Here is a 143,662-nt window from a genome sequence, read left to right as displayed (position 1 = left end):
TTAGGGAATTGAGAGCAGAAAAGCAGAGGGAGGGGGGCACTTAATCCTTTCCCCACCGGCTGTTTTCCCACTCAAAATCACCTTCAGTTGTGCAGGGTGGAGCAGGGAGAGCAGATAGGGAGCACCGCCTCTGCTTCCTCATTGCTCAAAACTGCAGCCTCTCAAAGCTGTTTTTCTTTTCTTTCTTAAAAGCCGTATATTATTATTATTATTATTATTATTATTATTATTATTATTATTATTATTACTATTATTATTCTTATTACTATTATTATTATTATTATAACATGCTTTTTTTATAACCTGCCTTTCCCCCCTGACAGGGACCCTTGGTGGCTTACGGATAAAATAAGAACAGTTAAAAGCATAAGGAGGGGGGGAAATATCGTGAAAAAACAATTGAACTTTAATAGAAATATATAGGTGAGAACTATTAAAAACATACAAATAAAAACAGCATGGCACCAGCCCTTTCATTAAAAACAGTCAATTCTCAAAAGCCTGTTGGAATATGGCACCCTTCAATAAATGTGTTTGCATGCAACCTGTCTTTATTGCTAATTTATTAATTAAATTTATATACTGCCTTTCATCCAAAGATCTCAGGGCAGTTCATAAGTTAAAATACAGGATAAAAGCCCAAAATAAATAGTTTCAATAAAAACAAAACAAAACAACCGCTCTCCCACAAACACATTGAAAAGGCTGTGGGATATTAATCAGCCAAAGAACTGGTTGTAGAGGAATTTTTTTCGCCTGGCACCTAAATATATATATAATGAAGGTACCAGTCAATCCTCCCTGGGGAGAGCATTCCACAAATGGGAGCTGCTGCAGAAAAGGCCTGTTCTCATGTCGCCACTTTCCTGACCTCTCCTGGATGAGGCACACAAAGAAGGGCCTCAGATGATGATCACAGAGACCAGGTCAGTTTATATGGGGAGAGGTGGTCCTTGAGGTATTGCAGTCCTGAGCCGTTTAAGGCTTTATAGGTCAAAACAACAACAACAACAACAACAACAACAACAACAACAACAACAACAACAACAGCACTTTGAATTGGGCCCGGAAACCGGTTGACAGCCAGTGCAGTTGGGCCTGGATCCATGTAATATGCTCAAACCGCCAAGTCGCTCTGCTCTGTTATACTGGCTCCCTGAATCACCTCACAGCCCCAAGTTTTAGTCTTAATTTAAAAATGCCCAGACATCTGTGTTTTTAATGTACCAAGCGGAACAATAGATATTTCAAAAAGCCTTAGCCTTGTTGTATACAATACTAGCCCGACTCAGAGTAGACCCACTGAAGTTCATTAACATGACTAACTTAGGCTCATTAATTCTGACGGGTCTACTCATCGAGTACAACTTAAGTTGGATACAACTCATTTGAACCCTGCAGCATATTTCTTGGTGCACAGGAGCCAGGCATTCACAATTTTTTGCTTCCCGGCCCAATAGATGTGGAAAGCCAAACTGGGTTTAACAGGTTAATAAGCTTTGGAAAAGGATCTGGGAGCCCACATTCTGGTGTTTTTCTAAATGCCCACAAGGTTAGAACAAGAATGGCTTAGAGCCCAGTTATTGGGAGTTGCAAACCTGTAGCACTGCAGTTTGGGAAAAGATTAAAGGCCACCTCGTATTATTTACTTGTTTGTTTGTTTAAGGGATTTGTAGGCAGCCTACCAGGGCTATGCCCTTGTGAAGTAACATACCACTTCTGCACAGTTCCTCCCTTGAGCTCATTCTCTGGTGGAGATATAAATAGGAAGTGCAACTCTGCCCCAGGCTGAATTCGCATGGAAATGTGGTTCTTGTGAACTGGGGTCTCTATACAGTCGTACCTTGGTTGTCAAACGCCCTGGAACTCAGACGTTTTGGCTCCCAAACGCCGCAAACCCGGAAGTCATTGTTCAGGTTTGCAAACATTATTTGGGAACCCAAACATCTGACGGGGCTTCCACTGCTTCTGACTGGCTGCAGGTTTCTGCAGCCAATCAGAAGTCACGATTTGGTTTTCAAACGTTTTAGAAGTCAAACAGAATTCCGGAACGGATTCTGACCTACTTCCAAGGTACGACTATATGGGGAGATGCACCGGAGGCATGCTGCGATTAACACGGATTGTGGCGGCACCTTTTTTGATACCTGACGTGGCAGCTGCATATACAGCCTCCACAAGAAAGCACAGAGAGCTGGTGTTCAGGCAGAGATTGCTGACAAGTGTGAACCATTTTAACTGTCCATCAAATCCATATAACCGAACAGAGAACTGGATTCATATCTGAAAAGCCTTGTATAAAAGTCTAGGGCCTTGTTTAGCAATGCCTTCATAGTGCTGTAGCCCAGGACAGCTCACTGTCTCCCAGCCCCTTCTCTGTAAAATGGGAATAAAAGAGTGCTAGGAATCTACTGTGGGACAGCTATCCTTTGTCCACTCACTTTTTACAGGGCATGATATCATATCAGTTTGCTTTCCCCAACCCTGTAAGGTTCTTCTGTCTTATTTGCAACTTCAAAAAATCTGTCCTCCCCCCGCCGCCACCCTAAAAAAAAAAAAGTTGCAATAGTAGTGCAGTCCCAGCTTGGTGCTGCTCTTTCAACTGTGGCTTTGACCAGTGCAGCAACCGATCCAACGGGTGCATCTATTGACACACCTTTAGAATCTGGCACAACTTCACTGGCGCACACTTCGTTTACCCGCCAGTGCCAGCTCGGTTCCCCCTCTCAAAATCAATCTTTTAATTTGCACCTTTTCTATATATATTTAAAATTATTAAAATATATTCAGAATAGCACCTACTCTGACAAGCATTTTAGCACGAATCTGAACACTGATTTTAACTGAGTTTGTATGTGTGTGTTTCCTTTTGCATCAGCACTATTTCGTTTTTCTTATATATTTATCACTTTTCTTCCATCACAGACATCAAGGGTTCCTAGGCAGCATCTTCTGCTTTAAGAAACTGTGCAGAAACATTGAAATTTCAAAGGTGTCTTAGCACAGTCTCTTCCCGCCTCCCCCCCCCAAGTTATTTAAAAAGTGTTTGAAAAAAATCAAAACGAGGTGCTCAGGTGAATTGTCCTGCGTGGGGACCCATAAGGCTTTATCGTACCAACTAGAGTCTAGGCTAGTGACCAGCACAAATGCAAAATATTAGGATGGGCAAGAGAGAGAAACCATGCAACATGCTATACCCCTTCCCCAGCACACATTTAGCATAGAAAGTCAACTATGGCTCCTTTTGCAGCTTACAATAAATGTGCCTGGATAGAAACCATGATATGAGGGAAGTGTAAATAGAAACAAGAAATAAATGTTCAGGTTTCGTTGGCCTTGAAGTCCCCTTCTCCATTAGCCACCTCTTGATGGTCCCGCCTTATTCATTAAAAGACAAAGATAACAAAACAATGTTTTGTTCTAAATGTAATCTTCAACAAAGCATTGCAGTGTGGAGTGCTCCTCTTCAGGGTCACAACCACTCTTTCAGGATATAGTACTCCCATTGCACATCTCAGGATACAGTACTCCATTTCATTCTACTGCACATCTCTCCACCACAGATCAAGGCTTCCACTCCTCACCATCAGCAAACGGACTGTATTCCACAGCCACGGAGCATGCTCAGTTCACATTGGGCTGTTTAGAGTTCCTTCTCCTTATGGTCTGTTTCTAAGAATTTTGTTTTAATCCTTCAGCTGGATTCCAGTAACATCTGAAGGACCACAGTTCCTCATCCCTGATATACAGGATAATGCACCTCTGAGCATGCACAGACTAATTTTCCCTCTTTATTGAGCAAATTCCATCGCATCTGGAATTAAGGAAGCAGTCTTACTTCTAAGGCAGCCGGCAGGCTCCCAATGCAGTTCCAAGCCTGGTCACCTCTGTTTCCGACAATTAAGTACTGCCCCTTTATCCTTTCGACAGCATTCTGATAACTGCGTCTGAATATTTTCCAAACTCCTAGCAGTATCCCCATACTAACACTGAAGCATATGTTAGCTTTCCATACCTTACCATCTTCATTTCATTTTAAACATGGCGCCATTACTGGAAAGATGAGAAGTGTTTGTTGTTGCTGTTCTAAAAAATTGCCACCACCACTGCATCTGCTCATTAATCCACAAGGCTGAAATCCCCATGTGTAAAACAGAGCAGAGGCATTTGTGGCAGTGGCCTGGGAGGAACCTCCAGGCAGATTCAAACAAGTCAACCGAACAACCAAGGACAGAAAGAAGGCAATTGTCCCCTCTCTAAATTCCAGGTAACCTGACTTGGACGAAGCCGTATCTTCAAGGCCAAAGGCTGGGCATTAACAGAAATGCTGATGCAAGGGGAGATGTTCAGTGTGCAGTTTTCCTCTTTTCAATATGCAATTCAAAGAACATTTTTTTAATGGCAATAATAGAACTCAACAAAAATAAAATTCCAATGCAACAACCACTCACCTATCAAATCTCCCACCTGTCCAGATTTCCCAGTACATTTAGAAACAGCTACAACACCAGTGCCCAGGTCAAAGCCCCTCCAGACCAATTTGTATGTCTGCAAAACTATCCCTGGCTGTAGTCTAAAAATGGAGAAACAGATAGGAGCCTGAGAGAACACCCATAGCTGATGGGAGGCAAAGTCCTCAAAGGTGAACGAATGATCATTGTTATTAATTAATTAAATCTGCGGGTGGCACTGTTGTCTAAACCACTGAGCCTCTTGGGCTTGCCAATCGGAAGCTCAACGGTTCGGATTCCTGCGATGGAGTGAGCTCCCATTGCTCTGTCCCAGCTGCTGCCAACCTAGCAGTTTGAAAGCACACCAGTGCAAGTAGATAAACAGGTACTGCTGCAGCGGGAAGGTAAATGGTGTTTCCGTGCGTTCCAAAGCGGTTTAGTCATGCTGGCCACATGACCCGGAAAGCTGTGGACAAACACCGGCTCCCTCGGCCTGAAAGCGAAATGAGCGCCGCAACCCCATAGTAGCCTTTGACTGCACTTAACCGTCCAGGGGTCCTTTACCTTTTTACCTTTTTAGCTGCTTTGTCTTGCCCAAGGCATCCAATCACAATTTGGAACCAAACAAGCAGACAACAAAACCCCATGGGATTACATTAAAACCAAGAGGAAGGATAAATGATGGAATGTGGGTAACAGTGACAATATTCAGCCAAAATTTTCCTACACACCGCACCCCGGCTCCTTTTCCACTTTTTTCCAGGCTATGCCATTTTTGCCCCTTTCCTAGGGAGATGTTTGAGGGAATCTTTAAGGCCTCAATCAGAGGAGGCCTCTGTAGTGGCCTCAGAAACAGCATTTCTGCCCAGTGGAGCTGGGCCTGTTTTCTCCCCATCTTCCCCGCCCCTTTGAATCAACCATTTATATCAAAACTGTCAGGGGAAGAGACTCTCCACGTGGGTTTCAGCTGACATACCCTCCGCCCACCGCCACCCTCACACAGCAACTCCACCTGCTCCTGCCAGGCGTGGTGAACTCTGCTCCACTTCCACATCTCCCTTCGGGAAGCAAGAGGGAATTCGGAAAGAGAAAAAGCAGCGGCCTGGCCAAGGGGCGGCAGACCTGCAGTGCCTCAGAAGACCCAGCCGGGGTGGCCTATACTGTACTGTAACTTGACGGCAAACTGCCTGAAGACGTGCTAGGCCACAGCAACAGGGGAGGGGCAAGTCTACTTGGCTCGCGTCTGATCAACAAGTTCTCCCCAGACCAGCTTCTCGGGTGGCTTCCTTCCAGCAGGGTTTGCCCTTCCCTGACGCCTTGCATGGACCAAGAGCTGCTTTTCACCAAAGGGGTGGCTTATAGGCGTGCAGCATTCAGCTGCTGCTACCTGCCAGAAGCAGAGGAAAAGCGACGGTGCAAATATGGGCCAAAAGGAGAAATTGCAGCATCTAACCAGGGAGTTCCGATTTCCCACGCAAAACTTTCGGCAGAGAGGGCATTAATAAGCTGTTGTCACGTTATCGGAGGATCTCACTTCTGTCACAAACTGCTCGCTAGATTGTCCTAAGCATGCCACTGTGTTTCAGCCTAATACCACCACCGGTCTTCTTGACAAGTTTGTTGTAAGGATTACCGAGATAAATACGCACAGCACACTTACAATTTAGACAGAGCATTACATCTTTCAGCGTATTATTATAACAACGCACTCCACCACCAACACCAGTGGGAGTGAGGAAGAAAGAAACCCTCAGATCTCGCTGCTGTAGCACAAAACCTCTAGGTTTGAATACCAACATTCGTCTGGAACATAGTAAGGGAAAGAATGCCTATGGGCATGTGAGGAGTGTTTCCCTCATTACTGAACGGCCACAACTTCTGGGATTAAATAGATGGTTCCCACCTAGGTCTGAGCTCCAGCACCTTTTATTTTATAACCTTCTTGGCATCAACCTCCCCTACCAAACACAGCCGCTATACACCGTGGTTACGAAAATACACAACTCACAGTTTCTGCACTCTGGGGTTTTCTGAATTCCCTTGGAAATGTCAGCTTTTTAGTCCGTGGCTCGGAAAAGCAATGTGCATATGGACTTTTATTTTTTTTTAAAGGCACAGCTTTTCCAGCTCCCAATAACACGTTTCTAGGCACAACAAAACACTGTTGGAAATTGTTTTATTAGTGGGCATTTAACTTTGTTGAAAGTTTGCAAAGAGCGGCTATTTCTCTGGCAGTGTTCTGCCCATTCCTGGGACCCAAGATCTCCAATCTTTGAGCAGAGTCTGCCATGCCTGGGTTTCCTGCTAAGAGACCATGTGTCCTTGGTTTCTGGCACCAGAGGATAGTGCCACTAATGCCGGCTGAGCACTTCCAGGGCCTCCTCCACTGCAGCAGTGAAACTCAGACAGCCATACTGTGTAAAAGGTCAGCCTATGCTGCTGTTGCTACACAAGAACCAGTGTGGTGCAATGGAAAGACTACTGTGTCAAATGCACCAGGGACAGATGCAACACCCTTACCCGACCATGAAGCTCACCAAATGGCTCCAAGCAAGGTATTATCTATTGGCCAAGCCTCCTCATAGGTATATCCCCCACAACTGCTTGGGTGGTCATGCAAGCTGAGTGCTAAGTGTATGTATAATTGCACACTTGTGAGCAAATGTATATAGGTACTGTATTCCTACAAGGCACATGCAAATATTATACTTCCTGCATATATAGCAAGCAAGAAGCTTGGGCACACACCGAAACCAAGTGCATACACACCCTTGCGCAGCAAACCCGTACAATGTGCAGACCAGACACCAGTGCACACCTCTAAAAGGAAGATACACATAAGCACCCCCAATATACACAAGTGTTGGGTTTGGGGGGTGGTGCATGCAATCACGTTAACGTAAAGAAATGTTTACAATGAAAAATAATCCAGTAATCTGTGACGGTAAACAGACTGGCCTGGGACGTCTCTGAGCAAGAAGGGAAATGAACGATGGAAGATTAACCCTAGAAGCAAATGCTCGAGTGGGTAAGCAAACCCAGCATATCACCCTGCAGTCTGCTCTGTTCTCTGCAATGGCAGCAGCAACTTGTCAATACGGAATGGAGAATCAGCAATGGTCCCAGGGGAAGGGTATCCCTCAGAGTCATCGCAACCAAAGGTCAAACCAGCATTGTAGCATTCACCAGCCGGAAGCCACGGCACACAGCATTGGCTAACGGTGCTGCCACCAAGTCCGAGGTGTACCACGCGAGTGTGGGCACCCGTCTGCTAATAATTATTTACATAGCTAATAATGTTTACAGGTAGGGAAACCTGTTTGGTTGTTGTCGGGAAGCTTCCAGCAAAAGCACAATCACCCACATATCGTACAGGCAGTTCAGGCTTGCAACCAGAATGCTGCCCTTGAGCTGCCCACTGCAGATTATTCCCCACAGTGGCACCTCTGGGCTCCTACGAAACATTGCCTGGGCACAGCCATAGCAGAGCAGAGCACCCATTCGCCCTATCAGATATATTCTCTCTCTCTCTCTCTCTCTCTCTCTCTCTCTCACACACACACACACACACCTTCAGGACAAGCGCCCCTTACTTACATTCCAGTACCAACCAAAAATGTTCCATCTACAAATGCAAGTCACCAGAGACAGGAACCTGTTATTTGATGCAAAGGACAGCATATCTGAGCACACACAAAGTGTATTTCCTACCACTGTAGAGTAATCACAGTTTGCTTCTTCCACGCCTCTGGAACTGGGACGGAAGGGCTTCCAAAGCTGGACAGCACAGCACCTCTCTCTCTCTCCAGAAACTGAAAGGATACTTGGAAAAGCAGTGTCCTCTCTCTCCTTTCCTTAGCCAACAGCAGGGACAATACATTCTGATGCTTTTGCCAAGCCCCAGTTGCCTGGGAATAAGGGAATTTACAGGTCCTCCGTGTGTGTGTGTGTGTGTGTGTGTGTGTGTGTGTGGAGGGGGGCATGTGTAACACACACACTTCAAATCCAGCAGGGGTGTTTTTACATGTGTTACCAAAAGACCCTTACAACTTCCTTTCGAGTCTTTTAAATGCACAAATGGTGCCATTGTGATATACAAAGGCAAAGAGGGACATTTCAAAATTTAAAATATTTACTGTAACGTTTTATAAGGGTAGGGAATGCGGGGAGGGGGAGACACGGGACAGACAACGACAGGGAAGGACTTTCAGTGTACCGACAGAGGAAAACGCCCCAAGTCTGCCCTAAGCTCTTTGCGATGTTGACAAAACTCTGCTCTCGCAGGAAAATAAAGGATTTATGGGTTGGATTCGCAGCTTTGACCTCTGACTTTGGACAAGTCACATTGCCTGGCCTGCGCTCACCCCTCCATTGCTTACAGGCCGCATAAGCTCCTTTAGGATGGGCAAGGCTGAAGTTGCTCTCCAGGTCACGACCTTTGCCCTTTTACCCACTACCAACATGCAACCAACACTTGTAACTTCCTTCAAAGCCTACTAGCTATAGAATTTCTTTCTTTAAAGAAAGAAAAGGCACAGTTGCGCCTCCCCACCCCCCACAGTAAAAGGTGACTTTGATACCACCCTCCCCGCTCCCCATACACAGAGCAAAAGTCATCTCGCTCACCGAAGGGAGGTAATGTGACAATTAATATTGCATGGTGATATGGCCGGGCAAGGCAGCTAAAGGCGGATATAGGGAGATCCCTACATGGGGGTCAGAGTGGGAGCCAAAGGCTAGTGAAAGAAGAGAGAGGGACACGGGTCCAGAGGGAGTGGAGGGGGTCGCACATGCACACATCCAGACAGAGAGCGCTGGACGCACGCAGAAAGAAACAAGGTCCGACCTGAGAGGCGAACTGAATTCTCCACCTAACCAAGCCACCTTTCCCCTCCAGCACACCTGCCCCCTCCTCTCCCCCACCCAAAAAACCCCCCTGCGCCCCACATTTTCAGGGGAAAGGGGCTGAAAGGTGCCTGGCTTGACTCTGTCACCTCTTGTTGACCCACAGTAAGGGACAGCCCTCTAGGAACAGCCTCGTGTCAAAGGGCAGGCCACTCTCCCCCCCCTTCCTTTGCGTCCTTCACCCCACCTTAACAGGCACCAGCAAGCAAAATGTGTGGAAGTGGGGAGCTTTTGCTGCAACTAAATATATATACATATACAAACAGCAAGTCCAAGTCTGACGAGAAGAGGGAGGGGCAGAGCACAGCAGCACCTCCCTGCACAGCAGCAGTGGCAGCGGCAGCATTTGCAGTTCCCCCCTCGGGCCAGATGCGTGCAAAAACTTGCATGCTGTCTGGGCTGCCATGGACATAAAAACAGGGGTACAATTCCAGGCCACAGCAGCATACTGGAGCTATCCTGCACCCGGCACACACTGCCACCACCGCTGTCTCCATTTTCACATTTAAATAAAATATGTCACAGGGAGCTGGGGGCGAGAAGCTTTTGCAGACACACATCTCAAGGCTTTTGATTTTTAAGAACCAGGATGCATTAGCAGCAAGGATTAACCCCCCCCCCAGCCATGTCCCATCATGGACAGCTGTCACCACACCACAGAACTGAGGATCAGCGTCGACCCTCAGGACCCCCCTTCCTTCAAGGACAGGCTCCCTGCTGCATGGGTCCCTTTCAACCCAAAGTAACCCCCTTCCTCCCCCTCTCTCTGATCAAGCCAAGAGGGGGAACTCATCGCTCACCCCTCCGACCCTTCCCCTCCCATATTTTTTTTTTGGGGGGGCAAGAAGGACTGCAACATGCAAAGTTAAATCCAGCTCAACCAGAAAATGGGCCCTGCTGCCAATGTGAAACAAACACTACGCAGTCCCCCCTACAGCCCCCCCAGACTTGTGATCGGCCAGCCACATGCCAAACGTCCTTATTTTTTAAGAAAATATTTACCCATATTTGCTCCCCTTTAAACACCAATAGAAAATAAAACGCCATCCCCTCTCCAAAAACCTCCACCCCAAAGTGAATGTCAAAACTACTTTCCTAGCGGTGGCCTTTGCAAACAATTTTTTTAAAAAGAGTTAAATATAACAAGTAAAATGAAATAAGAAAAACATAAACCCACTCGGGATTAGAATCCGAGGCACCAATAGTGCCAAGTACTGGATTCACACAAGAAAAAAAGAGATATATATATATCAATCCAACCCAAAAGCTGCTTTATCTCCTAGTTAAGTTGCAGAACACATAATCTTGATTACTGGGGTACATTATAGAGAATTTCGCTTTTGCGGGGAATCACTCCAATTCCAACCTCTTATTTCTGCATGGGAAAAATTACTGCAAACCCCAAGTTGGCACAAAGCTCTTGATGAGGGTAGTAAACAAACCAGCAAAAAAATGTTAAAGGAAGTGTGTGTGTGTGTGTGTGTCCCTTTTTCTTCCCTCTCTCCTTAAAAGCACTCTCCTCTCCATTGCTGGGGGAAAGACAATATATATATGTGTGTCTGTATGTGCGTGCCACACATGCACACACATATATGGCACGCATATATATATATACATATAGTGCCAAACCCGATGGGGGAGGAGAGAAGATGCGGGGTGGAGAAGAGTAAGTGATGAGATTAAACGAGAAGGGGGGTGGGGGTGGAAGAGAGACGAGAAAACATTGCGCTCCACAAGATTCCAGAGACCAAAAAAAATCCCTATATGGAAAGTGGGGGGGGGGGCTGTTCCACCTTTTTCCCACCATCCCTGCCCGATCTCCTTTAGATTTGCAACGTTGGCAGTGACAGGAACAGCTGCGATGGGACGGGGAGCGCAGGGTGGAGACAGCTGGGAGAGGGTGGGGGGCCGGGAACGGAAGACATATTGGGGTTCAGGAACGCGAAGGAAGGAAGGAAGGAAACCACCACCACCCCTCCCCAAAGAGGATCCTCGGAAACGCGCCATCCCCTTCGCCTCCTCTCGGCCCCCTGTAACCTACCTCGGGTTGCTGCTGCTGCTGCTGCTGCCGCCGCCGCCGCTTCTCCTCGTCTTCTTCTTCGTCTTCTTCTTCTCTCTCTCCCCCCGCCCCCCTTCTTTGCAAGCAGGAAGCTGGCGTCGTGCCCCCCTCCCCTTCCCCTCGCCTTGCTTGCAAGCTGGAGTTTCCCCGCGCGCTTCTTTCGGTGCAGCCCCCGGGGAGGGGATCGGCTCGGGTGCTCGGCGCGCCTGCGAGAAGACGGGCCGGGAGCGGCGAAGGCGGCGGCAGGGACGGCGGCGGCGGCGGAGAGGCGTTTGTAAGATCCTGGCTTGGGCAGCGGCGGCGCTCGCCTGGTGTGTTTGTGTCACTCGAGCTGGGGAAATGGACTCGAGAGCCGAAGGGAAGGAGGCCGGCCTGGCTCCTCCTCCTCTCCTCCTCCTCCTCCCCACAGCCGCCGCGGCCGCCGCCTTGGCTAACGCCTGCACCCTGCAGGCCGAGGGCGAGCGCGCCAGGGCGCGCGGCGGCGGCGGACCCTGCGCGGCCCGAGGTGGGTTCTTGGAGAGAGAAAGCGCCCAACTCCTCCCGGCGCCAAGTTCTCGCCGGCCCGCGTCCCCCGACAGCGTTGCCCCGCGCTGCGCGGAAAGATACTCCCGGCCCGCGCCAAGCGGACAAGCCGCCGGCTTCCCGCAGCATCTCTGCTCGAGCTTTTTCCATAGGATTGTAAAGCCGGGTCCTGCGTGGGCTTGATGAGAAAGTGATTCCCTCTTGAGTTCCGCGGGGCAGAACTCCAAAGGGAATGCTCGGAGAGTTGCTGCCGGGGTTATAAATAAATAAACAAAGGTGCCAAGGTGTTGAAGCTTTCAGTGTTTTCCCTCGAAAGTTTTACGGTCTGGGCAACAGACTGGAACCCAACCGATGAAGCATTCCCATCAATCATTGCTCGGGCTGAACGCTGATTTTGGCATACCTGTTGGAGGGTGGGGAAAGTTGGTACTCCCGTTCTTGGGAAAGAGCCCCAGGGTGTGGTCTGAAAGGCACTTTTTGGTTTTTTGGGTTATCATGCTGAAGCTAAACCACGTGGCTGTCCTCTATGCTGCCTTGAATGTCATGGAAGAAATTCAGGATAGACACAATAAATAAGGAAAGACTGGGACCTTATTATTATTATTATTTCATGCCACTCCACAACTAACAGCTATCCTACTCTTTAATTGAGAAACCATGTCTCTGCAGTAGAACACATCTCTGGTAGAGGTCCAAGACCAATGTCGGGGAGTGGAGCCAACTTGTTTTGTCCCTATCATCCTCCATGCTGAGTTCAGTGGACCCATCCAGGTCCAAGGCCCTGCCCATTCCTTGGCTTAATGCAGAATGTCAACCCCCTTGGTACCTCCTTCAGTTCTCTCTCATCCATGTGGCTACATTGGTTGCAAAGGGAGTCTTTGGATTTAAGAAGGAGAAAGTGTGGCTTCACAATCCACGTTAAGCGAAGTATGGAGGTTACCTAAGGGTGTTGACAGCTAGGGCCACCCAATTGTAAGTAATAAGGTATGGGAGGTGGTGGCTGGTTAAGAGTCTACTGAGGTTGGTGAGAATGGCCCTGCCCCATTCACCTAAAACAGTGATGGCCAAACTTGGCCCTCCAGCTGTTTGGGGGCTACAACTCGCATCATCCATAGCTAACAGGACCAGCAGTCAGGGATGATGGGAACTGTAGTCCCAAAACAGCTGGAGGGCCAAGTTTGGCCATCACTGGCCTAAAAGGACCACTCTCCGCTGGAGCACACATGCAAGTTTTAATCCCTTGCATTGCCCATCAAAATCAAATTGCAGGTAACAGGGGAAGACATTTCTCTTTGCCTGAGAGCCACTGCCAGTCAAGAGTGGAGTAGACAAGACATTACGGGGCTAGAGGAGCAAATAGTCTGATCAGTCAGATATGTTCACACGCAGCAAGGTCATCCCCCCTGGCCCCCCCTGTACCCACACTGTGTTTCAAGCTACATTTGCACCACGTTGCTCACTTCAGAAAGTAAGCAAGGATGTCTTCACCCAAGGCACATGACTGCCCCTGCAGCATCCCCTTCCCCTGTCAATCTGCACATGTGCACTCTCACCTGTTAATGCACAGCAGCGATCTCAAATGTTCACATTACCACTTGCTCCACATCCAGCTTTCAAATTGGATTGAAGCTGGTTTGAGAAAGGAAAGTCAAAGCAACAGCAGTATTTGTCCAGAAACTACAGGATCAATATAGATTGTGGCTAACATCATGGTGAAAGAGATGAAAGATTTACTTTTCCCCGTTTTATTTGTTTTGTAGCATGATAAAAATGTTTTTTTTAAAAAAAAAAAAACAGCAGTGAGAACGCCCTGGCTGCAGAGTAAGCAGCAATGTAAACATATGCCCAGTTAGTAGAAGGCAGCTCTATAGATTTCCTCTTCCATCAAAGTTTAGCACTGGTGCTAGTTATTCAGTGGGGAAGTCAAGGAAACACAGTTTGGTTGCTTTTAGTCTTTTTTAATTTGTTCTAAGATTGAACCATAGCATTCATAATGGGTTCTGGGACAGAATAAAGCCCTTTTAGACACCATTATTCTGGAAGCAGAATTCAAGAGGATTAAGAAGGTGGATGTTTCCCCTTCATGGATCACTGCCTTGCCGTGGCGAAGGGGCTTGAAGAACTCAGAGAAGCTATGAACTACGCCGAGCAGGGCACCCAAGATGAACAGGTCATAGTGGAGAGTTTTGACCAAACGTGATCCACCTGGAGTAGGAATCGGCAAGCCACTCCAGTATCCCTGCCAAGAAAACTCCATGGACAAAGACAACAGGCATATAAAAGTTATGACACTGGAAGATGAGCCCCTCAGGTCGGAAGGTGTCCAACATGCTACTGGGGAAGAGCGGAGGACAAGTACAAGTAGATCCAGAGCTGATGAAGCGGCTGGGCCAAAGCCGAAAGGACGCTCAGTTGTGGATATGCATGGAAGCGAAAGGAAAGTCCAATGCTGTAAAGAAAAATATTGCATAGGAACCTGGAATGTAAGAACCATGAACCTGGGTAAGTTGGATGTGGTCAAAAATGAGATGGCAAGAATAAATATTGACATCCTGGGCATCAGTGAGCTAAAATGGACGGGAATGGGCGAATTCAGTTCGGATGACTACCATATCTACTACTGTGGGCAAGAAACCCGTAAGAGAAATGGAGTGGCCCTCATAGTCAACAAAAGAGTGGCGAAAGCTGTACTGGGATGCAGTCTCAAAAATGATAGAATGATCTCGATACGAATCCAAGGCAGACCTTTTAACATCACAGTAATCCAAGTTTATGCACCAACTACTGGTGCTGAAGAAACTGAAATTGACCAGTTCTATGAAGACTTACAAAACCTTATCGAAGTGACACCAAAGAAGGATGTTCTGCTCATTATAGGGGATTGGAATGCTAAAGTAGGGAATCAAGAGATAAAAGGAACAACTGGCAAGTTTGGCCTTGGAGATCAAAACGAAGCAGGGCAAAGGCTAATAGAGTTCTGTCAAGAGAACAAGCTGGTCATCACAAACACGCTTTTCCAACAACACAAGAGACGACTCTACACATGGACATCCCCAGATGGGCAACATCGAAATCAGATTGATTATATTCTCTGCAGCCAAAGATGGAGAAGCTCTATACAGTCAGCAAAAACAAGACCTGGAGCTGACTGTGGCTCAGATCATCAGCTCCTTATAGCAAAATTCAAGCTTAAACTGAAGAAAGTAGGAAAAACCACTGGACAGGTAAGATACAATCTAAACCAAATCCCTTATGAATACACAGTGGAAGTGAGGAACAGGTTTAAGGATTTAGATTTGCTGGACAGAGTGCCTGAAGAACTATGGACGGAGGCTCGCAACATTATACAGGAGGCAGCAACTAAAACCATCCCAATGAAAAAGAAATGCAAGAAAGCAAAGTGGCTGTCCAACGAGGCCTTACAAATAGCGGAGGAGAGAAGGCAAGCAAAATGCGAGGGAGATAGTGAAAGATACAGGAAATTGAATGCAGATTTCCAAAGAACAGCAAGGAGAGACAAGAAGGCCTTCTTAAACGAGCAATGCAAAGAAATAGAGGAAAGCAACAGAATGGGAAGAACCAGAGATCTGTTCAAGAAAATCGGAAATATGAAAGGAACATTTCGTACAAAGATTACCATAATAAAGGACAAAAGTGGTAAAGATCTAACTGAAGCAGAAGACATCAAGAAGAGGTGGCAAGAATACACAGAGGAATTATACCAGAAAGATATGGATGTCTCGTACACCCCAGGTAGTGTGGTTGCTGACCTTGAGCCAGACATCCTGGAGAGTGAAGTCAAATGGGCCTTAGAAAGCACTGCAAATAACAAGGCCAGTGGAAGTGATGGTATTCCAGCTGAACTGTTTAAAATTTTAAAAGATGATGCTGTTAAGGTGCTACACTCAATATGTCAGCAAGTTTGGAAAACTCAGCAGTGGCCAGAGGATTGGAGAAGATCAGTCTACATTCCAATCCCAAAGAAAGGCAGTGCCAAAGAATGCTCCAACTACCGCACAATTTCACTCATTTCACATGCTAGCAAGGTTATGCTTAAAATTCTACAAGGAAGGCTCAAGCAGTATGTGGACCGAGAACTCCCAGAAGTGCAAGCTGGATTTAGAAGAGGCAGAGGAACCAGAGACCAAATTGCAAACATGCGCTGGATTATGGAGAAAGCCAGAGAGTTCCAGAAAGACATCTACTTCTGCTTCATTGACTATGCAAAAGCCTTTGACTGTGTTGACCACAGCAAACTATGGCAAGTTCTTAAAGAAATGGGAGTGCCTGATCACCTCATCTGTCTCCTGCGAAATCTCTATGTGGGACAAGAAGCTACAGTTAGAACTGGATATGGAACAACTGATTGGTTCCAAATTGGGAAAGGAGTACGGCAAGGCTGTATATTGTCTCCCTGCTTATTTAACTTATATGCAGAATTCATCATGCGAAAGGCTGGGCTGGATGAATCCCGAGCCGGAATTAAGATTGCCGGAAGAAATATCAACAACCTCAGATATGCAGATGACACAACCTTGATGGCAGAAAGTGAAGAGGAATTAAAGAACCTTTTAATGAGGGTGAAAGAGGAGAGCGCAAAATATGGTCTGAAGCTCAACATCAAAAAAACGAAGATCATGGCCACTGGGCCCATCACCTCCTGGCAAATAGATGGGGAAGAAATGGAGGCAGTGAGAGATTTTACTTTCTTGGGCTCCATGATCAGTGCAGATGGTGACAGCAGTCACGAAATTAAAAGACGCCTGCTCCTTGGGAGAAAGGCGATGGCAAACCTAGACAACATCTTAAAAAGCAGAGACATCACCTTGCCAACAAAGGTCCGTATAGTAAAAGCCATGGTTTTCCCAGTAGTGATGTATGGAAGTGAGAGCTGGACCATCAAGAAGGCTGATCGCCGAAGAATTGATGCTTTTGAATTATGGTGCTGGAGGAGACTCTTGAGAGTCCCATGGACTGCAAGAAGATCAAACCTCTCCATTCTGAAGGAAATCAGCCCTGAGTGCTCACTGGAAGGACAGATCGTGAAGCTGAGGCTCCAATACTTTGGCCACCTCATGAGAAGAGAGGACTCCCTGGAAAAGACCCTGATGTTGGGAAAGATGGAGGGCACAAGGAGAAGGGGACGACAGAGAATGAGATGGTTGGATGGTGTTCTTGAAGCTACTAGCATGAGTTTGATCAAACTGCGGGAGGCAGTGGAGGACAGAAGTGCCTGGCGTGCTCTGGTCCATGGGGTCACGAAGAGTCGGACACGACTAAACGACTAAACAACAACAAGCCATGTTGGTCTGCCGTAGTCGAAACAAAATAAAAAAAATCCTTCCAGTAGCACTTTAGAGACCAACTAAGTTTGTTATTGGTATGAGCTTTCGTACCAATAACAAACTTAGTTGGTCTCTTAAGGTGCTACAGGAAGGGATTTTTTATTATTATTACTATTATTATTATTATTATTATTATCGCCCATGTCATTCATTCTGTTGCCTACCAGGAAGCAACCCTCACTGAGATCAATGGGAGTTATGCCCAAGTGTCAGGCTTTGGGGAATCTGACCCCCCTCCCTCACGACTGCCAGCCAGAAATGGGAAACCAAAAAAGTTCTTACCATGACATTTTATTTAATATTCACAGAGAGAGACGGGTGCTGCTGCCTCTCCGATAATGGCATTGCTCCAAGTAAAGTCCCACCCCCTCCGTCTCTCCTATTCTACGTCATCCCTGTGCCGGTTGATCTGTGCTTTCTGCCTCTGAGCTTTCTGTTCTACTACTCTCAATGCATGCCAGGTCCTGGGAGGGGGGTCAGGAATGCTTTCTAGAGACGCTGAGTCTGTCAGCTGTCTTTCCCCTGCTGCTGCTGCTGCTGCTGCTTCCTGCTGCTCTCCCAATATTTCCCAGCTTCTCCCCTCTGAACTATGACCTTCTGCAAACCACTGTTCTAAATCTATACTGTCCTCCTCTGGAAGGTTCAGGGCGAGGGGGGGCAGTCCCCACCATTCCTCCTCAGTCCAGTCCCTGACACCAAGTAAATGCATGGCTGAAAAAAGTCCAACCCTCCTCAATGTAGGGATTTCAACTAGATCATACATGACAAATGGCCATCCAACTTTTGTTTAAAAACCTTCAAGGAAAGAGAGTCCACCACCTTTGATGGTAGTCTCTTCCACTGTCAAACAGCTCCTATTGTCAGAAAGTTCTTCCTGATGTTTAGTCGGAATCTCCTTTCTTGTAACTTGAAGCCATTGGTTTGGGTCCTACCCTCCACAGTAGAAGACAACAAGCTTGCTCCATCTTCCATGTGACAGCCCTTTAGATATTTGAAGGTGGCTATCATATCTCCTCTCAGTCTTCTTTTTACCAGGCTAAGCATACCCAATTCCCTAAACTATTCCTCACAGGACTTGGTTTCCATACACTTGATCATCTTGGTTGCCCTCCTCTGCACACCTTCCAGCTTGTCAATATCCATCTTAAATTGTGGTGCCCAGAATTGGACACAATACTCCAAGTGCAGTCTGACCAAGATAGAATAGAGCAATACGATTACTTCCCTCGATCGGAACGCTATGCTTCTGTTGATGCAACCTAGAAGAGCATTAGCATAATAATTGAAGCATGGGGATATCCCAAATTCATTAGTGGAAACAATGCATTTTTTTTAATGCATCGTTATTGGCTGTGTTGCATAATTGGAACATTATGGGTTTCTGACTGTGGGCCACTTCTGACGTCCTTTGTATTGTGGATCCTTTATTATTTGTGCTCACAGTGATATTGAGGCAGTTCTGTGTCATCCCTCTTTCAATACCGTTTGTGCTTGCAAAGGTTTCAGGGCAGCCAAAATGCTCCGTTTCCCATCAGTGCATGTCCAGTGCCATAACTTCCTGTTGAAATCCTGCAACTTTTTATACCCCATATGTTAAAGGCTAGGGTATGTTGGTCCCACTTATTTGTTTGTTTGTTTCATTAAAAAATATACACCAATTGACTGTTTTTTTTAAAAACCTCAAACCTCCAAAGGGCAAGAGTGCCCCTTCAGAAAACAATAAAGTTATAACACTGGGGTAGGAACATAAAACTAACAAAGAGGAATGTTTGTGGACAGCCCAGTATAAATCCAGCATTAATGCACTTTTGTTGCATCAATGACATGCTGTGAGACCTGCAACACCCCCTAAATCTGGAGGGACTTCCATAATAGTTGGCTTATTCAACCCCTTCCTGCACAGAGACCCAGCCAAGTTATTCATCTTTCGAGCTGGCTTTATGTTGCATTTCTGGGCTTGACTTATTCTAGTTAGAAGGCACACACAAAACAAAGACTTGTGCTGTAACCATCAGGAGTGGGCACCTCTGAGGGGTTAATTCTAAGGCTGCAAAGTTTGGTCAGTTAGTTGCTGAAAAGCCCTTAGATCAGTTAAAACAGTACAAATGGCAGGTATTGCCTTAAAAGGACTGTTCATTCAGAAAAGCTCTCGGTAGCTCCTGTTAGTCATGATGGCTACATGCTACTTCCAGGTTCCGGCGACTTTTGCTACTGACTGCCAGCTGCTAGGGTAGAGCAGCAGGAGAGGCGTTGTGTCCTATGTCCTGCTTGTAGGTTTCTCAGGGGCATTTGGTTGGTCATGGCGGGAAACAGGGATGCTGAACTAGATGGAACCTCTGGTCTGATCTAGCAGAGCTCTTCTGACATCCCCGCACACCGAAGAGAAAATGACGCTTCTTCTTTCTTTTTGGATGATATAAACATTTTTTAGTTGAACTTTAACAGGATAATAAAAGAGCAGGAAACAACAGTGACCAACAACACAGAGTCCTTTTGCACTGCGGAACTTAGGGTGCTTCCAGCTGGGAGCTTTGTGTGTCGCAAACAAGCCAGTCAGATGTGTGTGACCATTGACACCATCGCTTCCACACAGGCCACATGGATATTCACTGCTGTTCAGTTTGTTTGCTGCCCAAACTTGTGGGCAAAGCTTGGGGAATATTTCTGCTCTGTGTTGTTTTGTCTCTTCCCCTCAGCCACTCCACTACCCTTCCCCCCCCCCCCCCATTTTGGGCATGGGTGTGCACACCTTTAAATGAACAGACAAGAAAAGCACTGGAAGAAGAGCAAATGTTACCAGACCAAAGTTAGTGTGTTTCTCAGTAGGCAAGATGGAGGGCTGAGCTTTTGAGGTGGGAACAGCAATATACATTTAATTTTGTTTTTGTAATTATACCGAGGTCTTGCACAGGAGAAATATTTACCTATACGCTGTTTCATTTGGGCTGGATGGCTATACATACAGAATATATACAGGGCTTTCCCCCCCTGCCGGAGCTCAGTTCCAGCACCTCTCAGATGAATGCCATTACCATTCTAAGAGAAAGAGGGAGGCGTTCATGGTGAGTGTTGGCACCTCTTTTTCTAGCAAAATAGTGCTGTTTATATAAAATACCCAGTAAGCCCCTTTAACTGCACAACCAACCACACATTTCCCCCCACCCAAAAACATGCAGCCACATTGGAATACAGTGGTACCTCGGTTTTTGAAACGTTCAAAAACCGAAAACTCAATACAGAAGCCTCAATACAGAAAACTTAATACAGAAGCCGCGTGGCATGTTTGACATCCAAGGCGTGTTTGAAAACCTAAGCATTTACTTCTGGGTTTATGGCATTCAAAAAACAAAACTTTTGTCAGTGGAGACATTCGAAAACAGGTACCACTGTACTGAATTCTGATACAGAGGTCTTGTGCACAACCTTCATATAATAAATTTTCTTTTAAAGGCCCTGCATATGTACTGCAATTACAGTCTTTGAGGTAATCCCTCACTTGTGGTGTGTGGAGTTCTTGAGAAAATAGCTCTTCCAAACTGGTTTGTTGAAATTCGGACATGCCTTCAAGCATGTGACATTTGCTGGAAATGGCAAAGAATCTTTGGTCTGGGCTGACAGAAGTAAAATGACAAGGTTGTGCTTAGGCAAGGAGCAAATGGAAGTAGGGAAGAAGAAGAAGAAGAAGAAGAAGAAGAAGAAGAAGAAGAAGAGGAGGAGGAGGAGGAGTTTGGATTTGATATCCCGCTTTATCACCCGAAGGAGTCTCAAAGTGGCTAACATTCTCCTTTCCCTTCCTCCCTCACAACAAACACTCTGTGAGGTGAGTGGGGCTGAGAGACTTCAGAGAAGTGTGACTGGCCCAAGGTCACCCAGCAGCTGCATGTGGAGGAGCGGAGACGCGAACCCGGTTCCCCAGATTACGTTACTACCGCTCTTAACCACTACACCACACTGGCTAGGGGTATGGTGATAGAGGCTGCACACTGAAGCACCACTATGTGACAAACAACCCACTCTCAAAATAATGATATGCCATCAAACTTTCCACACCACGGGATGTATAATGGCATAACTTTTACTTATGAGTTTTCTACATAACAGGTAAATCTAGATTAAATGAAGGAAAAATATGGGCCAGTAACAACACTGTGCCAATGCCTGTTATGCCTTGACCCATTACAGAGCCTTTTCAGTGGCAGTTCCTTGTTTGTGGAATGCCCTCCCTAATGAGGGGCATCTGACTCCCTCATTGTTGACTTTCAGGATTTTGAAACATTCCTATTGACCCAGGCATTTGATGGCTGAAAGACACAGTTCCTGACAGCCAAGATATTCCTGGATGAGAGAAAGGTTTTAACTGTGTTTAGAGTAGTGGTAATAATAATAATAATAATAATAATAATAATAATAATAATAATAATAATAATACAGTGGTACCTCAGGTTACATACGCTTCAGGTTACAGACTCTGATAACCCAGAAATAATGCTTCAGGTTAAGTATTTTGCTTCAGGACGAGAACAGAAATTGTGGTCTGGCGGCGCAGCAGCAGCAGAAGGCCCCATTAGCTAAAGTGGTGCTTCAGGTTAAGTACAGTTTCAGGTTAAGCACGGACCTCCGGAACGAATTAAGTACTTAACCTGAGGTACCACTGTAATAATAACAGTGGTGGTTTATTGTTGATGTGTTGGTCTGTCTGTCAGGAGAAAGGGCAGGATAGAAATTAATTAATTAAATATTAATAATAATAAATGATGATTTTTAAAAAAACAACAACAAAAACCCTGCAGATTATGAGCAGCACCACAACTCCACAATAACCTCCTGCCTAGAAGCAACCTAACAATTTACATACAAAACGCTTTTTTCTGATAAGGAGCTGTTCAGATGTCGCTATCCTGCCTGCTAGATGCAAGAAACAGCAGACTACAAAAGGGAGATAAATTCTGTAAACTCTGGAACAGATTTTTGAAACTGTTTGTTCAGTAACACCTGATGCTTCATAACGTGGCAGACACACCAAGCTGAGTGAAAGATGGAACTCTTTTTTCCTTCCTCTTCCCCATTGTGTACCCTTTAATATCAGTAATATCATCAATTTATGGTAAGTACTTGTGCTATCTTTGGATGTATAGATTATTCTATTCTAACTTGACCTTTTCATCATACAAAAACGTGTCTGCCTGGTTATGCACGAAGGAGGGGAGTGTAAATGCTAATAGATGGAGAGGAGGGGACAAATTGAACTGTTATAAGAAAAATGAAATTAGAAAAAGAAAAAAAAAACTTACTGGGAATTTTGTGGTTTTAAATCACCACCCCCTTAACATATGAGAAACAAACCTACACTCCTGCTACATAATCAGTCGGCTGAACATGAGACTCTTAATCTCAAGGTTGTGGGTTCGAGCCCCACGTCAGGCAAAAGATTCTGACATTGTAGAGGGTTTGACTAAATGACCCTCGTGGCCCCTTCCAAATCTACAATTCTAAGATTCTAAGCTCTGCAACCCCTCCAAGAAAATGCCACTTCTAAAATTAATTTAAAATGGCAATTGGGCAGCAGATTTGATTTATTAAAAGCATTTTGAAATCAAGTACTTATAAAAAGTGTAGCTGAGCGGTTTGGTGTATATTTGAAGGAGAAAATTTAATTGTGAAAATTATAGTTTGGCTTAATCCCACTCCACCATTTTAATGAGAGACGGGGAGGGGAGGGAAGTTCTAGGCTCCTAGTTAGAAAATGACTCATCTAACTTGATTTGAAACTTGGCTGTGTAAGATAGGTAAGTTTGATGATGGTCCATGCCAAGTTTGAGGTAGAAAGGATAAGAAATAAGAAATGGCTTATTTTGAACAAGTTAAACATTTGACAAGTGACTTCATGAAGCTGACAGGTGATGTGCATTTTTCTGCCATATACTTCGCTGGGGTGGGTTTTGGCAAAACATTTATCCATCTGTTTTGTTCCTTTTGGGAAACAAGTTGTTTTAAGTCAAGGTCAGCATCCAGTTATGTAATGTATTCGTAGTTCTAATTAAAAAGGCATTTTTTGTGGCCAATATTTATCAACGGGGATTTGTAAGGGTATCCCTCTATGCATGTTTTCTACAAACCTATTTTGAGAGAAGGTGAAGTAGAGTCGGGGAAGGGGTTGAATAGAACCACCTCAATGTGTTGTAGCCTTTTGGCTGGATCTGAATTCATCACCGGTAATTTCCTGCATGGTGAGTTGAGACTTGGGGAGGGCCAGAAGAGGTAGAACAGTACCTGAAGATACACTGAAGGAAATTGCATGCCCTCCAACATTTTTCTGGTGAAAATAAGGATATCCAGTGCTATTTTTCTAGAAAAAGCGGTGCTGGAACTCACCAGGAACACCTCCCTCGTTCTCCTAGAGCAGGAGTAGGCAACCTAAGGCCCATGGGCTGGATGTGGCCCAATTACCTTCTCAATCCGGCCCGCGGATGGTCTGGGAATCAGCGTGTTTTTACATGAGTAGAATGTGTCCTTTTATTTAAAATGTATCTCTGGGTTATTTGTGGGGCAAAGGAATTCGTTTGTTTTTTTCTTCAAAATATAGTCCGGCCCACCACATGGTCTGAGGGATGGTGGACCGGCTGAAAAAGGTTGCTGACTCCTGTCCTAGAAGTGACAATGGCACTCACCTGAGAGGTGCTGGAACTGAGTTGCGGTGAGTTCCAACTGAAAAAAAGCCTCAGAGACATCCTATTCCACTCGCCAACATTTCTCTGATGAAAATAGGGACGTCCTAAGAAAAAGGACGCGGGTGGCGCTGTGGGTTAAACCCCAGAGCCTAGGACTTGCCAATCAGAAGGTCGGCAGTTTGAATCCCCACGACAGGGTGAGCTCCCGTTGCTCGGTCCCTGCTCCTGCCAACCTAGCAGTTCGAAAGCACATCAAAAGTGCAAGTAGATAAATAGGTACCGCTCTGGCAGGAAGGTAAACGGCATTTCCGTGCGCTACTCTGGTTCGCCAGAAGCGGTTTAGTCATGCTGGCCACATGACCCAGAAGCTGTACGCCGGCTCCCTTGGTCAATAAAGCAAGATGAGCGCTGCAACCCCAGAGTCGGCCACGACTGGACCTAATGGAGTCCCTTTACCTTCACCTTAAGAAAAAGTAGGACATTCTGGGATCAAACCAGAAACTGAAAGGGCTTCTGTAAATCCAGGACTGTCCCTGGATCTGTTCAGGGTCTGAAACTGGAGAGATACAGTGGTACCTCGGGTTACATATGCTTCAGGTTACATAAGCTTCAGGTTACACACTCCGCTAACCCAGAAATAGTGCTTCAGGTTAAGAACTTTGCTTCAGGATAAGAACAGAAATTGGGCTCCGGTGGCGCAGCAGCAGCAGAAGGCCCCATTAGCTAAAGTGGTGCTTCAGGTTAAGAACAGTTTCAGGTTAAGTACGGACCTCCGGAACAAATTAAGTACTTAACCTGAGGTACCACTGTAAAAGGCATTTTTTTAAAAAGTAAACTGGAGTGAAAGTAGCAGTTTGGGGAGCGGGGATGAGATACAAGTTAATTATGAAAACAAAGGAAAGCGGGTACAGGAATTGTGGGGGAAAAGGTTGAGAGAGATGAGTGGAGGATGGAAAATATAAAATAAATGACCTCGTCTACTCGGAACCTCTGGATCAGCAGATTCTTCCTGAAATGGAGAGCTAAGTCAGAATACCTCCACCGCTAATAATGTCTTTATTTAGGAGGAAACCTTTAATTCTACAGGTGCTTATTTCTGAAACACTTGGTTTGCATTCTGCCGTAAAATATATTGTGTTCCCTCACCATAGCAACATGTGGTGAATGCTCAGGTGAGGTACAACATCCCAAAACTTGTGACAAATGCATCAGGCGAATTTCTGTCTCGACACACACCAGGGTGCACATACCAAACCCATCGTCAGAACTAAAAGTTCGAGACACAGTGAGGGGAAGTTGGCTGAATTATACCCCGTCTCAATTAGATTCTTCGTGCCAAATCTCATACCGACATGACAAATTGTTTTTAATCGGATAAAGGACAGAATTTATAACACACCATTCACACACACACACCCCACGCACCAGTCTTCCTCCCTTCCTTCCCAATCTGCTGCCAAGGCCTCCCTTTCTTCCTCTGAGGGAAAAGAGCTAGTGGGGCATTGAAATAAATCAGAAAGAGAGATAAAAGGTTAATATTTCTTTTAAAAAGTAATAGTAATAAACTAGGAATAGAGAGGAAGGAGATAAGGGAGGGAAGCTGTTATAAAAGGAAAAAGAGAATTTCTGAGGAGCTGGGAGGAGGGATGAAAGAAAAAGGGAGTTTCGATGAGGGGGATAAGGTACAAGCTAAGTGTGGTAAGTTAAGAAGAAATGACAGACAAGTACTCTGAGAGGCATTTGTGGGTGGGCACAGATCCAGTTTCCCATGTGCTCTTTTGTGCATGTTGGTCCACATGAAAACTTTCAGTTGAACTCTTATCTCAATGTTTCCCAATCTACACTAATGGGCGATGCTTGTATCGTTGCCCCCTTCCCTCACAGTTAGTATATGCCACCCTCCCAGAAACCTGAGGTCTATTGTGGAATGCACACAGGTAGTTGTTGATCGGTATGTGTAGCCTTTTTAAAAAATTATTTTTGAGATACAAGTTTTTCCATATACCAGACTTTCATAAAACTGTTGGTGGCCTGAAAAGACATTTCGGCACATAGAAATCAATGCAAGATGAGCTGTCTTTATAGCTGTAAAAAGGCAGAGCTAACAAAACAAGAGGACTTTGATGGTAGGGAACAGTCAAGGACTACCTTTCCCCATATGAACCAATGCGGACCATGTGATCATCCTCTGAGGCCCTTCTTCATGTGCTTACTCCAGGAAAGGTCTGGAGGGTAGCAACATGAGAACGGGCCTTTTCTGAAGTGGCTTCCTGTTTGTGGAATGCTCTTGCCAGAGAGGTTTGTCTGGTGCCTTCATTATACAGTGGTACCTAGGGTTACATACACTTCAGGTTACATATGCTTCAGGTTACAGACTCCGCTAACCCAGAAATAGTACCTCGGGTTAAGGACTTTGCTTCAGGATGAGAACAGAAATGGTGCGGCGGCAGCTGGAAGCCCCATTAGCTAAAGTGGTACCTCAGGTTAAGAACAGTTTCAGGTTAAGAACAGAGCTCCGGAACGAATTAAGTTCTTAACCCAAGGTACCACTATACATCTTTAGGCACTAGGTGATAACGTTCTTCTTCAACCAAGACTTGGGCTGATTAACATTCTACGGCCTTTCATATGTGTTTGTGGGTGGATTGTTACTAGGTTGTTTTTGTTATGTATTTTGTGTTCTCATTTTGTGCTTTTAGGTTGTGAACCACCCTGTGGTCTTCAGATGAAGGGTAATATACAAATTAAATTGATGGTGGTAACAATAACAACAAAGTGAGTTAGAAAAACAAAAAATCATCTTTGCACTGTACCCTTCTCAATATTCTCTGGTTGGCCTCTGTTATTTTCTCCTACCAATAGGGAGCCTATGTAAGGACTCTATATGGGCTCTTGGATACCCCATAAGGGAAAAGGGCATAATTTTATTTACAACACTACCCTACCAGCAGCCTATGGAGGAGACCTCACCAAGGGAAATAGGGTGTGTGGCACAGTGACAGACAGCACCCAGGGAAACATCACAACACACATTTTTTTAAAGTAAAAACACCTGCCCACACAACACCCGTCAGTATGTCCACAGTTGGGTAATGTGTGATTTTATGCTGGATTCCCCCCTCCCCTTTACTACATTATCCACAGATCGAGAAAATCCAAACAAAATGAAGAGGAAGTACAGGTTGCTACTTGGAGGAGGAGGATGACGTCATGTTGACGAAGTTAAAAGCACGCAATCAGCTGGTGCATTGAATCCACTTTAAACTACCACTGAGTACACAGCCTTAGGCTCAGCAAATTCTTCCTAAAATGTGGCATCTGAGTCACAATCCTTCCAGAGCCAGTATCTGGTTCTTAGTTTGAGGAAAGCTGAACAATTGCTCGGTGCCACAAGGAATTCACTGTGGTGAAGACTGTCGCCATTTTCACAGAGGAATCAGATATCAACCAAACAGGATATTAGTAGCTGCCTATCTGTGCCTCTGTCTGCTGATGCTTTGTAACTGGTGGCACCCCTGCACCCCAAATTTGTGACTAGTAGCCTTAAAAAATTTCTTCCTTTATCTTGTGAATCACGCTTTCATTGGGTCCCACCCTGATAATAAAATTGTAAGGCCTGAAGGAACCTAATGGATTGTCTAGTCCAGAAGTAAAGGAACTGTAGCCTTCCAAATGTTGGCAAATGACAACTCCCATCCTCTCTGACTGTTGGCAATGCTGGCTGGTGCTGACAAGAGTCAGAGTCTAACAATATCTGCAGAGCGACGGGTTCTCCATCACTGTTAAAGGTCCCATTTATTAAGTTATTTTGAAATATGCATTTCCCACAACAACCCCAAACCCACTTCCCCAGAGTGGCATTACACGGAACTATTTTTTAAAATACAGCAATTCAAGCTGTAGTGATAAAAATACATTAAAAAAAAAATACAGAACGTAGAACAGCATATGGCGGAACAGCACAAAGCCAACAATGACGATAAACTCACATTTAAAATGCTTGCGAAAATTAAAAAAGGCCCCACACAGAAATGATAACAAAAGTTGGCAGCAGGCAAGCCTCTCAGTAGATTTCAAACTCTTGGAGAGCCATTTCTACCTGCATCCTTCCACCTGAGGAATAGCAAGGGATGAAAGAGGAAGGAGACCACCAAGGAGCACTGAGAACAACATACTGAGGTTCAAGACATCTTGAGTTGCAATAAGGCCCTTCTTGAGAGACAATTGACTTGGTCTCTTCAGGGGATAGTAAAGGGTAAAGGGACCCCTGACCATTAGGTCTGGTCGTGACCGACTCTGGGGTTGCGGCGCTCATCTCGCTTTATGGGCCGAGGGAGCCGGCGTACAGCTTCTGGGTCATGTGGCCAGCATGACTAAGCCGCTTCTGGCGAACCAGAGCAGCGCACGGAAATACTGTTTACCTTCCCGCCAGAGTGGTACCTATTTATCTACTTGCACTCTGACGTGTTTTCGAACTGCTAGGTTGGCAGGAGCAGGGACCAAGCAACGGGAGCTCACCCTGTTGCGGGGATTCGAACCGCCAACCTTCTGATCGGCAAGTCCTAGGCGCCACCCGAGTCCCCTGCAGGGGATAGCCTTCACCAAAAAACCTTTGCATCCTGTCTGATAGTCCAGCTATGGACCATTCAACTTCTCTTGCTGAAGAACCCCAAAGAATACAGTGGGACTGCACAGCAGGGTTGAGGGAACCATGCAAATGGAAGCCAGGTACTCAATGAGGCAGTATACTTAAAAACAAAGTGAGAGTCTTCCTGGATCAATGCAGCATTGATCAGATGTTTCCAGGGATCCCACAAGCAGGGCATGAGTGTTATAGCCATCTCCCATAGTTGGTTATCCAGAAACTGGTATTCAGAAATTTGAAGTGTGTGATACTGGAGATAGTAAATAACCGCCATGATTGGTAGTCATTGATTGCCTTACCCTCCATTAATTTGTCAAATCCACTTCTAAAGCCATCCATGTTGACGGCCTTTACACGTGCAGGGAACTTTTTTGTGCCAAGGAACATTCAGCCACCTGCAAAGACACAGGTTTACCTCCAATGTATCTTGGGTCAGCCAAGCCCTATTCCTGAGTCCACCACTCTTCCCTAGTAACAGGCAGTGTAGAGGATCCCTTCCACAAAAGCCGTGAACTCAGTGAACTTCTTTGGGCGTTAAATGTGACTACGAACCACAGATGCAAGTGAAAAATACGCGGCAAACATTGTAATTATTAACCTATGCTTATGGACCAATAAAAGCCTTATTGGTTTGTTCATTTCACTGTTCAAATAACAAGTAGCTTATGGCGACTTCTCTGCGCACTCTGGCCTCCTTTGGCAGTAGGCGTGGCTATGCTCAGGGAGGTGTGGTCTTTAATTTCAAGGGCGGAGTTTCCACAGGTGAGAGAGCTAGACTTTTGCAGATCAGTGGAGTGGAATCTAGCTGGTTCCCCCCCCCCCTTCCTTGAACATTAAAAGTTATATGTGGCTTAGCCTTGGAGTACATTAATGCCACCTCCAGACAACCAGTTCTATCAAGCATTTGTCCTGATTTGCTTGCACAAAGCTTAGGTGGAGGTTAGACTGTTTCTGGTCTTCATTGAGCCATTTGTCCCAGTTTGTTTGTGGGGTGGTTATACAACTAATGAACATCCGTTCTGCATTTAAACTGATTTGTTTGTGGGCTACGTAGACGTTTTTCTGCTAGTTGTTCGTTCCTCCTAAGGTTGAGTCGCTGCACTAGCGGGGCAGAACCCTTTAATCCACTATAGCTAAGAAAACCAAAAGCTATGGTATATGCTTGGATCCTTCCCACAAAACAGTGACTTTTCTGGAGGCACCTTAACTAGTAATATTAAGGTGGTGGTGGGGAAGCAGTGCCGTTCAGTATGTGCAGAGGGGATAATATCATCCGCTCTCTTTGCAAAAGCAGGCGCAGTTGAGGAGGTGAAGAGGCCGGTCCTACTTGCATATCAATTTGGGGTAGTAAGGTGGAGGTGAGGCAGATTCTGCACTGACTCATCTCTCGCATACAAGTAAGATAATTACTATGGCTCCTCCATTTGATTGGCATATGAAGAACCATGGAGTATGTGAGGGCTGGAACTTTCATTGTTGGTGCTTAAAGAAAAGGGAAAGAAAGTAAGTCTATAATTCTCAGTATCTGAACAAGAACTCAGTCCCAGAGGTCACTGAAAAGGCCTAGGGGAATGAAGCTAGTGATGGATAAATTAGTTACGGTAGATTCCCCACCCTACTTAAAGAGCTCAAGGTAGATTACAATTGTTGGTATTCATTGCTAGTCTTACTCAGAGCAGACCCCTTTAACTTAATGGACATAACTAACAGGTTTATTACTTTCAATGGGTCTAGCCCTTGGATGGCATTAAACTAACACGTACTCAGAGTAGACCCACTGAAATTACTGTACATGACTGTTCACCTTCACTTCCACTTGTCCAGTGCTGAGTCCGAGAGGTTTTCACTTGTCCTGTGCTTTCTCGGCACCAGTCTGAGTGGTTTTTGTTTGTTTGTTCCATTGCTTTCCTCTGGAAAACCTACTGTTTACCACTGAATCGGGGAAAATGCCAATCTGCTGAAAATCCAATTGCCATTTATAATAATAATAATAATAATAATAATTTATTATTTGTACCCCGCCCATCTGGCTGGGTTTCCCCAGCCACTCTGGGCGGCTTCCATAGAAACCAAAAAACACTAAAATATCATACATTAAAAACTTCCCTGAACAGGGCTGCCTTAAGATGTCTTCTGAATGTCAGGTAGTTGTTTACCGTTTTGACATCTGATGGGAGGGCGTTCCACAGGGCGGGCGCCACTACCAAAAAGGCCCTCTGCCTAGTTCCCTGTAGCCTCAATTCTCGCAATGAGGGAACCGCCAGAAGGCCCTCGGCGCTGGACCTCAGCGTCCGGGCAGAACGATGGGGGTGGAGACGCTCCTTCAGGTATACTGGGCCGAGGCCATTTAGGGCTTTAAAGGTCAACACCAGCACTTTGAATTGTGCTCGGAAACGTACTGGGAGCCAATGTAGGTCTTTCAAGGCTGGTGTTATGTGATCTCAGCGGCCGCCCCCATTTCTTTCGATTCAGTGGTAAACAGTGAGTTTTGCTGGAGGAAAACAATGAGACTAGTGGAAATGTAATGAGCCAACAGTCAGGTCTTCTATTCATTTAAATGGGTCTACTCGGAGCAGAACTTTGTTGAATATGATCCCTTATGTCTGTATTTCAACCAACCCTCGCAATAAAACAACCGTACTGCCCAATGATCTGATTTCAATATGCAAACATTTCAAATGCACTGTGCCAGCGTGAAGAGAGAGAAAACAGGCTAAGCTTGGAGACCGTGCTTGCTTGTTTGTTGCATTTGTTATCCCACCTCTTCTCCAAGCTGCTCAGGGTGGCAAAAATGGCACTCCTCTCCACCTTTTATCAGCTGAATAGAAATACAGATGAACAGAGCAGACAGACCTGTGTGTGAACGCATATCGGCCTGTGCAAAGTTATTTGTGTACAGAACTGCAGCAGAAAGTATGACCACACACATGCACAAAAGCAGGGAATGCACACAAACGCCCTTGAATTGTACAAGCAGGTGTACAAGCAGGATTCATTGATCCATGCATACGGATCGCATGCAAACATGCTGGAGCTCCTTGAGATGTCTCTGCCCATGCAGTCAAGTGGAAGGTTGCACATAAATCAGTGGCATATAAAAAAACATGAGCTGGCAGCAAAGCTAGGATTAAGAACCAGCCACATTTTTTTTAAGGCTGCTCTGGGGGAGATGGTGATCTCACACAGGAGCCATGGCAAGTATCCTTGTTTGGTGGAAACAGAGATGTTGCAAAACTCTCCAAGCTTTCCTGCCCCCCCACCAGGGATTCACATGGAAATACAGAGGTGGTGGCCCTCCAGAGAGTCAGTCTCCCTCCCCTCCCTGTAAGGCATGCTTTTACAATGCTACAGGGCAGGAGATCACCAAAGCCAGCTTTGTGAATTCCTGCTGCCTTCCCCCCAGAATGTTGGGAACTTCGGAGCATCCTTTTGAGAACTCATTTCTTTTGGTAAAAAAAAGGTAAAGGGACCCCTGACCATTAGGTCCAGTCGTGACCGACTCTGGGCGCTCATCTTGCTTTTTTGGCCGAGGGAGCCGGCGTTTTTCCGCAGACAGCTTCCAGGTCATGTGGCCAGCATGACTAAGCTGCTTCTGGCGAACCAGAGCAGTGCACGGAAATGCCATTTACCTTCCTGCCGGAGTGGTACCTATTTATCTACTTGCACTTTGATGTGCTTTCAAACTGCTAGGTTGGCAGGAGCAGAGACCGAGCAACGGGAGCTCACCCCGTCACGGGGATTCGAACTGCCGACCTTCTAATCTGCAAGTCCTAGGCTCTGTGGTTTAACCCATAGCGCCACCCGTCATACCTAATTTCTCCATCAAAGGTGCTGATCATAAGCCTTTGCATCTGGAATTCATGCCCCTTTGTTACCAGTGTCAGATTTGTGGGATGGGACTATATTTACTAAGTGGTGAATTATTATTATGAATTATTATTATTATTATCATTACTACTACTACTACTACTACTTCCATTTATACACCACCCTTTATCAAAAGATCCCAGGGTGGTGTACAACATTAAAAACATATTACATAACATGAGTGGTAAAAACATAATAAAAAGCATACTGAAAGACAACATAATAACAAAATAGACATAATAATAGCAGTCTTCTCCTCCACACTTTCTCAGGCTATAGATTATTTAATAGCCGTAGGCCTGGGTAAAGAAGAATGTTAATAATAATAATTTATAATAATAGTATATTGCCCTTCATCTGTAGATCTCAGGGCAGTTCACAACATAAAATCACAATATAAAAAACCACAAAATACATAATTAAAATAAGAGCAAAACAAATAATCCTTGGGGAGAGACTCCAGTAATTAAATTTAAATTTAGGGGTGTACTATTGTTGGGCCCGGAATTATAAATAGCCAATTATAGTCCCTTTTTTCTCAACACCTTCAGGCCCAGTGAGGCCACGCCTCTTCCCCATCCCTCATCTTCCTGTTCCTATTGCCACCTCACCTGTGCCTTTTGCTGTGGCTCCCAGTGGATGCTACTACCCCGTCAAAACGTCTCTGTTGTAATGAATATGCCCAGTATTGTCACGAGGAAATGTGGTAGCTATGACAACCCTCCTCCCCAGAAATGGTGACTTAGAAGTGGGCTGGCTAGGCCCACCAGTGGTAGTCAAATGGCTGTCAAAAGCCCAGGAAGGTGTGGAACCCAGTTTTCTCAGCAGTAAGTGATGTGGAATGGGGCCATCCATGGGGATGCTTATGGGAGAAAAAAAGCCCAGGGCAGAAGTTTAATTTGCATTGTGCACTTTGCAATCAGGAAGGTGCCAACAAGCAGAAGCAGAGTGCCAGGAATTTCCCCCCCCCCCCCGGCCTTTAATTCCCAGATGTTGTGTGAGTTGGCTACTCTCATCCATTTGGGAAGGAAAAGTTGCTTGTGTCTACAGTCCTTCCCTTTACTGTATTTTCCCTTTCGGAACTGTTACGGGTACCGTACTTCTCTGAGACAAGAACAAAGCTAAAATTGAATAGCTGCTGCCCAGCCACAATGTTATCCTCTAGGGCAGGGGTCAGCAAACCTTTTCAGCAGGGGGCCGGTCCACTGTCCCTCAGACTTTGTGGGGGGCTGGACAATATTTTGAAGAAAAAAATGAACAAATTCCTATGCCCCACAAATAACCTAGAGATGCATTTTAAATAAAAGGACACATTCTACTCATATAAAAACACACTGATTCCTGGACCAAGCAGGATTTAGAAGGCGATTGGGCTGGATCTGGCCCCTGGGCCTTAGTTTGCCTACCCATGCTCTATGGTGGCCAGAAAGAGAGACACTGGTTTTCACAAAATTTGCACATGCCGATTTATAGGTATAGATGCAGATTTAGAAATAATTGCTACACTTTAAATACAAATACATCTCACCATAGTGAGGAAAACTGCCCAGGTGACCTGTTGAGTGCCTGCTCAGGCCACCTTCCAGGTGTCACCTGCTGATGGGCCATTTCAAGGCCCCTGTTCTTCCCCTTCTTTAAGGCCCATTATCTTTAAACTAGATAAACAACCCTTTGAACAGAGGACTGCTTTATACGGAGGACTGTCCTCTTTAAAGTAGGACACACAGGCATCAATTATCCTCCTAGGCAGACAAAATGATGTTAAAAGTGACAGTCAGAGGAAGTATATATATATATATATATATTCATGTGTGTTTTTATATATAGTTATTTTCCTGTATTCTGTAAGTAATATGCATGTCTTTAAAAATTGCATTTTCCAGCAGTACACTGCCCATGTCCAGAGGCACTATTACATAGTTTTATGATAAAAGATGCTTCTCTTCTATTGCATATGCTCCTAAGCACTATGCTTAAGTTATTAAAACAAAACACTTTGCTCCCAGTGGGAGAGGACAGATACTTTGCATATACTCAGAGACACTCAGCTTAAGATTTTATTTTATTGCATTGCATTGCAATAAGCTGGCAATTCCAGTGTTCTTGGCTTAGAGAAGCTTCCTAGAAAAGAACTGTGACACTTTGTCCTTACATACATGCCTGGAAAGGACCTTGATCCACCCTACAGCCTACAGGGAAGTTCCCTTCAGGCTGCCCCCCCCATCCTCCCCATAGATAGAACTTCTGCCAGGAGTCTTTCCAGCCACAGAATAGCTGAGGGAGGGCTGGTTATTCCTAGGGGGGGTTAGAGTTCAAGCAAGCTCTGCTGTCTGGGGATGGGGGTGGAATGGAAGGAAGCCAGCGTGGCATGGATGCTGCAAGGGAGACTGGGCGGGGGGGGGGGAGGCAGGGGGGGGAAAGAGGAGGGGAAGGAAAAGGTTCTTCATGTCTGTGACGTTCCCCCTGTACAGTACACTTTATCCTCTGCAAATAAGCAGTGTCTGGGCGGCCCCTTCCCCAAGTGCAAGCTCCGTCTGGCCCTGATAAGCCCCCAGTCAGGCTGAGATCATCGCACATACGTACACAACACAATAACTTATATACACAACAGCACAGCCATCCCTCTGGGATAACTCAAGGGTAAGACGGCAAGTGTCACCTGCAACTTACGGAAAGGCTTGCTATCTTGAGGGAGGTGTTGCTGGATGGGTAATTGGAGGAACATAGCAGAAAGAAAGAGAGAAAGAGAGAAAGAGAGAAAGAGAGAAAGAGAGAAAGAGAGAAAGAGAGAGAGAAAGAAAGAAAGAAAGAAAGAAAGAAAGAAAGAAAGAAAGAAAGAAAGAATTGCAACAGCCTTTGGAGGAAAGGGGGTTCTTGATTTATTTATTTATGTCCCTCTACCCTCCACCTCCAAACACTCCCATTAAGTAAGTCAAGAAACAGCTTCACAAAGCTAAGAATGTGTGTCTCCCAACACCCAATTCACCAACCCTGGTTCTCTCAGTGAATCCCCACTCTTCTCCAAGATGAAGAGTGGGAAGCCAGAAATTCTGGACCCCAGGAAACTCCCACCCATTTTCTAATTCATAAACCCCCTTGCAAAGCTGGGGGGGGGTTTGGAACCCCCAAATCCTGGTTTGTAAAAACTGCCTTGCATAATCTAGAGGAGTTCACCTCCTCCCAAGAGAAGCTAGGAATCCTGGCTCTCTGCCAACAACCCCACCCCAATTGGCCTCCCTCTGCTTCTGAAGTTCAAAACGGAATCCATCCATCCTGGATGGGTTGTAGCTCTGGCTGCATTGCACATCCATCCAGAGAGAATCTAGGCAGGCTGATTCCCACGCCTGTCCCCTGCACACCAGGCTCACTCTGTGGACAGGAGTGGTACAAGCACTCAGAACGCACCTCTCCTCCTTTAGGCCTCACTCTGGTTCCTTTCAACCTGGGCACTATCAATTTTAAGGATACCACTTTTTAAAAAAAATAATTTTCCTGGAAAGACTCTTCCAGCTGTAAGAACTGTGTAATATAGGCAGAAATCCAACAGGTGCAACTGTATCATAAATCACATCTCCGTTCTCCAGACTGGAGGGTAGAAACTTCATCCACTGAATTTCTGCCTGCTATGCAACAGCAAAGGAGACCTTGCAACCCCCCCAAAAAAACAGGTGAGTCCCTGCGAATAACTCAGAAGTCATGGATCAAAGCACCACAGTTCTCCCCCTCCCCCATCACCATTCTCATGTTTCCTTCCTTTAGATTAAATTCTGTCTCCCAACCACCCTTTGCCTTCTCCAAGCCTCCCCTCCTCTTCCCTCAGCTCCCCCCCCCCTTCTGTGGTCTATGGAATCCAGGATGTTGCACAATTTGTTAAGAAACAGCCACTGGGGATATGAGTTTGGAACACAGTTTGGGGAAGGGGGGGCAAGGGGGGATTGTTTATGCTTGAGCTTCTGCAACTTTGCAGCAGAGAAACAGAGCAAAGAGACTAGTACGTTTGTTCAGGGGCTGCATACCCCTCAAATGTCTCCAAATGGACCCTCAACCATTCCCCCCCCCCCCGTTCTCTGGGGTTTGCCCAACCCTGAACCAATGTACCGGTACTACCATAAGGCAACCTGAGAAGGGCAATTTGGACAGCAGATTTTGGGTGTACCTCAAGCCAGGATGGGTGAGATGCAGAGAGATCTAACCCACATAGCACTGTCCGCTAAGACATTCTCCTGCATGAGTCCCCTTAGAATTCAAGGGTGGGATGTACAACAAAATATTGCAGTGTAGAATGCTCCTGTTCAGGGTTCCAGACAACCATGCAATCTGTTAGGATGCTCCATTCCATTCCTTCTCCTCTCTCCCCCCCCCCCCGCCAACCCCAGTTTTCAGCTGCTACCACCCTTCAGTCAGTCAACATTTAATTGCCACTGAGCACTCTCAGTCCACCTTTTCTTGGTTCTCCCCCTTTTTTTTGTACTTCTGTCAACCTCGAGTTCCCCCTGAGCCTGTCAATACTTCTTTCTGATGCATGGATAGTGCCAATATGACCATATAGGGATGTGCATTTGGATTAATAAGACACAGTGCTTTGGTATGGTTCCATTTACAGTGGTACCTCGGGTTAAGTACTTAATTTGTTCTGGAGGTCCGTTCTTAACCTGAAACTGTTCTTAACCTGAGGTACCACTTTAGCTAATGGGGCCTCTTGCTGCTGCCGCACCGCCGGAGCACGATTTCTGGTCTCATCCTGAAGCAAAGTTCTTAACCCGAAGTACTATTTCTGGGTTAGCGGAGGCTGTGACCTGAAGTGTTTGTAACTTGAAGTGTCTGTAACTCGAGGAACCACTGTATTTCATTGGAGCTTACACATGAGAACGTCCCAGTAGGTATTCTTATTCTTATTCTTATGTTTATATCCAACATTTTCTCTAAGGTGGTGTACCTGTTTCTTACCTTCCTCATGCAATCCCCACAACCCTGTGAGGTTAGGTCAGGCTGAGAGGCAATGAGTGGCTCAAGGTCACTCAGTTTCCTTCGTGGCTGAGTGGGGATTTGAACCCTGGTCTCCCAGCTCCTCATCTGGCACACTAACCAGCGGGTCTCAGTGTGGCTCAGTCCCATCCTTTCTATCCTTAAAGGCATCCAAAGTCAGCCACTACCTAATGCGACCGCATCATTAGGTTTGCCAACTTGTGGCGGTAAAAAAACCCTGTCATTGGGCAGGGTATGGGGTGGATGTTGATTAGTCACATGGGGTGTCACTCGGGATTTTTTGGGTGGGGACCCAAGTTGAGCCAGGTGGCAGAAACTTGTGGATCAGAAATACTGGGGGGCAGGGAGTTTAATTCCCCCACTCTTCCTTTCCTAGATACTTTCATTCCCCCACTCTTCCTTTCCAAGATACTTATCTTGGATCCCAAACGCCCTGGAACTCGGAAGTTTTGTCTTCCGAATGCTGCAAACCCGGAATTGATTGTTCCAGTTTGTGAACGTTCTTTTGGAACCCAAACGTCTGATGGGGTTTCTGCGGCTTCTGATTGGCTGCAGGAGCTTCCTGCAGCCAATCAGAAGCCGTGCTTTGGTTTCCAAACATTTTGGAAGTCGAACAGACTTCTGGAACGGATTCTGTTCGACTTCTGAGGTACGACTGTACACTTAAAAAAAAAATTAGGTAAAGGTAAAGGGACCCCTGACCATAAGGTCCAGTCGTGGCCAACTTTGGGGTTGCGGTGCTCATCTCGCTTTATTGGCCGAGGGAGCCGGCGTACAGCTTCCGGGTCATGTGGCCAGCATGACTAAGCCACTTCTGGCAAACCAGAGCAGCGCACGGAAACGCCGTTTACCTTCCTGCCGGAGTGGTACCTATTTATCTACTTGCACTTTTGATGTGCTTTTGAACTGCTAGGTGGGCAGGAGCTGGGACTGGGCAATGGGAGCTCACCCTGTCGCGGGGATTCAAACCGCCGGCAAGTCCTAGGCTCTGTGGTTTAACCCACAGCGCCACCCGCGTCCCTAAAATAAAAATTAAAAGATACTAAAAAAAAGCGGCAGAAATACCCAGCCCATGAGTAAAAATACTTGAAGGTTGGCAACCCTATGCCTGACTTTACTTCATGATTGGCCTGTCCTGTTCTTCCCAAGCTGCTCCTGCTCTGCCCACAAAAAACACAACAACCTCCTCTCTTGTAAGCAGAGAACAAGCAAAAGCCTTACACTGATATCGCTGTGGATGAAATGGGGGAAATGTACTCCTGTACATAGTAAGTGTCTGGCACAACCTTCTGAATAGCCACTCAACGGCATTTTCAGTTTGTGCCTGTGAATAGGGCCTAGTAAACGCTAGAATAATCACAGCCACCATTTATATTTTATTTGAGAAAAGCTTTTTTTTTAAGGGGGGAGGAAGCTTGCTCACCTGACTTCACATAAACACCCCCCACCCCCAGGACATTGTGTGGACAAAAGAAAAGGGGTTAAATTGTTTTTAAAAGGATGAGCAGTCAGGTTTAAATGCACATGTGAACACTCCCCTCCTCCTATTGAGAGGCCAAAACAGCATCCCATTATTTCCCCTGGAAAGGGCAGCGAGACCTGGGTGTCTTATTTCAGCTGTCATTAATAAAAATTCTCGTCTATTAAGAGCAACAGTGCACTCCCCCCCCCTCACCCAACTACTTTCCACATCTCCCAAATCCCCAGGAGATCCACAGCCTAGTGAATAGCTAATAATGAGAATTAGCTGGCTTTTGTTAAAACCGACTTTCATGCAATTACCACCCCCTCTTGCTCCCCCCCAAACAAACACCCAGCTAGTATTTACCATTTCTTCTGCAAATACACCAGTCTTTAATTTCAAGCCTGCCTGGCAGTAGCAACTGCTGTAACTCAATGCTGGGAGGTGGGGTGTGATATGGTGGGAAGGGGGAGGGGGTACCTAGTAATTCAGGAATAATGGGAAATTTGCAGCCAACTGCCAAGGGGCCTGTTTACAATAGCTTGCTGCCCCACCTAACTACCAGAGGCCTTCTATGAGATTTGTAGCCATTCTGAACCCACCCTGGTTAACATATAGCTATATATTTAATAGCAGCTTGGTCTGCAGACTTTAGCACACAGGCTTATTTTATCTCCACGTTGCAGAAAGCTTCACCTGCTGATTTCTGCAGATTGAACCTGCTGTTAAAGGCACAAGAGCAGAGCAGGCGTCATTTTCCTGGTCAGCTGGCAACCCTACTCCTGACGTGTTTTTTTTAGATTAATAACGGCAATGTGTGTACAGTGGTACCTCGGGTTAAGAACTTTATTTGTTCCGGAGGTCCGTTCTTAACCTGAAACTGTTCTTAACCTGAAAGCACCACTTTAGCTAATGGGGTCTCCTGCTGCTGCTGTGCCGCCGGAGCACGATTTCTGTTCTTATTCTGAAGCAAAGTTCTTAACCCGAGGTACTATTTCTGGGTTAGCGGAGTCTGTAACCTGAAGCGTCTGTAACCTGAAGCGCATGTAACACGAGGTATCACTGTAGAAGGTGCAAGGTGACTTTTCTCTGAGCAGTCTAACTTGAGCCACATCTCTCTATCAGGTATGCTATTTCCTGGTCGGATCCCTGTGTTTCAAATACCTGCCTAACATGTAGAGATTCAACAGGTTAAGTATTAAAATCCTCACAACAGTTCCCCGTTGGACAAAACCATGCCTGGTGAACTTCTGCCTGTGTTAAAAGTACACAATCCCTGCAAACAGTGGCAATAAGGTAATAAAAGTCAGAAATATGAGGTGACTCCTGCCCATTTTAAAAAGACTTCTGATATTAATGTGTCATCCATCCCACCACAATGGAGACTATCTTATAACATTATGGCATAGAGTTAGGCCCCTAGCTTGGGTCATTAGGGTTGCCACATTTGTGTCAGATCCACAACCACCCAACAGCTTCAGCAGCAGCTTTATCCTCCAAAACAGGGTTTCCCAAACCTGGGTCCCCAGCTGCTTTTGGACTACAGTTCCCATCTTCCCTGACCACTGGTCTTGCCAGCTAGGGATCATGGGAGTTGTAGTCAAAAAACAGCTGAAGGCCCAAGTTTGGGAAACCCTGCTCCAAAATTAGCTCATGCGAAAGGCACATTCTTGGCGCATCTTTCCTTTCTCAGCTTGATGACAAGCCAATCATTGTCCCTGGGCCTCACAGAACCATAGCTTCTTGCTAGCTAAGTTCTCGGAAGCAGAAATGGCTTCTGGTATCGCAGTTTAAGAGCAGCTTCCCATGTGATGAAGAGATGGTGACAGAGGAAGCGATTCCCTGAGGGAGATGCATAAGTTCCTACTTTGCAGGAAATGCCAAACGAAGAAGCATTTCACTTCCCTCATCTCTGCCTGTTATATGATGAGGAAACTTAGCTAAGTTTGCCAACCTTCCCTGCCCCCCCCCCCGGCTTTGCCACTGTGCCTTCAACATCCAACTGATAAACATAAGCCAACTAGGTTAAGGTTTTCCCATCAATTATGCAAGGAAAAGTTGCACGTCCTACATTACTGCACAGAAATTTGCTGTGGAACGCGCAGAAGCAGAGCTAGAGGAAGACAAAATAGAATAAAGCAATTGACTGTAGCACTTTACAGAGAAACACAAAATCACAGAATTTAGAGTTGGAAGGGACCACGTGGGTCATCTAGTCCAACCCCATGCAACAGGAATCTTTTGTCCAACATGGGGCTTGAACTCATTACCCTGTGATTGAGAGTCTTAAGAGCCTGAGTGGCATAGTTGTTGGAGTGTTGGACTAGTGTTATAAGAATTTAAGGTCTCAAATATGTAAATTAAATGTACAAGGCAAACATGTACATAACTACTTAAACCGCATGTCTGAAACAGTACAGGAAGACAGTCCTGAAAACATTTTAACTCTCCCAAACTGACCAAATGGGAAGAACTGAAAAAACCTCCCCATTGTCTCCGTGCTCACCAATCCTGCCTTAAGGGCACATTTAAGGTGTGAATAGGGTGAGCCTGTGACCCATGACCTGGATTTAGGAATTAAGTAATTATAATAACAAAAGAGTGGACAAAACCCAGATAATGCAAGCAGGTAACCTGCCAGATGGGAGGTGGGTAGCGCTGTGGGTTAAACCACAGAGCCGAGGACTTGCCAATCAGAAGGTTGGCGGTTCGAATCCCCACTACGGGATGAGCTCCCGTTGCTCGGTCCCTGCTCCTGCCAATCTAGCTGTTCGAAAGCACGTCAAAGTGCAAGTAGATAAATAGGTTCCCTCTGGTGGGAAGGTAAACGGCGTTTCCGTGCGCTGCTCTGGTTCGCCAGAAGCGGCTTAGTCATGCTGGCCACATAACCCGGAAGCTGTACGCCGGCTCCCTCAGCCTATAAAGCAAGATGAGCGCCGCAACCCCAGAGTCAGCCACGACTGGACCTAATGGTCAAGGGTCCCTTTACCTTACTTACTAACCACGACTGGCCACCAGTATTGGGAGAAAGTCCGACAGTAGTTCAGATAATGTGGCTCCTAGATCAATCCCATGGCCTTTTTAATTTAAAAAAATGCCGGCTGTTTTCAGTTATTCAACTAATTTTGTATACAAATTGGGCTGGTGTTTTTACAATCCACTCGAGCCTATAGGACAGAAACTCAACTGAAGAAGCATTTGGGCTGCTTCAAGTTGCTGGCCCCGGATAAACTATATTTGGAAGAGATGCTGGCATCCACATTAGGAAAAAGATTTGCCTCGGAGGCAGTCCATTGCTCACCTAAGCAATGCATGTGTGTATCCTCGGGAAGAAATCCTCTCCATGGCCAGTCCCCAAGGGCACGGTGACCTCAACAGCCAATCCCAGGCCAAACCACAGGCATTTTGGATGGCTGAATGGACAGGACTTAGCTGGAGGAAGCTGCCTTTGAAGGGCAGAGGTGTAAAAGCCAATGTTTGCAGCAAGAAGGGAACCTGGTGCCTGAGAATAAACATCAACAGCAGGAGCCCCTTGTCCTCTTTAAAGGAGACGAGCCTCAGTTTGAGGTCTCAGGATCCAAGTTTTGCTGCTGTAATAAGGTAGGATGGTGGATTGCTTCTATGTTTTTTTATATTGTAATTTTATGTTGTGGACTGCCCTGAGATCTACAGATAAAGGGTGGTTTACTTATTATTATTATTATTATTATTATTATTATTATTATTATTACTATTATTATTATACTTATTTCCATTATCTAAATAAATAAATAAAATTTAAAATTTGTCCAGTAGCACCTTAGAGACCAACTAAGTTTGTTCTGGGTATCATCATCATCATCATCATTATTATCATTATTAGCTTTCATGTGCACACACACTTCTTCTGATACCATGCACACGAAAGCTTATACCCAGAACAAACTTAGTTGGTCTCTAAGGTGCTACTGGACAATTTTTAAATTTTTATTTATTTATTTCAACTGCATCAGACCAACACGGCTACCTACCTGAACTTCCATTATCTGTAAGGCACCTTTTAGGACAAACCTTCTTCGATACCTCCCTCTCTATGGAGGCGCAGATTACAGCTGTAACAAAGGCGGCATTTTTTCATCTCCGCCAAGCTAAGCAGTTGGCCCCTTATCTCTCTCGTCCTGACCTAGCCACTGTGATCCATGCGACGGTCACCTCCAGACTGGATTATTGTAACTCGCTCTACGTGGGGCTGCCCTTGAGACTGACCCAGAAACTCCAGCGGGTGCAGAATGCCGCGGCGAGACTCCTTATGGGGTCTTCGCTGCGAGAGCACATTCATCCGGTATTATACCAGCTGCACTGGCTCCCGGTGGAGTACAGGATCAGGTTTAAGGTGCTGGTCTTAACCTTTAAAGCCCTATACGGCCTAGGACCCTCGTACCTACGGGACCGCCTCTCCTGGTATGCCCCACAGAGAAACCTACGGTCTGCAAATAATAACATCCTCAAGGTCCCAGGCCTCAGAGAGGTTAGGCTGGCCTCAACTAGAGCCAGGGCCTTCTCGGCTGCGGCTCCAAACTGGTGGAATGCTCTGTCACAAGAGACTAGGGCCCTGCGGGACCTGACATCTTTCCGCAGGGCCTGCAAGACAGAGTTGTTCCGCCAGGCCTTTGGTCAGGGCGCAGCCTGACTCCCTCCTCTGGCAACCTGCACAGAATTTTGCTTAATTGGTTGCCATCAATTTGATTTAATTAATTTTTATAATGAAATATTTTTAGATTGTGTGATTATTTGACTGATTATTTGATTGTTGTTAGCCGCCCTGAGCCCAGCTTCGGCTGGGGAGGGCGGGATATAAATAAAATTTATTATTATTATTATTATTAAACCCTCCCAAGGAAGCATACAATAAAAACTTTTAAACAATATAATAAAGCCATATCACACATGACTTTAAAAAGCAACAAAAACCAGCAACAGATAAGTCAATGGCTTGGAAAAACCTTAGGATTTTCAGGGCTCACTTTAAAATCTGAAGCTGGCGAGGGAGTTCCGAAGATGAGGGGGTCATGATTGAAAAGGCTATTGACCAGAGAGACCTGCCAGCTTGGTCATTCTTAAGGGCAGGCCAGAGAGCAAAGTCTCTGAGTCTGAATTTAGGACCCAAGAATAGCAAATACGTATAAAGGCGAAAGATTTATACGATCTGAAGAGAAACCAGAGTATGGATGGTCCAGGAATCGGCATGTTTTTACATGAGTAGAATGTGTCCTTTTATTTAAAATGCATCTCTGGGTTATTTGTGGGGCATAGGAATTAGTTCATTATTTTTTAAAAAATATAGTCTGGGCCCCCACAAGGTCTGAGGGACAGTGGACCGTCCCCCTGCTGAAAAAGTTTGCTGACCCCTGGTATAGGCAGCCCTTCAAATAAACCAGTCCCAGTCCCAAATTGTTAAGGCTGATAAAAGGCATATCTGGTTACCAACACCTACACAGTTGTTATTTATAAGATTTATATACGATCTCAGGGCAATACACAGAATAAAACACAGGATAAAAACAAGTAAATAAGTAAAACAAAACAGTAAAACAATAGCTGCCCCCTTCCCACAGACACAGTTAAAAGGCAGTAGAATATTAATCACCCAAAGGCCTGGCTGGAGAGAAGCATTTTCGCCTGGCTTCTAAAAATGTATGATGAAGGTGCCAGGTGAACTTCCCTGGGGAGAGCATTCCACAATCAGGGAGCCACTACAGAGAAGGCCTGGTCTTGTGTTGTCACCCTCCAGACCTCACAAAGAAAGACCTCCGATGATGAACACAGAGTCTGGGGCGGTTTATATGGGGAGAGGTAGTCCTTCAGGTATTGCAGCCTTGAGCAGTTTAAGGCTTCATAGGTCAAAACCAGCACTTTGAGCTGGTCCAAATACTAACTAGCAGCCAGTGGAGTCAGGCCAGGATCAGTGTAATACGCTCAAACCGTTTTGTCCCAATGAGCAACCTGGCTGCCGAATTCTGCACCAGCTGAAGCTCCTGAGCTGTCTTCAGAGGCAGCCCCATATTGTGCGCCTGGCCCTTTAGGGGGAGTGAAACCTCCATCCAGATTAGCAGTCTGCCCAACCAACACCAGTCCTGTCTTGTTTGGGGCTGCTTCCAGACGGGGCCTTAAGTCTCAAATGGGTTGTTTCAGCTTGTTTCAGCCCTCATTTATTCTAAAATTGCCTCCAGCAACCTGTTGAGGGTTTCATTTCTTACTGTTAGCGTACATATATGTCAGAGCATATACTTGTGCCTGACACATCATCAGTCACACGAGAGCGCTGGCTGCGCTCACAGCCCATTATTGCTAATGGGTGTCTTGTGAAAGCTATACAGGCAACACCCCATTTATGCATTGCCGCAAACCCAGAAGTGGCAGGGAAAGGGGCAAAAACGGCCCTAAAAGAGCAAACATTGCAAGTAAACAGTGCCTAGCAATCCCACAAGCCTTTGTAAATGCAATCCCAGGAGCCCTTGCACTGACCTTTGACACCTGTGGAGGATTGGAGTTTGAGCAAGAACGTTTGGAGGGAGCAGTTGTGGTGGAGTTTGGCAGATCAGGTAAGTTCTGGTAAGTGCTGGGTGACCTTGGGCCAGTTACCATCTCTTAGCCTAAGCTGCCTCACAGGGTTGTTGTGAGGATGAAATGGGAAGGAGGAGAAACATGTGCCCCACCTTAAGAGCTCCATGGAAGATAAAAGATGTTTATAAATGCAATAAATAAATAAACCCAGGCTCGGGACTTCAAATATGGCCCAGTCTAAGCACCTCTGTCTGGCTGTGGGGTCTCTCCCTACATCACATGCCCTCTCCTCAGGGCACACCCCACAGCAGCCCTGCTTCTAGGGAGGGGGAAGAAATTCAGTTCAACACATGTTGAAAGCCTAATCTATCAAATTTGTACTTTCCCAAGTACAGTGGTACCTCGGGTTAAGAACTTAATTCGTTCCAGAGGTCCATTCTTAACCTGAAACTGTTCTTAACCTGAAGCACCACTTTAGCTAATGGGGCCTCCTGCTGCCGCTGTGCCGCCACGGCACAATTTCTGTTCTCATCCTGAAGCAAAGTTCTTAACCCAAGGTACTATTTCTGGGTTAGTGGAGTCTGTAACCTGAAGCATCTGTAACCTGAAGCATCTGTAACCCGAGGTACCACTGTATGCAAATAGAAACACAGTGTTTCTTTTCTTTTTTTAAATCACACTTATCCAAATGTTGCAATGTAGTTCTCTGACCAAACAATGCTTATACAAAGTTGCATACATGAGAGGGAAGCATGCATAAAAATGAAAAATGAAGGTGTTGGTGAAAGTAATGATCAGAATTGCATTATATTAGGGAGATGGCTTGCAAAAATGTGTACACTCGTCAAAAGTACAATATTTACTGTATTAGGAGAAATTTGCACTAAGATGCTGGTGAATTTTCGTGAGGAATTTTTTTTTTTTTAATGCTGTCAAATAGGGGGAAATAGGGGGAACTGAAGTTAAGACTGGAGAAATGAGAAACGAAGGGAGCTGAAAATGACAGATTCTTACATCCCTACCTGGTTCACACCCTCCTTTTTTGCCTGCCTGGAATGTGTCCTTGAATTCTTAAAATGAATCTTCCTTAGCTCAATGGAGGAGTGTGTGTGTGTGTGTGTGTGTGTGTGTGTGTGTGTGTGAACTCCCAACCTTACCAGCAATATGTGCATTGCCAAGGTTGTGTATGTTCCTTGTCTGCAGCACACAACTGCAAGTTGTGGTGACATGCAGAATTCAGCACCCTTGTTTTTTAAAATTAACTTATTCTACCCCTGCTTCCAGGCTTTGAAGATAAGCTTGAAAATGTTCAGGCAATATCTGATGAAGTCTCAGAAACTGAGGAGGAGCAGGATTTCTAATTGTCAAGGACTGGAGGATTTCTGGTCCTTTTGTGGGAAGGGCCTATGTGCCCCATCTAGTTATTTGCATCTATCCAGAAAAATCAGAATAAAACTATACAAACTAACACTTGCACAATATTCCCAAAGGTGGGTAACTAAAGCAAAATAATAAATGGCAAACCGGAGTAACATCTTCTAACAGACAGTTCCGTGAGATTGTCCTTCTTTGCTTGATGATCCCAAGGGGCTATTGAAAACATGCAGCTCTTGCAATGCTTTCAAAAGTTAGTTTGGCTTGGACTTGTGAATCTGCACTGGAAGTGAGTTCCGGACATGCCTCTCTGTAGGCCGTTGCCAGTTGATGCATAGTGTATATTAAAAGGGAGCCCCCCCCCCCGTGGTTTCCTAAGATTGCAATTGGATAAAAAAGGAGGCGGCAGATGGTAACTAAAACCACGGTTACCTGGGAGTAAGTCCTGCACAGTGAAGTAACCATGCATAGGACTGGTTGCCATATAGACCAGGATACCCCAAAAGTTGCTGAGCTTTTCCCCCCAGTAATGTCCCAAGGTACAAAGGTTCGGATGGTTTAGCTCTCCCATGGCAAATACTCACATAAAGCTGAGGGACCATGTGTTTAGCCCTACTCCTATTATTTATTCAATTTGTAGACCTCCCTTCATAAAACATAAAATACTTAATAAAAATAAGAACAAACTAACCCAAAAACAGAAGTTGCACAAATTCTTCTACCCCTGCTTCCAGGGTACTCAGCTATAATATCTGAACTGGGGAGTCCAGATCTCCAAGTCTCTAAATCAAGGGTTTTAAAGCAAGCACAGAAGACCAGCCCCAACACAGGGGCAGCAGAAGTGGGAGGAGCTACACCATTATGAGTGTAGGGCTCAATCTGTTATGCAGCATTGCCATATTCTGAAGAGCAAAAAAGAGGACACGTTTGTCAACTTCTGCTTTTAACTATGAATCTCTATGATGACTCTCATTTTATGTACCTATGAAAAAGAGGATATGTCCTGGGAAAAGAGGACCTATGGCAACCCAGAGCCCCTTAGAACACAAAAGCCTCATAACTCCTGTGACAGACAGATAAAAAGGCACTGTGAACATCACAGTAGTCATGTTTTAGGAAAAGAGAAAACAAAAGCAAATTAAAAGGAAAAAATGCTGCTGAGTGTCTGTCTTGCGCACGTATGTGTTGTGAGTTGGTGGGGCTGGGCCCACACACTGAAGCATTTCCTACATGTGGCTAGAAATTTAAATGTTTTGCTGCGTTTCTGTTCAGGTTTGGCCTCTAAATATCAGATGTTCTTACTCGGGGAATTTGAGAGATTTCTCCTCCTGCTCCGTGGATTAGGTCTGACAAGACATGACGTCCCCCTCCCCAGTTTCCCGCAGTTTCATGGAAGAGCTGCCCGCCGACAAGCTTTCCCCCATCCCCCCACCTCAGTTGCTGGAGCAATAATAATAATAAAAAACTGGAGCAGCATCGGGGTCTTCACAGGGTCAGAGCCTCCCCGGAAGACAAAATTGGCGAGGCGGCTGCTGAACGACCTCATTGCAGGGGGCATAGCATTGTTCTTGGTATGGAACTAAATTGCAGTCACCCTGACGGGTGGAACCATAACCCACTTCCACACCGTCAGGGCTCAGCCAAGCTGGCGCTTCCAATGAATGAATAAATGAATGAATGAATGAAGTCCTAGTGGATTTTTCCCAATGACACTGCCACATTGCCCTGTAAATTCCGCCCCGCCCCCCCGAACCTTTTTGATGCTACCCAGCAAATCCTTACAGAAATAAAATGATCAAATATTACCAAAATACACAAATATGTACATGTTTATTGTTAACAGTGAGAAACATGAATAATTGCTCACAGGGAAGCACCGCTGTTGTTTTCCGCCTAAGGCTATTGAGATTGTCCTTTTTGCAATTGCTCCTGGCTCAGGGTTGGCCCTACCATTAAGCAGAGTGAGGTAGCCACTTCAGGCAACAGGTGCTGGGGGTGAAATGACCAGTGGAGAGTCAGTGGAGGACAGCTATCTGTGCGCTGTGTTTCCTAACTTAGCCTTTTGCCATCAGGTGTGGTGGAAGAGGCCTTCCTTTGACAAGAGTTAAGATAAGATTCAATTGTCGATACATGGAATGGGAAGGAGCGGCACCTTGTATGCTGCTTCAGGCAGCAAAATGGCTTGGACCGCCTGAGTTCAGGCCAAGCGAAGGGTCCACATTGCCCCAGCTGTGCCACAATTTCAAAAACAGATGTGAATGGTAGACCTGTGCTTGCTTCATCCCATGTCTCCCTTGTTCATGTACAAAGTTGAGGTGTGTCTAATTTTAACTTCAAAAAGGGTTCTCAAAAGGCAAGGGCATCTTTCCCCTTCTCAGCACCCCATAGTTGTTGTTGTTTTTTGTTCCAGACATTTTTCTCACAGTTAAGCTCATTTTCCAGTGAGAATAATTCCTGGAGCAACAGACTGTGAGGAGTTGAGAGAGGGGTTCAGCAGCCTTCACCCGCACTCCCCTTTTGATGTAAAATCAAACGCGCAACCTCTCCGCTTTCTAAATAGATGAGGCAGACCCAAGATTACACAAATGTCACATCTGCTGCTATTACATCTAATTTGGCCCACAGGTATAATTATAATTCTTGCTTTCTGTGCCCCACCTCTCCCAAATTAAGTGAGCCCACACCTCCATATGCAATAAAAGAGCCTTTTCCAACCTGGTGCCCTCTTGATCCTTTGGACTGCAAGTCCCATCAGCTCCAGCCAGCATTGTTACTATCATTATATATTTATCTATACCCCATCTTTTCCCCTAACGGGACTCAAGGCAGCGTACAGATAAAAACAAGGACTGCTTCCAGAAGCAAGGTCTCCCTTCCATATGACGGCATACCTTTCACCTGTAAGATGATTGAACTCTGTCGAGTCTTCTCAGTGAACGTGAGAGTGTTTTCCCTTTTAATTTTGAGCATTTAATTAAGGTCTTATCAGGGCCATCTCCAGGTGCTTTTTTTTTGTAAATAAATAAATTTATTACACTTATACCTTGGTGTTCTTCCAAATAGCTCGGAGTAGCTTACATATAGTTCCCAAGTATCTTTCTAGCCAGGCAATTAATGTGGCCAAGTCTGATTAGTTTTTTTCAACATGAGAACTGCACCATGTGCCCTCAGAATATTTGCTGGGGCCCCAGGCAATGATCTTAGAATCACAGAGGGTACCTTGTAGGCAGGGACTCGGAAATGGAAATGGGAGAAGAAATTGCTGCAATCTGCATGCTTACTTGAGATCAGGAGCGGAGAATCACCAAGCGAATACATACAATATTCACTATCTTCTTCTTCTTTAAGTCTGTGAAGGTTACATAAGTAATTTCGTTAATTTTTGCATTACTGTTACGGTTTCCCTTCCACTGAAATGCATTGGCGTTAATTAAGGTACATAATTATGTCCGTTTCGGCCATACTTTATAGCGAGATAAATATCATAGGCTTTAGCAGCATGGAATGGAGACAGTGCTGACTGCAATGAACACAGGAAACATGGAAATAGCAGCCTCTTTACATCCCTACTTGTAGGTCACCTAGTCCAACTTCCTGATTGAGGCAAAAAATATATATCCAAAAGTAGCCCATCTGCAAAGTAGCCCAGCTTCACAAGGCAGTCAGTTCCACTGTCCAACTGCTGTTACCAGCCAGAGGCGTCTCTTAATTTTCAACCAAAATGTGCCTTTCTGTAACTTAGGCCTGCACCACACAATAAGAGGCCTGCTCTTCCCTCAAGAGAAATCAGTCCTGCCCGTTGGTCTCCTGAGCATCAGCAATGGAGCGAGACAGGGAGGGATCATGCCAGGATGGCAGTAAAAACTTGAGTGGTGGTACACACTTAACAGCAAGAAGGGATCTCCTGCTTGGATGTTATGAAGTGTGGGACCCTCACATACAGCTTGTTCTCCAAGGAGAACTCATACCCACTTATGCCAGTGGTCAACAACCCTTTAGGACCAGTGGGTGCATTTTGAATTCTGAGAAAGTGCTGCGGGCACCAGTCACAAAATGGCTGTGGGAGAATGGCATGACACAGAATTAGAGAGAGTACAGTCATTGCTGCTCCCTGCAACCTGGACAACCTCAATCTTCCTGAGGGAAGTCAGCCATGTCCCGCTGGTCCTGTTTCTGGTGATACAATACTGATCTCTCTCTCTCTCTCTCTCTCTCTCTCTCTCTCTCTCTCTCTCTCTCTCACACACACACACACACACACACACACACACACACACATGTGCTGTTGCTAATAACAATAGGGAGCATTTCCCAGTACAAGAAACAATGAACTGGCTACACCATCATCCCTCTCTCGTGAACACTGCACACAAACAAACCACAAATGCGCCTGCATCACTCACTCACTCACCTTGAATGAGAGAAATAAAGACAAGCAGGCCTGAGAAATACTCAGATGCCCATTTGTTCAGATTCTTAAAACATTTGGTGTTGCAATCCAAAGAATGCATGTATGAAATCTCTGTGCAGAGTTGCCCAAGAATTTGAAAATATTATTCCAGCACTTTTGCCCAAAGTGTCTTGTATTCTGCACCAAAAGGACCCAGATTTCCGCACCAGGAAATCCTGATTCGACCGTTAGAATATATGATGTCGTATTCTTGCCATCTGCACAGTTAAATCATATATATATATATATATATATGAAGGAGATGAGGGGAAGGGATTTATGTCTAATAACAAAGGCCTCTTGTAAACCTCACCTTACCATTCTCCATTCGCTTGGAATCACAGAGGCTAAACTTTTACCGTGTGTGATAGGCTCTCGGTGCTGCAACACACCCATCTCCTGTGTCAAAACCCTTCATTGTTTCCCCTTTAGTTGGCACAGCAGGCACTGCTTGGGCTGCTGCCTGAGAGGGAAGGAAGGAAGGACGTGGTGTCCTTCATTACCAGCTGTGCATCCAGAGCCAGGGGCAGGCAGCCCGATTCGCAGTCCAAACAATAACCAACAGCCTGCAGGGGACCAAACCTTCACTAGGTTGGTTACTTGCGGCTAAGGGAGCAAGATGAACATCAGCTAAGGGCTGAGGGGATTGCTAGTGAGTGACTCCTCATACAAGGCCTCTAGTTTAGGAATGAGGCAGCACACACACAGGGACATTATCCCTCTGGTCAATTTATTTGGTATTATTGCACATGGTTGTGTAGCAGAGCAGGCCAGCAGGCAGCCCAAGGCAGGACTGACCTGTCCATGAGGCACATTGAGACAGCCGCCTCAGCCTCTGCGGGCACCAGAGAAGTGAGGAGAGGCGGCTCTGGTAGCTTCCACATTTTGGCGAGATCTTGCAAGGTTGCCCATAGGCCTGATACAACCTTCCCAAAACCCCGATAAGCGATGCACCAGGGGTCTCAGGAAGGTCGTGTGAGGCCTCTGTGCAATCTCACAGACCTCATGCATAATCTCAACAGAGCCCAGAAGCCACAACCATGCAGCCCCAGAAAGCAAAGCCTTGGTGAGGGCAGGAAGGGGCATGAGGCACATGCACAAGGCAGCACCTTTCCATTTTGTCTCAGGCCTCAAAACAGGACAGGCCACCCCCTCCTCTAAGGGCCGGCTGCAGCCCTTGAAACGCTTTGAATCTGGTCCTTAAGGGGGGGGGCTTTACAAAAATGGACTAAAAACTTGCTCACCGTTCCCGAGAGTGGGTGACTAGGTCTCAAAGACAAGTAACCACCCACCAGACAGCCTTGCAAGGCATGAACCCTCCCTCCAAACATGCACACGCACGAACACACACACAGAGTTTGCCATAATTATGGGCATTCTGTTAGTTATTAATAATGATAGTTCAAAGAAACAGAGAGCAACTTGAGGCATAGCAGAAGGGGTGGGGGAATCGCACTGCAACATTATGACTCCCAGCCTCAGATGCTGCTGCCAGGACTGATTTCAGAAGCGTGCAGAGCTATCTCGAGCACAGCTTTTATAATTGCTAGAAAGCCCTTTGCACCCTGCCCCATATCTTTCTCGCTGCCATCAACCTCCCACCCTGTCCAGTCCAAGTTCTCTGGCTCCTTTCCAATAAAATGAAGGATATCAGGCCTCAAGGCATGTGGGTGGGGTCCCTTTGGCTCACATTCCTGTTGATGAGGTCCCCCCCCCATACCTGTTCAGGTAAGGCCTCAAGCAATTCCTGGCCTGGATTCAATTGCTCACCTGGAGCAAAGCTTGTGTTTTCCCCACACTTTTTTGTGAATGGGTGTGGAATGTCATTGTCGGTTTCGCTCCTGGCAAGCTTGCTGTGCCTTTTAACAGCGGCACAGCAGCCAGAAATTCAGCAGTTATGGAAATGTGGGGAAAAGCTTGTCTTGCTGAATTTCTTCCTGGCAAAGTTTTCCCTTCAGATGTCTTCTAAAGGTTGTATACTTAGCCCCTTGGCTAACGGGTTGCATAACTCCATACCCTGCAATATTTGTCTGATGAAAATAGGGACGTCCTAAGGAAAAGCAGGACATTCCAGGATCAAATCAGAAACCGGGATGGCTTCTGTAAATCTGGCACTGTCCCTGGAAAATAGGGGCACTTGCTATTTAGTCCAGTATTGCCTATTGAGTGGTAGATGCTTCCCAAGGCCTCAGGTAAAAGTAGTTCCCAGTTCTTCCAGCTGTTAACTTTTCAGATTGGAGATACCAGGGATTGAACCCACAATTTTGATGCATGCAGAGTATACACCAAGGGTCAGAAAACTTTTTTGGGGAGGGGTCCGGTTCACCGTCCCCCAGATCTAGTGGTGGGCCAGACTGCGCGCATACGGCGGAGGGGGCTTCTCTCTCCCCCCCCCAGCCAGTGCCCTCCTCTGTCTACCTCCTCCACCGCTCTGCCTGTGGTTGGGAGCCGGTAGCAGTGGCGGCGCCTCTCCTTTTCGGGACAGCTTTCCCAGGCGCCAGGCACAGGGCCAGCAGGTGCGCCAAGCCCCAGCCCACAGCATGGCCATGGGGAGAGGCCAGTGGGCAGGCAGTGAGGATTTCTATCAAAGCCCAGCCCCCTTCCTCTGCAGAGTGAGGAGAAGCCAGGAAGAGGGAGGGAGGGAGAAGGGAGGAGGCGCCGCCACAGTGAGGGGGGTGAATTGCAAATGGCACCTGAAAAAAATAGCGATCACGCTAATCCAAGTGGTGATTGCAGAACCGTTTGCAGGCTGGATCCAGAGGGCAATTGGGCCAGATCCGGCCCGCAGACCATAGTTTGCCTACCCCTGGTATACGCTGTACTGCTAAGCTCTGCCCCCTCCTTTGTGTGCCTTATTAATGTTTCACATGTTCCAATGCTGAAAACATGTCACAGAAAAACAGATTCTGCAGCCCATTCCCAGACTCAGATGTAGCTTTGCCATGGAAAAATTATGCAGTGATAATAAATAAAGTATTCTGTTTAATGTGCATTATTATGCCATGATGCAAGCCCCTCCTTGTCCTTCATATCATCCAGTTATTCTCCCCACCCCAATTCTCCCCAATTATCCTTGGCATAACTTTTTCATTCATAGGACAATATCTGTTCCATCCTTGTTCTATTAAGAACAGAAGACCTCCTACCGCTTTACTGGAGACCTAACAAGGCCTCCCCCTTTCTTCCATTTTTTAGTATTATTTTTATTCCCAACATGATGTTGCAACTGAGTAAACATTTTACACATTTTCCCTGCAGCTTCATCTGAAAAAAGGAAAGGAGGGGGGTATATCAGATTTTGTTTTCTCCCTCTAATTTGTGCTCTAAATCTGCAGAATGTGCTTTAGAAATGCCCAGCTGTTTAGAATATAGATTGTAATTTGGGGCTGTGGGAATAGGGGGGGGGGGGAGCGGAATATGTTGGAGGGAAATCATCGGAAGCCAGCCTGAGCAAATGGGATAATTGGATCTCAGCCCACGTTCTAGACGTGGGTAAAGATCCATTATCTAGGGCTGTCAACTTATTAACAAAATTAGTGGATTAAATTCACTATTTTAAAATGTAATCAATTAATTGATTTGCATACCGACACAATTTACGCAACGGTGCCTTTCAGAGAGATTGACGCAAGCAAAACATGACTTAACAATTTAATAAACAAGGGCTACCACTCAAAGAACATTTTAATTTTATATTACAGTACTATATCTGAGCCAGCATAAGAAAACGAAGCTTGGCCATTACCTGCCAATTAAAGTTTACCGTTTTTAGTTAAAATATATATAAAAAAATTGTCCAGTAGCATCTTAGAGACCAACTAAGTTTGTTCTTAGTACACTGTAGTGTATCTGAAGAAGTGTGCATGCACACGAAAGCTTATACCAAGAACAAACTTAGTTGGTCTCTAAGGTGCTACTGGACAATTTTTTTATTTTATATATATATATTTTTATATATTTCAACTGCGTCAGACCGACACAGCTACCTACCTGAATCTTCAGTTAAAGCTATCCATACCAAATCAGCCAACTGTATAGGGTCCTAGCAAAGCTAGCAACATTTATGGGATAGGTTTCCAGTAAGTTGTTTTGGTACCTGAGGGAGAAAATCCCCCAGGCAGCTCTCCCTAGAAGTAAAAATAAAAATACAGTGGTACCTCAGGTTAGAGACGCTTCAGGTTACAGATGCTTCAGGTTACAGACTCCACTAACCCAGAAATAGTACCTCGGGTTAAGAACTTTGCTTCAGGATGAGAACAGAAATTGCATGGTGGAGGCGCAGCGGCAGCGGGAGGCCCCATTAGCTAAAGTAGTACCTCAGGTTAAGAACAGTTTCAGGTTAAGAACAGACCTCCAGAACAAATTAAGATCTTAACCTGAGGTACCACTGTAAACTGAATTGTAGAGTAGCAACTCTGAGGATCATCTAGTGACCAGGCATGTCCAAACTTGGCCCTTCAGATGTTTTGGGACTACAACTCCCATCATCGCTAGCTAACAGGACCAGTGGTCAGGGATGATGGGAATTGTAGTCCCAAAACAGCTGGAGGGACAAGTTTGGCCATGCCTGATTCTAGTCCAACTCCCTGCAGTGCACATATCTCAACTAAAGCATCTGTGCCAGACAGCCATCCAGTCTCTGCTGAAAAACCTCCAAGGAAGGAGAGTCCTCCACCTCTCGAGGGAGTCCATTCCACTGTCAAGCAGCTCTTCCCATCAGAAAGTTCTTCCTGATGCTTAGTCGGAATCTCCTTTCTTATAACTTGAATGCATTGGTTTGGGTCCTACCCTCCAGAGCAGAAGAAAACAAGCTTGCTCCATCTTCCATATGACAGCCCTTTAGATAGTGGAAGGTGGCTATCGTATATCCTCTCAGTCTCCTCTTCCCTAAGCAAAACATTACAACTCCCTCAACCATTCCTCATAAGGCTTGGTTTCCAGGCCCATGGTCATCTTGGTTGCCCCTCCTCTGCACACATTCCAGCTTGTCAATATCATATTATTAGTATTATTTGTATGCTGCCCATCTGACTGGGTTGCCCCAGCCACTCTGGGTGGGTCCCAACAGAATATTAAAAACACGATAAAACATCACATCCTTCTCAAACTGCTGCCCTTTCATGACAAGCAAAGTCAGCTGTCTGTGACAAACACCTCACTCTGTCTCTTGGGAGAGGTTGCAGTTAGAACATCAAGCCAAAATGGTGAAATGTACTGAGGTAATTTAGGTATCTCGTGACAAAGCGACCGTAAATCTAAAATCATCTCCCAAACTACTAACCTGATCCTTCAGAGGCCGTGCAACCCCATCTAATACTGGATGAAGACCTATTTTCAAACATGTAACCCATCCAACCTCAGAACTTCCATCTTGTTGGGGCCAAGTTTGTTTTTGGCCAATATCCAGCCTGTTACCATCTACCTGGGTGACAAATGCAGTTTCAGTTCTAAAGCTAGGCCCAAAGCCACACTGGATGTGAGTTTCCTGTTTCATTGACAGTGTTGGGTCCTTCCAATGGGTGTTTATTGTGGAACTGGTGCTCCTCGTGCATGTACAGTGGTACCTTGGGTTACAGACGCTTCAGGTTACAGACGCTTCAGGTTACAGACTCCGCTAACCCAGAAATAGTACCTCGGGTTAAGAACTTTGCATCAGGATGAGAACAGATATTGCGCAGCGGCGGCAGCGGGAAGCCCCATTAGCTAAAGTGGCCTTCAGGTTAAGAACAGTTTCAGGTTAAGAATGGACTTCCAGAACGAATTAAGTTCTTAACCCGAGGTACCGCTGTACTGGTAATTATTACTTTTTTGCAGAATCCACATGACTTCCCCCAAAGAATCCTGGGAACTGTCGTTTGTTAAGAATGCTGGGAATTGTAGCTCTGGGAGGGGTAAACTACAGTTCCCAGTATTCTTTGCTGGGAGTCATCCCATTTAATCTGGATTCACCCCTTAAGGTGAAAGTTAAACAAAAGCCTGTCCCCAGGGCTTTTTTTCGGCTGGAACTTGCTGGAACTCAGTTCTGGCATGCCATTCAGGTGGGCAGCATTGCCATTCTAAGAGAACAAGGGAGGTGTTCATAGTGAGTTCCAGCACCTCTTTTTCTAGAAAAATAGCACTGCCTATTACAAACAACTGTTTTGTGGTATCTCAATTAACCATCTGCTAATTAAGCCCTCATCAAGCAGCACCTTTAAAGAAAAATGTATTGGGGAAAAGGTGTTGCAACTATTGAGAAATGGAGACTGGTGTGGGGCTGGTATTGGCTTTTGGCAAGGCTGAGTGTATTCTGTACCACTAGGAAGGTTTTAAAAACCAGCACTTAGATCAATAAGGTAAAAAAGGTAAAGGACCCCTGGGCAGTTAAGTCCAGTCAGAGGCGACTATGGTGTGTGGGGCTCATCTCGCTTCAAGCTGAGGGAGCTGGCGTTTGTCCACAGACAGCTTTCCGGGTCATGTGGCCAGCATGATTAAACCACTTTTGGAGCAACAGAACACTGTGATGGAAGCCAGAGCACACGGAAATGCTGTTTCCCTTCCCGCCGCAGTGGTACCTATTTATCTTCTTGCACTGGTGTGCTTTCAAACTGCTAGGTTGGGAAAAGCTGGGACAGAGCAACGGGAGCTCACCCCGTCATGCAGATTTGAACCACCAACCTTCCAATCAGCAGCCCCAAGAGGCTCAGTGGTTTAGACTACAGCGCCACCCACTCTCTGCCACTTAGATTAATTCATAAACATATGAATGGCTAAGATCTGCTGCCCCACAAAATTAAGACATTATACACCACCTTTCCTTTCAGGGCAGTCTAATTGATATAGGTAACCTCTTAATTATAAGATTAGAGCATATTCCAGCAGGTTGCTGGTATTCTGAGAAAGTCCAGGTCACATCTGTGACAACATCCATTCCCTGGGTAAAAAGCTGACAGCTCAGCAGGATCACACGCTGCTGGTGAATCAATCTCTCCACCTCCTCAGGTCCCTTTCCACATCACTGCCTGATTCTTCCAGGCAGATGGTGAACACTGAAGAGTCCTCTGCTGCAAATGGAGCAGCATGTGACAGAAATGGATGCTGCAATAGTCAGAAGTTGTGATACCTGGGATGGGGAAAATGTGGCTTTCTTGGAAGGTAGGAAAGAAGAGAGATGCTCTTTGAATCAGATTGCTGGATGGAGGAGAGGGTTCTCATTATAAGGCTTTGCTGGGAACTGTGAAGGATACACTGCACTGCCCAGAATTCTTTGAAGGAAAGAATGTGCTTTGAAAGTATAGTGTGTACACAGCCTACAACTGCAATTTATTGGTTTTATCGATGCATGCTGGATGCTTTGATGAATTGCTTGATATTACCAATTGCAAATGCAAATACAAATAAAAAGTAATAGGTGTTAGTAAAGAGAAGCTGCCTGCCCTGCCATGATTAATTTCTCCCCTGCATGTTTCATTTTCCTGTGGCTTCCTGGATGCAAACCCCTAGACCTAGTCCCCACATCCTACTACAACTAAGTCTAAGTGCATGCAACCACAGTAATTGCATACTTTCCCTTAACCCCCCTACCTCAATTTCCCACCCCCCTTCCTCTCTTGTCTCCTTTGGGTTATTTTCTAGATTGTAGACCTCCTGGGGCAGTGATCTGTCCACTCATTCTTTCAATGGATGACTCCATATAAACAATTTATTGATAATTATATTTGCAGTCAGTGCTTTGCCTCCTTGTGATCAGCCGCCTCTGTGTCAAAAATTATGGCATATTCTGTTGGGCTGAATGTATGGTTCTGTCGTACTTTTAGAAAGATTAGTACTATTCTAATAGTACAGTGCCTCTCTCAGATCATTGTAGCAAGTTATTTTTGAATGAAATATAGTCTTGGACTTCATAATAACAATAATTTATTATTTATACCCTGCCCATCTGGCTGGGCTTCCCCAGCCACTCTGGGTGGCTTCCAACCAAATATTAAAATACATATTCATAAATATGACCATTAAAATATTTTCATGTGCGCTGTTGCTGTTTTGCATTTATATCCTGCCTTTATTCTATCCTAGAACCCAAAGTGGTGTACAGGAGCTTCTCAGGTTGCCAACTGACCAGGAAAAAGCAGCCTAGACTGTTTTTCAGTCGGCTTGATGGCAACAGAGATAAGCTTGATCAACTTCCAATGCCTGCTTATCAAGCTGCAGACTTGAACAATGGCTATTAGTCAAAATAGTTAAATGGAGGCTTCACTTGCCAGAGACTTGAGGCTAACAACACCTTCCTCCCTGGCAGCACTCTCTCATGTAGAGGATTACATGCTCATGATGACAACCATAAATTCAGCAGGTGTAGCTTTTGTAGCATTTGCACTTCATCTCGTAAGTTTCAACTGGCTAATGAAATAAAGAAAAAAAATCCTGATAAGTAAGAGGGAAAACATAACTGAAAATCCACTCGTCCTCATTTGTTTCTATGCAGTGTTGCTTTACAGATTATACGGAAATTATAGCCCAGACTCTAAAATAATCACGCTAAAGTAAACCCATTAACAAGGTCTGTTCAACAGCCTTTTCGCCTTTGTAAGCGTGCTCAGTCTCGCAGCCTAAAAACTACACCTCCCAGAAGCCCGTGCGGCTTAGGGGTTGGTTCCAGCCAATCCGGGCAGGGTTCTTTGTTAGGTGCAAAGATGGCGGAGCCCAGGAACTAAGACGATTGTGTTTCTTTTGTACAGGAAAGGAAATCGGTAAGTGTTGGCAGCGCATTCTCCCCTTTCAGCGGCCAAATCCCGCTTTGGCCAACCAGTTCTGCTTGCCAGAGCTAGTTATAGAACCCGGGCACCCCAATCTCCCACCTTTGCTTTAATTCCGGTGCAAACTATCATCAGCTTTTCGCGATCTCTCTCTTTGTTGAATGAATGCACCAGGTCCGATGTGTTCAGAATTTAACAGGGAATCCCATATGTGTGCATATGGAATAAAGTCTCTCTGAATTTAACGGGATTTACTCCCAGGTAAGCATGTTTAACATTGCAACCTAAGAGTATACACTCAGGATCTCCAAATCAGGCCTAAATGGTGTGTGATCTTGAGTACTTGTTCTTGTTTCAAAGTATGAAAAGCGTCTTGCTGGCTTAGACCAAGGTTCAGCATCATTTATTTACAGTGGTACCTTGGGTTACAGACACTTCAAGTTACAGACCCCAATAACTCAGAATCTTAGCAAGTGCCAGGTGGTCCAACATAAATTAGCTAGCGGTTCACTATGATCTGCCTTCTAATCTCTTTTCTAGTCTACATTATTTTCCTAGGATTTTTTTTAAGGACTAGTGTCTTTGACCTGGGTTCTCAGACCTCCCTAATAGATGAGGAGTAGCTGGATGTAGTTATTCAAATGTGAGATGAAGATATTTCATATCATTTTACTTATCTCATGCGTTGGTTAACAACCACTTCATGGATTACTCATTTTTTCTGTAATGTAGCTTAAGGTTGACACTGTTAGACTCAGTGGAACTTCCAAAGAAGCATGATGCACAGGAATGGATTCTCAGCAAGTTTTACAAGTACAACTGTAAAGTGGGGACTATGATATGTTGTTGTATCTTCAGAGTGCATCATCCAGTGTTCATTGTGCTTTAAAGAGGGCAGGTTTCTTCGCTGAGGAGCTCATAGCCTAAAACGTGTCTCATAAACATATGCTGATTCAGGAGCGATGGTTAGTAATGGCTCCGTGAGTGTATATTTAACAGCAAATACTGACTTGTGAAAAAGCCCTTTTTTCTGAGCAGATGTAAGCTGGCGTGAATGCCTGCTTCTCACCTGTTCTGTGTGTGAGAATCTGCATAGGTGTGCTTGCTCTGCTGGTCTTGTAAACATAGGACCAGCCATCACTGCTGGTTTACTAGTAAACTGAGATTTTCCCAAAAGAGGCGTAAGAAGAGGCCTGCTGGATCAGATGAAAGGTCCATCTAATTCCGCATCTGCTTTCCCACAGTGGCCAATAGACGCTTCTAGGATGCCTACAAGCTTAGTTTGAAGATAGTGGCCCTTCCCAGCTGTTACCACCTTCCAACTGGTATTCAGTGGTTTACAGCAAGAATATGGAAGATAGTGGCCCTTCCCAGCTGTTACCACCTTCCAACTGTATTTCAGTGGTTTACAGCAAGAATATGGAAGCTCCATATAGGCACCATGGCTAATAGGCATTCATATATCCCCCCCCCTTAAATTTGTCTAATCCCTTTTTAAAACTATCACCACATCTTCTGACAGCAAGAATAAATAAATTATACATTGTGGTGATGAAGGACTTGAGTCTGACAAGAATCATCTACAAATCAAGTTCGTTGTGTGACTATGTTCTAGTACTATGGGTCGCCATTTTCTCCACATCATGTCCACTCTTCATTTTCTTTCTTTCCTAAAAAAAACCCACCCAAGTGATTTATTCCTTCCTCCTGGGAAAGGTACTCTAACCACTTGATCATTTGAGTTGCCTCTTCCTGCACCTTTTACAGCTACATATCCTTCTTGAGATGAGCTTAACAGAATGTATGCCACAGGAGTAGGGAGACCTGATCTGGGCCTGATCCTTCTCTCTCCTACCTGCAGCAAATGGGGGATGAATTAGAGTGATGTGCAAATGTGGTCTACCTGTCCTGCTGATCTCATTCATTTAATTTTGGTTCTGGGTCAGGCAAACCAGATAGAATGGTGGGATTTACCAAATATCTTCTGCTTTCTGTAGCTCAGCCCTTCTGTTTCTTAGACAAAAGCATTAGAATTTGACATGCGAAAATGATTTCCACCCTAGGCCTGGGAGTATAAACCAGGAATTCAGGTTTCCCACTTTTTCTACCCAATTTGCAAGACCTACCAGTGCCATTTCATATTTGCTGCATTTGTATAGGCATGCAACATTTAAAGCAAGGTTCAGAGACTTGTTTTTGATCATTTGCAACATTAAATTGCAAAATTGTGCTATATTTTAAGCAAAGGAATTTATGCCTTTGGTCATCAGTAATTAAATGGGATGCCTGACATAGTCACTCAGGCTGCAGTCATAAACATAATTAGAGAATTGGTTCTTTTGAACACAGAGGGACTTACATCCTGATTAAAAACATGTATAGGATTGCATTGTTTAAAACCAGTGGGCTGGTCAGATGTGCTCCTGTAGAATAACGACCTATCTAAAACCTGGACATGCTTATGTATGTGCACAAGCTATATGAATGATTGTGAATTCTTCCTTCCCTAACTCACCTAGCACTGTATGGCACTACCTGCTTTTCAAATGTATTTTTTGGAAGTGGAAATAGAGGACAGGATCTGGCTGCCTCTCACATTTGAATGTCAAGTACTGTTCTTTGAGGGAAACAGCTTGTCATAAGCCAAATGTCTAAGCAAAATGGGGCCTGTATATGACATATAGGAGGTGGGAGGGATAAGAGTATGGGCTTGGGAAACACAGTTTCAAATCTTTGTGTACAGGAAGTACATGGAAGGCACCGAGAAAGGGTTTTCTTAGCCTAAAGGATGTAGGGGTTACTCTGTGCACACTGGAAAATGTTATAGGGTTGTTTAATAATAACTGGAGTGCTGGAAACTCAACAGGGATATATGGCAGAGTTGCTGTGTCATGTTTTTCTGTTTCCTTTAGGACAGGAAGATGATGAAAGTGGTCAACCTCAAACAGGCCATCCTCCAGGCTTGGAAGGAGCGGTGGAGTGATTACCAGTGGGCCATAAACATGAAGAAGTTCTTTCCCCGGGGGACTACATGGGACATCCTGAATTTAGCAGGTCTGGTTCAAAGTTCGTACAAATCATAAGTGTTGAGTTTGTTTTTCCTGAAGTTAACTTTGTGACCTATAAGCAATAAACTGCAGTTGCCTACTGTTTTGACAGCATAGATATTATCACTTGACTGAAAATGCCCCAGCCACTGCAGTGGTTTCTAGTTCTTTATAGCGCTGCATTATATTAAGTTTAGTTGCTACAGGGAGATCCATCAGTTGCATCATGTTAGAGATGATGCAGGTGGTGCTGCAGGTTTGGAGTAACTACCTTTTTCCTTCTGAAAAGAAATATATTTTCTCTAGTTTGGGTGCTGCCTAAAGAACTTCAGCAAGCTGGCAGCTACAAATTATGAAATGGATAAAAAAAGTAATATTTGAGTCTTGCAGCTTTTTCAAATGCCCCATCTCTTCCCTCTTATGCTATGCTACTTGCACATGAGTAAGAAGGTGTGTGTGTGTAGTTTGTTTGCTTTCAGATGCTTTAAATTGTTTTTCTGTTTTGATGTGTACCACCCTGTGCTCCACTGGGAATAGAATAGATATTTAATAAATGGGGGGGGGGGAAATACATTTCATGTGTATTGTGTCAGAATACAAGGCAGTAAACATGACTAAATCACAATGTAGTTGTACATTTTGGTGCTGCAAAAGACAATTCATAGAATCATAGAATCATAGAGTTGGAAGAGACCACAAGGGCCATCGAGTCCAACCCCCTGCCAAGCAGGAAACACCATCAGAGCACTCCTGACATATGGTTGTCAAGCCTCTGCTTAAAGACCTCCAAAGAAGGAGACTCCACCACACTCCTTGGCAGCAAATTTCACTGTCGAACAGCTCTTACTGTCAGGAAGTTCTTCCTAATGTTTAGGTGGAATCTTCTTTCTTGTAGCTTGGATCCATTGCTCCGTGTCCGCTTCTCTGGAGCAGCAGAAAACAACCTTTCTCCCTCCTCTATGTGACATCCTTTTATATATTTGAACATGGCTATCATATCACCCCTTAACCTCCTCTTCTCCAGGCTAAACATGCCCAGCTCCCTTAGCCGTTCCTCATAGTTAAGGTGAATGGGCACCATGCAACTGAATATTCTGAATTCATCAATTGTTTTATATTTTGTATATTTTAAGACTCAAGTTGTGGGCAGTTTTGAGAGAGGCTGCTACTGACATTGCCTCTGCCTACTCCTGTTATGAAGATAAATGCAGATAATTAGACAGAGACCGATTTGCCAGATCTGTGTGTGCCTTGACTTGTATCTCACCATTTGCCCACATAAAGGATGTATATCCACTTTTTTTTTTTGCTGTACCCCAGTACCATTTTTCAAACATAATACCAAACCAGGGTTTAGCATGATGGCCAGCCTAGTTTGCAGGCAAATTACGGTTTGTGTTCAACAAACAATGATTTATTACAGGGTGGGGACTGAATTTGGCTGGTGGGCCAGATCCAAAAATCCCTCAACTCTCTGCAGGTCACACTGGCAGGTGGGTGGGTTGGGCCGTCCACCTCTCAGCCATCCGATGTTGCATGGTGGTTTGCCTTGCTTCAGAGAAGCCATGGGCTGGAAAACCAGGAACAAACCTTGGCTACAGCTTGTGATTTGTGTGGAGCAAGACAAACTAAAAGGCCTGGGTTTAGGTGACATGCTAAGCCAAACCATGGATTAGCTCGCAGCAGCAGGCCCAGAGAAGGAATAAAGCGGCTGCAAGTTCCTCTCTGGGTACCCTCACGCCTGTGTTCATGCTAAGCCATAGTTCGGCTTAGTGTTATGAGCAAGCCAGACCATTCTCAACTCTGTTAAAATTTGTCTTTGCTTAGGCTCTTGCCAGTGTATTAACTAAAGTTTTTGTTGATTAATCAACCAATTAAACTGAGGTTGGTCAGACTGGCTTGCAGTGGCCTTCAAACATTTTGTTAAGACTCATCTGTTTCTGGAAGGCCTTTTGATGAGCTGTAACTTTAGCAGGTCTATCTCCTTACCGGTTCTTCAATTTTATTGCACATCTCTCAGTCACTGAAAACGAATCTAAAAACTTATGCAATGTTTTAAGTTGGCTTTGGAAAGTTTAAATTTGGGTTTTTTTGATCGTTGGGCTGATGTGTGGTTCTGATACAGCCCAAAAGGTGGGATAGGAATGAATTAAAAAGCACATAGTTATAATAATTAGAAGCATCACTTTCACATTGTGTGCATTGTGTGAAAATTAAAGAAGAAAAGCAGAAGGAGGGATCTAAGGGAAGTCAGACCGACTCAACTGTTCTGGGGTCTCTTAATGTTCTGATTGCTAGAACTGGAGTGATTGAGAAGAAGTAATGGGTGGAGTTACGAGAGCAAAACTCCTGGTTGTCTTCTTGGAGCAAGAATGAGTAGTACAGAGTTCAAATCAATCTTATGTCCTGTTTAAACTTTGGAGCAAGCCTATTTTAAAATCATGCTGTAAAGATAAAGGACCTCTGGATGGTTAAGTCCAGTCAAAGGTGACTATGGGGTTGCAGTGCTTATCTTGCTTTCAGGCTGAGGGAGCTGGCATTTGCCCACAGACAGCTTTCTGGGTCATGTGGCCAGCATGACTAAACTGCTTTTGGTGCAACGGAGCACCGTGATGGAAATCAGAGTGCACAGAAACACCGTATACCTTCCTGCCGCAGCAGTACTTATTTATCTACTTGCACTGGTGTGCTTTCAAACTGCTAGGTTGGCAGTTCTCAAGTAGAGAACTATGGTTAAACCATAGTTTATCTGTTGTTTGTCTGAATTAGAACATAATGCTAATCTGTAGTAAATTACAAACAGAAGTGGAAGTGTCTGAGCCCCTCTTCATGGGCACACCAGAGGATGAAAACGACATGCAAGCCCCAGATTCTCCTTGGCTTGTTCACGTAATGATAAACCATAGTTCACTGTTCCATCTGAATGGGACCACAGTGAAAATTAAACTTGTTTCAGATTTAATTTTCTAATACAGGTACACCTTCAGACCATGTTGCCCTCTAGATCCTGAAACCTGAGACCTAAGTAGACACTGTCCACAGGTTGTCATACTTGGTTTCATAATATTAAGGACTAAAAGCTTGCTTTTTAGGGAAAGATTATATATGTGATACTTGGAATTCTCCTATATTACTGAATTTTGTGTTACCACTTCCCTGTAGTTTTCTGGGCTTCCCTCTCTTTTGGCTGTTGCTTGCATTCCTCTTCTGTTTTAATAATTTCTTTTCTTTTCAAAACCCAGATGACACTTTTATGGTCATTTTAGTTATCTTTTCTTGTACGGTACAAGCTTTGGAATTAAATTTGCACAGCACTTTTTTTTTTTTTTAAGGCTGCATAGCTTTTACGGCTGGGATCTGATTTGTTTAATTTTGTAACATACCATGTGGATTAATGATGAACTATAAACTGCAGTGATCATCATTAATACTCCTGCGTGACTTCTGGAGTTTTCCAGCTGAACCACAGAAGATTTGGGTTCTTTGTTTGGACGTGACAACGTTATGTCTGCATAAGCTGTGGAAACTCTCCTCCATGGATGGACTGTAAAGATGGGTGCCTTTGTGAGTAGCTGTAGTAGTTGGAGGAGGAATAATCACCGTGTTGACATTGATAACTCTCCAAAGGCCATAGGAGATGGATATGCCCATTGGAGGGAAGTCCTCATGTTGTGAGCTGCTTTGGGTAGATGGAACTGTGAGCAGGCTTAGCGGTTGCTAAGGCGACACTGTGAAGGGTACCTTAGGAAGGACTGTAGTCAACTGAGCCTTGAGTGGGCTGGTCATCCTTAAAAGGGCATACCTGTGGTGGCTGTAGCTGTTGCTATGGGCAACTTCAAAATACAGATAACTGAGAAATGAATTGATTTTAGAATGCTGTGTTACTTTTATTGTTGTTAGCCGCTCTGAGCCCGGCTTCGGCTGGGGAGGGCGGGATATAAATAAATTATTATTATTATTATTATTATTATTATTATTATTATTAGCAATAGCATTAGACATAGGCTGCAGCACCACAGGCTAGGCCTAGCGATTGCTGACACTGGAACAACTTAATGGCTGAGATTGCTGTTTGGGGTAGACCCCCACTGGGCCTAAATTGTTGATAGGGGTGTTGTTCACTGTGAAGGTGTGCATCGCCTGAATTGTTAGTTTGCCTTTGGCGTAGTTTCTCTAGTTATGGTTGGCGACCTTTTGAGTACACTGTGGATGGTTTTATGAGGCCCTAAGCGACTGAAGGTAATGGGGCGCTCTATATGTCCAGCTGTCCTTTGTCAACAACAAATTGTCTTTTTTTTAAATATATGCTAATAGGTCCATACACAACACAAAACACTGTTGCTGTATGTAGGTTTTATTTTATTTGTTTTTTATCTTATATTTTGGAAATGTACATCCAGGTTTTTTGTTTCCTTTTAAAAAAAATTGGGCCCCCAAGAGAGTGGGGCCCTAATATAATAATAATAAATTTTTATTTATACCCCGCCCTTCCCGGTTCAGAAAACCGGGCTCAGTGCGGCTAACAACAAATTTAAAACACTTAATTGTAGAAGCAGCATAAAATACAGTAGAAAAACATGAATAACAATAAAATTCAAAGTTCTTGTTTAGCTTATACGTAAATCCGGCACTGATGGGTGGGGTGTGTCATTTATACACCGGTAGGCAAAGAGGGCCAACCATGCAATGGGGATTGTGGCCTTTTTTTGGGTCTGATTCAAAAACGGAGCAGGAAGTAATAGTTAAAGGGCACACAGTAAAATGGGTTTGACTTGGAAAATCCCCCCCCCCATACCCCTGTAGTTATTCAGATGGTTAATCAAAAGCTTGACTGAGCAGATAAGACGTATGCTGCCCCTTTCAGCCTTGCCAAATCTGGCATGTTGGCAGGCTGCCACTGGGAAGCGCATGCCAGCAGTTGGTGCTCATTCTGCTGAGAGATCTTGCCTGCCATCTCTCCACAGCCCCTTCCCTCCATACCACCTTCAGTCTTAGGAAAAAGCATCTGCATACACATCTGCCGCCAGCGAGCAGAGGTGAGGTCTGAGAAGAGTCTGTGTACATGTCCTTTTCCATCTGAGGCCGCAGAGGTCAGGCAGAGGTCATTGCATTGACTGCAGCAATTTCTGCACATGGGGAGAGTGTGTGGCCACGGTGTCCATTTCCTATCCAGAATGCCACCAACTGCCTCTTTTCTTCCTTGAATTATTTACTCCGCCACCGCTGCCAGAGAATGCAATATTATAGCATCCTTGCAATTCCTGAGAGTTCCCCACGTTTTGTGAGAGGCCTTTGCCATAATAGTCTTTATTCTTCATGAGAGTGTATCTACATTTCCCAGATTGAATTTCTTTCCTTTTTCCCCCTTCTTTTTTTAATTGCAGAAGCACTTCTTGAGCAAGCCATGATTGGCCCGTCGCCAAACCCACTGCTCCTGTCCTATCTGAAGTATGCCATTAGTTCCCAGGTAATAATCCCATCGTAGACCCTTTCATCTTCAGAATGTGTAAACACATTAATGGGTGAATTATTTAGTTAGGAAATCTGTACATTTTTAAAAAATTGATTTTTTGACAGAACCATGATCTAAGTAAGTCGACAAAGTTTTCCTGCTTTTTTCCTTTCTAAAGTACTTGACCACTTTTATTTGTTTTACAATGCATAATTTTTATGAAATAAATAAACAAATATTTATTTATTTTGCATGATTCTGTAGTTCTTACTCATTTGCATAATTTATTCTGGTTTTGCTAAATTGTAGGGAAGGTGATATGCAGGGCATTGAAGCTCCACCCCAAACCACTGGAAATCTTACTAAGTGCCTTTTCTGGATTCAGAAATTTCAAAATAAGTTACCCACACGTTTTCGGGCACATCTTTACAACCACAAGCACTAGACACTTGCTATTTTAAAAAGTAAAACATGTGCATCTGAAGAAGCAGAATTCTGAAGAATTCTGTGCCAGTGTAGTCTTGAACGTTATATTTTTGGTTTAGGTGTTCAAGGTTTGTTACAGGCCGTTGGACCAATTAGAAAGAAAAACAAGTGAATGTTTACTAAGCAGTTGCTACTAAAGGACCTGTGGGTCCGAAAGAGAATCTTGGGATATTTTGTTCACCTTACGCCAAGTTGATACTGACAATGCGTTTTCCCACATAGCAATTTTCCGAAGATAAAAATGACAAATGGCCTTTCCTCTCTCTTCCTCTTACCACAAGAGGTGCTTGGCTGTGTGCATACAAGATGCCTGCAAGACCCCTCGCCACAGAGAGAAGCTTTTCAGTTGCTTTTTAACTTCTTTCCTCCTCTCTACTTGCTCACTGTAAAGTTGATGTGAAGCAAATATGCCATCACCTAAAAATGTCTGTTTAAATTTGTGCCAGACCAGTGCTTGAGCAACAAGCTGCGTCCCTGTTAAGTGACCTTGTCGCCCCCCCTCGGCGGTCGAAATGGCAAGGCTTGTTTGTGGATTGGTTTGTTTAAATGTTATCTTTGGCTTGTAACCATCTCTCTCTGTCTCTCTTTGTATTGTTTACAGATGGTGTCCTATTCTTCAGTTCTGATGGCCATCAGCAAGGTAGCATTCCAGCATTTCTCTCTCCACCTTTACCTAAATCCTGAGCACCACTTTCTTTCCCAATATCCCTTGATAGAAGGTATCAGTGAATACTGAGGGATTGTGGGAACTTCACTGCAGCATTGTGCATGATATACAACCAGCAGCTTTTGTAAGCTCAGAAGAGAAGCACAGCAATGGCATGTTTCTAGCCCTCATCGTTATGTACAAATGTAGTTACTATTGATGGCTGAAAGCTGTCAGAATATACGTTGCAGGTTTTGCTAAACTGAAGTTTTGAGAGGAGATGAGGCTTGTTTGTATTCTAGCATTCTCCGAGTTTATCCCTGCCTTCTTTTTCAGACATGTACCTTTCCCTGCTTTCCTAGTCCTTCACAAGTGAATCAGTATAATCTTCACAATATGGTAGAAAATAAAATAGAAACGGCATGGTTTGTCGCTATTTCAGAATCCTGGGTTCTTTACAGAATTTGAGATTTTAAAAGACTTACAAAGCCCTTGCTAAACTGGAAAAAAGAGATCATGATGTTTAAGCAGGCAGAAGATCTGAATCCAGCCCTCCTGAGCCTCTCACATGGTAGTCTTGCTCACCTCCTTCTTGAGATCCATTAACTGCAGCTACCAGGAGTTCAACTTGAACTCTCATATATAAAAACATCCTCTTCACTGCTGGGCTTCCAACCCTGTAGAAGTGTAGGCTGAGTAGAGGTTAGCAGACAAAAGCCAGCAGAAATCCAAATGGTACACAACAAATGGAACATACAATACTTTTCCTTTAGTGTTTCTTTGCAGAGTTTCTTTTGTCAGTTACTAAAGTATTTGCAAAGTGGGCCTAGTTTAAAAATGTATGCCCCAGATGGTGTTTGCCGTGGACCCCCTCTTGCCCCCTCTCCCCTCGTTTTGCACCAGGAAGACTCCAAATCACTTCTGGATTTTTTTAATGGATAGCCAAGGCAAAATGCAATCCAAACCAAAACCAAGGTGCTGATAGGATAGTTGGTGATTCAGTGGATTTGGGAGTTGATGTTTTGCCCATTCTGGATTGAGTTGCACTCTCACTTAAGGAGCAGGTTTGTAACTTGGGGGTGGGGGTGTTCTGTTACATCCAGCCCCCTCCTTAGATGCTTGAGTTGCATACATGGAACAAAGCGACCTTTCATCAGCTAGGCGTACTAATTATGGCCCCTTCTAGGCAGAGATGGCCTTGGTGCAATTATCATTGCACTTGTATCAGCCAGCCTAGACTATATGAGGTGCTGCAGCTGGTTCAGAACATCGCTGGAGTTAAATAATTCTGAAACTCCAGTACTGATTCTAAAAAAATACGTTGGAACTGGTGCACTGCTGGACTCAATTCGAGAAACTGTGATAAACTGTACTACTTTTTTTATTTATTTCATAAAAATTTATATGGCATTTGATTATAAGAAAAAGAAACTTGTACTGTATTTTTGAACTGCACCGCTTCAAATGGAATTAACAAAGGCCTGTGTAGGAAGAAAACAAGGATCTCAAGGTCCTATCCTAGCCATCTCCTCAGTGTGTCAGTTTTCTATGTAAAGTGTGAGATTGATGTAATTTTTACATGAAGTATTTAAAAACACTGTCCCACAACTCTACTCTTGAGTAGTACAGTCTTCGGAGCAATCTACTAAGTGGTTTTGCTGAGAATGTAGACATGAATGGCTGTTGTGTCAGGGACTATAAAATCACAAGAATATCAGTCTTACAAGGATCTGCAAGGCAAAATGTGAAATGGAAACTGGAAACCAGTGTACAAGTGTTCTGCTTAGACTACTGAGGATTGAAATCTCTTCATGACCACAGTCTTGGGGCTGATCATATCTCCTCTTCCACATTAGGTTTCACCATTCTGTTGACCTAGGCCTGATCTATATCGTCCAAAACAGTTCGTATCGTGATATTGGTTTCATAATTTTTGACCTGGCAATATATTTGAAATTGTGTTTGTGCGCACTATGCAAAAATCTAAATGTGGGAAAAACCAGGAAGCCAGCCAAAATCTCTACATAGCTCCACACTTATTTCAGACATTGTGATATATCAGTATATCACAGCGTTTAGCTGGTGATATATCACAAAGCTGAAAACCAGACATCACCCAGCCCTACTGTTCGCTTCTACATAGTTCTATCCATATTTCAGACATTGTGATGTTTACCTGGTGATATATTGCAATGTTGAAAACCAGATATCACCCAGCTGTGACTCGTAGCTGTGTTTATAAGACCAGGTATGCACTTCCAGCTCACAGTTCTTTCTTTTCACGCTTTGATTTCTCTCTTCTCATAGAATGTATGAAGAGCCTTATAAATCAGACCAAAAGCCCATATAGCCCAGTATCTTATTCTTGGAGTGGACAGCCAGGTGCCTATGGGAAGCCTGCACACAAGACCTGAGCACAACGGCACTCCCAACTTGTGATTCCAAGCAACAGGCAGTACACAGCCATCATGGCTGGTAGCTTTACATGCCGTGAACTTGTCTTCATTCCCTTTTGAAGCTGTCCCAAGTCCGTGTTTTGCATGCTTTTCTTTTGACACCAGCTTTTGCTTTTGTTTTACCTGTTTCAGTTTGATGACTTCTCCCGAGACCTCTGTGTCCAGTCATTGCTGGAAATCATGGATATGTTCTGTGACCGGCTCAGGTAGGGAGTGAGGGATACTTTCCAGTACACACGTATGTAGTGCGACATAATCCAAAGTGGGCAGAAGCTGAACAGTAATCAGCTAATGGACCACCTGGCACCTGCTGGTTGTTGGGATTGTTGAAAAAGAATTACTGAGTAGGTGGGCCTTCATCTGATCTGGCAAGGGACTCCTTAGGTTCTTAAATAAGAGCACGTACCGTACTTTTCCGTGTATAAGACTAGGTTTTTTTCTTTAAAAATCATGCTGAAAAACGGGGGTCGTCTTATACAGTGGTGCCCCGCAAGACGAATGCCTCGCAAGACGGAAAACCCGCAAGACGAAAGGGTTTTCCGTTTGCGAGTTGCTTCGCAAGACGAATTTCCCTATGGGCTTGCTTCGCAAGAAGAAAGCCCATAGGGAAATCTCCGGGGACCTCTTTTAAATGCTGGCGGTGGGGAGCAAAGCCTCCCCTCCCCTCCGGCCTTCAGAAGAGGTCCAGGAAGGCCGGCAGGGGCCGAAAGGCTTTGCTCCCCACCGCCAGCATTTTAAAAGCAGTCCGGGATAGCAGGGAAGCGCTTCCCGCTATCCCGGACGGCTTTTGAAGGCAGGCGGGGGGGGGGAGCAAAGACTTTCGCCCCCCGCCCGCCTTCAGAAGAGGTCCAGGACCTCTTCTGAAGGCTGGCGGGGGGCAAAAGTCTTTGTCCCCCCTGCCTGCCTTCCCAGAGGCTTTTAAATCGCCCCGGACAGCGGAGAAGTCCTCCGCTGTCCCGGGGCGATTTTAAAATGCCGCCCGCCAGCATTTTAAGATCGCCCCGGACAGCGGAGAAGTCCTCCGCTGTCCCAGGGTTTTTTAAAATGCTGGGGGTGGGAAGAAAAGCCCTTGTCCCCCCCCCCCAGCCTTCAGAAGAGGTCGGGGGACAGACTGTCCCCGGACCTGGTCTGAAGGCGGTTTCCATAGGAACGCATTGATTGATTTTCAATGCATTCCTATGGGAAACCGTGCTTCGCAAGACGAAAAACTCGCAAGAAGAAAAAACTTGTGGAACGAATTAATTTTGTCTTGCGAGGCACCACTGTATATGGGTATAAGGGTGGATGTTTGATTGGTTGCTGCCGCAGCTGTTAGCAGCTATTGTGCGTGTTATTGGTTGCTGTGTCAATGGTTGGTGTTGATTGGTTGACGCTGCGGCAGTTGGGCGGGTGATTGGCAGCTTCTGCCAGTGAGGGGACAGACAAGAAGCAGACTTTGCGACGTGTGCGGATGAGTGATTTTCAGCAATCCCCCCTAAAAAAAGCTCAAAAACCATGGGTAATCCCCCCCAAAAGCTCAACAACTCTGTGCCATCTCCCCCCATTTTCTTAAATCTGAGTCCCTCAAAACAGGGGGCGTCTTATACATGGGGGCGTCTTATACAGGGAAAAGTACAGTACTCTGTTTTGCTGAACTGTGCCTTGACTCTAGTTACTGGTAGGTAGCCGTGTTGGTCTGCCGTAGTCGAAACAAAATAAAAAAATTCCTTCCAGCAGCACCTTACAGACCAACTAAGTTTGTTCTTGGTATGAGCTTTTCTGTGCATGCACACAAAAGCTCATACCAAGAACAAACTTAGTTGGTCTGTAAGGTGCTATTGAAAGGATTTTTTTTATTTTGTGCTTTGACTGTTAGGCGATCCTAAGTATGCACTCTTGCGTTGTAAATTGGATCGTGGTAATTCTAGCTTTTTAAATAAAGCTCCTACAAGACTGAAATTGACTCACAGCAGACATAAACAACAACTAACAGCCACCAACTACATCTCCTAATAATTAAAGCAGAACTAATTTGCATTGGATATACAGTATACTTGCCTGTGTAAGAACATGAAAGTGTAATGAGAGGTTTCTTCACCCAACAAAATGCTTACCAGAAAAAGATTAGAGAAGGGGAAGACTACGCTGAAAAGGCAAAACTGACCAGAAAGCTCAAGGACCGAGAAGATAAGAAATTCAAGAAAGAATGGGAAAAGTTTATAATTTATTTAGGAGTGGCTGATGAAAACATTGGCAGAGTTTTAATATCCCTTGTAATGTAACAGATACTATGGACAATATGGGTAGGTATAAAATACAGGTTACGAAATAATATGCAGTTGAAAATGTTGACAATAGGACCCATGGAGGGGATGGGGAGAAGTCTCAGTATTCAAAGTAATCTCTTTATATGGTTGTGTATGGTTATAAATTTATATCTGTAAAATAAAAAACAATTTGAAAAAAGAAAAGAAAAAAGAACATGAAAGTGTACTGCTAGATCAGACCAAGGCCTGGCTAGTCCAGAGTGTCTTTAGAGTATGTTCTTGATACTTGGAAACAATGGGGCTGTGTGCTGTGCTAGTCCTACTCAGAGCAGACCTGTTGAAAATAATGAACCAAAGGTGGGGGTGGGGGGAGAAAAAAGAAAATAATGAACCAAAGTTCATCATGTCCATTAACTTCAGCGGGTCTGTTCTGGGTATGACCAGCACTGGATACCACCCTATGGTGGCATACTAGAGTGGAGGTGCTTTCTTAGGTAGGTTGGCCCAAGCCACAGAAGTCCTTGTAGCTCAAAATCAGCTACTAGACTTGTGATGTAAAGTAATGGGGAGCCACAGGAAAGCTTTTTAGCCTATATAACATGCTGTATGCCAGTATTAAATGTGACAATGTGCTACTTTTAAAATATAGATTCATCAAGTGCCTTGTCCAGTGGCCGTAAGTAGCTAGGGACAGAGTTTGTACAGGGCATGCATATGCATGCCCACAAAATACAGAGCATTGGAGTTTGGAGGATGAAGAGCCCTTACAATGAAAATACCTAAATTGGCAGCAATATGTGCTGAAACCCCCTGAGTTGCATGCAGTGACTGACATTGCAAATGTTATATTCGCAACCGTGAGAACTAGAAATGCGCTTTTTAAAATGTGCAGAATGATGTATCAGTAAAAGAACACAAGAATTGTCAGGAGACCCAGTTCTGCCCTCCATACAGGAGAACCACAGTTTTTCATGGAACTCTTATATCTTTGGTTTTATCAAAGAATAAAACCCCTGCCTTTCTAAAATCTTGACAAAGCCTATAAGAGCTCTTAGTTTATTTAGAGCTAACAGGTGAGTACACTGGAGCAGACTGAAATAGGAGGAAGCAGGAACTCTCCCTTCCTACAAGAAAACATTCTGGTGACGGGTTAATATTCAATGAATATTAACCTGTCACCAGAATGGTGATAAACAGCTGTTCTCAGCCACATACAAAGCCGACGACTTAATCCTCTCTCTGGTTAATTCAATCTTCTGTTTTTCAATTTGATCAAAACCCTTCAGGTCTGGGATTATTTGTTCCTATTGCAGTAGTGCTTGTCCCGTTGAGAGGGTTTCTTCTTCAATCCTCGTTCGCTTTCTGAGCCAGGCCACTTTAATCATAGGCTTGGATAATTTTCCTTTCCCCTTTTTAATTTGTTTAAACAAAGGCAAGTACTGTGGCGATGGTGAATGTGACAGTGTACCCAGCAGTGCCACAGGGTGTAAGCTCCAGATGCTTGATTTCTTCCAGTCATCGATTCTGGCATCCCAGGATGGTAGGAGAAATCCCCCATTATCCTCTCCCTTCCTGGGGTTGCTGTGAAGCCCCAGTAAAACAGTATTGGGCAGAGATGCTTGCAAGCTTAAGGAGGTTGGACAACAGAGTTTTGCGACTTGAGCCATTCTCTGAGTCCCTACATTCTCCAAGTACTGCTGTGTGCTGGCAGTAGGAATATGTCACATTATTGTGAACAGCTTTTAAAAGGTAAAGGGACCCCTGACCATTAGGTCCAGTCGTGGCTGACTCTGGGGTTGTGGCACTCATCTCGCTTTATTGACTGAGGGAGCCAGCGTACAGCTTCTGGGTCATGTGGCCAGCATGACTTAAGCCGCTTCTGGCAAACCAGAGCAGCACACAGAAACGGCGTTTACCTTCCCGCCGGAGCGGTACCTATTTATCTACTTGCACTTTGACGTGCCTTCAAACTGCTAGGTGGGCAGGAGCAGGGACCGAGCAACGGGAGCTCACCCCATCGCGGGGATTCGAACTGCCAACCTTCTGATTGTCAAGTCCTAGGCTCTGTGGTTTAGACCACAGCACCACCCACGTCCCTTGTGAATAGCTTTACGTACATATTATCTCAGTGATTCTTAAAATAGTCCCGTAAGGTAAGGTACCTGAGTGTCATTACGCTTATATTGCAGATGGAGGCTTGAAGCTGAGATAATGGCTTGCCTGAGCACCCTGGCAAGTTCCTGTTGCAAGATACGAATTGAACCAGGAACTTCCTGGTTTGCAGTTTAGTCTCTTAATAGGCTGCGCAGAGTCCCTGAAAATGTACTTGGTCTTCTTTTCACTGAACCACACACAGCTTCGCAGCTTTTATTCACTACTTCCTGTGGATGAAGGCACGCACCTTATGTCATAAATGCATCTGCCGCCACCCAGTCCCTTGTCTATTGCATTCAGCATCTTCACATAGTAAATATGCCTAGACTTGACAGACCATTGGGACTCTCAGGAATGCGGCTAGTGTATCTCTTCAGTAAGGGCACCTAGAGTGCTCAGACATCACTGACAGTTACTGTGAAACTCGCATGAGGCAGCTGAGGAAGAGGAAAATTTTCAACAACAATTTCCAACCCCTTTCAGTATTCCTCCCTTCTTGCTGTACTCAAACAACAGCAGAAATTTGAGTAAAGCAAGAATGGAGAAACACTGAGGGACTGTTCTTTTTTTAAAAAGCAAGCAAACTAGTTTTAATGAGGGGAAATGGCAGAGCTGGGGGTAAACAGAAGGAGAGAGGGGATAAGGCAAGGAAACGGGGGTTATCTGTGTGCAAGAGAGAGTTCAGAAAAGCAAGGAGGGGGTAGGAAAAGGGAATGAAGGTGAAAATCAGAGGGCAAAGGGGACTGCACAAAAATAGGGAGTGTGAGGCATGGGAATGGAGTTGAAGATGAAGGTGGGGGCATGAAAAGGTATTTAGATGGCCATTCACTGTTTTTCTACTAGTTCAGGCTTCTTGTCCTGCCTCTGTCATTTGGCACAGTAAAGCAGAACACAAATAGAAGAAGAGCTTTCCTGGTTGTGTTCACATTCAAGTTGTCTTTTCTGCTCCCATCTCTGTCCTGCCTCCTCCCCTCCCCCTGAGAAGTTACTGGATGGTCCCCGGCACACTTTTCTTTTGGTGGTTCTTTCGTTGTCTCCCAAGTTCCCACGCGCATCTGAGTGGAGCTTGGAGTGGGGGGGGGATGAGACCTGGAAAATGATGCAGGTGTCTCAAAGTGAAGTTCTTAGGGCCACCGAAGTCATGTGACTGAATTTGCCCTCTCTTTTTTGCTTTTTGTGCAGCTGCCATGGCAAGGCAGAAGAATGCATTGGCCTCTGCCGTGCCCTGATGAGTGTCCTCAACTGGATGCTGCGCTGTGCTGCCTTCTACACAGAGAAAATGAAGGAGCCTTTGGAGCAGGGGTCTGCTGAGAACCAGCTCACAATGTGCCTAGAGCGGCTGGCAAAGATCCTGGGCAGCACCAAGAACCGGGCCCTGATTCATATAGCCAAGTTGGAAGAGACACGTAAGTGGCTGGTGGTCTTGTGGGAGAGAGGCAAAATATTTACATTGAGAACTGTAGGGCTTGATTTGAATCCAAGATTCCAGTGCCAACTACAGGACTCTCCTGTAGTTTTGGTATGGATTCTGCGTCCCGTCCCCCCACCCCCCGAAAATCACAAGGGCCCTTTACAAGATCTGATGTAGCACCACCCCAGTCTTCTTTATTCACTGGTCTTGTTTCTTCTCCTTTGCCTACATGGAGATTGCACTGCTGCTTCCCTTTTGGGCAAGCCTGCTGTTTCACAGCTTTCCCTCAAAAAGATTAATATTTGGAAATACTCTGATGCCTGTTTTTAAACTTCAGAGTCTCCATTGCCTTTTTAAAAAGTTCAGCATGGAAGCAGCATCTTCAGCGTTCGAGGTGTGACCCTAAACATTAATAAATTTACCTAGCCTCGGTTTGAGGAAACGGTTTCACAAAGAGGTAAACTACACTCTTAGAAGGTCCTGGGGTCAACCCCTAGCATCTCCCAAGGCAGCAGAACTGGGGGAAATCTATTACCAAGGGCTAAGAGCTGATTGGAACTTAAAATGCTGCTTTTCCTTTTTAGCTTCCTGGAGCGCGATCGAACAATCTCTTTCCAAGTTGGGAGACAATTTAGGACACATCAGCAACAGCCAGTTGCAAAGCCAGGCAGAGGAGTGCATTGGCCTTGTCAAGAGGTGGGCAGATGGCAGCTGCACTGTGAGGAGCGAGCTTTTTCCTCTCTGTACACAAACGGAACCGAACTTCTAATACCGCCTCTTCCTCCCTGTCCCAATTTTCCACACAGTATCCCCACTATGCTCTCTGTGCACGCGGAACAGCTGAACAAAACTGGCTTCCCCACGATCCATGCCGTGGTGCTGCTAGAGGGGACAATGAACCTGACTGGAGAGCCGCAGCCGCTGGTGGAGCAACTCATGATGGTCAAAAGGATGCAGGTATGGCTGGACCATAGGAAGGATGCTTTGTCTCACTGCGTCTGTGACTCCCATTGGAGTCCCATCGCATGGTAGAAATGTTCCACTTCAGACTGCAGCTGGGGGCTTGCATATTTGAATTTTCTTCCATGAATAAAGAAGAACATCCAGCACTTAGGTAGCTAGCATGTCGTAGGAAGACTGGACTAGATCCTTTCCCCCTGGCACACAGTTTTCTATATGAATAATGTTCTTGTATAGCAGTGAATTCAGTCCTGTGGTCCCTCCTATGCATTCCGAAACGGTACTGTCCTGGATCAGTTTTACCATGAGGCAAACTGTTTATCTAGTCTGGGCATCTGTTGTACCTCTCTTTTGAAATACAAGTTAAAACAATGGAAAATTAAAGAGAGTTAGATGGCAGTAGGAGACCTATACTGGCTGTATAGTGCTGGCTTTGCCCTATAAATTTGGGGATGGAAAGAAGAAAAAGGCAGATGTAGCTTTTTAAGCAAACTTTCTGTGCTTTTAGCTGGAAACCTGGGAGGGCTGGGAGCGTCTAGTCTCTGGAGAGAATGCTTCAGCATAATTTCTCCCGCTGTTATTCACTTAGCAGGCTGATGACCGAGGCCCAAGTTTTCTTGTGGTGCTTCTCTCTTTCTCTCTGAAGTGTAGGAGGGGATGGTGGCTTCATAACTGGACGTAAGGGTGCTTAGTAGTTGAAATGTGAAGGAGGAGGAAGACTCAGGAAGTTACCTGAGAGGTGGTGTATAGGGGAGCTTGCAGCAAAGGAGGGAGGAATGGACATGAGGGTAAAGGTGAAAACAGGTACGTGTTGGGGCTGCAGAATACAAAAGAGAAGTGGCTTCAGAAATGGCTTGGGAAGGTGGAAAACAAGCTTAGTAATTGTATGGGGTGGGAAGGGGAAGGAAGCTCTAGGGGGTTAATGTGGGAGGAATGGCAGGGGTGCAGGTGAGCAGGGGTGCAGTCCCTAGTAAAAGAAAAATGTGGTTGTTTGTGTGTGTTGCTGCAAGGATGTTGTGTGTGTGTGTTGCTGTGATAGGAAAGGATATATTTACTGGCCTTTTGCCCCTGGTATTGAAATTGGAGTCCTACCTTGCTGTGTATGGGCATGAATGAATCTGTGTAGAAGTGGGTGCAAAGAACAGGGAAGAAGCTATTTTGAGTCGAGAGAGTTTGGAGGAGCTGAGATGGAGGCAGTATTTTTGTGAAGAGCTGTCAGACAGGGGTTGGGAAAAACCAGGACTAGACTTTGGGAGAGGGAGGCTCTGTTATTTAGTAGCATATGTTATACTTGCAAGGGAGGTGGGGGCCGTATCTGCTTTCTAATAAGAGAAGTACACAGGCGCCATGCCATCTGTCCTCTAAGCTCTTCTCATTCATTTGTGGGTGGGGGAGGAGGAAGGGGGGGCGCTGCACTCGCTTTGTAGAAAGAGGGACTGTCGGTGCTTCTAGGCACTTCCTCTTGCTGGCTAGGATAAATTATTACAGGTTATCAAGCCCAGGTGCAGTTTGTGGACTCTTGGCTGAAGGATCGTGATGCACAACACTCTTCAGAGTGTGGGAAGTCTGCTTTGCGTGAGAAGTTGGGGTGATGGTGGAATGGGACTGCTGGATAGTCCGACGAGTGTGCTAGAAATCTTGCATCCAGCCTTTTTTTTTTTGTCAGTACTGTGCCACTCTGAATCCAAACTGTGTTCCCTGAGGAAGATCCTGAGGCCTTCTCTCCCTGTGTCTCTTCTCCCTGCTAGCGCATTCCGTCCCCACTTTTCATTCTGGAAATTTGGAAAGCCTGCTTTGTGGGACTGATTGAGTCTCCTGAAGGGACAGAGGAACTCAAATGGACAGCCTTCACATTCCTCAAGGTAAGGCGCCCTTAGGCCCAAATAGCTGGGGCTCAGCCTTTCGTAAAGTTCCTTTGTTTATCATCTGAGTTTCCCAGCTTACCAAGCAACAGAGACCAAAAGGGTTATGGGAAGTTGGATAAATTCATGGTCGTTTTAGGGCATCAGGTACAAGAGAGGGGGCAGTAACTCAGTGGTAGAGCGCATGCGTTGCATGCCCAAAGTCCAGTTTTTGGTATCTTCATGTGAGGGCTGGGGAACATCCCTTGCCTGAAATCCTGGAGACAGTTGGTCACTCCCAGTTGGTGCAGACAGTACTGAAATAGAGGGACCCATAGTCTGACTTGATATAAAGCAGTCCCTGCATTCCTGATACATTGCCTTAGCCCATGTTTCCTCCTGAGCTGTGTGGCTGACCCAGGTGAAGTGAATGGGTTTCACGTTATCCCTCACCTACCTCGCTTCTCCGTAATTAAACAGTTTACTATTTTCTGACATTGCACAGGCTTGATAGACTCTCCCAAATATCTGGTTGATATTCCTGTTTTTCCAACCTGGTTGCACACACCCACCCACCCAATTATCCTTGGGGTCTACCTGCAGCCCCCTGTCCCCTGCTTCATTTTTTGATAGGGGCACCTTTGGAGACGTGTATCTGGACACTGATTCCAAACTTTTAGCAGAAACTGAGAGTTTTATGTTCAAGGCTGTGGTTGTTTTCTGCAACTGCAAGGTCTAGAAATATTATTTAAGCAAAATGGGGAAGGAGAGTGTCTCAGTAACCTGACCACTCTAGTGCTCCTTTCTAGGTTCTCAACCAGGGAATCGAAACCTGTGGCCTTCAGGTGTCATTGGACTCAGACTCCCAACAGCCTGAGTCAGTTTGGCCAGCGGGTCAGGAATTGGGAACTGTAATTGAACGACATCTGGAACGCTACAGATTCTCAATCTCTGCTTAAAACCTTTATTGAACTCTGGCTGGGACCCAGCCTAATGAGTACCTGGGGCTGTGTATGCTTGGGCCCGGAGTTCTCTTCCGGTATAGAAGGCATGGATAGGTGTGTCCAACCTCGACCTCTGCAATTGGCAGGCAGCACGAGACCTCTGGATTGGCCAGTCTTGTGAGCACTTTGGAGCCCAGCCTTCTGCTTTTGACTGGTCAACAGAACAGTAACTTCTGCCAACTCTACTCCAGTCCTCACCTCTGGCTTCAGGAACCCTGGGTTGGTAAAACACGCTGCTGATCAGGATCAAGTATGGCTGCCCCTGTCTCAGTCCTGGCACAACGCAGCTGCAACATTAGGGATTAGGAAGGAAAAGGAAGAAATACCAAAGTCCTCTAGGGTCTTGTTCAAATACTTTTACTCTCACACTGTAACCTCTGCCATGATAATTCTTGCCCTTTGTAATCACAGTTTCCCCCATCTGCATCAATCCAGGTTCTCAGATCTACTGGCAGCCGGGGTCTTGGATGCCATTCACTATTATAGTGAGTGGAAACACCAATCTCTTCTTAGGCTCTTTCTGGGCTGTCATCCTTGGTAGAGCCTGGAGGAGTATCTGCATTTAGCTATATACTTGTTTTATTTATTTAATTTTTTTTGCAATGTAAACATAAGCCAGATGGCTCTGTCTTCCTTCTCCCTGGCTTTCTTGGTAAACACACTCGTGACGCTGCTAGATTCCCCCAAAGAGATCCAGCAAATTGCAACTTAGCATTCCCTGCCTGCTCAGTAAATCTCCATTGCAACTCAAGTACATCATGTAACTTATCAGCCATGCAAAGAGGAATAAATTAAGAAGTATGAAAGAGACAAACACACATACTCCTGAACAAACTGGAAAGCAAAAGAAATAGCAAACAGTTAATCTCTGGAGCTTGTTGCCATATGATAGCATGAAGATCAGATTAGACATGCCTAATTCTACATTTAGGAGTTTGTTGGTTTTTTGAATATTTATTTCCAGTTTCATGCGCAAAATGCTTTCTTATCTTTAAAAGCAAGGGAGAAATTGGTTTCATAGCCGTGTTGAGATTTGAAACCTTCTGATTCAATATTTAGCACCCTGGATCACATTAGCGCCCCCCCCCCGATTTGTCACTGGAAGTAATTAAGCCAGTTTGCGACTTTGACTTGGTTGATAAGGAGACCGGAAGCGGCAACCAGACTGACTTCGAACCTTTTCTGAGCATTAGTTAGGCTAGTTTCATGTCATGGAATGTTCGTAGATGGAACATGAAATGTTCTAACATCAGAGTGTGAAGATAATAGTAATAAGAATTTGAAAAACAGCTTGACATTTATGAGGAAAGCAAAGGCCAGTTTGCACAGGGTCTGTGTGCAGTCAGGGTTCACAGGAGAATAGAGGTGTTTTGGGAAAGAGGACTACAAGCAGTTGTGAAAAACTTTGGATGCTTGTGATATGACTGAACCATCCTTGGCCATTCTTGCTGGGGGTGATGGGAGTTGTAGTTCAGCAACACCTGGAGGGCCAGAGGATTGTTAAAGGGCAATGGGACTGAGTGGAAGTCAAGAACAACTGTCTTGCAGGGTCTAGGGAGAGGAGGAGGAGGGGCTGTGAAAAGGGGGAAGGGAGTGAAAAGGCAAAGGAGTTTTTGGCAGTCTAGGACGTGTGAACCAGGGAGCGAAATTCACAAGGAGATGGGGCGGGGGCGATAGTTTTGAGGTCCCTTATTAAATTCTTTCTTTGCTCTTTTTCAGATTCCACAAGTACTTGTAAAACTGAAAAAATATCCTCAAGGAGAAAAGGTAAAGGTTGATTTTTGAAAAACAAATCATCATCATCACCACAACAGCTACGTCAGTGTTCTATTTACAGTGGTACCTCGGGCTACAAACGCTTTGGGTTACAAACTCCACTAACCTGGAAGTAGTTGCTCCGGGTTGCAAACTTTGCCCCCAGATGAGAACAGAAATCGTGCAGTGGTGACATGGCAGCAGCAGGAGGCCCCATTAGCAAAAGCGCACCTCAGGTTAAGAACGGTTTTGGGTTAAGAACGGACCTCCGAAATGAATTAAGTTTGTAACCCGAGGTACCACTGTATTTGTTTAGAACTGCTAAAAATTATTTGGGAAGCAAAATGGAAGCAAAATGGAAAATAGAAGCATGATTTTAGTTTTGCAATTAAGAGGGCTTAGGTTAAAGGTGGGATTTTCAGTGAGAACAAGGCCCATCAGTGACTCCAGCCATGATGGGTAAGGATGAAGAGCCAGAATTTCTATGATTATCATGTTTTAGGTCAAAGAAGAAAGGCATTTCCATCATACCCTCTTTGTGAACTTCACAGAGGCATTTGACTGCTGTCTGCTGTCTTAGACAGAATGCTGGGCTAAATGGAGCTTTTGGTTAAAAAGTAGTTCTTCTGCCACTGAGTGAGTTTATGGCTAAAGTGGGATTCGGACCGGTCTTCCCAGTCATAGAGGTCATCTAATGCGGTCTTTAAGAGAGGCAGATGAAAACAAATTAGCCTCAAAGCTTAACTTTTGAGACTGCCTCCTTTAAAAAATACAAATTAAAAAAATCACCTGCTATTCAGATTTCCCCTTTCAAACCTCAGCATAAGTTTTCTTTTTCTTTCTAAATTACATGCCACATGAAATCTGGGGGGGGACAAAAAATCAGTTCCACACACATTTATCATATTCTCCCTTACTCTATAAAACTCCCAACTGCAATGTACCACTTGCAAAGAGCAGTTCAAAAGAAGTAATTCTTCATCGGTGTGTCTGCAGGGCTTCAGTTTACTTAATCAAGTGGTTCAAGCTTCTATACCACAAAAGGGGGGCGTGGAGAGAAACAAAACAACCAACCCTTTAAGTTTGCTGGAATTTTTTTTCTAGCTTGTTCAATGGCAAATTCTGTAGCATGAAACTTGCCGAAAAGAAATGACCAGGAGCGAATGTTCTCAGTGGGCTTATTGGGATGCACTGCCTTAGCCTGTTTTTATGGGGGATTATGGGTGGGGATTCCAGTACAGCATAGGCAGACCCTTTAGATGTAAGGAAGAAAATAATAATAATAGTGCAATTGCAGGACTTTACCGAAGATGTGAATTGTGCCTTTGAGTTCCTCCTGAAGCTGACGCCCCTTCTGGACAAGGCCGACCAACGCTGCAAGTAGGTTCCCCTTCTTTGTGGCCCTTCAAGTAGAGGGGACAGAGCCCAAGGGCTTTTCCTGCTTGGCCTGGGAGTTCTTCTCTCAGTTTCACTCCCATGTTTATCAGGGTCTCTGCTCCCATGAGATGCCACTCTCTTAGCTGCCAGCCACCATCCTTTGTCCTCCAAAGCTCCACTCCTTGAATCTCAGGGTCTAACTCTTAGGGAGCTTGGCAACCCTAGTGTTACTGTCAGGATGAAGGCTGCTTTTTAAATTTAATGTTGTTGCTGTTTGATGTATTTAATTGAACACAAAAAATACAGCAAGTGACTAGAGACAGGACATAAACACATCATTATTTCCCCCGATTGAACCAAGTTGAATAATGAGCATTGAAGACTAGGTTGGAGGGATATTTTGGCCAAAACCAGTTTGCTATTTGGAGTAGGGGCACGCAAGGTGGGAGAACGGTCAAGGTTGAGATTGGAACAGCCTGATAGACACGGCAGAGTTGAGCAGGGTTAGATAATGGGAGAAATTGCTGAGGTGGTTGTCATCCAGAGGAAGTTAAATGGACCAACTCGTGAGGGAGGTGTGTTTGTTACTCAAACAGGAACCTGGTAGAAGCTCTCTGAAGTGGTCACCAGTCACAGAAACTGGTTTGGTTAGTAGAAGGGGCCTGTGGGAGGACTGGGCCTCTTCTTCACTGCTCAAACCTACTCCCTGTTTTCTTAACACAGTAACATTCCAGATGTTGATTGGTTGACTGCGTTTACTTACATGCCGCTGTGTCCAAAGCGGCTTACACCAAGCATTCAAAGCATCGAAAGAGAGTGTTGGAAACACAGATATACAAAATACAGAACAATAGCACTGACAACAGAAAACTAGAAGCTAGCACAGTTTAATCTGAAATGGGAATTTTTGCAAGGAAAATTCCCTGTTTTTCCCCTGCTGGGTGGGATATAACAGGAGATTAGAACTGGGGGAAGGGCCAGGGAAAGCGGACAGCCTTGTAAACAGAATTCGTCATGCATAAGTTTGCTGCTGATGTCGCAATTAGAACTGTTTGTTCTGCATGATAGATTAAGACCCAAACTCCCCAATGTGTGAAGCAGTCGGTGTCGCTCTTGCATAAAGTAGTATTTTGAATCAGTTTGGTCCAATTTTCTTGTGCCCAGCTCTTGAACGCTTTGTTCTCTTATGGAAACATAAGCACAAACTTGAGGTGGTTCTTTCTTAACGCTTAATCCTTCAGCCAGGGCTGGATGTGCTCTGTGCATGATACATGATAAATTGCCTGCCTATGAGCTGTAGGGTACAATGAGCAACTCCTGGATTCTGTTCATTCTGCACTCCTGTGGTCTCAACTTGCAAGTGCAGAATTGCATAATTCAGCACCTTGAGAATCCAGATGTTTGTTTTAGGTTTCTGGTGGGGTTTTGGGGTTTTTTTTTGAGGTGGCATGCCTTTAAAGTAGCCTTGAAAATGAGTGGATAGAGGCCCAGAAACGTTCAGTAATTAGCGACCTCTCTCTCATGGCTGGCAGAAAAACTCAATAGGTTATGCAAAGGAAGTGCGTGTACACATGCAAATGTGCTTTGTTTACAGAATGGAGCCAACCAATTTGGTTGGTCTTGTAGGTAGCTGTGTAGTAATGGGAAGAGCATTGAGCTTGGATGGAGGAGATGAGGGTTCATTTCCCTGCTCCTCAGCTAGGAAGCTGGCTGGGCAGCATTGAGCAAGCTTCTGTCTCTACCCGGAAGGTGTTTATGTGGCTAAAATGACATATTCCCCATGAAAGCAAAACTTGGGAGTAGCACAGATAGAAATGCAAAACATACTGCAGTGGGCCACTTAAGCCTCTAGAGACAAAGCTGTATCTGTGGCCATTCTCAAAATGCTAACCAACCCTTGAGTGGGGAGCACAACCCCCTTCAGGACAGGTTGAGCAATTTCCTGACTGGGCCCAAAGCGAAATTTAGAGCATGCAAGTGTCGGTCACTGAAACCACACATATCCTTTTTGACCTTTTGAGCCTTTCAGCAGCGGTTGCTTCTACTCAAGGTTTGTCCTTTCCTTAACGCTGAGAAGACTAGAAGGTTGAATCCTGGTATCCTTTGTATTCCTCCTTTCCCCAGTTGTTACTATATTTTCAACGTCAAAAATGGCGCTCAGTAAAAACTTTGCAAATTTTATGACAGCTGAAACGCAAGGTCGTTATACCCGATCAAAGAGAGGCATTTTAATGGGATTCTTTCTGTGCCTCCCAGTTATATTCTTTCACCTTTACTTGTATTCCCACCATCTCTTCCTTAACTCACCTTGTGCCATCTAGTGTCCTTCCCCAAAAGGTCCAGCGAGAGAACAGTCTGTCTCCATTATGGACCATGTTTGTTCATACATTTTTACACATTTTTTTCCTCTTTTGGTGGTTGTTCTTCCAGCTGTGACTGCACGAGCCTTCTCTTTCAAGAATGTGGCAAGCAGGGTCTGCTCTCCGAAGCCAACATGAACAACCTCATAGCCAAACGGTAGGCTTATCTAGCTTTGCACAAAAGGGGCGATAGGCTAGGTGCAGGGGCAAAGGTGCAAATAGTGGTTGCTTCAACATTTCTTGAGCTTCTGCCCCTTAACTTGTGGGGAAGAGGAAAGGAAGTTCTTGGCTGCCTGACAACCATCTTGAAGACGTTCCCCCAGCAGCCGTGCATTATTCTCAGCTTCTCTAAAACCATGGGCGAATGCATGCGATCAACTTATCAAGTGGTAAATGCAAGGAAGCTTGCCCATTTCTTAAATGTAAGCTTAAAAGTGCAAGTGTACACATGTGACTGTGGCAGGCTTTGTTTTAATCTGTGGCTGCTGTGGCTTCAGCTTCATTCACTGACTTACTCTGCTGCAGTGGAGGGAAGACATCGCCCTCTGTGCCTTGCGGCAGTGTTTTGTCACTAGTTCTTTCTTTAGGGAAGTGGATGGTTAATATATTCCCACAATCTTAAGGGTTTATTCATACTGATAATAGCGTTGTTGTTTCAAAGAGGCCAGTGAAACGTCTCGCCCTGTCTTTCAAATTTTCTTTCTCTTAAGGGGGGGAAAAATACGGCTTTTTTATTTTTAAAAAAACGATTGCACTTGGTTTTAAGCTGGCAAAGTCATTAAATGCATTGCTTTTTAAGCCTGCGAAGCATCTGCTGTGCTTAATTTCACACCTTTTAAACTGGTTGGTGGTGGTGGGGGAATTGTATTCTCTCTCCCTCCCACCCACCTCTCATCATAGCACAAACTGACGCCTTAGCAAATAAACCCTCAGACACACTGTAGTAAGCTGTCCAGTGCTGATTTAGTCTTGTTTTATTAATATGGATTGGGCAAGGATGTACGTAGACTTTTCCTTCCATTTTCTTTCAGTTTCTGCTCAGGGTATCCAGCCACAAACAGCTTGTGAGTAGGAGTTCTGTTTGCATATTAAAAGGTTGCTCCTCGACAAAATACACTAAACTTAAGTTAATAATTTTTTAAAAATTTTTAAAAAAACAACCTGTCAGAGGCTGTAGATATTTCAGCATGTTTAAATGATAAAAAGCACTTGGAATTGATATCTGAACTCTTAAAAAAAACACACCCTATGGTAAAAAAGCAGGGGAGACAAAAATCTTGCTTTGAAAGACAGCAGTAGCTGTGAAATGCTGTAACTCAGGGGCTGTCTTCCTTACTCCAGGTCATATTTGCCTGCCACAGATTACTAATACAGATGACCAGTTTATTAAGTTGGGACTTCAGGCCTTCTTCATCTGTTCTTCCAAAAGCCCCAGAACTTTTTGCTCCCCCTCTCCTTGAAATCCTTCTATTCTAGCTTGTCATTGCAAGAATTCTGTAGCTAAGAAATAATAGTTCCCGAGTTTGCTTCCCCACCCAACCCCCCTACACCCTCTCAGTTGCATTTCCTTTTCTGCCATGTCCTTTTCAGATTGTAAGCCTGGAGACAGGGACTGTCCTGTCGCCGACATAGCGAGATGAGCGCCGCAACCCCAGAGTCGGTCACGACTGGACCTAATGGTCAGGGGTCCCTTTACCTTCACTTTTTTAGAACAAAAATGTTTCAGATAAATAAGCTGTAAATGTGGGGGAGCCTAGCCACATGATACGGTCTTCAAACTTTAGCACACATGAGAATGAGCCACAAGTGGATGGGGGAATCCCACCACATTTTCCTAAATACAGACTGGGGATGGGATACCTATGGTTCTCCAGATGTTGGACAACCATTTACATCACCCCCTGACCGTTGGCCACGCTGGCTGAACCTGATAGAAGTTGGAGTCCAAAAGCTTCCAAAGGGTTAAAGGGTATAGACAAAGCAAAACCATGGTAGAAAACTTTACCACTCAGTCAGTTTGTCATCTGCATTGAGCCCACGGGGACTAGGAAGTCTTGTTTCTGAGAACCCACAGGTTAAATATGCAAGTTAACCTGAGTCAAACTCTCAGAAATTAAAAGTTCATTGCCCTGAATTTTCATCAGAAGCTTATAGATATGTGAATTTTGTACTGGTGGGGTGGCCCGTATAGCAGAGCATACCACTTTCATTAAAGAGCTCTTTACCCTCTTATTTCAACTTTGGGTATTTTTCTTCTGACCTCACCCAGGACCGCTGATCGGGAACATGCGCCACGTTTAAAGTCTCCTGAGAATGCTAACATTCAACCCAACCCAGGCCTCATCCTGCGAGCGGAGCCCACCGTCACCAACATCCTGAAAGTAGGCACTAACCTTGTGATGGCATCTTGAACACAGAAACTGGAATACCTTTATTATTTTTAGTACTGCTGCTGTAGTAGTCTTTGGTGCTACTGAGGCCTAGACCAGGGGTAGGCAACCTAAGGCCCGTGGGCCGGATGCGGCCCAATCGCCTTCTCAATCCGGCCTGTGGACGGTCCAGGAATCAGTGTGTTCTTACATGAGTAGAATGTGTCCTTTTATTTAAAATGCATCTCTGGGTTATTTGCGGGGCATTGGAATTTGTTCATTCCCCCCCCCCAAAAAAAAATAAAGTCCAGCCCACCACAAGGTCTGAGGGATGGTGGACTGGCCCACGGCTGAAAAAGGTTGCTGACCCCTGGCCTAGACACACTCCTACTGAACTCGGTGGGCCTTAACCTCTGTGTGGACATGCACAGTAGTTGTGTTTTGAAATGATTATGTTTGGCTATCTTCCCTTGAAGTTGCTCAGAGCAATGTTTCATCTCGGAGCTGTTATGAGATTAAGGCTACAAACTGAACAACCCCACTTACCTGGAAGTGAAGCCCACTGAGTTGCATCCAAGTAGACATGGTTTGAATAGCACTGTAAATTAGGTTGAAAGAAAGTGTCTTGTCTCTGGCTGATAGCAGAGCTTCACAACTGGGGATTTGAACCTACGCCTTGCATATCAAGGTGTATCAAATGATTTCAAGGCATTTTGGGGAAAGGGACAGGGTACAAAATATCTTGGGACAGTGGTCAGCTGCTGGCACAAGAAGCCACATGAGTAGTTTGTCTGTGCTTGTATTAGAGAGAACACAGTAAAACACACACTATTCTGCTGTTATGTCACACCCATTCGGCTGTCACACATAAATCTGTGGTGGCTTTGCCCTCTGGGACAAAGAGTGACACAGGAATTGGGGGTGGCACACCAACATTTACCAAGTTAGCAAATATTGTGATCCTAGACATAAGGTATCTGAAAGTATGGTTTATTGGAGAAACAACTACCAGTTTTGCTACTCTGAAGGTTAAGTACAGCCAAGCACATTTTTACAAGGCCTGACAAACCTTTATTGAATGTGTAACCAAAGAAACAATGGGTAGACCCTCATCTGAAGTATACAAATGCCACTGGAAAGATATCCAAGAACTAGACTTGGAAATGCAATCCAGATATATCTGTTAATTCTCTGAAGACTTCTCTATGTATCTTGTTACCTTCTTGTATGTCTTGATACTGCTTGTAAAGACAATCAAGACAATCTATAGTAAGTTACGCATTCTGTGTTTCCCCCCCTTAGTTGGTGCTTTGTTAATGTGTGTTGATTGATTGTGACTTAGTCATATTTTTTCTTTTTAAAAGAACGGAACCGGAGACATTTCTGTGTTAATTCTCTTTCTAATATTGGACAAAGCCTTCACATTCCTTTTAGCAATCGATAAATTTTCGCCTTTCTTTAGTTCAGGGATTCCCAAGCTGTGATCTGCGGACCACCAGTGGCTTGCTGGCTTCATTCAGCTGGACCACGGCATGTCCGCATTCATCTTGATTTTTAATTGTATTTTTATTTCTCATATTGCATTTTTTTGTTTTACGATTTGAATTCTGTGAAATGGTGATGAATACCCACGGGCATGTAGTTAGGTTGCTAAGAACTGATTTCTCTTTACACAATTCTCTGTAGTTTGTTCCTCGCCGGCTACCAATTGGGAACCTTCGTTGACTCAGTTACTTTCTTTCTTTATTTCTCTGCTACTCCAGACAATGGATTCAGATCACTCGAAAACCCCAGAAGGGCTGCTGGGCGTCTTGGGACATATGCTGTCTGGGAAGAGCTTGGATCTGTTGTTGGCAGCTGCAGCAGCTACAGGGAAGCTGAAAGTCTTTGCCCGGAAATTTATCAAGTGAGTGGGTCTGGATATGATTGGCCACTGCCTCCTTTCAAGTTGGGGAGCTGGAGTCTGTCACTAAGGTCACAGAGCGTGCAAGTGCTAAAACACCCACCCACAGCTCGGTTGAGCTTCTGCTGTTCTCTGGCCAATTATTTTCAAAAACAAAACAAAACAAAACAAAAAAACACAAACCTGTATTTTCCGCTCTATAAGGTGCACCAGACCATAAGATGCACCTAGTTTTTGGAGGAAGAAAAATAATATTCTGAATCTCAGAAGCCAGAACAACAAGAGGGATCGCTGCACAGTGAAAGCAGCGATCCCTCTTGCTGTTCTGGCTTCTGGGATAGCTGTGCAGCCTGCATTCACTCCATAAGATGCACACACATCTCCCCTTACTTTTTAGGAGGGAAAAAGTGAGTCTTATAGAGCAAAAAATACGGTAGTCTTTATTAATAGTAAAATAAAAATAGTAAAATAAAGTAAGGTAAAATAGTAAAAATAAACAGTGGGGGTATTAGCTCCACCCAAGGCATGATGGGGAGCAGCAATGGCTGGGAAAAGATAGACATAACATTTTACAAGGACAGGAAGGAACACCACCAACAGAATAATTGTCACACACAGGAGGAATAAGGATATAGTTTGAATGCTTCACCTATAGATTTATAAATCATTTAATGTGTTAAGATGAGCAGATGTCGTTAATATTACAGTTTTTGTATAACAGATTGTTATTTTGGATGGAATGTCATTGAGATGAATAAGATTTGGGATGCAGAAAAGTAAATAATCAAACCATTAGTTCTAGCACATGCAGGAGGCCACCCAAATTTTGTAATTTGACATTTGAATGATTGGGATTAGTAATTGTACTTTGATTTGGCATTGTTATAATGAGGCTACCATTGGATTATTGTAATTGAAAACTAATAAAAATTATTGGGGGGAAGGTAAAAATAAAGTGAAGTAAAATAGTAAAAAGAAAAGTAGCAAAATAAAATAGAACAGAACAGATAAACAATATGCTCCAAGGCTATAGTCTCACCCAGCCTTGCACTTCCAATCCTGAACTTGGGAGAATGAAATATTGTGCTGTTGTCATTCGAAAGGAGCTTGCAAGGCTGATGTGCAATGGCTAAAATGCAGTTGAGCATCCATTGGTTGAGTTTGTTGGAAGCTGTACCCTACCTGGCCTCTGTCTACATAGGATTCAGGCTGTTTTTAGATCCTCATCAGCACTTCCAGGCACAGTTCAGTGGGGGAACCATTGCACAAGGTGTCGGAGTAAAGCGCCCCCAGCTGTTAACAACTTAAATATTACTATCTTCCCCATCCTCCCCCTGTAGAAACAATGAGACGGGTTCTTAGATTTCACATAGATGGGAAACTGAGGTGGTGGCCGAAGCCTTGGTAGCATGGTAGGCTGACCTATCCCGCAGCAAGAGCAGCGTGAACAGTGTCAGATCAGCAGTTCCCATTAACGTTTCTCTCCCCAGACATCTTGTGAAACACCAATCATGACATGACATCACTGCATGTTGTGTTCCTCTGCCCTGGGAGTTGGGAAACTGGAAATACATGTTGACATGGTGACTTAGGTGTGGTTGGGGCGGCCCAATACAGATCTGCTGCTTTCAATGGCAGCCAGGTGGCTTCCCTAACGTTTAGCACTGGCCTTGGATCTAAGCCTTCAAGCCCGTAAGCCAATCTATCCTAACAGAACACAGGAGCTATATGTATTTTAGCTGTAAGGCTGTTTTGCTTTTCTGAATTCCTGCCAATGACAAGAGATCAACTCCCTGTCTCCATTCCTCTTCTTTTATTCCACAGCCCATCCCCAATTCGATGTACGGCTGCTGCATTTTTTTCTGAACCCATTTGGGTCTTAGCTGAAGGGGCTATTAGGTAGCCGCTCACGAGGCTGTTAAACCTTCCACAAGTGGCTATCTTACAAGCACACTCAGGCCTTTCTGTACTTGAGCAAATCAAGCAAGATTGTGGGGTGGGGGGGTCTTCTCCCACCCGTTATTAGAAGCAAACAATTCTCCTGCAGGGTAAAGACAGATTTGTTTTTGATGTTGCTGCCAGGAGGGGGAACCGGGAGTGGGAGGTGGGGCTGGACTATCTTTCGAGCCATGTGATGGTAGATTTCTGTCACAAGACTCCTGTCTGAATAAATCTACTCCACTCCTCCACGTATAAGCTGCAAGCGTGCGAGCTCTAGTGCTGTGGCCATGTGTAGTCCACACAAGTGTGGAATATGATACCGAATATGTAATTTGGCATCCTATGTGAGGTTGAAAGCGAAAGGCTGTGCCATACCAAAAAGCAGGGCTTTCTTTCAGCCAGAACTCAACGGAACTAAGTGTGTCTGAGTTGGTGGGTTCTGTCACCTATGTGGCACGTTCCGGCAGCTCTAGCACTGCAGTATGGTGGTGTGTGGCAGAGGCTGTGGGCGGCACATCTGTGCGGCAGAGGGTGGTGGCATAAGGCTCCGGTGGTGGGGCAAAGAAGAGAAGCTTTCTTAGGCGATCCCACCCCTAACAGAAGCTCAACAACTTGGGTGCTCCTCCTCTTCTATCTAGAAAAAAAGCCCTGCCAGAATGTCAAAATGTTTGCATTATGGGAACTTGGCTTGCTAGATGAGCCACATCTGGGTGGGAAAGGCCTGAATCTTTTCCAAAAGAGTAAAGGCAGGCTAAGGCTGCATCCACACTGTATATTTTCAGAGCATATCTAAAGCAAGCCCCCCCCCCCCAAATATGGGCACTGTAGCTTACCCACAGCAGAGCTACAATTCCCAGCATCCTTTACAAACTTTAGTTCCCAGGATTCTTTGTGAGAAGAAATGTGAATTAAATGTATAGTGTGTGCACAGCCAAAGAGGAGAAGAATGGAGGCGGGGAATGGCTAAGAAGGTTTCACCTTGATTTGATTGGTACAAAGAAGAAAGGATGGGGCAGCACCCAAATTCAAGTCCCACTTGAGATGTGCATTTAGTCTTGCCAAGTTGCTGTCTTGGTTCTTTTTATCATCTGTAGAATGGGAATGATTGCGACCTACTTTTTAAGTTCGCATTGTGTTTCGCACAGCAAGGTGATCAACATTTTAGAAAGCAAAAAAATAAATATGTGGGGCAGTTATGATACTTGGTTTGGTCCCTTACAAAATAAATGCAGCCTTAGCTCATTTTCCCCCCTTTTCTGTTCCTTCACCTTTCCTTTTAGGCTTAATGAACTTACCAAGCACATCAGCGGAGAAGGCTGTAAGTCCCTGTTGTCTTGCTTTATTTCTTTTCTTTTCGGTCTGATGTTACTGCAGCTCCTTACTGAGGCTCTAGATTTTTTTGCGTGTTAACTGAAAAGTCTGGAGGGGGTGGGGAAGAGTTGAAAGTGAGCCATGGTGCCTGGCAGCGTAGGCAGTGCCAGCGCAGCATTCCTGATGCAACAAGGGGGGCATTCAAGTTATGACTGGGGTCTCTTTGTCTTTTGGGCTACCACGTGCATCCTCCCGTTTCCCCACCACCCCTGAGAATAGTCACTTTGTGCTGCTTGGTGGGGGACCTCGGCCCTGGGAGGGGAAGGGTTAACTTGCAGCTGTGAGCTTGCCCTCCCTCTCCTCTCCCCTTCCTTTCCTCCCCACAGTCCTCTGAGCGTCCATACAGCTCAAGTCCTTTGGATGGAGTGATGTGTGTGAATCCCACTTAACCCAAGATAAGGATTCTGAATGCGTTTTGCATGTGATTAAATGCACAAAAGACCCTCTGACCTTCCACTGGACTGATGGGAAAGGGAGCTCTCTTTAGCCATTGGCAGTTTTTGCTTCCTCCTTGTTCATTTTTCAAGATGTTTGGAGTGCTTTGAAACTGTTAAGCTTGGTCACACCCTCAAAAGGGTGTGATAAAAAGTGAGGAGCTGGAAAGAGGGGCCTGAGTCCGATTTTCATTAGGGATGTCCATTGCTCTGTTCCTGCTGCTTTCTATGATTACTAGAAGGCCAGTAAATAGATAGGGACGCAGGTGGCGCTGTGGTCTAAACCACTGAGCCTCTTGGGCTTGCCGATCAGAAGGTTGGCGGTTTGAATCCCTGTGACAGGGTGAGTTCTTGTTGCTCTGTCCCAGCTCCTGCGAACCTAGCAGTTCGAAAGCACACCTGTGCAAGTAGATAAATAGGTACCGCTGAGGTGGGAAGGTAAACGGCGTTTCCATGTGCTCTGGTTTCCATCACGGTGTTCCATTGCGCCAGAAGCATTTTAGTCATGCTGGCCACATGACCTGTAAAGCTGTCTGTGGACAAACGCTGGCTCCCTCGGCCTGAAAGCGAGATGAGCACCACAACCCCATAGTCGAATTTGACTGGACTTAACCCTCCAGGGGGTCCTTTTTAAATAAATAGGGGTTTTTTTTGGGGGGGGTCATTTATATATGCATATTTGGAGGAAAGGCAGACAAGAAAGATGCATGTACCAAAAGCCCAGTCAACAACACTGTTTTCAAAAGATGTCTAAAAGAAAGCAGGGTCGAGCCCTGCCGGACTTCTCTTGGCAAGGAGTTCCACAGGGCAGGGCCAGCCTCAGGCTAAAGGCGCAGAAGGCATATGGGATGAGGTACTGCCAGAAGCGCCCCATCAGAGGCTGTCAGTGATCAGTGTGGGACGTAAGGACTCAGGAATGGAAAGAAACCAAAAAACACAGAGCGAGAGAACTCCTCTTGTGTCAGTACAACGAACCAGAATGTAGTTGCAGAGCACTTCTTATGCATCAGATGTCGTTAATGGTCATAATAAATTACTGATATATCTCTTGTTGTTGTTGTTGTTGTTGTGTGAACTTATCGTTGTGGGTTTCCTCCCACTTCTCTAGCCAAAGCGGCATCAGTCAGAGCGCTTCTCTTCGACATTTCCTTCCTCATGCTATGCCATGTCGCCCAGACATACGGCTCTGAGGTAGGGTCTTCTCTACGCTGTACAATACGGGGGCAAGGGAGAGGTAATGGTGGAGGAGAGGTTCTCTGCATAGGCACAGAGATGTAAGTAAAAGGGGGTTCTTCTCTGAACACGTCCAGTGTACCTTCCGAGCTTTCCACTCTCTTCTCCCCTCCCCCTGTGAGGAATATTTTTAATTTACTTTGAGTTTTGTCGTAAGCCACCCTGAGAACTTGGCAACAGGGTGCCATGAAAATGCCATAAGTAAGCAAATGGGGTGGCCAAAATCCTGACAGTGAGAGCTTATTCCAGGCACGGGAAACCAGGCCCCATGTTCATGCCCTGCATGTGTTGTCCCTAACCCCTCGCTCACTAGGTGGCGCTGTTGCTGTGGTCGAGGGCTTCATGATGGCTCCTTTGGCCGTCTCTCTTTCAGGTGATCCTTTCTGAAGCTGGTCCACCTGGGGAAGTGCCTTTCTTTGAGACCTGGATGCAGACCTGCATGCCAGAGGAAGGAAAGATCCTCAACCCTGATCACCCTTGCTTCCGGCCCGATTCCACCAAGGTGGAGTCTCTAGTTGCTTTGCTCAACAATTCGTCAGAAATGAAGTTGGTGTAAGTAGCTGTGCTAGAATAGCTTTGCCTAGGAATTGGTGCGCGAAAAATAGCGCGCTGAAGGTTCCCACCTCTCCTGAGTGTCAGTCGCTTTCTTCATGCTGCAGGGCTGTTCATTGTTTTCTCTGTCCATGCCATAGAGTGGATTCTTAAACCTCTAGGCTTTTTATTTCTTAAAGCAGGTTTCTAGTCCTCATGGTTGAACACAGGGCAGGCAGTCTCAACAGAGCTCTCTGATAGTTAAGATGTGGATTTTCTGTGCATCCTTTGCTGCTCCTGCCTCCTTCCTTATCCTGTGTACATGGTTTCACCAACATTTAAGTTTGGTGCCAACAAAACCTGCAGATGGTGCATAATTCTGCTTCTGCTTACTGGGGGAGGGAGAGACTGGCGCTCAGCCCTCTGCCACTTAGAAATCTTTGCTCAGCCCTCGCTTTTGAGCTTTTAGCAGGTATTGCTAATACACTTTCAAGAGAAGAGGAGGCGGGTTTGGAATGGGGGGAGGGAATGGCTAATGATCTCCTATATTACTGACAAGTTTTCCCCTTGATTCTTTCCCTCCCTGTATATCTTTGCATCTGAGCAGGCAGATGAAATGGCAAGAAGCGTGTCTGAGCATCTCTGCTGCTATCTTGGAGATCCTGAACGCTTGGGAGAACGGGGTTCTCACCTTTGAGTCTGTCCAGGTAATGACAAAGAGCAGGCATTTCTAGTGAGCCTTGTATACAAAGGAGATGTGTTGCTGTTCACCTTTTAAAAGCCCACCACCATTCAGAAGCAAAAATCCGAATCGGGAATGGTGCAAAAACATTCTGGGCTGTACCATGCAACAGGGAGGCTGCGTGTTTCTCCCTTTATAGAAAGAGAAAACTGTAGCAACAAACGCACTACACAATCCTGATGATTTGGTGCTTTAGGCTTGTTCTTTCTCTTGCATCGGTACATATGGGATGCATAGAATTGAGAGTTGGACGTGCTGCAGTTGCAGTATGTTTGGTATCCAAACCATCCCTCAATGAATGAAAAGTAAAAAATCTAGAGTCTCAACAGCTGCCTTCTTGCCTTACTTTCCCTCCTCCTCCTCCTCCCTTCCCCAGAAAATCACAGACAACATCAAGGGGAAGGTGTGCAGCATGGCCGTGTGCGCTGTGGCCTGGCTCGTAGCTCACGTCCGTATGCTAGGCTTGGACGAGAGAGAGAAGTCATTGCAGATGATCCGGCAGTTGGCAACTCCCCTGTATGCTGAAAACACCCTGCAGTTCTACAGTGAGAGGCAAGTCAGAGTCTGGGTAGCAGAAAAGAGGGTGTTAAGCTAAGGGTTTAAAATGTGGGGTAAAGGCTGCATCTGCAGGGCAGGATTACCTGCTTATATTCTGCTTTGTGCCCCCGGTGCGTGTTCTGCTTTTTTGTATGATTTCCATGCTGATATCATGTCTCTCATAAAAAAAACACTGAATTAAGCATCCTGAAAGATCAGATATAACTGGGAGGTGGCCCAGGCTTTTTGCTGCATGGGAAAAAAAACCAGTTCAAATACTCTTTGGTTAAAGCATAGTGCTGATAACGCCAAGGTTGCAGGTTTGATCCCCTTATGGAACAGCTGCATATTCCTGCATTGCAGGGGGTTGGATTAGATGACCCTCAGGGTCCCTTCCGACTCTACCATTCTGTGATTCTATGGCTCCACAGGCAGTACGGGCAGTGAGCAGTTGATCAGCCACGTCGGGCTACTCTGGCTACCAGGCCGCACTGCCGCTGTTCTTAAGGTGGCCATCCTGGGACAAAAAGAGTATCAGAGGGAACCTGCAATGTGAAGCTGCTGAATTGCCACTCATTCATCTGGGTCTGAATGGAGACAATGGTTTCCTGTCCCAGTGCGAGGGTTAGATTTACACAGCAGTGCTAAGATAATTCTGTTATTCCCCGATCACTGCTGCTGTGAAGGGTCATTTTGCAAATATTGAGCTCTGGTCAAAGACTGCTCCAGCACATTCCTTAGAGCCTCAACCCGATGCCTTGAGTTGACGTTTTGCTTGGAATTTGGGGGCATCAGCAACTTGGAGCTTCCGAAGAAGCCTTGATAAGGATGCAGGTTTAGGGTGGTCATACCTTACCCTTTTTTCTCTCCCCTGCCCCCCATCCAGAGTGGTGATCATGAGTTCAATCCTTGAGCACATGTGTGCTGATGTCCTGCAGCAGACAGCTGCGAATATCAAGTTCTCAGCCACAGGGGTCGTCACTATGCCCTACTGGAACTTCCTTCCTGCCAAGAAGCCAATCAAAGAGGTGCTGATGGGCGTCTTCTCCAAAGTGCTGGAGAAAGGCTGGGTGGACAGCCGCTCCATCCACATCTTCGACACCCTTCTGCACATGGGCGGAGTCTACTGGTTCTGCAACAACCTTGTCAAGGTACAGGGCACATGCGAGTACTGTACTTTTTCAACAGCTAGAAAAAAGACTTCACCTATTGGAGGCCTTACGTTGTAAATGGTTTTCCTGAAATTGTTGTGGGTGTCATGCTTTAGTAGAAGATGTGGGTTGTAAATGCTTAATAAATAAGTGGAATAGCTTTGCTTTTCATAAAACAGGTTGCTTTACCTAAGTGGTCAAAAGGCTCTAAATTTGTTCTGAAAACCCTCACCTACTCTCCTGCAAGGCAGAAAAGTTTTTTTCTGCATTCCCAGTTGGCTGAGGCAAGACTGAAGCAGAGAGAGAGAGAGAGTGGCTTGCCTCTAAATCACCCAAGGGATTCTCATGATGACGCCATGATTTGGATTCTTGGCCTTACCGTAGCTCATTAGCAGCTACATTCAGCCTAGATGAGGATACTCGGAATTGCAGTCTCTTGATGCCTGGCCTCAGCTGCATGCCTTCCTATATGCATATTTGAGAAAGACCTGTGAGCTAATTAGGAATAGTCAAGTCACATAATTCTAAGCTCACTCCCCCTCCCCCCGATATATTGCCTGTTATTATTATTATTATTATTATTATTATTATTATTATTATTAACTTACACCCCACCCATATGACTAGGTAGCCCCAGCCACTGTGGGCAGCTTCCAACAGAATATAAAAAAACCAAGAGGAACATCAAACATTAAAAGCTTCCCAGTACAGGGCTGTGTTCAGATGTCTTCAGAACATCTGATGGGAGGGCGTTCCATAGGGCAGGTGCCACCACCAAGAAGGCCCTCTGCCTGGTTCCCTGTGGCTTTACATTTCACAATGAGGGAGCTTCCAGAAGGGCCTCAGAACTGGACCTCATTGTCCAGGCTGAACGATGGAGACAGAGACTAAATGTCCACAGTGATGGACTCAGGTGGAACTGCAGAGCAGACAGATTCTAAAGGTTCAGGACCATGGCAGACACAGCCCTGGGGGTATTTGTAGCTGCATGTAGTGGACTGAATGCCTCCTAAGTATATTCCCTGCTCTTAACCATCTGAGAGGTGGGCTTATGTAGGTCAAAATTATGCCTCTCTCTCTCTACCTACCCCTCCACTTCTTTCTGTTGGGGATACTGCAAGAGGAATGTTTCTTCTGCTGTGTTTAGCTGCACAGTGCTTTTCTATGGGGCTGTTTCTGACCACTGACAAAGCGTGGGCGAGAGAGAGAGAGAGTCTGTGTGAGCTTTGTCCGCGGCCCTAGGCTGCTATAGGCTCCCAGAGTAGTTCGGCGCTCATGGCATTAAGCGAGGAGCGAATGTCGCTGCTCGTTGCCCCTATCCTCTTGTCACTTTCTGTCGTCCTCTCTTCCCTCTCAGGAGCTGCTGAAAGAGACACGGAAAGAGCACGCAATGCGGGCTGTGGAGTTGCTCTACTCCATTTTCTGCCTGGACATGCAGCAGCTGACGCTCACCCTCCTCGGCCACATCCTGCCCAATCTGCTCACAGACTCCTCCAAGTGGCATATGCTGATGGACCCTCCGGGCAAGGCTCTTGCCAAGTAAGAGATGAGCAGACAGGTGTTAATGAGCCCCAATTCTGTGCTGGTATGAAATCCACAAGCCAAAACTTGATGTGATGTTAAGAACACCGGTGCCATTTTTTTGCACAGTTTATTCAGTTTCTGGTTGCCCTGAGAAAGGGAAAAACATTGAGTGCAGAAGCTCTGTCTCCAGCTTCCTGGGAATCCTGCATTCCGTAGTTACCAGGTACTAGTGAGGTTACAGGGAACCAGGCAGAGGGCCTTCTCAGTAGTGGCCCCTGCCCTGTGGAATGCCCTCCCATCAGATTTCATGGAAATAAGCAACTATCTTACTTTTAAAAGACAGTGGAAGGAAGGGAAGTTTTTAATATTCATTTGGGAGCTGCCCAGAGTGGCTCGGGAAACCCAACCAGATGGTAAAGCTATAGGGACCCCTGACCATTAGGTCCAGTCGTGACCGACTCTGGGGTTGCGGCGCTCATCTTGCTTTATTGGCTGAGGGAGCCGGTGTACAGCTTCCGTGTCATGTGGCCAGCATGACCAAGCCGCTTCTGGCGAACCAGAGCAGCGCACGGAAACGCTGTTTACCTTCCCGCCGGAGCGGTACCTATTTATTTACTTGCACTTTGACGTGCTTTCGAACTGCTAGGTTGGCAGGAGCAGGGTCCGAGCAATGGGAGCTCACCCTGACGCGGGGATTCGAACCACCGACCTTCTGATCGGCAAGTCCTAGGCTCTATGGTTTAACCCGCAGCACCACCCGCATCCCAACCAGATGGGCGGGGTATAAATATTATTATTATTATTATTATTATTATTATTATTATTATTATTATTATTATTGCCCTGTACCCTTTCAAGCCATGAAAACTAGAGTCCTTCCTTCCTTCCTCCCTTCCTTCCTTCCTTCCTTCCCTTTCTTTCTTTCTTTCTTTCTTTCTTTCTTTCTTTCTTGTGAAAACATTTTGCTGAGCGCTTTAAATCATGTGAAATAATGATAGCTGAAAGCTAGAAGCAATAAGACATGGGAAGTTAAAAAATGACCACAAATTGCAAATGCTGTTAGAGGCAAACTTTGGGAATGAAACATGGGAGTCCTTCCAGCCCATCTCCAAGGCCCTCCTAGAACTTCAAAGCTGAATTTCCACAAACACTAACAAGAAACATATTTTTATGCATCAAGGCAGTAAAAATGGCACAGTTTCACAACCCAAATGCAAGCTTCTAGGGTTCACTCCATTAAACCACAAGCTCGGCTTTTCTCATATTGCCCCAGCAATACGTTGTTTCCCCCTGTTGAGGCCACCTTACAAGCTTAGCCTGACATCTTGTGTGCTGGGGTAACAGGGATGATGGGGTCCAGGGAGTGGAGTGGGAGTGGAAGAATGCATTTCTTGATGTAAACTTTAGGAGACATTCTCTGATTACTGATCTCCTGCAAATATGATGCTAGTTTCCCTGTACTCGATATACGGTATGAGAATGTCGTGGTTCAGGAAAACCCGCATCCAGTAGGAAAAAGCAATAAATAAATAAATAATCACTTGTCCTTCTTTGGAGCTGATGTGTGTTTCTTTGTCCATTAGGCTGTCTGTGTGGTGTGCCTCCAGCTCTTACTCCTCCCACAACAAGGGGCAGACTTCGGCTTGGCAGCGCAAGAGGCACCGAGAAGATATAGAGGTAAACTGCTGTTCCCACAAGGATGTTGGGAAAAGGAAAACAGGCCGCAGTGGATTGATAAGTGCAATTGGAGTGGCTGGATTTGAAGAGGCGAGAGGAATGAATGGGGGAAGGAGAATTGTGCAAAAAAGCAAACTTGTACAATTTTCAGTTGTAAAATTTAATTATGATTCTTCATTTTTAAAATTTAATCGCAATTTTAAATTTCAAGCTTAGAGATTGTAGCAAAGGAATTGTCTTTCCTTGACCTCTAAGAACATTAGAAACCAGCAACACCTTATTGGATCAGACCAAGGATTCAAATCAACTAGCGTTTTGTTTCCAGGAACAGCCAGTCAGTTGCCTCTGAGAGGCTCAGAAAAAGGGCATGGAAGTGACAACCTTCCCTTAATTTATGTTCCCAAAATCAACCTGGTATTGAGGTTCTTTTTCACTACCATGACTAATAGCTGTTGATAGACGTGTCCTTCATGAATTTGTCAATCCTTCAATAAGGTGATCTGATCATGGTTAGCTATCTTCCCCGCCCCCGCCCCTTCTGATATTGTGTAGCATCTTGGACTGCATGCAACCCTATCTGAAACAATTTTGGACTTTAGTTTTTCTTACCTGCTTGCATTTAAAAAAAATATATGCAGACCCCTGAGATGTGAAACTTTTTATGATACCAAAGTGACTCCCTATGTTCACTAAGCTCTTGGGCAGGCATAGGCAAACTTGGCCCTCCAGATGTTTTGGGACTACAACTCCCATCATCCCTGACCACTGGTCCTGTTAGCTAGGGATGATGGGAATTGTAGTCCCAAAACACCTGGAGGGCCAAGTTTGCCTATGCCTGCTCTTGGGAACTTCAGCAGAGTCCATGCATCAGATAACATGGCTCTGCAGTGTTAGAAATTCCAAAAACAATTATTATTAAGTGAGCACACACAGAGAAAAAAAGTTCTGTATGAAAATAAGAGGTGTGGCGCACAGGGGAACAGGAAAGTCTTTTTTTTCTCATTCTATCCCTTGCTTCTTTGTGGATGCTTCTTCAGCTGATCTAGTGAAGGAGAAAAACCATAGTTCAGTAAGATTATATACTTGGGTTACAGGAGGCCCCAATTTCAGTCTTCAGCGTCTGCTGGTTGGGCTGCGAAAGACTTCTGCCTGAATCCTTGGAGAGACATGGCAAGTCAGGGTAGCAGGGTCCTGCTAGGCGGACCGACAGTCTGACCTTGGTACAAAGCAAGCTTCCAGGCTGGTGGCTGGGAGTGGCTGCCAAGACCATATAACACCAGTCCTGAGAGACCTACATTGGCTCCCAGCACGTTTCCGAGCACAGAGTGTTGGTGCTGACCTTTAAAGCCCTAAACAGCCTTGGCCCAGCATACCTGAAGGAGCGTCTCCATCCTCACCCTTCAGCCTGGACACTGAGGTCCAGCTCCGAGGGCCTTCTGGTGGTTCCCTCACTGCGAGAAATGAAGCTACAGGGAACCAGGCAGAGGGCCTGCTTGGTGGTGGCGCCCACCCTGTGGAATGCCCTCCCATCAGATGTCAATGAAATAAACAACTACCTGACTTTTAGAAGACATCTGAAGGTAATCCTGTTTAGGAAAGTTTTCAATGTTTGGTCTTCTTCTTCTTCTTCTTCTTCTTCTTCTTCTTCTTCTTCTAGCCACCAGAGTGGCTGGGGAAACCCAGCCAGATGGGTGAGGTATAAATTTATAATAATAATAATAATAATAATAATAATAATAATAATAATAATAATAATAATTCCTGTTTCCGTGAGATCAGTGTGCAAAAGCAGCTTGTTGCATTTGCAAATGGAACAGACATTTTACAAACAAGAGGAGGATAGCATTTCATTTCTGCAGTGTGTCACATCCATTGTGGAGTAGCTCAGCCCTGTGAGGTAGGTTAGAACTGGAGTTTGAATTGGGGGCTTGTGGGTCACAGTTCAGTCTCAGGCATCACACTACAATGGCTCTCTGGCACCTCTTCTTCCTTCTTTTAAATATGCTGATGAGAAAAGGAGTATGTGAATCATCCTTTTTTTTGAGAGAGGCAAAGGTGAGACAGTACAAGTCCATACATGAATGACAAAATCAGGACCAGACCGCCTGCCTTATTCATGGTTGTGCATATCAGTAACCTTGATGGACTCTTTTCTGTCCTTTCGGTTCCTCTTCCAGGATTACACCAGTCTCTTCCCGTTGGATGATACCCAGCCTTCCAAACTGATGCGCCTGCTCAGCTCCAATGAGGAAGACACCAGCATCCTGTCTAGCCCCAGTAAGTGGAATCATGGTGAGAAAGTTTTTCCTGGAATTAATATGAATCCAAACAGGCTCCCTGGAAAAGACTGGCCAATCTTGAATCCATTCTAAACCTGACTAAAGCTCATTCCACTTCCTCTCTCTCTCTCCTTTTAACCACGTCAAAACAACAACTTCTCTCCATCTGGGAGGATTCAGATTAGATGGATCTATTTAAAACATTTTAATATTTTGCTTTTTTTAAAAAAAAAAGTTATTTATTGTGAACTGTGCTTTCTCCAAGATAATAAATAAATAGGTATAAGCCACAGGGAATGAATGTGGGGATTACTTTGTTTACTTCAGGGAAAATTTAGGTGTGCTGTTTGGAATGGGTGGAGGCATCAGAGCTCAATGTAGATCACGTGCCAATGCAGCTCCTCAGCTATCTAGCAATTCTGGCCCTTATTGGAGGCTTCAACACATCATTTTGATTTGTAATTGTGCCCCCTGGGAGGGTATGCTATCAGGAGCATGTAAAGGTAAAGTTTCCTACCTTACTGACTTTTTAAAAGTTAAGGATAGCGGCGCAGCGCAGAACACTGTTGGCAGTGGAAGTGTCCAGAACAGTGTCTGGCTCAGCGTAGGCATCCAACTCGGATGGAAGAATCTCTTGATATGAAGGAAGACATGGTGCAGGAACTAAAAACCAAAAACTACTAGATGGAAGGAAGACAAAAGTCCCTACCAGAGAAGAATGGCAGGTTAAGTTGATGGATTATGCTGAAATGGCAAAAATGACCGGAAGAAATCAGAAATCAGGAAGACCAAAATTTCAATAAGGAATGGGGAAAATGTATAATTTATCTTAAAAACCATTGTGTAAACAGCTAAAATCATTAGTAGGATTGGAATAGCACTTGTAGTTTAATGTTAAGTTTTGGATATAATGGAGATGTAAAAGGTTTGGGTTATTATAAAAGATGCAGGAGGAAATGGTTAACACAAGGACCCACAAAGGGGAGGAAGGAAGTTCAGGAGTTTCTTTGGAATCTTGTTTTTATGTTGGTTGCTGGATAATTGACTGTAAAACTTTAAACTGAAAAACTAAATTTTTTTTAAAACTAAAAACTAAAACTAAAAACTACTTAGAAACCACAGAGACCTGGGTGGGCTGTGTCCAGGAGGAGCTGTAAAAGCTAGTAAAAGGTGCTTCATGCCACAAATCCCACTTGGGCTTTCTGTGTTCTGGGGAACCAAGAGCCACATGCAAAGAGAAAGGCCACTTTCCTATGCAGCTCCAGTAATCAGCTCACAGATGAGAACCAGGAGATCAAATGATCAGTAACTTTGTCAGTAGGGGAAACTGGTGACCTCTTGTTTATAGATATGGAGAACATTACTGCTCATCACCTTGGATTCTTGCCCAGTGATTCAGAGATCTTGTTTTTGTATATTTCCATTGCTCTCGAGGCCCGTGATTTCCCTTTATTTCGTTATCCTTTTGTTGTGGTTTTACTTTTGTCTACATAACAATGCAATTGGGGAGTTTTCTCTCCCTAATTCCTCCTGTCATAGCAGTGATTTGGCACACCCGTGTTTCCTCTCTGATTTGCATACGAGATTATTTACAACCAAGCCTCTATCCTTGATCCAGCTATGAATCAGAGGGAGTGTTGGAATTTAACTTCCTTTCTTGCAGCGTCATTGCATCTGATTCCACTCTCAGGGCAGTTCCAAGGCAGAATTGTGGAAATGGATAGAGAAGGTCTGTGAAACCCACCATCCAAGGCTGGACTGCTTAGCTTTTAAACACTTGGTGGTGCAGTTGATTTTGTAACCTATCTTTGTACATTCCTCAGTTATGCCACATAGAACAGATCTGGGCCCAATTGGCACTGGGTTTAACAGTTGACCAATCTCTGTGTTCATTTCTTCTTAAAAAAAGAAGTTTCTAGTTCTCTTGGGATATTTGCAGCAGGTACTCAATCACACCTTGTTCATTTTTTAGTGTTCTAACATGCAATGTGGTAAGATGAAGTTAAATCTTTACATTTACATGGTGCAGGGGTGAGGAACTGGATATAACTAGCGGGCCAGATCATTCTCCCTCTCTCTACCAACAGCCAGGTCCAGATTTGACAAGTGGGCAGGGCCACCACCTGTCATTCACCTGACATCACACAATGACATCAAGTGACCCTTATTTGCCCACATGGTTTGAAATCAATGTGCAGCAGAGGGACAGCCTTCAAAGTGCCAGTGATTAACTGATCGTCGGATCTTGGGAATCCCCTTGCAAACTGCTCTGGAAGACCAGATGATCTTGCTGGATCTTGACGAACTCTTCACAGGACTCGATGATCAGCTGATTCTTGAATGTTGCAAAGCCCTGTGCGCAGTGCTTTGCTGGTGCCACCAATCAGCTGATCGCCAATGCTGCAAACCCCCATTTGGCTTGAACCAGGTCTTTATGCATCCCATACCTGACATCCGGCATAGGGCAGGTGCACATGGCTTGTCCAAAACGGCCTCACAGAACAAATTGGGGGCAGTGGGCTGGCAAAGCCTAATTATGCTTGCAGGCTGGAGCTTCCGCACCCCTGACAGACTGCTTTCATATGCCAAAATTATTTCACTTACATTATTATGTTGTAATCCTTCCAGTAGTCGTGCATAGTAGGTCAGTGCTGTTATCCCCATATTGCAGATGGGGGGCTATTGCCTGAGAGAAAATGGCCTGAGGCCTTGTGGAGGTAACATACGTTGAACACTTGGAAATACTAAATTGTGGTGCTGTTAGTTTAGTGTAATGTTGTTGAACATTAGGATGGTGATCCAACATGATCAAAGTGACTTGCCAGAAACCTGCTGCTGCTGCTGCCATCTTGTCATCCCAAGCCCCTCAGGCAGCCATTAGAAAAGGGAAGGAAGGTCCAATTCAAAGGCATTTCCTGTTTGGGATGCAAGTAGTCTCCAAACTCTGGTATTTTCTCTACTTTCAGCAGACCGCACGATGAGCACTTCGCTGTCCGCCTCGCAGCTGCACACAGTCAGCATGAGAGATCCTCTCAACAGAGTCCTAGGTAAGCCTCTTCAGTCCTAGCTAAGCGGAGGGGAAAGTTATAGAAGCAGGCCAGGCACCCGGCTGGCCTGGTTGAAATGTAGCTCAGTTTATGTGGGGCTTCGTTTGATGATCACTAGGGGTTCAGCTGTGAAACCTGCTTTTGAACGTTTCATGGAATGATAGAGGCGGAAGGGGTCTTTGCAGTCATCTAGTCCAACCCCCCCCCCCCCGTATCAATGCACGATCTGCAGTGTAGAATAAAATGGCAACATCCCTGCCAAGTGGTCATCTAGACTTCGCTTAAATCAAAGCAGGGGAACCTATCCCCTCCTGAGGCAGTCTGTTCCACTGTCAAGGCAGCACTATGTTAAATCTCTCCAGTACCATGAACTCCCTGCTTGGTGGCCTTGGGCAAGCCACAGCCTGCCGGCGTGCGGTTACTGATGTTGGGATAAACTGAATCGTGGCTGCCGAACGAAAACCTGTTGGAGATATAACTGCAACAATATCACTTTGCGGGGGTTTTGTAAGGATCACAGAGAAAAGATGCACTTGAAACTCTGTCTATAGATATAGATGCATGTATGTATGGTGAATATTACTATTAACATTATTATAGTCGTACCTTGGAAGTTGAATGGAATCTGTTCTGGAAGTCTGTTCGACTTCCAAAGCGTTCGACTTCCAAAGCGCAGCTTCTGATTGGCTGCAGGAAGCTCCTGAAGCCTATCGGAAGCCCCATCGGACGTTTAGCTTCCAAAAGAACATTCAAAAACCAGAACAGTCACTTCTGGGTTTCGATCGTTCGGGAGTCAAAATGTTTGAGAACTAGGGTGTTTGAAAACCAAAGTATGACTGTACAGTGGTACCTCGGGTTACAGATGCTTCAGGTTACAGACGCTTCAGGTTACAGACTTAACTAACCCAGAAATAGTACCTTGGGTTAAGAACTTTGCTTCAGAAATTGCGTGGCGGCAGAACAGAAATTGCATGGTGGCAGCGGGAGGCCCCATTAGCTAAAGTGGTACCTCAGGTTAAGAACAGTTTCAGGTTAAGAACAGACCTCTAGAACGAATTACGTCCTTAACCCGAGGTACCACTGTATTTTAAAAAACTGAAAAATAGTTTAGAGGAGACATTGCTTAGTTCCTCCCTCTTCTGCTCCCCAGCCAACCTCTTCCTGCTGATTTCTTCCATCTTGGGAGCCAAGACAGCTGGGACACACACACAGTTTGTTCAGTGGTTCATGGAGGAGTGCGTAGACTGCTTGGAGCAAGGAAGCCGTGGCAGCATCCTCCAGTTCATGCCCTTCACCATGGTGAGCGACTCCCAATTTCCTCTTGAAGATTTCTGTAGTCTCTCTTCGGGCTCTTGGTCCATTGCTGCTCTCTAGGAAAGCTTTTGGCTTCTAGGGGGTTGCAGGCAGACTTCTTTCCATGTGACCTGAGTAAAGGCCCATTCCCTACAGTTTTTCTCACTCGGCAGTCACAACTCAACATGGCCCCTGGGAAATAAGGAATCATTAAGGGAAGCCACCTCCATACCTTTGGGTGCCCTATTTTAGCCCCTTGAACTTCTGAGCCACGTGGAAAGAACTGTCACCTGGATCTCGGTCCTAGTTGGTTCTTTGCACTTCAGAGTTCAGTTTTGGATTAATTTAACAGATAGAGAGCCACATAATGTTAGGGGGGTTTGCTTCCAAAGTGGCTAAACAGTGGTGTACAAAACAGGTGGGTTTTGTGTGTGGCGACGATGCACTATATGCCAGCAAAAGTGTTACTATGAGCTAGGTGGGTGGGGGGGGATGCCTTCAAAGTACCCAACAGTCGTATGACCTGGCCCAGAAAGGCACAAGCCAATCTTCCCTTTGCAGTTCCCCAATGCATGTAGACCAGTCTTCTCCAACTTGGTGCCGTCCAGATGTTGCTGGACTGCAGCTCCTATCTTCCCTGACCATTGACATTGTTGGCTGAGACTGGTGGGAGACATAGTATAGAACATCTGGCGAGCAATAGATGGAGGAAGGCTGGTACAGATGATCCATATGAATCCTAAGAGTTCAAGTCTCTGGTTCTCTGTTGTTAGGAAAGGCAAACACTAGAGGGAGTCTGTTGGCAGGAATTGACAGCTCCAGAGACAATGACAGAGGAGTAAGTGAGGGTCACCCTAAGCTGCAATCCTGTGTACAATTACTTGGTGTAAAGCCCATTGAACACAGTGGGACTTAACTGCTGATTAAGCTTGCATAGGAATGTACCATTAAACACATATCATAGGTTGAGAGAAAATGTACTCAAGGAACATAATTGATCCATTTCTTTGACTCGTACATGCACATACCTTCCTCTCTGAAGAAGCACTAGAGATGTGAGTTTTGCAGAAATATGAAGGTGGGAATTGTCCCCAGCTTTTGATGGTGTCTGTTGTGTGCATGTAAAACTATATGTTTAAAGCTTTATTGAGTTTGCACATTACAGAATGTTGGGGTTGATGTATAATGTAATCCTGCAGACTTTTCAAAATCATGTGTATAGAAAAACAGTTGAGAGGGAACAGTTGTTGAAAGGAACAAAATAATAATAACTGTTGTCATTATTATATTTATTCTGCTTTACCTGTTATTCCACTTTGAGCATAACAGGTAAGGTTCCAGTATCTCCTCAGCTACTGTTAATCCTATGCTGGGAGTGCCTAGGCCAGAAGGTATAAATTCTCAATATCAACCTCTTCTTAAAGGGAAAAAGATCTCATGGGGAAATCTACTCCCTCACCACCCTGGAATTTCCAGCTTCCTCAGCATCCAAAAGACTCTGGGAAAAGAGGGTTGTGTAAAGGCCAATTAAAGATTTTCATGCCTTGAGGAAAAGCAGAAAGGAAGAAGCCCAGGCCAGGGAGTTTAGGTCATCAGCTCCTGAACAAACTTCCAGTAGCCTGAGATATGCCTGCTGTTCTTTTGTAACTCTCCTTATCCCCTGTATTTCAAATTTGTTTACTGCACAGAATGCCTTGGCAGAAAGACAATTAAAAAAAAATTATTGATCTTTTGTAGCTATTTATGGCTTACAATTCCATGAATCATGCCCAAGTCTGCTAATATTTACAAGTGCAGTAAATATAAACACCCCTACACGCGGTATGAGACACAGGCTAGGCAGTGCTTCTGGACCAGTGCCACAAGCTCCCTTGAGTTGTTTCTTTGCCATGGAGGGAAATGGGTCGCTAAAGAGGAACCTACACTACACCCCAGAGCTCACTCTGCTAGTATCTACTTGCCACTGACATGTCTTCCTTGACCTCTTTCCCCTTCTTTACTTCTGGGCAGGTGTCGGAGTTGGTGAAAGCATCCACCATGTCTAGCCCAAGAATTGTGCTGGCCATCACGGATCTCAGCTTGCCTCTGGGACGCAGGGTGGCAGCCAAAGCCATCGCTGCCTTATGAGCATCCCGTGGGCCCTGCTGCGGGTGAGATGGGGAACCCTAAGATCAAAATCCCACCGATGGGATAATGGAGAACACTCTCTGTTCCAAGGAAGCTACCACGTGGCGTGCGTTGAATTGTGTACATGCTCTACAGAAGTGAGCATTGCTGTGATGAGAAAATACGCCGGGGCATCTCAAGAGTGTCCTTCCAGTTGGTATGGAGTCCCCATGGTTGCCATCCCAACTTTTCCAAGGATCCTTGGCATTCCAAGTCTTTCAAGCCACACTTCCACTTCTCACACATGTGACGTCTGAATGTGTCCATCAGTTTTTGCTAATACTCCCCCCCCCTTTGTTTGTCTTGTTTTATATATGCCTGGGTGTATCTTTTTCTCTTTAATAATCAAATACTTGAACAAAACTACATTTACAAGCAGCACATCCCATTACAAGGTGTCTCAGAAGTGCCATGGTTTTTGATATTTTAGCAGTATGTTTAAAAAAGTTACAGAAATCATTATGAAAACAGCTATATTATTTTATATATATGTGTGTGTGTATATAGTTTTTATTCATTTTCAACAATATAGCAGTTCAACAATGTATAACATGTATTGTCAATCTAAAAAATACAAAAACAAATTTAAAAAGTTTCTGATCAAGACATCATTATAATTACATTTAACAATTTTCTAATTAGGTCCATTATGTTTCAGCATGGAAAAAAGCCAGCCTAGTCTGAGGCAACCAGTTTGTACAGTAAGTGTTTTATATGATTGGCTAGCACAGAGGTAAATATCTTATAATCTTGATTTATCAAATAACTTTATTCTATACCACTATTTTCCTCTTCAGGGAATATAGAGGCTGAATTTAGTAAACAGGAGAATGCTGACAATCCTACATGCTTCCCCTCCTTGTCTTTGTGTATATAAGTTTAGACAATTTCAGTTGCTTTTTTGTATAAATACTGGGGAGAATCCTTTTTGTCCCCTCTTAATAAATTCATATAGTGAAACACAGAGCTATGTTTATCCCCTGGTTCCATGATCATACCTTGGAAGCAGAGAGTTTGGGATTGCACACATAACTGAACATCCTGGGAATCTCAGCAAATTTCTAATCATTATGGATGCAAAAATAGGCTTTGAAAAGGAGGCCGTTTTTGGTTGGACTCCCAGGAGCTTAGATAGGATAGTGTCGGACTATTGAGCAGAGGTTCTAAGGCCCCAACCTCATTTTATTTAGCCCTCAGCACGTTAAAATTAACAGGGAGTCTTTTGTTAGCTTTATTATGGCATAAGCTTTCGTGAACTGGAGCCTACCATCGAAAAAATCTTATACCGTATTAAATTTGTTAGTCTTTAAGATGCTACTAGACTTTGATTTTTCTGCTACAGCAGCCTAACCTGGTTACCATTCTGGAAAAATGTTTGCCTTAAAATTGGTTGCATTTACATTCCTGATCTAGGATTTCTGTAGATGAGGAAGTGCCCTATGGTTTCCTGGAAATTCCAGAATTTGTGAATGTGATTGCTCACAATGTGATTGTAAACCATTTGTCTTATTTTATTGCACACATGAGTAATAGGCAGTTCATCCTGCATTCCTTCTGATTCTTGTGACAAGGTCAAGGGGTGGTGGGTTTTTTTTAAATTACCTTTGGAATTGTTTCCTTGCAATATACCATGGAAGACTTGGTGAGGATCATTAAGGAGATAGCTGTAAAGATTATTGCGACCACCAGTTGATTTCTTTGTGACATGGCTTGAACCTGCCTCCCAATGTGTAGCAGATTGCATTTGAGTTCTAGTTGGACATGGGATGTCAGAGAGCTGGGTGGCTTACAAATTGGGGAAGAAGAGTCTGACCGACAGACTCCGCCAGAGGCTTTGTGTCATGCACTTATATGCCACACAGCCGGGACAGTTTGCTAATGAAAGTGGTGGGGTGCTGATCTAGAACCCAACCATTTTCCTGCTGGGTGAAACTCAAAGCCGAAAACAGTAAGGCTTTGTGATGACGTTGGCCCCACCCTACTTCCACACGCATTGTAGGGTGGCATCATCCTGGCAAAACTGCAGTCGTGTCAGATAGACTCCCACCTAGCCTCAAGCAACTTGTGGGTAGAGGGAAAAGTTGTCCAGAATCCATTCATGGAGATGAATGGGCTTTGCTCATTTGGTGGGGGTGGAATTCAATTGTCCCTGTTCTGTAAGGAAGCGGTTTTGCCTCCAGATCAAAACTGGTTAATTAAGTGCATACAGAAGAAATATGGGCAGGAAATTCAAGCAAGTGGATGAAGCTGTAGTTGCTTGGTGAAGGTGCATGAAAACCCCTGCCCACTGAACTGTCCAACCTGAGGGATGGGGTGACAATTCCTTCCCCACCACAAGTACCATTCCTGTCCTGAGCCAATATTTGTTGCTAAAAGCAGTGTCAGTGCAGAAGGGCCGAAAAGAGTATCTTATGAAACTTATTCTGACACTTCCAGCTAACGTCCAAAGCATCAGACTCCGGCTGCTTTGCCTGCAGAAAGATGTTGCAGGGGGCTTAATATTTAGTTATGTTCTCTACAGCCATGGCAGGCACTGCAACCTGCCAAAGCTTGACCTCTCCCCCAAAGGCGCACTCCTCTATTGTCTCCTGAAACGGACCGATGAAAGCTACATATTACTTATCTATATGAATGCATCCATATAGCCTGCAGTCTAAAGTGATACAATCCATTCTGCCACCTCTTTCCTTCCTCATTGTGCTGCATGTGTAGACCAAGCCTAAGCTGGACGCACATCTAAAACTTGCGCATGTTCCCACAGCTAAGATGCCAAATCATCAATCTGGACATAACCCACAGGCATTCTCTTTTCCCCATCCCACTCTCTTTCCTTCCGTATGAGATCCAAATATTATTTGGGGCTTAGTCTAATGATATGTTTAGTGGTTCAGAAGTCCCTGATACCTTATAGGGAGGGGGGCTAGGGAAATTCCCAGGATCTTCAGTAAGCCCTTCCTGATCTCCCATTGGATCCAGTAATATCTGAGTGTAATTTACAGGTATTCCTAAAGCCGTTTCATTCAGGATATCCTGGGTGTCATAGCAGCTCTTGCACATTTGCGTCAAGCGTTTCCCAATATGAATCATGAAACCCCAGAGAGTCTGAGGCATTCTGGACACGAGCAGGACCTAAGCATGAGGTAAGGAAACCTCATCACCTGCAAGCCATGCTTGTGGGAATTGCCTGTGATGTACAAAGAAGACGGCAAAGGAAAAACTGGGAATGAGCAGGGCTTCCTATCAGATTCTGGACTATTTGTTTGGCTGGCGCATGGCAACATCCCCATGTCTCAATCACACACAGGCACACAGCCAGCGCACAGCTAGGCTGAAAGACATTGCCAACCAATCACTGCAAACTGGACTCTGCTGATATGTAGTCCATACAAATTTTAATGGGAATTGTGATCTGAACTCAGTAGGGTGGTCAGCCTTTTGCCTGGTTGGCTTGGTGAAACCTGTAAAAGGGACCCTAGTGGATTTGGAGTCGATGCTGTTCTTGGAGTCTGGGTTGTGTTTCCTTCCTGTTTGGCTGGATGAGGAAGCAACAACTGACCCCAGATCATCGTCCAGAACACTGTTGGTTGCCAGGATTTGCACTGGAGCAAGTACGCATGAAATTAATCTCAGGGTGACTCAAAGTAAAGTGGTTACACTCTGTATTGGAGAGTGCTTATGACTGTTCCCCCCCTTCTTATTTCCTGTGAACAAGATATAAATAGCAGCATGAGTGGTCGTCCAATTCTTATGTAACCCCCTAGAGTTGGAGTGACTTCTTCAAAACGAAAGAGTGGGCCATAAATCCCATAGCCCAGGGAGGGGATGATCAAGGTCTATTGCCTGTGACAGCAGTTGATTGACGTTGGTAGCGCAAGGGACCACAGAGGCCATAGTTGTAAATCTAGGGAGTTGAAATATGATGGAGACCTTTGGCATGCGGAAAGTACGTCTGCAGAGCCTAGGCTCTAGCATGACAGGGTGTGATAAGAATGTGAAAAGAACATAGCCCAAATGAAGCAAACTACCAGCCCCTCTCCCTCCCCAGCTTCCTGTTAGAGACTGCAGTGGCCCAACAGCAGAAGTGAGTAGTCTGTGGGCTGTATCTGCATGCGCCCCCAGCAAATTAGCAAATTTGGAAATCCAAACAGCTGCCAAAATAGCTACATCTCAAAACAGGGACATGTTTATTGTTTTGTAATCAGAACAGTATGCTTTCAGATTAGAGAAGTAGCACCTGATACTATGTTATATTGAGTTCTATTTTTCTATAGTGTATTGCATGTTTTTATTGAAGATACAGGGGCAAAATTATATGAAAGTCCAGCAGCTGTTTTATTTCCCTTGCATTTGGATACACTCTAAACCAGCAAAAGGAAAAACTAGAGATGATTGACGCACACAAACCGAGGAGAAACAGGTGACAGTTGCAAGCAAAAACTCTTTAAATGTTTTGTCTCATTCAAAATCCAAACATTTTAAAATTTTACTATCTTACAGCTGTCATTGTGCAGACTCTGTGCAAGATTTCATGAAGTTGGGACAAATAGTCAACACAAATAGAAATGGATAACTAAGGAGTATTCCAAGCCAGTGTGAAACTTACACATTTTCCAAAACTGCTTTTTTTATCCAAATTCATGGTCAGAGTTGTAAGCTTGTCTGGTTGACCTGTTGACCCAAACTGAAAGCAATGTTATAATAATAATAATAATAATTTATTATTTGTACCCCGCCCATCTGGCTGGGTTTCCCCAGCCACTCTGGGCGGCTTCCACAGAAACCCAAAAAACACTAAAATATCATACATTAAAAGCTTCCCTGAATAGGGCTGCCTTAAGATGTCTTCTGAATGTCAGGTAGTTGTCCATCACCTTGACATCCGATGGGAGGGCATTCCACAGGGCGGGCGCCACCACCGAAAAGGCCCTCTGCCTGGTTCCCTGTAGCTTCGCTTCTCGCAATGAGGGAACCGCCAGAAGGCCCTCGGCGCTGGACCTCAGTGTCCGGGCAGAACGATGGGGGTGGAGACGCTCCTTCAGGTATACTGGGCCGAAGCCGTTTAGGGCTTTAAAGGTCAACACCAGCACTTTGAATTGTGCTCGGAAACGTACTGGGAGCCAATGTAGGTCTTTCAAGACCGGTGTTATGTGGTCTCGGCGGCCGCCCCCAGTCACCAGTCTAGCTGCCGCATTCTGGATTAGCTGTAGTTTCCGAGTCACCTTCAAAGGTCGCCCCACGTAGAGCGCATTGCAGTAGTCCAAGCGGGAGATAACTAGAGCATGCACCACTCTGGCCAGACAGTCAGCGGGCAGGTAGGGTCTCAGCCTGCGTACCAGGTGGAGTTGGTAGACAGCTGCCCTGGATACAGAATTGACCTGCGCCTCCATGGACAGCTGTGAGTCCAAAATGACTCCCAGGCTACGCACCTGGTCCTTCAGGGGCACAGTTACCCTATTCAGGACCAGGGAGTCCTCCACACCAGCCCGCCCCCTGTCCCCCAAAAACAGTACTTCTGTCTTGTCAGGATTCAACTTCAATCCATTAGCCGCCATCCATCCTCCAACCGCCTCCAGGCACTCACACAGGACCTTCACCGCCTTCACTGGTTCTGATTTGAAAGAAAGGTAGAGCTGGGTATCATCTGCATATTGATGAACACCCAGTCCAAACCCCCTGATGATCTCTCCCAGCGGCTTCATATAGATGTTAAAAAGCATGGGGGAGAGGACGGAACCCTGAGGCACCCCACAAGTGAGGGCCCAAGGGTCTGAACACTCATCCCCCACCACCACTTTCTGAACACGGCCCAGGAGAAAGGAGCGAAACCACTGTATAACAGTGCCCCCAGCTCCCAACCCCTCTAGACGGTCCAGAAGGATGTTATGGTCGATTGTATCAAAGGCCGCTGAGAGATCCAGCAGAACTAGGAAACAACTCTCACCTTTGTCCCTAGCTCGCCGGAGATCATCAACCAGTGCGACCAAGGCAGTTTCAGTCCCATGATGAGGCCTGAACCCTGATTGGAAGGGATCCAAATGGTCCGCATCCTCCAGGCGTGCCTGGAGTTGTTCAGCAACCACACGCTCAATCACCTTGCCCAAGAATGGAAGATTTGAGACTGGGCGATAGTTGGCCATACTGGCCGGGTCTAAAGATGGTTTTTTAAGAAGCGGTTTAATGACCGCCTCTTTCAGCGGATCTGGGAATGTTCCCTCACAGAGAGAAGCATTCACCACCCCGCAGAGCCCATCGCCCAGCCCTTCCCGGCTCGCTTTTATAAGCCAGGATGGGCAAGGATCAAGGAGACAGGTGGTTGGTTTCACGCGTCCAAGCAGCCTGTCCACATCCTCGGGGGTAACGGATTGAAATTGATTCCATGCAACTTGACCAGACAGGGCTCTAGCACTCTCCCGCCCCAGCCCTGCTCCCACGGTGGTGTCTAGCTCCTTCCGAATATGAGTGATTTTATCTGCAAAAAACTTTGCAAAATCGTTGCAGGAGATCTTGGGGTCTTTACAAGGCCCCGGTGGTAAAGGTGGTTCCGTTAAATTGCGGACCACCTGAAAGAGTCTCCTGCTACTATTTTCTGCAGATGCAATAGAGGCGGTGAAGAAAGTCTTCTTCGCCGTCGCTATCGCCACTTGGTAGGCTCGACGTTGAGCTCTAACCTGTGTCCGGTCAGATTCGGAGTGAGTTTTCTGCCACCGACGCTCTAGCCGTCTCAGCGATTGTTTCATCGCCCTCAGCTCCGAAGAAAACCACGGGGCTGTCCGGGCTCCATGCAATCGGAGAGGGCGCTTCGGAGCCAGACAGTCGATAGCCCTGGTTAACTCCGCATTCCAGCGGGCCACCAGGGAATCAATGTTGGTTTGTGGGGCAACCAAGCTCTCCTCTTGAGAAGTTCAGTCCTTTGTGTTGGTAGCTTCAGATACTTCTCAACATTTTGCAACTCAAGACTTTCCTTCCCTTGGCCCAGCCTGTTGAAGCTAAGTCAAGCTGATGTGCTTGTCAAAACCGAGGTTAGGAAAATGTGATTTCTGCAGTGATCTGTCTGAACGTGTGAAAAGCAGAAGGAAATCCTTTCACTTTCTAAGAACGTGGCCTAGCAGAATACGTCATCAAGTCAAAATTTGGCAACAATGAGGAATGACTTCAAAGAATCCCACAGATGTCTGAGGCACCTCAAAGTAGGGTGTCATGCTCATTTTTGTGCCAAATTTTGGTGCCCAAATTTCAAGCAGGAAGCTAAGAATGAGGGAGAGTGAACAACTTCACAGTACCCAACTTTTCAACATCTGCTAACCCACTAGAGTGGTTGTATGTTAGATCATATCTGTGAAATCCAGCTTTCCTTGCCTCCTCAACCAAAGTCCTGTTCCTTCATAACAGTCAATTAGTTTAAACATTCCACTAGCCCCTTCAAATAATTTGTGACCAACCACAAAACTCTGAAAGCACCACTGTCAGGATGAAAAGATTGCCAGCAGCTTGAAATAAGAATAATGCCAGACCCAATACAGTCGGAACACATCCTCCTTTTGGGCTATTTTTTTGGTGGTTCAAAATCAGTTGAAGTGAGTGAAGTAGTACATGTTAACATTTAAAGGCACCCGCCGTAAGTAAAAACCCCTTCCCCAAGATGATGAAGTCCAAAGTCCAAATTGCTTAACTGCACAGCTGTCTGGATTACATACTAAGGATATTCAACATAATGCTAAATCCTGATGTTTGGAAACAAGTAAACTTCCCCATCCCCATCTCCCCTTTCTGCTTTGCATTTTAAGGGTTTTTTCCTTGTTTGCTTTCCCACTCTTCTTATTGTCCCCCCCCCCTTTTCTTTCTGTTTTTCCAGTATTTGGTCTTAACCTTCCAACAATAAGCTCTTAACCTTTCATTTTCTGCACCTCTCTGGTCCTGCAACCTAGGCAAACAGCAAGCAGGAAGTGCCACCGAATAATGTAGCAATTTTGGAAAACTTTCTGGTCTGGGGCTGATATGTCATGGCAAGCTGCCCAGGAAGTGGAAAAGTAGGTATGAACCAACAAGCTTCGACAGAGATCTGACCCTGTGACCGAGTTTGAGTAATCCTAGTGCAAAAGTTTCTTTGCCTCAGGAACCATACACGAATGTGTTGCACTTCTGAAAGGCCCAGGCCATTCCCACACCATACAATTAAAGTGCTATGATACCACTTTAAACAGTTGTGGCTTCCCCACAAAGAATTACGGGGGCTGCAGTTTGTTAAGGATGCTAAGAGTTGTTAGGACGCCCCTATTCATCCCACAGAGCTACAGTTCTAGGACTGATCTACCAATCAATCCTTCCTTACAGGAAACTGACAGTTGTAGGTCTGTGAAGGGAATATAGACCTCCTCGCAATTCTCAGTATCCCAGCTGCTGCCCCTTCTCCCACTCCTGGCCACCAGCTCAGCTGCACCCAGATGCGGGCAGGGGGCTTGCCTGCTGCCACAGTTGATTTGCCTCAGGTGGCAAAATATATTGGGTCAGCCCTGGTTCCCAGGATTCAGGGAGCGGGAGGGATGTGCTTTAAAGGTATGGTGTCTGTGTGACTTGAGGTCTGTGGTCAGAGTCAGAAACTGGGATTGTAAGCCAGCAGACAGAGCAGTGGGAGAGCTGAGTCATGGGTCCTCCTCCCTCCAAATCAAGTAAATAAGATTTTAAGATGACTATATCGGAAACCTGGAGAAGTTTGTGGGTGGAACCACCTCCTCTTTTGCTGTTATTGGGGTGTAGCTACATGTGGTGCTAAATGTGTTGCTGGAAATCTATTTCAGGCAGGTGACAAATTCAGGTTTAAGTCTGGATGCATTCCACACCAGCCCCATCACCTCAAGGAGCAAGATGGCCCTGTCAGCACCCAGGAAGTGCTACTCTGTTTGCCTTCAGAGTAGGTTCAGCTAGTCTAGAACATGTCTCAGAGTGACTTGAAGGTGTTTCTTGTTATTCTTGCCTTGACTATCTGGAGCTTCAAAAAATGTTGCAGGGTGTGTTCGTGTGAGGATTCCCATTTTCTCTTCTGTAGTTTGCTGAAAGGTAGCCCAGCTCAGCTTATCCTGACTGTTGATTTCTCTCTGCAGTTTATTAACAGTCGAGGAATCGACTGTTAGTTCACAATCAGTGTACAATCTGCAAATAATTGAGCCTGTACCATCTTCACATGTAACACTCACCAAATGTACACAACAACCGAGTGGTACAAACGAACAGGCGTGCACCCTTTCACACAACTACTTGCACATGTACAGAGGCAGCTTGTGGGTGTGTTCATTGTCATGTGTAGACAACTGTGGTTGTGAGGTGGCTGCCTAAAATGGCAAGTGCTGGGGACGGGGAATGGCAGTGAGGTGTTGGGAGGGGCATGTGCCACAGTGCCTTGCCCTGCATCTCTTTAGCCAGAAGTAGCCAACATGGTACCCTCAAAAAGTTGCTGGACTCCCAGTTCCCATCAGCCCCAGCCAGCATGGCCAATGGTCAGGGATGAGTCCCTGCCCTAAGCTAGCTTACTGCATTCAGGTGTGGTAAAGCTGCAGCTGCTGCTCCAGTCAGTCTCTTTAGGGTGTGTGTGCGCACCATTTTGTCCTTCAGGCAGCAAAATGTTTTGGGCCAGCCCTGCTTCTCAGCCTAGTGATTCTTCTGTCACGTTTCGTGTTAGCCATCAAATGAGGGCCATGTGTAGGGAGAAGAAATATTGACAATTCTATTTTAACTGGTTTTAATTCTGAATTTTATATTGTTGTTACCTGCCTTGGGACCTGCTTGTGAAGGGTGGGTAATAAATTTAGTAGCAGCAGCAGTAATAATAATAATAATAATAATAATAATAATAATAATAATAATAAAACATCCTTGGCCCTGCAGCCAACTTCTCTTCAGTCACACCTTTTTAATAGTGCCCCTTCGTATATTTGGTATGTTCCAAACACAACTTGAAGAACCAAAATAAAGCTGTGTGCATACCATTTGTTTAAAGTACATCCCCATCCACCCTCACAAAGAACCCTGGGAACTGTAGCTCTCTCTAAGCGTGCTGGGAATTGTGAGGAACAAACTATAGTTCCCACAATTCTTTTGAGGCAGTGCTCTTTAAATTTACCTAGGCATATGGTAACTGAAGAATTTGGTTTCCTGGCAATCCCGGGATTGCCAGAAGGAATAGCGGTCACTGTTTTTAATGCCTTTAAATGTAATTGTTTTAGAATGTTTTCGCTTTGGAATTGTGGATCAGTTGGCGGCCCTGGGCTCCTTTGAGAGGGAAGGAGGAAAATATAAATCTAATAAATAAATGGATTTATGGCATGTACACAGCCTAAATTATAATTACTACAGTACTACAAACTAGAGAGAAAAAAGGGACGTGGCTTGTTATGTGCCACTCCTTTGGTATCAGCCACATCCACACCATACATTTAAAACTTTGACAGTCATAATTTCCCCCTCAAGGATCTCGGGTACTGTAGTTTACACCTCACAGAGCTACAACCCCCAGCACCCTTAATCTACAGTTCCCAGCCATGACTGCTATAGTAGTATAAATGTGCTTTAACCATATGGTGGCAATCCCTTCCTCTGAGGGCGTATTTTGCATCTTCTTTAAGGGGACCTTAATGGCAGGGGTAAGATGCCTCAAACCTGAGGACCCAGTGTAGCCCTCTAGGCCTCTCTGTTTATTTTTCATATTAATTGTGTACAAATTTATAGACTGCTTCCCAGCATAAAGCCATATAAGGGCAAAATAAAGCACAGAAGCACCAGCTCACAGGATAAAGCCAATTCAGGAAAGCCTGAGAACAGCCTCCTCAGGCCACAGCCACTCACGGGATCATGCCTACACATCCCTGAGGCACTTTTGCCTAGCTAGAAAGTGTTCGACTGTGACAATGCCTCTGGGTTTCCTGTATAGCGAGATATGTGTAGGGTGTGCATAGAAACTTGCAGCTTTTGTGTAACTGGAATGTTGACTTTGGTACAAAGGTCAGAGTTGCATCCGTTTCTCTGCTCACTTTTGCCTCTGGTGTTATAAGAATTCTAAGGTCTCAGATATAAATTAAATGTTCATAAATGTACAAGGCAAACACATACATAAGTATATAAATCACGTGTCTGAAATAGTACAGGAGAGCAATACTAAAGCCATCTTGACTCTCCCAGTGACCTCAAATATTTCTCTGCAAGGAGAAAGAAAATAGGAAAGCCTCCCCATTGTTGTTTGCTTACAAATCCTGTCTCAAGGGCATATTGTGTATGAATAGGGTGAGTCTGTGACCTGGATTCAGGAACTAAACTATTAACCATCACAAAAGAATGGCTAGACTGCCCAGGTAAAGCAATCAGTGACCGTTATAAGGTGTCCTGGCAGACAGGATTTCTGCTGTAGACCGCCTCCTGTGATGCATTTCTGCTGTAGACCGCCTCCTTCTGTGATGTATGTATGATGTTTTTCAGGGTGGTCTTGAGCTACAGGGGGGCACTTTCCAAAGTCTATGTAAGGGCTTGTGCACCACTGATCTGGGTTTTCTCCCTCCTGTGTGTGGGGAGTGGGGACCCTCCTGCAACAGTACTTTTCTATTGCATTAAAGATCAGGCTTACTAGCTGCTTTGCTTCTCAATATTCTCTGCCTGGCCTCTGTTATTTTCTCCTACCAATAGGGAACCCACTTAAGGACTCTATATAGTGGTAACTCTGCTTAAGAACTTAATTCGTTCTGGAGGTCCGTTCTTAACCTGAAACCATTCTTAACCTGAGGTACCAATTTAGTTAATGGGGCCTCTCACTGCTGCCGTGTGATTTCTGTTCTCACCCTGAGGTAAAGTTCTTAACCCGAGGTACTATTTCTGGGTTAGTGGAGTCTGTAACCTGAAGCGTCTGTAACCTGAGGTACCACTGTACGGGCTCTTGGATACCCCATAAAGGGAAAGGAGTCCCCCCCCCCTTATAACACTGGCAACACCTCCTTTTTGCCTCTGGCCCTGCTCACCACAAGCATTTGGCCCCTGTAAGGTTACCCCTGGGGAAACACGACCCTCAGGCTGAAAAATGAGCCCCTTGCTTTGCTTCTTCAGAAAATGTCCCTGCCTTGCCTTAGTTTCAAACCCCCCATCCCCCCCCCCCATTTCTGCCCTCAACCCACTAAACAAAATATCTGATGCCTTGTCAGCCTCTCATGGGGCCTCACTCTCTGTACAGAGTAATGGATAATGATTCCTTTTGTTTCCAGTTTTAAGTCTTCACTTGCTCATACCAGCATAGCCAAAACAGCACCACCTACATAGAAAAGGGAAGTAGTAGCAGTCTAAGCCTGAGATTTGTACAGTGGTGCCTCGCAAGACGAAAAGAATCCGTTCTGTGATTCTCTTCGTCTAGCGGTTTTTTCGTCTTGCGAAGCAAGCCCATTGACGGATTAGAGGATTAGCACTATTAGCGGCTTATCTGTTGATCGGATCAGCTGATAAGCGGCTTAGCGGCTTAGAAAAAGGGGGGGAGGGGAAAAAAAGCAGGAACTCGCAATACATTGTCGTCTTGCGAAGCAAGCCCATAGGAAATTCGTTTTGCAAAGCACCTCCAAAACGGAAAACTCTTTCGTCTAGCGAGTTTTCCGTCTTGCGAGGCATTCGTCTTGCGGGACACTACTGTAGTAGTACCAAAAAACGAAACACCACCCTTTAGCAAAAAACAAAAAAACTCAAACCCTAAATGAATGGAGAGGGTTCCCAAACTTCCCAGGGAGAACCAAATGGGGACAGAATAAGGGTGACTGGAAAAGGAGAATGAAGGAAAAGTTTGATTATTACTTCTGAATAGATTATATACCGGGTTATACTGCATTGTTAGGCACAATTCCACTGAAATCTATGCATCTTCAATTAGTTGTGATTTAATTTTCACACTGACTTCAGTGGGACCCATGAACATCTGATAGTGTATTTCAAAACATTTCTGCCCAGATGTAAATCCTATTGAGTCCAGTAGGGCTCACAGGGATGTGGGTGTAGAATTCCAGCCTTTGGATTCAATCCATCATCGCAGTTGTTTTCACGATAAGGTGGCCTATGATTATTCCTAGGTTACAGATGGGGAAACTAGACATAAGACTTTGGCATGTGAACAATGTCACTTTTTAACTGGGGACATCTCAGCTCCCCCAACTTATACCCCGCCTCGTATGAATTAGTTACTCCAATACTTCATTTGCTTTCATTCATGCTTCAGTTGGGTCTCAACACATTAATAAACTTCAACACCACATTTTTGATTGAACAAATGTTAATTTTTATTTCTACTCAGAAATTGCATACACCATATAATAAATAAAATAAATAAAATTCATTTTCGGAAGAAGTAGTAACAGAATTAAAACCTGATTGGTATTACAATGGAAGCATTGAGAGACTCTAAATAGAAATATTAAGCACTAATCAATGACCCAGTGGCCAATTATTTCTACCTTTTAAAATAAAAATATAAATAAAATTTAAAAGTACCATGTCCATTCCATTTAGCATCATTGTCAAATAAATAGGTATTTATATCCTGCCTTTTCTAATTGCGTGGGGTGTTCAGTGCAGTTTACAGTTACAATGAAAGCACAACTACAGTGATGCGACAAAATCTAAACAGCTTCAGAAATAAATGCTCTGGAATGCTTCAGCTGAGCTTAGGCTCTTAGCCAAATTCCAGATATTTCTTTATCACCTCATGACATTTACAAGTCATATCATTCCAGCTGCCTTCTGTTGCAGAGGCTTGTAATGGAAGAATGTGAAGCTAGCAAGAGTTCTGGTCCAGTTTTGAAGGAAAAAACAGTTAGCATTGGTGGCGGACTAAAATCTACAAGCAACTTTGTACCTCTCTAGCAAACTGCAAAGCGATTTTAAACAAAATATAAAATGGAATTCTGCACAGATCGATGATCTACGTTGGTGTAAAACAAATTCATTTAAATAACAAAAACAGTTTACAATCATAAGTTAACATTTATTAAAAACCTCAGTAAAAACAAAACATCCTCTAGCATAGAATATTACAGGAATAAATCAGATAGCAAATGAGCAATTAATGCTTTGGTTTCTAGATACATCTCTGTCTAAAGCAGGAGTGGGGAAACATATGGCTCTCCAGAGGTTTAATGGACTACAGCTCCCATCATCCCTGACTATTGACTGCAGTTGCTGGGGCTGATTGGAGCCTGTAACTGGCCACAGGTTCCCCATCAGTGGTGTGAAGGCAGGACCAGCCCTACCATTCAACAGGGTGAAGTGGGTTGCTTCATGCAACTGCAAGGGCTGATGCACATATGTTTGTGCTAACTTTATTTTACCGCCCAGTACTACATGATTCACCAGGCAGCGGAGTCTAGCTGCCATTTTAGTTTCTTACAATACCGCCAACACGAGGATTGTGGGAAATTTAGATGGCAGCCCCTGGCCAAATCAGGGATCCATTGATTATACAGCAACTGTTCATAGCAGTTTCAGAATTATCATCTACTGGTGCTGCTCCAACAATAGGTATGTGTGCTCATAGGCGCCGACTCCATGGGGCTTGAGGGGGCTTGAGCCCCCTCAAAAAAATTTTGGGGGGGGCTCAGCCCCCCCAATAATCTCGGGCGCCCTTGCTGCCGTCCCCCGCCTCCTCCCCACCTGCTCCCTCCCCAGCCAGCCAGCCAGCCGCGCGCCCTAGCTGGAGAGCCCCGGCCGTCCCCCGCGAGAACAGGGGAATCCCCGGGGGCGGGGGCTTCTGCCTCTAGCCCCAGGTTTCCCGCATATCAGCTGTTCCGGAGCTGATTAATAGGCAGCAGCACGCTCTCCCCTATTCGCTCACGAGGGGGCGGCGCCACTTCATTTGCATATTCATGAGCTTATTTGCATATTCATGAGCTTATTTACATTTCACGAGCTTTCCCGGCCCCCCCAATATTTTTTATAAGTCCGCGTCCCTGTGTGTGCTTATGGTTCATATTCAGTGTTACTTATCTATAACAAGTACAAGAAGATGCACAGCCCAGCATGTACCCAGGAGACTGCCAGAGGTGGGAACTAGATACTCCTGTTGTTCACCCCCAGCAGTTTGGTCCGACTACCAATAGCCAGTACTCTTAATGTTTAAATATTAAACAGTGATTTAACATTGCATACATCTTGACATGTGCACCACAGCAAGGCTGCAAGTGTTGCAAGATGCACACGTAAAACTTGCTGAAACTCCCTTGCTTTGATAAACAAAGGTTCTTATCAAACAGTTAATCTGACAGTTATCGGTATAAATATTAAATAAGTAATAAATACTCTTAATACCAGAGAAATGACTAAAGGTCTGAGGGCAAATTTTAAGATGCAGAACATTGGTTGTTTTTAAGATACAATAAATAAAAAAATAAAATAAATAAGCACAATAAATTAAAAACATGCAGTTGTAGGAATTGATTCTTAAGGATATTTCACTAGAAATCCAGCAAAGCAAACAAGATCTTTCCATACAAATGTCAAGTTGGCATCGCAGGAAGAATACATTTCATTAAAAGCCGAATCCAAAATTGCAATTCTACGAAATGCTTGAGATGAGCCAATTCCAGAAGTAGCCAATGTCTTGGATTGACTTCAGTTCCCATCATCCCTGAGCATTGGTCATGCTAGCTGGGGCTGATGGGAACTGGAGTCCAACATCTGGAGGATAGCAATAGTTGGAGTTGTTGCAGGAGTCTCATGTCAACACTATGATAAAAACAACAACAACAACAACACCCGATTGCTAAAGATGTCCTGCATCAGTCTCTTAAAAAGGCTAGTTTAAAAAACCCCCAAGGAATTTAGTTTGGCACAAACAGAAATGCTAAATGCCCAAACATGGAGAAGGCTGACCAATTAATTTGGAGAGACATCAGAATGTGGGACTGTAACTTGACTTTTGATTATAAAAAAGATAAAGATTAGTTCAGTTAGCAAGAGTCAGCTTCCTGCTAATAGCAGCAGAACACCAAACTGGGCACAGAGTGACTTCTTAAAAACGATGCGTCTGGTGTTCTGCTGCTTCTTTAAATATTCTTGTGCCTTCTGTTTTTCTTGCTTTTGCGTGATAACAAACGGCTTTTAAAACTTTACAATAAATACAATAAATAAATAATAAAAAGTTAGGAGGCTGGAATTCTGTAGGTTGGGAGGAGTCCAGGCAGAAGAAGTGCATCCTCTTGTTTCAGTTTGTTATCACCTATTAGGTCCTCCTTAGGATGCACAGGACCCTTCCACCCCAGGGTCTTATGGGAGAATCCTCTAGCCCTTCACATTATGTGTAACAATGCCTCAATGCCCGGGCAATCACTTCCATGAATTTCTCAAGGTTGCGGACGACAAGATAACTTCCAATAGCTCTCTGGTTTTGCAAGTCCAGGGTTTCTCCCTGGGGGAAGGTGACAGCGGTCACCACACTCTCAAGTATCTGAAGCAGGGAGATAGAAAGTGGGGTGGGAAGAAGAGAAATCACATCCGTTATTGAAATGCAGCTGTTTGCTAAGTGCTTAGAGGATCATTTTTTCTTGACAGCTGGATGGCCTAACTTGGTACCCTTTTGCACCTTGCAACCCCAGAGCTTAGAGAAGCTAAGAAGCTTTCTATAGAGAGATCAAACATTCCTTGAAATACAGAGTACCAGTCTTCGCAACATTAAATATAGAGAACTCTAGATCAGGGTGGGATTCCCATCAGCCTCAGCCAGCATGGCAAGTGGTCCAGGATAATGGGAATTGCATCTTCAGGGCTACAAAGCTCCCCATGCCTGGAAATTGGGAACACTGAGAAGGGGAGAAGAACTGAAGTTCCTGGGGCTGTGTCTTAAGGAGGAGGGGATTATGGATCATCAATTTCCATGAGCAGGAATTACCCTAAACAATTACACCCTTTAACAATAATGTGTTCCTTGAAGAAAGGACACAATGACAGCTAGAGGTATTATGAATACCCTGACATGCTAATCAATATGTTCCAAAAGAAATCAAGGAGGAATGGGGCCAAGGGAAGCAGAGGAGATGAGCCGCCTGTCTCAGAAACAGTCTTCATCTGCAGTTAGTCTTCCATATTCTGTCTCTGTGTTGCCCATGGAATTCAGTGGAACAGACACCGAGACAATAGCAGCCAAGACAAGCCATGCCAGAATATGCATCTGGGTTGGTGCAACTGCAGCCAGCACTAGGGGCATCACCACTCTTCCAGGAGGGGAAGCAACTATGAAGAGCAGACAACAGACCCTGCTAAAATGGCTACGGATATTCCTGCCCCCACAGAACTTGGTGCAAGCATGCAAGGGCTTCTTCTCACCTCCTGCCCACCTGTTCTGCCCCCTCCCTCAGCCCAAGCTGAGCAAGTAGTAAGCAAGTAGTAAGCCAGCTTCTCACCTGCCGGTGGATGTTGGTGGAGAGGTTTGAGAGGTCCAGCTGGAGGCCAGTCACTTTCTCAGAGAAACTTGGCAGGATCTGGGCAACGTGTGAGAGGCTGTGCTGGTAGGTGCTGAGGCCTGTCTGTATCTGGTTGAAGCAATCCTCCTGCAAGAACAAGATTTAAGGGTGGGGAAGAAGGGTTACAGCTTTTGTCTGGATAGATCTCTCTCGCTCGCACACACAACTTTTCCTGGTTCCCATTTAGGCTGGAGACCACCATTTTTCACATCCAGAGTGTAAACAGTATTTTAAAAAGGGGGCTTGTTTAAATTATTTAGGATATTCAATCTCAGGGCAGTTAAGATACAGTCAATCCATTTTTGCAACTACAGAGCAAGATCATTACAGCAAGGCAGAAATGTGCTTCCAGGTAGGCTGATGAGGATCTTTTATGGAACTACAATTCCCATGAACCAGAGCAAACACAGCCAATGGTCAGAGATGATGGGAGCTGTATTTCAGTAGGGACACAAATTTCTTCACACCTGATGTGGATCACTGAAAGCAATGCCTCTCAAACCAGTTTAAACTCTTAAAACATTATACACAGCAACCCAATTTAGGGTGTGTTGTGAGTATAAGCAAAACCATGTGAGATGAGATATTAGAAGTGGCTCAGTTTGATCATATGTGGTGGAGAGAGAGAGAGCAGAAGAACAAATGAACAGTTCAAGTTGGTATAAAGGAGAAGGCTCAGTTTCCCCTGCCAGAGAACAAAGCGGAAAAAGGCTACAGGTTTAAATATTAACTTAAGGTGGGAAAATTAAGAGGGTTCCTCAGAAGAAGTGGCAAGAGAAGAAAAAGTTTTCCCATAGTAGGCAAGCCAAGACATTGACATTCCTTACGTACAAAGGCATAGAGTCCAACATCTATGTTATTGCTCAAGCTTTCGCCGAGCAGGTCGGCAGCAATAAGATTGTTAAGAAATATTTGCTAAGAAAACATGAAGGGGATTTTTTCTCTCTGCATGCTCTTATCTTATTGGCTATTTGGTAATATTCCTCTCTTCTTGAGAAGTTGAATACACAACATGTTACAGAGGTGTGCCCGAATATCCCCTGGAAAAGGGTACCCCCCTCACCAAACCTCATTTGAGTGATCAGCCTCAGAAAATCATTTTGAGTGCTAGGAGGGGACCCAGGGCAGAGTATTTGGGAATTTGAGCATGTATGGAGTCTTCTTCCTTTGCCACTGGTTAACTATAACCAAACTTTGTAATGAGTGGGCAGGGCTTCCAGATTAGATACACATTAGCCTCAGTGATTTTTAACAGCCAGCCTTAAAGTGTAATTTGTTTTAATTTGCTGATTGCTACCAATTTCATAGTCCATGCTCAACTGAATGTGCATATGTAGTTCTAAAGAGAAAGCATGTATTGAATATAAACAGAATCCATGTGGCACATAGGCATTCATTTTGGAAGAGGGGTGTGGGTGTGGGTGTGTGTGGGTGTGTGGGTGTGTGTAAAACTAAGATTGCACCTATAACCAGCAATTTTATTGTGTGGGTGGCGAGGGAAGTCATTATTATAAGTCAGTAGAGAGACTGCTCCTAGTTGATTTGTAATGCTCCTAGTTGATTTGTAATAAAGTTGTCCAATATATCAGTGAACATACTAATGCTAGATATTCTGCTGCAGTGGGCTCCAATCCACAAAGGTTTGTGCCATTATAAATGCAGTGAAGCCATCAGGGCTGGACTTTGGGGGCAGAGGTCCAGTCCTACGCCCAGAATGAGGAGCCCCCACCCTGGCAAAGCATCACATTGCCACCTAAAAAGATTCACCTCCACATAACTAGTTTGTCCAAAATTAGTCAAGTACAGCATACTTTAAATGTGCCATAAAACTCATTTTATTGCTTCCAACAAACAGAGCTACCCCCTGGAAATCGTAATGCTGCAGTTTTTCACATGGCTGTCTAGATGCCCCTGAGATTCTTTCCTCTTCTAAAGTTATGTTCCCGCCAACCCCACCCTTTCGCAATCAGAAAAGGCAGATCCTTCTGTTTCTCATGAGCAAGCCCTTCTGTTAAGTACATAGCTAATCTTATCCACTCAGAATCCTTTACTTTGCTGGCTCATTGCTTAACCTGCAAACGCGCCGAGTCACGATTGCAGCACCAGGGGAAATGGATGACATCTGGTTTGGTTACCAACAGGAATTCCCCCTTAACCCTCAAAAGTGTATTTTTGGCAGTCGGTCAGGCAACTACTACGTCAAGCGTGGACTGCCAATCATAACCTAGATTTTGACATGAAAGATAAGGCATGCAAAACACATAGAATTATTGCCACAGACCCTGCTCATCCACACACATACATCTCCTTGCATTGGAGGCACAGTCAGGCATTTGCTGAAGGACCACACCCAAAGCAAGGTGGGGGGCATTAGCAAGAGCCCCCTAGACCTATTGCAACGAGGAGGCAGGCTCACTCAAGGATGGGGCTCACAGAGGGTGTCACAAACTGGCCCCTGGCCATGTTATTACTGTGCTATCGTTTTGTCCCCCAAATGAAATGGCCTCAGTTCTCTAAGCATTTCCCTACAGCTTTATAGCTAGAAGAAAAATGGAGAAATGACAGACACTTGCTGTTTCTCATAGCAGACATGAGAAATAAATGTGGGAAGAAGCTGGAGGTGTGGAGCCTGGCAAGAAGTTTCCAAAGCTGGTAGGCGGGCAGGAAGCCGCTTGCTCACTTCTTTGAGGATCCAACACTCCTTTTGGTTCTGGCTTCCTTCCACCTGTTGCTGCCTGCATTATTTGTAAACAGATATTGCAAAGCTCCCTCCTACCTTATTGAATTGTTGTTGTTTTCCCACCTGGAACTTTCTGGGGCAGTGGGAACAGGCGGGAAATATAATTGCACGTTAACAGGAACGGGAAATATAACTGCTTAGGGCTTGTTACCGGACGGTGGCTTCTACATACCTTGTTACAGAGGTCTTTCCGACAATGGGAATAATCAACTTGCTCAATGTGCAGGATTTCCTGCACCAGTTGCAGTTCGTTGTCACTGCCAAGCCTGAATTCTTTACGCTGTGGGCAGCAGGAGGAGGGAGAAACAAGGAGTTGAGGTCAGAAGAGACAAAGGCCCCAGTAGCCAATACAGACATATAGCTTGCTTGTTCCCTACTGGCAACCCCATGAGCTCCCACCACCTGTATATTTTACAGTACTTTAAAAAGGAATTGGTGATACTACCAGGAAGGCAAGGGCTCCCCAATACTTGCTGCCCACCACCCAGCCTTGTAGTTCATAAGAGTACAGAAACCTTATCTACTCATTCTGTTAATGCAAGACCTTGTCTCTGCCCTGCTCTCACAAGAACCTAACGTGCCCCGTTATTTTGTGCCTTCACTTGAATAAGGAGTCCTTAGTAAAGGACTACATGTCAATAGACAGATCAACATCTATGGGATCACTTGGAATGCAGCAGTAAATTATTTCATTGAATAAAGGGAGGTGTGAATTCTATAGGAACACTACAGTAGTGCAGAATGGTTATAACTTATGAGTGCAGCGTTTGCAAACCACCAAGTTTCCAGTCCTTATGATAGGAAGCTAAGTTATGCTCTCAAGTGCATGAACTCTCAGAAGTCAGAGGAAGAGACTGATGAATACTATTTCTAGTGTTTGGAAAGAGACCTACCTGCAGAAACCTCTGCCTTTTTTCATAACAAAATTGGAGTAAATTATGCCACACTGAAACTACTGAAAGCACCAACACGCAAATATCACACACCCAAAACCCAAACCAAAGAATCTGATTCTAGCCAAAGGGTGGCAGACTGAGCAGCAAATATTGGCATTCATCACAGCGTGATTTTTCTTCCGGTTTAAGTTAGGCTTGGATAAGAGGAGGATTAAATGCATTTTTACGATGATTTGACAGATCTAGTCAAACTAGCCCCTCCGCCCTCTGAGGGAAGCCAACGAGAATGCCAAAGCTTTATTCACTGTCTGCAAACAATTTTTACCCTTTTGTCACTGAGGGAAGGTGACCTTTCCAGGTTGGCACAACCTCACAAATGCTGGGAAAGGTAGGATCAATGCCATTTGTTCAGATTAAATGGGGCCAGGGCCAGGAGAGACTTCCACAACGCTAGAAGGGAGAAAGCTACGCTCTCTATGAGGTTAAGTCTCCGGGGCAAGCTGCAATTTCAAGGAAATGCCGGGAACGGAGTCCCATACCAGAACAACTTGCCAACTATTTTGTTTATCCGAGAACTCAGCTCGATGGGAATAAGTTATTTGTACTGGAGTTTACAGTGGTTCAAAGCCAAGAGCTGCAAAATAATAACTGTCAGGGCATAATCACTTTCCAAGTTGTTATGTTACTGGGGAGGTGTGTTATATACAGGATAAATTAGGCAGTTTTTCAGGACTGGGCTCCACCTTTTGCTCAAACCCATCCTGGCACAATATTTGGGGGGGATCATCAGTCGATATTTGTACTTTTGAGATTCACAGCGGTAGTTTCAAGGAGTTGACACATTTTTTAAAGGTGGGTAATATGGAGAACTGGAATTGGTCCTTCAGGATTTCTCAGGAAGTTTTTTATATCATTGACCAAGACATCCCTTTTAGATAGCTGCCTAAACCCACAGCTTCTGCCAGTGTGCATAAGCTGTGGATTTAGGCTTTGATCGTGAGCAGCATAATCCAACCTGTTGGGTTTTGAGTGTTGTTCGGCTACAGCACCCATCACCCCTGACCACACTTGGATGGGGCTGATGGGATTTGTAGTTCCAAAACACCCGGAGGGCACCAAGTTGAAAAAGGCTGCTCTAGACAAACTGTACACCTTCATCTCTGCAATATTCCTTGCCCAGCATTTTCCTCTTCTGCTCGCAACAACTCACCAGATCATTCTTCATTTTAGCAACATCCTTCCTAATCCTAAGCACAAATTCCAAATTGTCAAGGACGGAGTCTGGGTACCCGGAAGTCTCTGGCAGGGGTGTAGCTGAGCACATCAATCCCCACAGTGCAATGCTGATCAGGGGGAAAATAACATCTGGAGGAGGGAGAGAGAGAATGAATGAGGTCATATAGTCAGTGGAACAATGGAAGAATAGTTTCACTGATATAAATTAATCCAGCACTAGTATCACTGGCTCTATGAGGTTGTACAAGAGAACTTCCCAGTGGGCTGCATCCTGCAGGTCAGATCTCCCAGGCTCCCACTCCCACTTTTAAGGGCATTTCATCTTCCTACATGACAGGAAGGAATACCTTTCAAAGAAGTTCAGGAAAAGCATGATTTAGAAACACATGGGTTTTTAAAAAATAATATAAATTTACACTCATTTTCCATCTTTAATCCAAGGGTCACTCACCCACTTTCAGTTACAAAACTGGGGAGCTAGATGTACTACTCATCTCAGAGCCATAGCTACAAGGAAGATGGGAGGCTGTGCCAACATGGCCCTCAGAGAAGTTCCAAGCCCCCTGGCCTGTATTTTAAGCTTTCAATTTAATCAATAGTAAGAGACACAAAGTGGGACGCGGGTGGTGCTGTGGGTTAAACCACAGAGCCTAGGACTTGCCAATCAGAAGGTCGGCTGTTCGAATCCCCACGACGGGGTGAGCTCCCGTTGCTCGGTCCCTGCTCCTGCCAACCTAGCAGTTCGAAAGCACATCAAAGTGCAAGTAGATAAATAGGTGGGAAGGTAAACGGCATTTCCATGCGCTGCTCTGGTTCAGAAGCGGCTTAGTCATGCTGGCCACATGACCCGGAAGCTATACGCCGGCTCCCTCGGCCAATAAAGCGAGATGAGTGCCGCAACCCCAGAGTCGGTCAAGACTGAACCTAATGGTCAGGGGTCCCTTTACCTTTACCTTAAGAGACACAAAAGGAAAGGCTTTTGCTGGCTGGCCTAGCGTGATACAGCAAGTATTCTGCCCAATATGGGTTGATACTTCCAAGAATATTAAAACTCAAACCTACATTCTATTTTAACTGGAGTTCGGTCACCAAAGCACTGGTCCACACTAGGCAAGGAGGAGAGGGAGAAGTCCTGTACAGTATTTAGATCATAGAATTGTACAGCTGGAGGGGACCACCAGGGTCATCTAGTCCAACCCCATGCAATGCAGGAATCTTTGGCCCAACGTGGGGCTCGCACCCACAACCCCGAGATCAAGCGTCTCATGCTCTACCTGCTGATTACGCACAAATAGGAGAGAGGTGTAAAGGAAGGGACCTTGTTCCTTTGGAGGGATCTCCCCTTGGTCACGTTTATCTTCCGGCAGGCGGAGGAAGTAGCTAAAGCACTCCCGCTTCCACGTGTTGCTGCCGGGCCACAGCGGGTAATTTTGCCGAATTTTTTGTTCTCCCTTCTCCTCGCAGTAAATCATCTCCTTGCTCAGTCCATTTTGGCGGCTTTTTATTTTTTGCAAATAAATTCATTAGTGGGGGAGGCGGGGCTGGCAATTCGCGCATACACTAGTTATTTTCTCAAATAAGAAGCCGCCGCCCCATGGAGAAGACTTAAATCCCCCTCTCCACACATTTAGGATGCGTGGGAAAAAATCCAAAAGTCCCTACTCGAGCGTAAAACAGAACTGGGGCGCGTTAGTTTATGCTCCTGTTAAGGGTTGGAGATGGGAAAAGAGTCGCGGGGGGGGGGGGACACCCAACCCCACCCAGAGGATCAAACTATCTCTTATACACATCGCGATTCCGAAGTTTCTGGCCCGCCGCCCTTTGCTTTAAAAAGCGGCGTGGAAGCGGCAGCCCCCGAGACGCGCCTGCGCGCGGGGCGTGGTTTCGGCTCGATTGGGTGGCCCGTGGCAAATCACTTTTTAGCTACTAGAGGCGGCGGACTTCAGGCTTGCGAGGGTGCGGAGGGGTGTGTGCGTCCTTGTGTTTTCAATAAGTAGTCTGAGCCGGGTGGAAAAGAAAGCACCTTGAGAATTTAACTCTCACCCCTGGAAGTTGTTTCGAGTACCAAAACTAAACCGCGCTCCCAGTCCTCCGCGCAAAGACTCTGCAGTGCAATTTAGGGTGGAGTTTTGCTGCCGTCGTTTGTTTGCTAAAGTAACCCGGAGTGAATCCTGGCCGGTTTTTATTGCAATCTGCCGGGAGATCGAGAGCTCCACTCGCAGACTTGAAAGTAAATTAGAAAGCAAATTCAAGACCCCGAAAAGGACTGCTAAAGTAGTGTGGAGATCAGGGAATCATGCGGCAGGCAGTTCCAGAGGTTAACGCTGTTCCGCCTTTCCTAAAAGTCACAGGGACCTCTTGTGAAACTTAAAAAGTGTCTCCTTCGAGCTCCTTTGAGGAACGATACGAAATATAACAGAGAATAACTTTTGAAAGAACTTGGCTTTTCTTCTGGAGCCCGTGGATTAAATAGGGAGGCTGGGAAATCTGAGCGAAGAGTAGTCTCCCTGCCCCTTTAAGACTAAAAACAGGAATCGGCCCCTTGCTCTCAGAGAAGACCTAAACAAACGAACAAGCCCAAGGTTTATTAGCCTTCAAAAATCTCTCCAAGCTGGTTTTACCTTAACCACTTTAAACCTAACAGCCCACCATCCTTTCCATAAGAAAACCTGCTCTTTTAGGCGTAACGCAGAGTTGGGGGGTTGGGAGAGAACTCTTCTGCTAAACCCGAGACCCTTCCTCCTTTCCCATCCGCCGCCCCACAAATGTATGAAACAGGGAGTAGGTAAATAGATTTACCCTCCTTATAAATAACAAAATCCATCTGCGCTTGTCCCAAAGCATGCAACTTACCAGCTCTCTCGACCTCTGCGCCAGGCGCCTAGAACGGGCTGACCAAAGTTCTACTTACTTCGTTCTGAGCTCATCCTTCAAAAGCCTTTGAATCTCTTTGCGCTGGACCTCCTCCCACTTTTTTTTTTCCTCCTCCTCTCGAGATGCCGGATGACGGCTTGCCTGTACTTCTGCCGGGAAGGAACACACCAGGAGCAGGAGAGGCTTGGCTGCTTCTGTGTCCAAAGGGGAGTGTGAAAAGATCCTTCAGCCATTAGGGGTATTTATAGGAAGTTTGGGGAAATTCCTCCGATGGAATTAAAGGTGTGGCCATTAACGCAAATTGAGAAAGGGGAGTAATTTATTTTTTTTAAAAAAAGATATATCCTGTGGGTCGATGAGTAAATAGAGTAATGGGCTCTGATCTTCATAATGTGCTTGGGGAAAAAAATCCAAGATTTTAGTTAGCAGGACTCCAATCATTACTTTTTCACAGCTAACCCTATTTGTGCAATGGGAACTTCCTTTCGTCCCCTCCTGCGGAATGCGAGTTTCAGTGACCTGGGCTGTTTTCAGGTGTTTTGCTTAAATTTGATTTAAATGGATTGCATTTCCTGGTTCTGTGGTTGAAATGTAATACCTGTGTTGGTTAAAATGTATGTTAGATTTAAAAACTGTTACCCTTTTGTTTTTAAAAAGAATTGCTGGAACAATAATGCAGAAAAACGGACGCACCACAAATAGTAGCCAAGTTAAGGAAGCACCCATATGTGGAAATCTACTGTTTGCAAACCAGAAATTAATAAATGGTAGTGGTCTCTCAGCCATTTCATATTCCGCCCCCCTCTTACTTTCACATAGCTGACCAGATTTGACATTAGTGCCAGATCATACTTCACATCTCCTCAAGCAGCTAGCTCTCTTTAAGAAGTATACAACAGATTGCCCCCATTATCTTCCATACAGTATCTTCACAGTCACAATTATATAGGCTGCTGTGTTGCCTTGGGGCTGATGGGAACTGTAGTCCAAAAATCTGATATAAAGCAGAGGCTGGTATATAATAAAACCCCTGTGTCTTTAGCTGAATTAGCTCATTTACATAGATGGTTTTAAAACCTAGTAATGTCTCTAGGTAAAGAGAATATGCCAAACAACTTTCTATCTGGGTATTAGTTTGACTCCAAAACACGTTCGCTAAAGCGAAAATCCGCTGTACGGTTGTCTCCACATTTTTAAGGCACTTCCAACACTTGGCTTATTACAGGGGTTACATATTCATCAAATGAAAAGCTTTTGACTAGCCACAAGGTTGCCACAAATCAGTAGTTTAAAACTGCTTTACATTTTGTGTTGGATAAAGTGGTCTGTTGCCTGGGTGATTTCTATTCCTGAGGGTGCCATGTTTTGTCATTTGAGGCTCAAGTGGCCTCAGCAACTAGGAGTGCCTTTCACCATCTTCAGCTGGTCCAACTATTCCTGGACCAGGATAACTTGATCACAGGAGGCACTGGGAACTCGCAAGACCGGATTATTGCAATGCACTCTATGTGGGGCTTCCTTTGAAGCTGATCAGGAAGTAAGATCCTACCAGCATTTTATACTTCCTTGCAACGATCTGCATTGGCTACTGATTCGTTACTGGACTGTTCTCAGTGTTATTCCTCTTTGGTATTTAAAGCCCTTAATGACTTGGGACCAGTTTACTTAAGCAGCTGTCTTGCTTTGGCTTATGGAACTTTCACTTTTAAAGTGCCACATACTGTCCATGTCGCATTTATGAGCAGTCAATCTTTTAGTGCGACGGCACTGGTACTTTGGAAATGGCTACCCATTGATACCAGACAGGCCCCCTCACTACGTTGTTTTAGAAGCCTACTGAAAACTTTTTCTGTTTCAGGAAGCCTATCAGCAAGACACATGATTTAGTTCCCAGATTTGTTGGTTATAGGTTTTATCTTTGTTTTGCACCATGATGGCTTTATGTAAATTTGCTTTTAACCGGTTTCTGGATTTCAGCTGTGTTTATATCTATAATTTCACTTGGAGAGCTTTTTTTTTAAAAAAAAAATTAATCAAGTTTACAAAATTTATAAATAAATGCTACCTCCCTGTCATTATAAATTAGATAAACCATGTTTATAATCGTTGTCCAAAGTTTGTCATAATTAGTTCCCTCCCTGACATGATGGTTGACTTGTAGCTAAGTGCATGGAAAGCCAATGCCATATAGTGATCAGAGTCTCAGAGACCAGGGTTCAAATCCCCCCACTCAGCCATGATGCTCACCAGTCCAGTTTGTGCATAATGCTCAGCCAAACCGTGGCTTCGCATGAATGAGTAAGGATGTGGGTTCCTAGAAAGCCACTTCACTCGTGGTTTGCCTTCCTGTTACTCTCAAACCCAAGCTCATGGCTTATCTCTCCCGGGCAACCTATGAGCAGTAAGCCATAGAATAAACCTTAGCTACAGCTTATCCGTAGAACAAGCTTTGGCTTATTATGGTTTTGCCAGAGTGAGATAAACTATAAGCCCACGTTCAGATGTAATGCTGAACCAAACCATGGCTTAGCTCACAGCCGTGTGACAGCAGCAGGATAGGAGTAGGGGGCAATGTGGCTGCGATTTTCTCTCTAGGAACCTTCAGATTTTCTTGTTCATTGCATGGGCACCATTAGACAACTAAACGTTAGTCTTCCTTTGTTGATCTAGTCTTCCTTTGTTGAAATTTGTTGATTTCTGGGGTGGGGGGGTGGAAATACGTTTTTGTGGTCTCTGCTGTTTTCAAGAACAGTATAAAAATTGTTTTGTATTAACTAAATAAATAAACCAAGTATCTAACCAGACAAATAATTTTTATCAAAAAATATATACGGTATTTCCATGTATTAACAGCTAGCTTACAGAATGAAGAGGTTGAGTTTAGCCTTGGCATTCTCCTGTTCTATACCTAGGTTAGGCTTGGGGAGGGCAGGTGTTATGAAACAACTTGTGTGAACATAAGGATAGGATTACATTATCTCCTAAAGCTTGCCCTCCTGCCTATAGAAGTGGCCAGGTCTACCCACACAGCAGAACAGGTGAGAAAGGACTGTTCCAATCCAGACTGATAGTAAGGAATCCTAGTTGTTGTTGTTGTTGTTGTTTTAATAGTTCTCTATGTAAATTCATCCTCATCATAAAGAGAAACACTACTACTACTAATAATAATCATAATCATTGCAAGAAGAAAACTAGCCCAGCAGCAAATGGACTGGGCTGGAATCTTTCTCCCTGATATGCTAGCTTTTTTATGTTGGGAACTGCTTTTAGGAAACTGGTTGTCTTTTTTTAACCTAGTAAGAATACATTATGAATTATTATTATTTTTTGCTGGATTTCTTTTCTTCTCTTTTTTCCCAACACCCTCATCCTTCCAGTCCACTGGAGTGTTCTCCAGCTTTGTTACAAACGATGCAGAGAAAACTACCGTATTTTTCGCTCTACAAGACGCCCCAGACCACAAGACGCACCTAGTTTTTGGAGGAGGAAAACAAGAAAAAAAAATATTCTGAATCTCAGAAGCGAGAAGAGCAAGAGGGATCGCTGCGCAGCAAAAGCAGCGATCCCTCTTGCTGTTCTGGCTTCTGGGATAGCTGCGCAGCCTGCATTCGCTCCATAAGACGCACACACATTTCCCCTTACTTTTTAGGAAGGAGAAAGTGAGTCTTATAGAGCAAAAAATACAGTAATCAAGAGCACGACCTTGGGCTGATGAGTTGGAGTGAAAGCCCACTCCGGCTTCTGCCACTGGCCTCAGGATCAAAGGCCACTATGAGGCTGGATCCCCAAATTCCCAGGAAGAGCATTGCTGCAAGGGGAAGTCCAAAATCTATCACCCAGAAAAGGAGCCGCCGATGAGAGCTTGGTCTCTTGTCCCTGTCAAAAAGAACACTTGGAGCAGTCGCAATTTTACTGTATTACAGGGAATTCTTAATAAAAAATCTTTATAAAAAGGAAGAACACTTGGTGCTAGATGCCAGTTCCCTTGAACTGCAGCAGAAGCAAAAGGAAAGGGTGGAGGGAAAGCCATAAACTGCTATTCAAGCAAGAACAGACATGGGATTCAGGGGTCTCACTGTAGGAAAGATTTTTGCACCCCACTTTGCACGTTAACCACAGAACTGGGGGAAATGTAGGTCTTGTATGACACATTGCTGTAGGCTGCACTTTTTTTGGGTGGGGGTTTCCAAATATTACTCTTACCTTGATATAAGTGGGTGCCAGGACAAATTGGCCCAAATGTCTCAAAACCAGCCCTGCTTACAGGGCATACTTTTCTGTCTTGCAGAGTCACCTTCTCTTGATGCTTTTGTGCAGATGGATGGCAAGAGGTCCTTGCTTAATGGCCATTGATAGCTGGTGGCTACTGCACTGGGATTTGTATGGACACCGCATCATCCACTTATGCAGAGCTGGGTAAACACATAAAGGACGAGCCCAAGATCTGTAGCTGGCTGGTTGGAAGCAGCCGTGGGAAAGGGAAGCAAATGGAAAAATGATTGCTTTTGGAATTAATACTGCTTTAGGACTGGCTCTTTAGGCTGCCTGAGTGTCTGCTGTCTCCTCACTGCTCAACTTACTTATTTGTAGCTAAACAATCTCACCCTCTACCCCACAAAGCACCAGAAGTCGCAGTAACTTTTTTTAAGTGGGTGCTGATCCTGGAAAACCTTCCCCTGCAACCTTGCACCATTAGACAGTGGTTTTAAATTGTCTACTTTCAGGAATAAAACACAGGTGTCGTGAAAGAGCAGCAAATGTTTGGTTGTTTCATTATTATTATTGTTTTATTTTACTCTCAGAGGAAGGGAGAGGTGGGTTTTGTTTTGTTTGCCTCAGGTGCCGAACTATATTGCCTGGTCTTGGATGCGACACACCCTGACTTGGGGAGCAATTCCTGCTTTGCCTCAGGCGGCAAAATGTCTTGAACCAGCTCTGAGGGAACTTTTTCTGCATCACCTGAGAAAATAGGGAGCCTGGCATGTGGGAAAGGATTTTGATCCATTTCCTTGGGTATTGTTATGTATTGAAGTTCTCACCCTGGCCACCAGGGGTATCGTGTATATAGTTTTCACTCAGGTCCACATCAGTCAATTTAGGCGGGAAACAGGGTTACAGTGTTGACAGCCAGCTGCCTATAAAAGCAGGCTGGCTGAGCTGCTTGCTGTTCAGTTCAGTTCAGTTCCAGCTTACTTATAAAGAACTACTTGGGAATGGTAGGGGGCGTCAGAAGTGCCCTACTGGGTCAGACCAAAGGCACACCTAGTCCCGCGTCCTATTCTCACAGTGGCGAACCCCACAACTCAGGAAAGTCCACAAGAAGGATATGAGCACAATGGCCCTATTCCCACTTTGGATTTCCAGCAACTGGTATTCAGAGGCCTGCTGCCTTTGACATTGGAGATAGTATCAAGATCAACCTTCTCAGGACCCCATTTCTGGAATGTCCTCCCTAGTGAGGTGTGTCTGTCTCCCTCATTACGGACTTTCAGGAAGAATTAAAAAACATCCCTGTTCACGCAGGCATTTGACGACTGAAAGATGCTGATCCTGGCAACCCTGAAAATATTTGGGCTGGGAGAACGTAATTATAGAATATTTCTAACGGTATTGGTGTGTTTGCTGCCCTGGGCTGCTTTGGGAGTGAGGTAAAAGGTAAAGGTAAAGGGACCCCTGACCATTAGGTCCAGTCGTGGCCGACTCTGGGGTTGCGGCGCTCATCTCGCTTTATTGGCCGAAGGAGCTGGCGTACAGCTTCCGGGTCATGTGGCCAACATGACTAAGCCGCTTCTGGCGAACCAGAGCAGCGCACAGAAACGCCGTTTACCTTCCCGCCGGAGCAGTACCTATTTATCTACTTGCACTTTGACGTGCTTTCGAACTGCTAGGTTGGCAGGAGCAGGGACCGAGCAGCAGGAGCTCACCCCGTTGTGGGGATTCAAACTGCCGACCTTCTGATTGGCAAGCCCTAGGCTCTGTGGTTTAACCCACAAATACTTCGTAATCATTTATAGCCTTATCTCCCATGAATTTTTTTAAGACCTTCTTTCGAAGCTGGCCAAGTTGGTGGCCATTGCTGCAGCTTGTGGTAGCAAATTCTTCTGTTTAACTATGTACTATGTAAAGAAGTACTTCCTTCTGTCTGGGGTGGGGCATTTTCCGTGGAGCCAACTACTCTGTGGAATGCCTTGCCAAGTAAGGTGCACCAAGCCCCTTCAGACAGCTGGTAAAATGTGACCAGGGGTGCCAACGTGAACAAAATATGGGGGGGGGAGCTCCCTCAAATATTTTATTGAGGGGGCCAAAGACCCCTCAGCCCCAAGGAGTTGGCGCCTATGGATGTGGCTGTTTGAAAAAGACTTATTTATTTGCTAGTGGGGAGTGCCTGCAGGTGCCTGGGGATTTGTAGATTTATTTATTATAAAAAAGTCATTTTTAAATGGATAGTGCAGTTTGTGAGTCTGGATCCATCACACCAAATACCAATCGAAGCCAAAGTCATGTTTTGGTCTGCCATCTTGATTCAAAATGGCACCCGGCACCTGAACGACGACAGCTGCTTCTACTGCTCAGGAATCATTGTGCCCGGTTATCTTGAGAGGTGACTAAACCTTTGCCAAAAAAATGGGTGAAAGTCACATCCAAGTGACATTTTGGTCTGCCATCTTGATTCAAAATGGCACCTGGCATCCAGGTGTCAATAACAAATGCTGCCCTCAGTTTGGAAACTCTTGTGCCAAGTTTGTAAATTATATTTTGGGAGGTGGCTGAACCCATGGAGAACAGACAAACCACTTTCCAAAAAAATTACTTTACATTAATATCCCACCTTTCCTCGAAGGAGCTCATGGTAAAGTGCATGGTTCTCTCCATATCAGTATTCTCACATCATCCCTGTGAGCTAGGTCATGACTGAGTAGGGCTGTGAACTCTGGCCTCCCACATCCTAGTCCAACACTCCTAGTCCAACTCTCTATCTACCAGTGGCGTAGCGTGGGGGGTGCAGGGGGGGCCGGCCGCACCGGGCGCAACATCTGAGGGTTAGGGTT

The 143,662-nt window shown here is 45.0% G+C and overlaps 3 protein-coding genes and 1 long non-coding RNA gene across 13 annotated transcripts in view; 2 read left to right on the top strand and 2 right to left on the bottom strand.

The window, feature by feature from the left end:
• The window catches only part of THRA (thyroid hormone receptor alpha), a 120,510-nt gene extending 108,754 nt beyond the window's left edge, over nucleotides 1-11,756 (bottom strand). The window contains exon 1 of the mRNA XM_082197368.1: nucleotides 11,398-11,756. The gene's annotated coding sequence lies outside the window, so the exon portion shown is untranslated. The remainder of the gene's footprint in view (nucleotides 1-11,397) is intronic.
• A 48,146-nt stretch (nucleotides 11,757-59,902) lies between these two features.
• MED24 (mediator complex subunit 24) lies at nucleotides 59,903-111,534 on the top strand. 8 transcript variants are annotated; one of them, XM_082197190.1, is made up of 27 exons: nucleotides 59,903-60,006; nucleotides 62,925-63,066; nucleotides 68,444-68,526; nucleotides 69,599-69,637; nucleotides 72,232-72,305; nucleotides 77,682-77,905; nucleotides 78,495-78,606; nucleotides 78,717-78,867; nucleotides 80,619-80,732; nucleotides 83,435-83,482; nucleotides 84,768-84,850; nucleotides 87,278-87,364; nucleotides 88,239-88,271; nucleotides 89,477-89,588; nucleotides 91,340-91,482; nucleotides 94,701-94,738; nucleotides 96,334-96,416; nucleotides 96,832-97,010; nucleotides 97,597-97,696; nucleotides 98,108-98,283; nucleotides 99,155-99,419; nucleotides 100,777-100,958; nucleotides 102,527-102,620; nucleotides 104,798-104,897; nucleotides 107,869-107,946; nucleotides 109,097-109,245; nucleotides 111,250-111,534. In XM_082197190.1, the coding sequence occupies exons 2-27, from the start codon at nucleotides 62,934-62,936 to the stop codon at nucleotides 111,364-111,366; spliced, it is 2,997 nt and encodes a 998-aa protein (XP_082053316.1). In that variant the 5' UTR covers nucleotides 59,903-60,006; nucleotides 62,925-62,933; the 3' UTR covers nucleotides 111,367-111,534. The 8 variants fall into 8 exon arrangements, with proteins under 8 accessions (XP_082053316.1, XP_082053315.1, XP_082053314.1 ...); XM_082197189.1 differs by having other exon boundaries at nucleotides 107,866-107,946; XM_082197188.1 differs by having other exon boundaries at nucleotides 104,798-104,912.
• Nucleotides 111,535-111,541: 7 nt separating this feature from the next.
• Nucleotides 111,542-112,369, top strand: LOC309517858. Its single transcript, XR_014213287.1, has 2 exons — nucleotides 111,542-112,101; nucleotides 112,139-112,369. It is a non-coding gene; the product is annotated as an uncharacterized lncRNA (long non-coding RNA).
• Nucleotides 112,370-126,368: 13,999 nt separating this feature from the next.
• On the bottom strand, nucleotides 126,369-138,597 carry CSF3 (colony stimulating factor 3). Of its 3 annotated transcripts, none has more exons than XM_082197417.1 (5): nucleotides 136,651-138,597; nucleotides 133,714-133,868; nucleotides 131,780-131,887; nucleotides 128,808-128,954; nucleotides 126,369-127,855 (listed from the first exon to the last, which is right to left on the bottom strand). In XM_082197417.1, exons 1-5 carry the CDS (start codon nucleotides 136,664-136,666, stop codon nucleotides 127,703-127,705), a joined length of 579 nt encoding a protein of 192 aa, XP_082053543.1. In that variant the 5' UTR covers nucleotides 136,667-138,597; the 3' UTR covers nucleotides 126,369-127,702. The 3 variants fall into 3 exon arrangements, with proteins under 3 accessions (XP_082053543.1, XP_082053544.1, XP_082053542.1); XM_082197418.1 differs by having other exon boundaries at nucleotides 136,593-138,592; XM_082197416.1 differs by lacking the exon at nucleotides 136,651-138,597 and having other exon boundaries at nucleotides 133,714-134,586.
• Nucleotides 138,598-143,662: the final 5,065 nt, after the last annotated feature.

The sequence above is a fragment of the Podarcis vaucheri genome, assembly GCF_965113315.1.
Source record: "Podarcis vaucheri genome assembly, chromosome: 13".
In the NCBI taxonomy this organism is placed as follows: Eukaryota; Metazoa; Chordata; class Lepidosauria; order Squamata; family Lacertidae; genus Podarcis; species Podarcis vaucheri.
The sequence above is the reverse complement of the archived record's forward strand: the minus strand, read 5'-3'. Positions and strand labels throughout refer to the sequence as shown.

What these genes read in the sequence shown, in the direction of transcription:
- MED24 (XM_082197186.1), top strand. Translation starts at nt 62,934, where the DNA reads ATGATGAAAGTGGTCAACCTCAAACAGGCCATCCTCCAGGCTTGGAAG. An exon ending in AATATCCTCAAGGAGAAAAG is followed by an intron (nt 83,483 to 84,767) that starts GTAAAGGTTGAT and finishes GTGCAATTGCAG; the next exon opens with GACTTTACCGAAGATGTGAA. An exon ending in TCCTCTCAACAGAGTCCTAG is followed by an intron (nt 107,947 to 109,096) that starts GTAAGCCTCTTC and finishes TCTGCTCCCCAG; the next exon opens with CCAACCTCTTCCTGCTGATT.
- CSF3 (XM_082197416.1), bottom strand. Translation starts at nt 133,902, where the DNA reads ATGACCTCATTCATTCTCTCTCTCCCTCCTCCAGATGTTATTTTCCCC. An exon ending in CTAAAATGAAGAATGATCTG is followed by an intron (nt 131,888 to 133,713) that starts GTGAGTTGTTGC and finishes TGCTGCCCACAG; the next exon opens with CGTAAAGAATTCAGGCTTGG. An exon ending in CCACCAACATCCACCGGCAG is followed by an intron (nt 127,856 to 128,807) that starts GTGAGAAGCTGG and finishes TCCCTGCTTCAG; the next exon opens with ATACTTGAGAGTGTGGTGAC.